The sequence below is a fragment of the Centroberyx gerrardi genome, chromosome 6 (assembly GCF_048128805.1).
Source record: "Centroberyx gerrardi isolate f3 chromosome 6, fCenGer3.hap1.cur.20231027, whole genome shotgun sequence".
NCBI classification, from domain to species: domain Eukaryota; kingdom Metazoa; phylum Chordata; class Actinopteri; order Beryciformes; family Berycidae; genus Centroberyx; species Centroberyx gerrardi.
In genome coordinates this window covers 7677376-7779558 of record NC_136002.1, presented here as the reverse complement: position 1 = coordinate 7779558, position 102183 = coordinate 7677376, and the positions used below count along the sequence as shown (strand labels likewise).

At 43.1% G+C, this 102183-nt stretch overlaps 9 protein-coding genes across 10 annotated transcripts; 5 read left to right on the top strand and 4 right to left on the bottom strand.

Annotated features, from left to right (window-relative positions):
* Positions 1 to 5920: 5920 nt before the first annotated feature.
* On the bottom strand, positions 5921 to 13735 carry prss16 (serine protease 16). Its single transcript, XM_071897299.2, has 13 exons — positions 13544 to 13735; positions 12587 to 12762; positions 11987 to 12086; positions 11370 to 11499; positions 10793 to 10916; positions 9712 to 9789; positions 9522 to 9569; positions 9300 to 9419; positions 8597 to 8761; positions 8174 to 8315; positions 7881 to 8060; positions 7173 to 7327; positions 5921 to 6636 (listed from the first exon to the last, which is right to left on the bottom strand). Exons 1-13 carry the CDS (start codon positions 13599 to 13601, stop codon positions 6565 to 6567), a joined length of 1548 nt encoding a protein of 515 aa, XP_071753400.2. The 5' UTR covers positions 13602 to 13735; the 3' UTR covers positions 5921 to 6564.
* A 13505-nt stretch (positions 13736 to 27240) lies between these two features.
* LOC139910047 (lysophosphatidic acid receptor 6-like) lies at positions 27241 to 28418 on the top strand. Its single transcript, XM_071897244.2, has one exon. It carries the CDS (start codon positions 27262 to 27264, stop codon positions 28135 to 28137), a length of 876 nt encoding a protein of 291 aa, XP_071753345.2. The 5' UTR covers positions 27241 to 27261; the 3' UTR covers positions 28138 to 28418.
* Positions 28419 to 31247: 2829 nt separating this feature from the next.
* LOC144539421 (lysophosphatidic acid receptor 4-like) lies at positions 31248 to 32296 on the top strand. The gene has a single exon (XM_078284349.1). The coding sequence runs from the start codon at positions 31261 to 31263 to the stop codon at positions 32191 to 32193; it is 933 nt and encodes a 310-aa protein (XP_078140475.1). The 5' UTR covers positions 31248 to 31260; the 3' UTR covers positions 32194 to 32296.
* A 1563-nt stretch (positions 32297 to 33859) lies between these two features.
* On the top strand, positions 33860 to 34825 carry lpar5b (lysophosphatidic acid receptor 5b). Its single transcript, XM_071897320.2, has one exon. The coding sequence runs from the start codon at positions 33881 to 33883 to the stop codon at positions 34700 to 34702; it is 822 nt and encodes a 273-aa protein (XP_071753421.2). The 5' UTR covers positions 33860 to 33880; the 3' UTR covers positions 34703 to 34825.
* A 1575-nt stretch (positions 34826 to 36400) lies between these two features.
* On the bottom strand, positions 36401 to 41604 carry itm2ca (integral membrane protein 2Ca). Its single transcript, XM_071897259.2, has 6 exons — positions 41304 to 41604; positions 39447 to 39590; positions 39035 to 39223; positions 38271 to 38381; positions 37875 to 38025; positions 36401 to 37642 (listed from the first exon to the last, which is right to left on the bottom strand). Exons 1-6 carry the CDS (start codon positions 41394 to 41396, stop codon positions 37551 to 37553), a joined length of 780 nt encoding a protein of 259 aa, XP_071753360.1. The 5' UTR covers positions 41397 to 41604; the 3' UTR covers positions 36401 to 37550.
* Positions 41605 to 42744: 1140 nt separating this feature from the next.
* cab39 (calcium binding protein 39) lies at positions 42745 to 55145 on the bottom strand. Of its 2 annotated transcripts, none has more exons than XM_071897239.2 (9): positions 54993 to 55145; positions 51753 to 51908; positions 51295 to 51459; positions 50317 to 50435; positions 47936 to 48104; positions 46641 to 46700; positions 45760 to 45825; positions 45185 to 45328; positions 42745 to 45073 (listed from the first exon to the last, which is right to left on the bottom strand). In XM_071897239.2, the coding sequence occupies exons 2-9, from the start codon at positions 51864 to 51866 to the stop codon at positions 44885 to 44887; spliced, it is 1026 nt and encodes a 341-aa protein (XP_071753340.1). In that variant the 5' UTR covers positions 51867 to 51908; positions 54993 to 55145; the 3' UTR covers positions 42745 to 44884. The 2 variants fall into 2 exon arrangements, with proteins under 2 accessions (XP_071753340.1, XP_071753341.1); XM_071897240.2 differs by lacking the exon at positions 54993 to 55145 and adding an exon at positions 53288 to 53374.
* A 4360-nt stretch (positions 55146 to 59505) lies between these two features.
* her8.2 (hairy-related 8.2) lies at positions 59506 to 61180 on the top strand. The gene is made up of 4 exons (XM_071897316.1): positions 59506 to 59568; positions 59710 to 59805; positions 59903 to 59981; positions 60825 to 61180. The coding sequence occupies exons 1-4, from the start codon at positions 59506 to 59508 to the stop codon at positions 61178 to 61180; spliced, it is 594 nt and encodes a 197-aa protein (XP_071753417.1).
* Positions 61181 to 64635: 3455 nt separating this feature from the next.
* her13 (hairy-related 13) lies at positions 64636 to 68034 on the top strand. Its single transcript, XM_071897305.2, has 4 exons — positions 64636 to 64873; positions 65306 to 65392; positions 65539 to 65620; positions 66330 to 68034. Exons 1-4 carry the CDS (start codon positions 64787 to 64789, stop codon positions 66794 to 66796), a joined length of 723 nt encoding a protein of 240 aa, XP_071753406.2. The 5' UTR covers positions 64636 to 64786; the 3' UTR covers positions 66797 to 68034.
* Positions 68035 to 72351: 4317 nt separating this feature from the next.
* LOC139910080 (period circadian protein homolog 2-like) lies at positions 72352 to 93929 on the bottom strand. The gene is made up of 22 exons (XM_071897285.2): positions 93807 to 93929; positions 89704 to 90251; positions 87122 to 87214; positions 86189 to 86343; positions 85718 to 85839; positions 85378 to 85579; positions 83903 to 83954; positions 83443 to 83585; positions 83038 to 83116; positions 82764 to 82870; positions 82363 to 82516; positions 82089 to 82197; positions 81665 to 81944; positions 81382 to 81538; positions 81141 to 81277; positions 80595 to 80801; positions 79747 to 79992; positions 78259 to 79412; positions 77149 to 77350; positions 76785 to 77022; positions 76416 to 76566; positions 72352 to 75625 (listed from the first exon to the last, which is right to left on the bottom strand). Exons 2-22 carry the CDS (start codon positions 90150 to 90152, stop codon positions 75473 to 75475), a joined length of 4590 nt encoding a protein of 1529 aa, XP_071753386.1. The 5' UTR covers positions 90153 to 90251; positions 93807 to 93929; the 3' UTR covers positions 72352 to 75472.
* Between the last annotated feature and the right edge of the window lie 8254 nt (positions 93930 to 102183).

Sequence of the window (102183 nt, the reverse complement as noted above, 5' to 3'; positions counted from 1 at the left end):
ATCTACAGTATGATGATATAAAGTATAATGAATCCTTGTTAAATAAAGAGCAGAACAATTAAACAGTCTCATTGGTCAGAGTTTCTAGGAATAGTGATGTCCAGTTTGCAGCTACTCAAGGTATCTGTCCTTTGTATGGGGACAGGTATGTTGAGTTAAGATTTTTATACAATGATACAAATCAAATGCAACCTCTACCTCGAGCATATAGGGCTTAAAAATCCTATTTTGTTGTTTTATTTATTTATTTAAGAAGCCACAGTGATCCTTTTAGAAAATTTTCTTGGTGAATTCCTAACTGGGTGTTTGAATGAGTGGAAGTTTTCCAATCTCAATTATCCAAAGACAGTAAAGTTGGAGCGTCATGTACCTACATTCATACAGTTGTCAGTATAGGTATAGGTGCTTTCAGGTGATATAAAATATTTACACTCCATGTCTTATGTCTTGACTGTACAAGTGCAAGTATGCTGGCTGTACTGGAAAAAAAATACAATTCAAATGGGACAGATATGTATAGCTCCTGATCTGAAGGCTGACTTTTTGACTATATGCCAGGTTAAAGAAGGTTTCCATCTCATGCTGTTGCCGAGGGCAGAGCAGGAGGGTTACAGGCTGTTTCCCTGCACTACAGGCGTGAATACAGGCAGGGAGCTTCACTGTAGCACCATGCTGCATGTCAAGGCTGCTGCAGTTATTTGTCACTCCCTGTCAAGGCTCAAGTGCTTGTTCCTCTGCACCCACCGAGGCCTGTTGACTGTGTGTGTGTGTGTGTGTGTGTGTGTGTGTGTGTGTGTTCAGACTAGCATGCAAGCGTGTTTATGATGGTGGAAGCAGTGGTGTGTGTGTGTGTGTGTGTGTGTGTCCGTGACTTTGTGTACTTACTTGTTTGCTTGCATGCAGGCGGGTCAGAGTCAAGGTGCTCCTGTTCAAAGTGGGGCCTCACTGCAGGCGCTGCCCAGGGCTACAGAACAGGAAACAACAACAGGGGAGGGAACCTGTGTTGACACGTGTGTGTGTGTGTGTGTGTGTGTGTGTGTGTGCCTGCAGGATTGCGTGGGTGTCTTGGTGTGAAATAGAGTTGGACATTGTAAACTAAAGTTATGATTTTGGATGCACAAGACTTGCACAAAGAGGACAGCAAACTCCACTCCACTTTTCTACAAACTCCTGTTCTTTGCCCAATATGATCCTGTTGGTGTAAAGGGAAATATGACATTGTCAGCCATTGACACTTGAATTGTAGGGTCGATCCATCATCAGCGCAGTGGAAAAACATTCAGAAACCCCTACTAACTGCTGCTGCCCTCCGTTTGGTGACCTTGCCACAAATTCTAGTTTACTTCACCAAAGACACAGAGAGAGAGAGAGAGAGAGAAGGAGAAAGAGAGAGAGAGAGAGAGGGAGGCTCGCTGGCCACCCATAGCCTAGTTGACTTCGGTGACTCCGCCATTAAGAGAATATGGCTGCTGTGACCTCTGGGAACCACACACAGCCGCCCAAAACATCAGAGAGCGGTGACCCTCCGCCGCCCGGGAGAGGGGGAGCAGAATGGTGGAGGGAGAGAGAGAGGGAGAGAAATGGAGGGGATGAGGGGAGAGAAACGGAGAGGGGTAAAAAGCAGGGGGTGGAGGGGGGGAGGCGGGGGCAGAGTGCATTTTTATGAGCGTGTGCCTCTCCAGTTTCTGGGTCGTCTGGCCGCATAGACATAAATTTTTTCCCTCCTTCCCTCCCTCCCTCTCTCCCTCTCTTCCTTCATCTCTCCTGCTTTCTTTCTGGCACGGCTCGCCAAGCAATCCACCCATATCGACCCGCTCTTGCACCCTGTTTGCAAACTTTCCCCCGCATTTTCTCTCTTTCTCTCCCCTCCCCGGCCATTCCTCTTCCTTTATTTCCCTACTATTTCTACCTGTTTGGACACGGCATCTATACCCTCCTCCTCCTCCTCCTCCTCCTCCTCCCTCCACTTCACCTCCACTCGCTTTCCATCTTTCCATCCTTCCGCCTTTTCCCCTCTCCATCTCTCTGTCTCTCTCTTTGTTTATAGTAAGCCAACACTACCTTTCTCCCTTCTGTTATTTTCTCCTCCTCCTCCTCCTCCTCCTCCTCTTCCTCCCTCCTCACCTCCCTCCCTCCCCCCACCTCCCCGGTTCCCCCCCTTATAGATGGAGATTAACTGGGGAGCGCCAGCGCCATCCGTCCTCGTGACTGTTTGTTGTTAAGGAGATGGATGGAGGCTCCCTCTGCCAGCCCCACGCAGCCGCAATTACACCAGCCGCCATGATGGATGGAGGGGAGGGTGGGGGGAGCGAGGGAGGAGATGGAGAGAGGGAGATAGAGAGAGGGGCATCTATCACGCCCCTTAATCTACCTGTCACTGCGCCGGGGCTTGGAGGGTGGGGGGCTGTGTGGAGGGGAGGGGCGGGGGGAGGCGGAAGAAGGGATGGATGGAGGAGAGGAGGAGAGTCGGCTATATAGCCTGCCTGCTGGTCAAAGGTTTATTTCTTTTCTTGACTCTGATTTCATTCCTTCTTCTTCTTCTTTTTTTTTCCTGCAGAATTAGGGGTCTGGACCGCCTACAGGGATAAGACTCATTAAATGTTCTTATCGCTTCAATTGATTGTCCAGCGCTTATTGAATTCTGTTGAACATACTGTGTGTGTGTGTGTGTGTGTGTGTGTGTGTGTTTATGTTTAAAAGACATCAACAGGTATCTGCAATATGCTGTTGCATTGTTGTAGAACTGCAGAACTGCAGAACTTTTGCAGAACTGCACACTTTCCATGGGGACAAATTCAAATTTTTGTATGAACTTCATCATGGCAAGCACACTTTGACTCATATTTGTGCACACAAACACACACACACACATATATACAGACACACGTACACCCTCCCACACACACACATACGTTGTTTACCATCCCATCTGTATGCATTGCCCCTGCAACACACCCACACACACTCACCTCTGTAGCCGTCTTCTGCTCACACACACCTACCTGTACCTGTTGAAGGCTTCAAAGCGGCAGCCAGCGGTGACCTATGATCCAGTGAATCTGCATAACATTACCTGTAATGCTTCTCCATTTCTCCACAATGCTACAGAAATATTATGAAAACTAATCCGAGCTCTCCTACCCTCCACCCCTCCTCCTCCTCCTCCTCTTCCTCCCCCCCGTCCCCCGTCCCCCGTCTCCCTCCTCCTCCACCTCCTCATCTGTCCAGAGGAGTGAGAGATGGGATGGAGGGATTAATACTCTTCCGCCGGCCCTGGGAATGATAGATGGACAGATGCAGGAAGGGAGCGGAGGAGGAAAGAGAGAGAGAGAGAGAGAGAGAGAGAGGGAGAGGGGAGAGATTAAAGGAGAGAAGTCGGAGGGTTCATAAATCCAAAGGGAGAGACCTGGTCTGCATCACATACTAATAAGATCTGCACAAAATCCATGATGAGAGAGAGAGGGAGAGTGAGAGAGGGAGAAGAGGAGAGAGATGGGAGCACAGTAATGGCATTAGATGTAATCTAATCATGGCAATAAGATGTGAATGGATGAGCGTGAGCATGGTGATTATGCAGAAGAGGGATGGCGGCGCGTTGATGAAGCTTTGGAGGTGTGAGGCCGGGCTTCGGTGCTGGACGGCAGATCAGCGGGCGTTAGTCCTCACCCTGCTGCTTTCTGACTGTGAAACACTGCTCCCGATTCCATAAAACCACACCGGTCGCCCCATTTCACATTTTGTCCCGGCTCTGTTGTGCTAACTAAAGCCAAATCAAGGCGATGCAGTTGGCAACAGAGCGGTCACTTGAGAGGCTGTAGCTGGTCGATAGCGGAGGGTGCGGTCTGAGGCGATGTGGGTGCTGGAGTAATAGCTCACTGTGGGTGCTACATGGGTGCAGAATGCCTCCGCTGAATTTAAATACGCTTCAGTACAGGCTTGTCAGCAAAGCAGGATACACTGCATATCTAATAGCATCTAGTGCATGTATGACTGTTGATTTCCATACATACACTTTATATGTATCCCATGTTTGGTCATGTCCAAGTGTATGGATGTGTGTGTTTATGTGTGTGTGTGTGTGTGTACGGTGTGTGTGACCATGTGTGTACTCGTCAGTGTGTGTGTGTGTGTGTGTGTGTGTGTGTGTGTGTGTGTGTGTGTGTGTGTGTGTGTGTGTGTTTTCACTCGTCATGTTAAAAATCAACTGTAAGTGCATAAGTGCAGTTGTGCAGCCGTGACCTGACTGGGATCAGATAGAGTGCCCTCTCCCCTCCCCTCCTCCCCCTCCTCCTCCTCCTCCTCCTCCCTCTCTCCCCGCCTCCACCCGGCCCCATTTGTCATGGCCCAGCTGTCGGAGGGCCGTGATTGGTTGGCTCGGCAGACAGATAGCCGATAGGCTCTGATTAATAGCTGAGGCCCAAGAACTTCCTCATTGATCAACAGGACAGGCTGGAGGAGGAGGAGGAGGAGGAGGAGAGGAATGGTGGAGGGAGAGAGAGAAAAAGCATGCCCTGTCGCTCTGCAAGTGCCGGCTGATAACCCTGATAGCGGCTCTTGGAGTGTGTGTATGTGTGTGTGCATGCATGTGTGTGTGTGTCTATTTGTGGGTGGGTGCTTGTTTACAATAGCGAAGAGATGAGGGAATGTGAGAAGCAGGATAATATCGAAGCCATGCAGTGAAAAAGTGCCTTGGGTTTGCTCACTTGCTTTCCATCTGTCTCGCTCTGTCTGTGTTTGCTCAGAGAAAGTGTGTGTGCTGCAGAGCAAGTGTGTGTGTAAGCTGCGTGAGTTAGCATCTGTGACTTTTTCCATGAATAAGAAAGCATGTATGTTATCAAACAAAGCACACTGACCCATTTGGCCAGCAAATGTCTTTCACGCATATGTTTGTGTGTGTGTGTATGCGTGTGTGTGTGTGTGTGTGTGTGTGTGTGTGTGTGTGTGTGTGTTTGTTGTCCCAAAACCAGTAGTGTCCCACAGGCCTAAACATAGAATTGCCTAGTACCTGGATGCCGTCAGCTATGCACAAGAGATACTATTCTATTCTATTCTATTCTATTCTATTCTACAAGTCAATATTTGGTTGACTTAAATGCGATGTAACTGCATTCAATTACTGTACTTCAATCTATGCCTAAAATATTGGATTGTAAATTTTGCACAGAATAGGTATTACAGTATTTTGTTATGTGTATGCGGGTGTATGTGTGTGTGTGTGTGTGTGTGTGTGTGTGTCCCCTCCTGCTGCTCTGTCCAGCCTCTAGTTGATTGATGATCTCCACTCCCACGGGGTCAGTGGGGTCGTGACCTCCCACTACTGACCCCCCTACTGAGAGGGTCAATCACACACACACACACACACACACACACACACTGCAGCCCATAAGGAAACAGATGGCCTTGGGACAACTGGTGCTTCCTCACCTTTCTCTCCCAAACACTCTCTCCGTCTCTTAATAATCTCACTGTTACAGTGTTCTCTCACATTCACAGATACACTTTGACATCACACACTCAGTCTCCCTGTAAAGTCATCAACAAATAACCAAAAACACACCCATGTTAAGTTAAATCAAATTCAGTGAAAACCCCATATTTCTAAAAGGCTGGTGTTTCAGGAATTGAGAAAATCTGATTTTATGACTGTAGAATACAATTTTATATTTTTTAATGATGTGGGCTTTGAATTGGTTCATGGGTTCTAAGGTCAGAAATATCAGCAAACTTTCAATTCAAATAAAAACATGTTAGATATTGTATCAGTGTGGTACGTTTCTGCTTTTCTCAGCTCTGATATGATGCATTTTGCAGGGAATGAAGATCAAGTAAGGTATTTGACACGTAGCAATATCGCTCCCTAGTGACGGAACAGGGTTATGACAGATGATGGGTGCATTGTAATCAACAAACCACAGCCAAGCCATGATTATCTTTTATTGATGCACACAAAAGCTAATGAAATGCATTAAGTGGGATACAGCCATCAAACTATTGGCTTAATACAAGCATAGCAAAACTGACACGCGTGGTTAAACTCTCAAGCTGTAAACCTTAAAACTCTCCATAAACATCAAGCCTTGTTATGAGGATCATCGATCAGCAATCCAACAAATATAAAACTAGATTTAAATAGACAGCAAGTACTAAAGAGAATAGCAACATACAGGAAACTGAAATTCATTTTCTGTATTCGTGTAAAATTACTAAACAAAAACAGAAAAAACACAAAAAAAATCATTAAAAATGTATACTAAGTCACTCTTTCCCACATTTAATCCCCCACCAACGGCCACACAACCACGCACATAAACAAGCATAGTGCTATGGAAGGGTTATATAGCAATAGTAGTGTTGGTGGTGTTATATCATCATGAGAAGAAAGAAAAAGGGAAGAGGATGGAGAGTGAACAGGTGGGGAAGAGAGAGGAAATGGAGGAAGAGGAGGAGGGTGAAGGAGCAGGAGAGGGAGGGAGGCATCTTAAAAACAGCTTATAATCAGTTTGAGGGTGAAGTGATAAGAGCTTATATAAAAATATAATATATAGATATAATGCGATGCTCGGATCAGGCCATTAATTTCTTCATGTTCTCCCAGCCAGCGGACTTCAGCCACTTGGTCACATGCTTCTTAATCTCCTGAGAGATGAAAAAACAGGAAAAAACAAAATGTTCAAGCTCACAAAACTTTCAAGTATTATGAGTAGAATTAGGGTGGAAATGCCTCTGAAATGGAATTTAGATCATAATGGGACACTAAAAGTCCCCACTGAAAATAATAATATGCTTATTACTACTAGTAGTAGTAATAATGATAATAATAATAATAATTAAATCCTCACAATCAAAATGTCACACTGGAATCAATTCAGGTTAAGGGCTTCCCTTAGACCACCAGTGTAGTATTGATGAATTAATCAATAAATGTGTAATCAATCAAACTGCATCATGTCTGTCATATCAGCAGTGGGCAACACTGACTATCCAATAAGCTGAATATTGGCCGTACATATCAGCAAACTAATATATCGGTCTAACCATACATGTTATGCTAAATCTAACAAACTACTGATTTACCATTTTCCTACATCTGCTGTAACAATCCATTAATATGGATCTTGTGATGTGCACAGTTTATTATGTATATCAGTCACATCTCAGAGAGGTGCTCATACCCGCCTGGCCTTCTGGAGCGAACAGCGGTCCGCAACCCTTCTGGTCATCATATCGGCACAGTGAGCAGTGTCCTCAATGAAGATGGTCTGGTTCTCGTCCCCCTCCTCTGTCCTGTTGTTGACCACCGACAACTCCTGCCACGGGTCGATTCCACCTGGGGGGGGGGGGGGGGGGACAGAGAGATGGGACAGAGGTCAGAGGACTGTAGCCTAATATCTGCCCCCTTAGTTAATCAGCTGACTGCAAATAAATTTTTTATCGCTTTCAAGGATTATTTTTCATGTTGTATGAGTCACTTCTTGGAAATGTGTGAGCAAGTGTAGCATTAGCAGTCACAGATATGATATGCTGCGATCTTTGATAAAGATTAGTTCTCGCAATGCCCTGCCCTAGTGCTCTCCTATCCAATCAGAGAAGAAGAGATAGTCTTCTCAGTGTCTGTGATAACTACAAACTACATCCTTTGACTTGGTGCCTCTGGGCCAAACCAAGAGGCACACAGCAGCAGTAAAGTGTTTTACAGCCATTCTCTCACCTGCCATACATTAACAACAAGGACACACACTAATACACACCAGCAGTTCCTTTGCTACTCTGGTGCAAAACCTTGACTTAAGTCTACCAGACTACACCAGCAATCAGTGATTTAATAAAAAGTCATGATTTTGTAATTTTGGTGTATACGGCTATAATAAAATCAGTCTCACCATTGACGTAGAGCACCCTGTGTGTGTGCGGGTGGTCTGCTCCGTAGAATTTGTTGGTGTAGGCGATGCGTCCAGGCAGGGAATCCTGGGATATGCCAAACAGCACGGGACAGAGCTGAGTCTGGGCCTGCAGGGTCAGCATCCTGGAGAACGGACAGCTGGCGTCCTCACAAGTCTGGTCTACACACACACACACACACACAAAAGGGATTCAGACCATAGAAAGAAGGATGGTTCACCATGGGCGTTGGTGTGTGTGTGCGTGTGATGGTGTGTGTGTGTGTGTGTCTTACAGTAGCCAAACTCGGTGCAGGTCTGGTAGATCCACTGTCTCCCTGCGTTCCTGGCCGTCTGGAGCGTCGTGTTCATCAGATCCTTCACCGTCTGCGCATGGGAGGCATCCAGACAGGGCTCCTCACCTGTGGAGCGGTAGATCTGCAGAGAGCGCGCACACACACACACACACATACACACATATAGAACGCGCTTGCCCTGGGGCACCCTGGCAGGATAATCCGGCAGGAATGGGGATGCCAAATGCTTACACCTTCTCAATTGAACTCTGATAGGTGGATCACAAGCCTATCACATACAGGGAATTCACACATATAGCTCAATAGTGACCTCTGGTGGCTATAAAGTGCATGACAAGAGAGGAGTGTATGTGTGGACAGGGGGTCATCCTTGGTGTGTGTTGGAGTGTGTGTTCTCCATACCTGCACCAGTTTAGCAAAGCGGTCGTAGGCCTCCATCTCTTCCTCGTACGCTTCGCTCTTATTGGTCATAATGTCACAGAGCTCGTTAATAGACATGACCGCCCCTTCCTCGTTGTACTGCACCACTCCCATGACGATGTCGGCCAAGCTCTGCATCAGCTCAATCTGAGGTGAAAGGTGTGTGTGGCCAGAGTGTTAGGTTCCACTCAAAAGGCTTTACTCTGCATCAGAACTATAACACACTGATGGATTAAAAACAACCAAAGATATGAGATGAGAAAAAGAGAAAACCTAGGGAATTAATTTAATAAGGAGAGAGTGCCTTTGTTTTAAGACTAAACCCAGTATATATAATCCCGAAGGGCAATACATGAAGCTGGAAAATAATTTCATACCAAATTATCGTATCCCATCGTTCCCTTCGAAATACAAGTCCATTTAGTTCCATTTGTGACAAATCTCACAGCACTTTTAAAACTTTTTAGCTGTCACATATTGACCATCCAAGTATGAAGAGCTCTCTAAACCAATATGTGAGTGAAAAAATATCTACAATCCCCAAAAAATAAACAAGGACAAAAGTTCCCAAGAGATGCCACAGATGGTGCTATCCTCCCATTCATGATTGGGGCCTTGGTTAACCCTAATCACCACTGAGTTTCCCCCTAAAACTTCTCATAAAATAAAAAAATAAACCTGGCACCTGATCTTCTAAGTTTTTGGGGATCTGACAGCAGCCGAAGTCCTTGGCCACTTCGCTGGCATTACCGCCCATCAATGCTGCTTCCACGGCAGCAAAGGCCTCCCACACATCAGCCACACACTGCAGGGAGAGGACACAGGGGGAGAATGTTACACACGTGATAGACAACCATTTCACGAGAGATATTTACAGACACACACAGACAAGCGGCTGTCTCTGTACCTTATCTGAGCCTCCAACTGCCTCATTCATCAGACTCAAACCAACGATCTGAAACCGAGGAAGTGACAGATGTATGAGTGGGAGAATGTTTATTTCAACCGGAACGTGTATCACTAGGCAGTCATTGCTAAAAAAAACATTCTGTATATGCTGTATACCAAAATTATGACAATGGATTATGTGGGTTTACCTTGTTGTAGGTAGAGAAGTCCAACTTAGCCTTGACAGGAGCAGAGGAGGCCACAGCTCCGTACAATAAATGTGGGAACTAGAGCAGGACACAAGAATGACAGAGACAGAAGAGAGATAGAAGCTAGAAAACTGAGTCTAGGTAGCTTTATTCATGATGTCTAGTGTATAGTCTCACCATTTTCTGACCTGTGTCCCCATATGCAGTATATACAGAGATCATTTAGTGGATTTCACAAACAACAGGACTCTGGACTCTAAATGGGTTGTAGGCCTGTTTTATTTGAACAAATGAGGTATACTTTAATGATCCTGTGTCTCAGTGTGAGACTGAATGAACTCAGTATAGGGCCTGTACTGAAAATGTTTAAAGCTGTACTCTTGCTGCCCCAAATGGCAGCAAGAGGTAACTGTTTTGAGGTCGTCGTTATCCAGAAATCATGTGACGTCAGTAAGCTGAATGGTAGGTGTGGAGGTGGTGAAGAGCTTCAGCCATCATTGGTGAGTCCAGAGCACTCGCTCTCTGCTGTTTAGGAGACACTGTTGTATTTTGCTCTTAAAGGAGAATACCAGTGTCATTTACAGTTCTAGCCCATTTACCACTGTCTAAATATACTTTACATTTCCCCCAATCATTTTGCAATGCATGCCATTATGTAATTAGATTTTTAACATTTACCCTTTTTTTTTTTTTTTTTTTAAATACAAACTGGAATCAACTGCTGTCCTGGCTAACAAAGATACCCCAAGTAAGAAGACAAGTTGTAAGGCGACATGTTTTTGAGGTGACTTGCTTTCAAGTGATTGTCACAATGGATGTCAGCCATTGGTGAAAAGTTTTCGTCTACATCCTTTGTTTACATTGTGCACACCCTCCGTTCATCCAATCAAAGAGCCTGAAATATTCTCTGGTCCAATAGGAATTCTCTGAATGCACACGGATATGAAAACACTTGGGCACAATGAAACAGCGATAAAACAGAAGCTCTGACAAAACCATCTCTTCTCTGTATTTTCACATAAAAATTCACAGTGCAGCTTGAAATGCTTCTAGAGATTCATATCTGAGTCCAGTCTTTCACCTTTCCTCTGAACCAGGCAGACAGCGCTCCAGCATAGGAGCCTCCGAAGCTGATCCAGGTGTTTCTATGGGTCAGACTGAAGCGTTCGCTGATGTATTGGTGGAACGCCACCAAGTCACCAAGCCTGGAGCAAAGAGGAAGAAACACAAAAGACTCAGCCCAACCCTTCTGTCTGGAAATCTCAGTCTTTCACACACAGGCACACATAAACACACAAATAATATATACAGAAAGATACAGAAAGAGAGACAGACATACACACACAAAAACACACTAGCTCTCTCACACATACACACAAATATATAGACACAAACAGAGAGGGAGGGAGAGAGAAAAAAGTGACAGATGCATTCACACACTCAAACACACACACTCACACACACACACACATAAAGGGAGAGGAGAGAAACTGAAAGAGAGATTGACACATATATACACACAAACACGTATACATTCTCTCTCTCTCTCTCTCTCTCTCTCCCTCTCTCTCTCTCTCTCTCTCTCACACACACAGACACACACACACACACACACACACACACACACACACACAGACCAGTAGAGAACCAGTACTAACGCCTGCTGGCTGCTCAGGTCTGCTAGGTTCTTTGTTTCGAGGCCGTCAGGGTTGATGCTGTCGCCGTAGAAACGGTGCTCCAGAGCCAATAGCAGAGCCCCGTGCTCTTCAGCCATGTCAACATGGTGACCTGGGGAAACATGATCAAAGAAGGTAAAACTCATTCAAAAGTGACGTTTGATATTTCCAACAACAGCCCAACCATCCAAGTGAAGGGATTAAAACTTATACGCAAATACTGGACAACAATATTCAAATTTCGATATTCTTCTGATCTGCTACACCATCTCACTGAGACACACAGAACAGAAGAGGGTGAGGCTTTTAAGTGATATAGAGAAATAAGGAAAAATGAGAATGATGAAAGAGTGTAGCACAGGGGTGAGGGAAAAGATGAAGATGAAAATGAGCTTGTAAGCACAGTATCATCTTACTCACACACAACGTGACGCTTCAGTCATCACATTTTCACTTTCTTTTCCAAACCTTTTGAGAGCGTGACAGCCAGGTGAATGCGATCGTTTGTCCTGACGTGTAGTTCAACGATTTTCTGTACTTGATCTGTTTGACATTTGAACGTGTATGACAGACAGAAGGGGACAGGAGCTGTGTCCTACCTGCCAGAACGTTGAACTGTGAGATGGGGCCTTCTCCTCCGATGAAGAGGAACACTGGACCATGAGGACGCTGCCAGTACGCCTCGTTCACAAAGAACCTCTGGAAGAGAGACAAAGAGAAAGTATGAGAGAGAGAGAGAGAGAGAGAGAGAGAGAGAGACAGACAGACAGACAGAGAGAATTCACTGCACATTCATAGGATCAATGCAAGTAACTGAAGTCAGTACTGCGCACTCCTACAACCTAAATGTCTTCTTCTTAGTGTCTGGTGGGGCGAAGGTGGTGAAGATTTTTCTCTCAATCACTCATTGATGTTTAGGAAACAATTTCGTATTTCGCTCGATTTGATTCGTCACTTCTTGTGCATGGAGAAGATTTCCCACCAGTGACCATACACCGACACCAGAATTTCATTTGGGCAAATAGGGCGAATCTAGCATCTCATTTAGGGGGGAATGGGATGCTTTGTGATTTCAGCTGATAAGACAGGTGTGTTTTTATGTTAAAATCTTGTCTAATGCAGCTTTAATGCATAATAAAATCCAAAGAGATAAGTATAAAAGCATGAAGCACAGTGTAATATCAGAGATCTCTCTCTACCTGAGGGAAGGTCTCCATGGCCTGGCGGTCAAAGTGGTCCAGCGGCTGGTGGATCTTGCCCTCGCTCATGTGCTCGGCAGGCTGCTGACCCCTGACTGTGCGCATCAGGACATGCTGTTTGGCTTTGTGGAGCTGGAGCTTACGCACACGCTCCTTGATCTCCCTCAGAACCCGTCCTGCCGATGAAAGAGAGGAGGAGGACAAGTACAAGAGAAGAACAGAAATAACAGAGAAGTTACAGAAAGGTTCAGATCTGCTAAATGCCACTCGTCATTTGTGCCAATTAATGGCACTGGCTCTTTTGATTAACCCGATGCACTAATTCAAACGCACACCAAGCCTGTGTGATAGGAGCCATTTAGCTCTCCTGACCTGCTGGCCTCCAGGCATGGCCAGAGCTGATAAGGTCCAACTTGCTCTGAGTGGAGTAAAGTCTCTTATCTCACTCTAACGGCCGTTTGATTGATGCAAACAGCTAAACCGTGTTTGTTTACATTTCGCCCAGGAGTTTTTGCTCATGTCACTAATATGATGGCTGACAAAAATACTTCCAAACTAGGCCTACAAGCGCTATTTCAGGAGCAGTCAACATCCAATATTTGTTGCCCTGGGGATTCACTGTCACCACCAGCGTGTCTTTTTCCCCGCTCACAATTTTGACAACTGCAAATAGGAAAAAATACTTTCTGAAAGTATGAGGAAAGAATGCAATATTACCTTGGTCAACTTTTCTTTTTATGATTTGTGGTCTTCAAAAACAATATATATATAAACCTATTATGTATATGCCCACCATATATGGGAATTGTACTTTTAAATACAAAATATCAATATATTTTATAACATATGGTTCTGATGATGCAAAGCTTTGCAGCAAAAATTCAAAATCAAACACAAGTCTGGGAGTAAACATATTTTCCACACCAGTCACATTCTCTGGAGCATTCATCAACTCACCGGAATCAACAAAGTTCAAGAGGAGTAGAAGGATGAGATAGGTTGGTGACAAAAGCATCTTTACCACCTAAATCGACCAAGTCGGGAACCTCAACCCAAATGTAATGCGTTTCCAATCTGCAGGAAGAACTCCTCACGCTCTGCTCCCTAGGAAGTGGCTGCAGTGATGAGCTGACAGGGTCTCTTAAGTTACTGTGGAAACTAATATGAACTGTGCATAATTATGCTCTGCAAGGGGCATCAAGCCTTATCAGGACCAACCAACAGGAGAAAGTGTGTGTGTGTGTGTATGTGTGTGTGTGTGGGTGTGTGTGTGTGTGTGTGTGTGTGTGTGTGTGTGTGTACATGCAATCAGCTCAGCAAAAAAGAGCGTCAGCTTGGTGATGTAATGAGATCTGGATCTCACTCTTCCCTGCAATGGCTTCTGAGGTTTTTGGCCTTTTCCACTTCAGGTGAGGTGTCAAAGCGGCCAAGCGGTTCAGAGAGACTGTCCCATAACCGACATGTCACAGACTCAAGCCCCGCCACAGCTAACGTGTCCCTCATCTGCCATGTGTATGCTGAAGTGTCACTAAGTAAGACACTGAACCCCTACCTGCTCACTCACATCTTGAGCCTGCAGTTTGTTTATGCAGAGGAAGTAATATCTTGGAGGTGGCTGTTAAAAATAGTTACTTAATGATGCAGTCCACAGCACAAGTATGTATTTTAAATTAAGTCCTCCAACTTATGATAACACTGAGAGGCAAAAGGGGGAAAAAAATGGGATTGTCATGGAAGATCCAGTTATGTGCTAGTTTCATCTCTTTTTTTTTGTTCAATAATATATCGAGATAGCAACAGGAGAAAAAAATGGTAGAATGTAGAAAAAGGATTCTGTCAAAATCCTGTTTTTTTCACTTTATCGTAATATTGAGATAAACACAGAAAAGTTAAACAGAGCTTAGATAATTGGATCCCCCAAGAGATAAAATGATATGTTCACTTCAGTAAGGTCATAACAGACAGAGCTTTAGTCAATAAATAAATGATGAGAGCATGTAAGATAGGAAGGCACGACAGGTTCTATAGGCCAAATCTAAAACTTTTTGCATGAAGGCTAATAGGAACCAAACCTTCCATCCACCTGAAACTGGGCTGAACATAGGGCACAGACTAAAATTGGACTAAAACTTATACAGTAACTTATACAGTATCTGCTCAGGGGGGATTCATGAAAGGGCCATTGAGACTGAAAACATATTTTTGGAACTTACAAATACCTCAAAACACTTAAAACATTTTGAAAGTATAACAGTTCTATAAAAATGAATGACTAGAAGTTGCTGGTGTAACTTCTGTAAATCCTGCATTATGTATGTGAAGACAGGCATTAAGAGTCTTCAGCCCAAGAGGAACAGACATTCCCCAGAGTGCTGAAGACAAGCATCTTGACAATCCTCCATTACAGCCTCAAATGTCTCTATCAGTCTCTATCAGATCTTTCATGCGAAGTAATGTTCCTCTACGTGAGCTGTGTCCACAAACCCACCCACATCCTGAGCTCTGATAAGAGCTGCAGCAAATACTGAGCTCCTGTAAAACCAGAGGTGTGAGCAAGTTTCAAGTCTTAAGTCCCAAGTCAGTATCAAGTTTAAATGTAGAACAGCAAGTCAAGTCAGTACAAATCAAGGGTCCACTATCAATTTAATATCTTAAAGAAAACTAATATCTAGGACTTTTCAATGCAATATGGTTTTAATAGGATAAAAACTTGGTAAGAGCATCATGAGTTTGATTTCTATAACCAGTTTCAGCTTCAATAAATTCAGTCATTCCATACAAATTCAGAAAACAAAATTTAAATTCAGTTGTCTAGTGGAACAAATCTCATCACTTTCAATCTAAGTCATTTACACAAACACAAGATCTTTGGTCAAGACTTTAGAAACCTTTTCAAGTCATAGTCATAGTCATTTACACCAAGTCATAGTCATTTACCTATAGTCATAGTCATTTACAGCAATAATTGTACCTTTACTTAAGTAATATTTCAGCAAACTAACAATACCTGCACTTGAGTAGGTATTTTTTCCAACCTTGGTTTTAAAACACTGCATCCAGGCCTATGAAAATACACACACACATACACACAGTATGAGTAGTGAGTAGGTGAGTCTCTTAAGATGTCCCGTGTAACAGTGTGTCCTCTCCTCTCAGCACATGACATCAGTGACGGGGCCTATTCAGAGGGAGAGGCAGGCGACTGGACAGACTGCTGGCTCTCTTATAATGATGAGAGGGTCAGTGAGACGACCGGCACGTCTGTCTGTGACCTGTGGCAGCGCACAGCGTACATCCTCTTCTGTGAAGAGCACAGCACCATCATATCCTGCACTAAAGTCAAATATATGATGTGGGAGAGACAGATAGAGAAACACCACAAACACTGATGTTCTTTGAATTTCCCCAGATTGCAAACCCACACACATCTCACAGTCCACATGATTTCTTAGTCAGATTCAAGTTCAGAAGGACAGTCTTGAAAAGGATTCTGGATGTCACCTGTCTAATGTTGATGAAATCCGCTAAAACTGTACTTGTGTGTTGTGTGTGTTCTCAGCAGCAGAAGAGGCTGAGGTCGGTGGGGTGGTCCTGCAGCGAGCGGGATGGCTGTTTAGACCAGCAGTTCTCAACCATGTGTCATCGAGGCCCGACAGTCTGCAGGTTTTCATCCGAACCAAACACAAACCAGCTGGTGAAATCAGCGAAATCAGCCGCAGTCTCTTGGGCCTTGACGGCGCATGGCCGAGAACTGCCGATGACCCAAACGCTGTGCTTCAGGCTACCTAAGAGGATCCAGAAGAAGGACCGCAGGTAAGTATAGTTTCCCTCTCTCTGTCTTCCCTCTGCAGGTGATGAAGGTGGAGGTGAAGTTTAAGATCGAGGTGGAGGAGGAGGAACGGTCTACCAGCGCGTCCGGTGGCCCAGTGACAAGGCGAAGGAGCGACCGGATGTCAGCCTGCCCACAGGAGGATGGGTTTCCCCCAGAGAGCCTGGCTCCTCCCAAGGTTTTTTCCTTGCCACTGGCGCCTCTGGCTTTACAGACAAATCCAGAACCCGTCTCATCACTTCTAGGTAGATTGCTTCGCTGTCTGATTTCCCATTGGCTTTTCATGCCTCAATTAAACAGAAGGAAAGTATTTGCACACAGCATGACAACTAACACAGGGACCGAAAAATTTCAATCTTCCGTTTTTTTCTCTCTCCATTCACCACCATTATATGGTGAAATAGGGAACACTTTTAGCACACTGCGAGTGTGAACAAAGCAGGTTCTGACAATATATTAAAAAAACTAGAGTCGCTCTCTTTATGTTATTAAACCTTTCAGTTTGAACAAGTGTAACACTGAAATCCTTCAGACCGGTTTAATAACATAAACATAAGCAATTCATTTAAAAACATTTCAGCAGGATTACTAGTTTTTTATAGAGAATCGCCGATTTGCGGGTTATATCATGTCCAGGAAGCTACACAACCCAAGGAACTACCAAAGTTCAAACGTTGTGGCTTTTATTGGGGGAATGTGCAATATCTTGGTGTAGGGCATCTGTGCAATATATCTGGTGTATATGGATCTGTTTGTGTTACTGAATGTTAACTGTAGTTTGATTGTACATGTATACAGATATATTGTGTGTATATGGAGAGGCTGTGTGCTGCTACGTCACCTGTGTTCTCTCGAATGCCCAAGACAAATTTCTCCTAAGGGAGACAATAAAGGCTAATCTAATCTAATCTAACATCATGCTGCTTACAAGCTGAATTCATGTTAGCATAAGAAGAGAGGCCAGCCGGAGACACAAAACTGATTTTATTTCATGTTTCAGTGTTGTTGGTGAGTTGAGGAGCAAGTAGCAACCAGGAAGGATACAATGAAGGAGGTGAGAGCAAAATAGGACCAGTTGTGCTCTTCAGCCTCTGAACATAAGCAAGAAAGGCTATGTTGTTTCTACTGTTTATGAACCCATTGCCATTTGGCTTTGACCAAGGTCCTGATCTCATTTAACATTCTGAGCAAAAACAGCTTCAGCATGTTGCTGTTTTTCATTGGTATTCACTTACACCTTGAGTCTGAACACAGTCAATTTAAACTTGGGAGGAAATTCTGGCAACATAGTCTACTGTGTGGCAAAAAGCAGCTGGACAAAAACAGGTTCTGCTGCAATGCAATACAAGATATGGGTTTATAAAGCCAAGATATATATGAAGAAAAAAATAAAATCAACTTAACTTAGTAAGTCTCAAACATGGACTGCTAGATTCTAAAGTCCAGCGTTGGCCCTTCTGTGTAAGCGTGGTTGTTCACAAACATGGGGCACAAGCTTGCACGAGATGCCTCAGCTTCACGGGCCTTTATTTTTTGTCCCTTTTCATTTTTTGGAAGGTTTCCTTTCCATTTTGTTAAAGGGTAACTTCGGTATTTTTCAACCTGGACCCTATTTTCCCAACTTTTTGTGTCTAAGTGACTAGGGGGGGGGGACAACAATTTTTGAAATTGGTCCAGTATTGAGCGAGATCGCGTCAGCTGACGCAGTGACGGACGGTCAAAAGTGGCTGGCTGGCTATGCATTTGTTATTTTCTTTCACATGAACTATTATGAAAAATATACATTATTGATTTAAATTAATAGTAGGCTACCTAATGTAAAATATCAGACAGAAGCATATTATGCATAGGCCTACTCAGAAGCATATTATGCATATGCGACTAGCGAGGGGGGGCCAGTGGGGGGGCCAGTGGGGGGGCCAGCGATTGTATCAGGGTGGCCGTGGCCCCCTCTGGCCACCCCTTGCTAGTCGCATATGGCGGCGCGATTGGGTGTCACGATTCTCCAAATCCACTATTCGATTTGACTTTCGATTTTAAGGTCACGATTCTATTCGATTTTCGATTTAAACTTTTTTTTTTTCAGCACTGACGGCTATGCCATTGTTAGACTATCAGTCTTGATTTGTAAAGATCAACAGATCATTGGTTTTATTTTCAAATTCTTCTTTAAAAAGATGGTATCAAGTGTGATATAACTGCCATATTTTTTTTTTGGAATGTACCACACTAAGGCCATATGGTCAAATTTTTTCAAAGTTTTTCCATTTAAAAAAACACAACTTTCCCTTTAATTTGGTAGCCTACCAAATACATGGCAAGGCGATTCAGGGCGTCTCCTTACTTCAATGTCAACATTGTGACAGTGACAGTGACAACATATCAGATCCTTCCTATCTTGGCTAACGATAAGCTTTCAAAATACATACAAAACCTCCAGCGCTTCAGCCCACACAGTAATAAGATCAGACAATAATAGTCGCCAAACAAATATGGAAAAAGTCGCCAAACTTATATGGATAAAAGTTGCTGCGACCCGGCCTGTCCTCCCTACCGACTCTTCGGCGCACTGCCTCCCGGAAAACAGCGTCCGTCTCCGGCGGTGAGAGCAGGTAGGTCCCGCTGTTTAGTGAAGGTGATCTTGTGTCTTGTTTTATCGAGCAAGAACAAGCGATTTCGATCAAAAGACTTCAACTCACAATGTCTTCGTAACTTTCCACTACATACGGCGGGTCAGGTTCTGTCTCACAGCACAATCTGACAGCTTGCAGAAGGTTTTAAAAGCGTGACGCTTAGCTGGCGAAGCCATTTTTATCGCTGGAGGACGACTAAACCCGGGGAAAATCAAACGTCTCAGTGTCACCAGATATACAGTATTTTCCAGTTCCGGTTCATCGATGACAACTTGAAGTATATATAAAACAAAGCTGATAACTTGATTTTCAGTTTTTGGTACATGCTCTCTAGCAGCTACGCTGTGTCGTCATTGAAATGTTGTTTTTTCTAGGCAGGGGTGGAGAGAAAAAAATAGTGGGAGAATTGCGAACCTGCTTGTGATTTCGAAGGTCGAAATCGAACACTCATTTCGATCGATTTTCGATTTAGAATCGAAATCATGACACCCCTAATATGAAGTATGTAACCTATATGATGTGTGTAGATATATATGTAGTATGTATATGACATAATGTATGTGGTGCTACGTAAAGCCCTTTGAGACATGCTTGTGATAAGGGGCTATACAAATAAACAAGACTAGACTAGACTCTCATGAAACGACTGACCAGACTGTGAGAACCTACAGGCTGATTGTCTACCCACATATGCTAAGCCGTAATGGCAGCTAAGTAAACTTTCTCAGTGTAGAAAATGAAAGACCCTTGTCCAACCAGGACTGCAAAAACCCAAGAATAATTGGTACAAAGCAACGCTCAGGTATCTCCTCACATGACACCAATTGGTTCCACGTACCTGTTGGTATATATAGCCCTGGTGGAGGGTGCAATGGAGTCGAGGACGGTCTGAACCATTGACTGGTCACAGGCACCTAGAAGCAGTTCTGGCCCCTCAGAGGCCAAACCCACAGTTGCAGGGGATCCAGGTGTGGCTGCCATATTTGACCCTGCAGCTGGGACAGGAGGTCGAGCCTCCTGGGGAGGCAGCAAGGCACCCCCTCGAGGAGCTTGCAATCAGGGGGAACCACATTCTCCCTGACCAGTTCGGGGCCACCAACAGAACCTTGTGACTGCTCTGGAGGATCCTGTGTAATACTAACATCAACAAAGGTTCAGCCAACTTTTGGAAAGGAAAACTGGGGTCAATATGCCTATATTTCTCTGGTCATAGAAAATGAATGGACTTGAATGCAATTCAAGTGCAGTGTGAACCCACAGTAGGAGGTTCAAGATTAGCCTCTAAGTCTAAGTTTCCATTAGTAACATTTGGCATGAAGTAAGACATATCAGTTTCCTGAACAAACAGGACAAAGTGTGATCATATCTACAATATTGCACTTAGAAAAGACTTTTAGTGAAAAGTGCTTTTGGTTTACAAGAACACATTTAGTGAAACTTGTGTTAACTTTATTGTGCTTGCTGCTAAATGTTCTGTCAGCAGCTCAGTTCTGCCTGAGGAAGAGTACTGACTTGAAACGCATTGCCAAGTGTGCATTAAGTGATATAGGCTAGTGGATGAGCCTCAAAAAGTCCTTTAGTTTTTGAGATACCCCTACCGGAGGTAGTACAAAGCACAACAATGTTTTTTAGCATCCCTAGGGCGTCCCATAAATGAAACATGAAATGAAATTCTTGTATAAAAATACTTTACTGCAAAGATGGTTAAATTGGTCCACATTTTGATACACCCCACCAACAAAAAAAGGTGCAAAACAAAGCCAATCTGTATGGGACTGCTTGCACATAAACTCATGTAGATTTGAATCAGAAGGTCAGAGAGCTCTCAAACTTGCCATACTTGTAGTCAGGATGTATCTCAACAGAAAAAACAAAGTAGATGTGAATAGCTTGATGTATGTTGGATAGATAGATTCATAAACATAGACTTAAAAGTAGGCAAAGACAGAAAAAAATTGGGTTTTATGACAAATGCACTCATATACTTTTTAACATCTCTTCCATAATTTGTCATTGTCAAAGACAAATGAGGGCTTGTTGGATAGGTGTGATTGTACTGAGTCTGGCAATACCACTTGTGTAATTGTAGCATGCATTGGCAGTGAGACCATCAAAAAATGCCTGATTGGCATTGATCCTAATTGGCTGTAGTCTGTGCCATTCATTTGTATGAGTTGAGAAGACAAAAATGCAACATATTTAGAGCCATTGTTGCCATATTAACACATAATGTGATATAATGTCATCATGAACAAGATAAAACTGACTCTAATATAAGCCTTTCGTTATCTGATATGGGTCAAGAAGAAAACATAAGGTATTGAAGAAAAAGTATAGGCCTAAAGTAAAATTGCTGATGTATTATGCTTTTAAATGCAGCAGACAGATTTAGAGAAAAATGTATAAATAAAATAAAACTAAGTAGAAATTAAGTCTGCCATCGCCATAAAATAATATATAGAAATTATGCTAAAAAGTGTTGTGACATTAGCATAGATTTAATGAGAGTTTGGTTAGCCATCCCTTGCTTGAGATAACCACACTACTGATGACTTAAGAGGCTGAGGCTTAAGGGCTGTGTTGCATGTACTTGAATGCACTTATGTCTGCACTTGTTTTGTGCTATGCACTTTGTGTCTGTTACTGCACTATAATTGTATGTATTTTTATGTGGCAGCCTTTATGTCCAAGACAAATTTCCCTAGGGACAAATAAAGTAATCTTGAATCTTGAATCTTGAAATGCAAAATTTTTATATGAGTAAATTTTTTGGCAAGCACTTGCAAAGAAATAGTCCACCATAAAGTTGCAGAATTTATGTTAGATTCGTCTTCATGGAACTTTTGTGTAATTGTAGCATGCTTTGTAAGTGAAAACCATCAAAAAATGTCTGAGGTGTCCTAATCGGCTGTAGTCTGTGTCATTCATTTGTATGGGTTGAGAAGACAAAAATGCAACAACAGCATTGTTGTGGAAAAGAAATATTAACACATTTATGGTATGGAATACATAGGCCTAATGCAAACATGAATCTGCAATTGAAGTAGTTTGAAACATCAGTGAGTACCTTTATTGAAATAATGATATTGAAATGCCTAACCTCATCATAGGATACACAGTGGCCCATTGAATTTAAGTCATTGATGAGTGTCTTGCTACCAAACTCAATAATAATAATAATAATAATAATAATAATGTGCAATAAGATCTTGACAAATTGAGATTACACACAGGCCTTTAATGATGGATCCTCATCACATGTTTGATCATTTCTATGGGCACTTGAATCAATACACCAATTCACACCAAAGCACACCTCTTCTCGCTTCACCCCAGCAGCAAGAAGGGCGGTCCGGTGAGACATCTCACTCATGCTACTCAGAGAACTGGAGTTACGCAAGTAACCTAAAGTTCTCTTTCATAGCATTCATTCCGATGTCTCACTATGGGATATGGAGACTCCCGTATTGCCAGACGAGTTTATCTCGAAGACTGACCACCAACACTCAGGTGTCAGATCACCCAACCTGCTCCGCCTCAGAGCCAACGCTCAGAACAGCATGAGCAATAGTTGGGGCAGTAATATCCAACTTATAAAACCTTGCAAAAGTGAGAGGCGAGGACCAGCTAGCTGTGGCGCATATATCCTGAATAGAGACCCCTCTAAACAGGGCCCAGGAGGTAGCCAAACCTCTGGTAGAATGTGCGCGTAAACAGCCAGGGCCTGTAGACCCATGCTCAAATAGGCCAGTGCAATAGCCCTCACAATCCAGTGAGAAAGCCTCTGCTTTGTGACAGGCTTACCCTTGCAGGACGCAGCCCAAGACACAAACAACTGGTCCCCTTTCCTGAAACCACCAGTTCTATCCAAATAAGCGCGTAAAGCGCGCACCGGACACAACAAGCTGAACGGCGGAGGTTGGAAAGCAACGAGCTTCACAGGCGAGAAATTTACAACACTCTGGGGAAGCCCTGCAGTGCTCAGAGTAACCCAGGGTGAGCTGTTCCGGGTGAGGATGAAATATTTACCTGCACGTCTGCAACAACAGGTCCCTGCATAACGGGAGGGGCCAAGGCTGGCTGCAGAGATGTTTCACCTCTGCCAGCCATGGCATTGAGAGCCAGTGAGGAGCGATCAGGATTAACCGCAATCGGTCCTCCCTCACCCTGAACAGAGTGGGGGGAATCAAAGCCAATGCCAGGTGTGCGCTAACGCGTCTATTCCCAGCGGTGCGTCCTGGTCGTGCAGAGAGAAAAACAGCTGACACTGTGCGTTTTCTCTGGATATAAACAGATCCACCGTCTCCCTGCCGAACCGCTCCCAAAGCTGATTCACTACAGCTGGGTGCAGTTGCCACTCCCCGTAGAGGGGATTGCCTCTGGATAGCAGATCCGCTCCTGGTTCTGAATCCCGGGAACATGCGTCGCCCTCAAGGAAAGGAGATGCGTATCGCTCCACAGTATCAGTCTGCCCCAGAAAAGCAATGGTTTGCCTGGGAGTCAATTAAATCTTTTCCCTGTTCACTTTAAAGGATAAGGCCGGTGTTTTTTAATGCATTGCTTACCGTCAACAAATCCTATGCAAATAACAAAATCAACAATGCGTTTGCTCTACTCCCGTTACTTTCTGACTTCCTACATATCGTTTTTAGCCATCAACCCAGAAGTAATTGGCTCCAATTGTAAGCTAAAAACCTTGAAATACAGCTCACAAAGACATAGTTTCAATTTTAAAAATCGCTTTAAAAAAACTGTTACCACGAAAAGTCAGGCTGTTATAGTTATTACCAAATCAAATTCAAATGGGAACAAATTCTTCATTATGCCGGGGACTATTTTCAGTGCTACGGAACTACTTTCTTGAGATCGCAAAGTGTTTACAGCCGGCTTATTAAGTTGTTTGAGGAAAAAGTCAGCCGGCCAGGTGCATCGTGATGATGAAATATGCTTGCCAGAGCAACGGCATGGCTCTCTGACGTGTTTTTAATAGTTTTTTTAATACAATGGAGTTCTATGGCTGCTGGGACATGAGGCTGCATTGGGCACCGGCTACATGGACGAGACTTGTTGGCAAAACAAAATCATTGCTGATTTTGTTATTTTCATAGGATTTGTTGACGGTAAGCAATGCATTAAAAAACACCAGCCTTATCCTTTAAAGCCTAAATCGACTAGGTGAGTCATCAGAACGTGTGTGTGAGCCGTAGCCTCCCGCTCTGACCGTGCCAGCACTAGCCAGTCATCCAGGTAGGTGGCCAGGCGGATCCCCCGCTACCTGAGCGGAGTTAAAACCACCTTGGTACGCTTCACAAACACTCTCGGGCTGAGAGACAGCCCGAACAGCAACACCAGGTATTCGTATGCCATGCCCTGAAATGCAAATCTCAGATATTTCCTGTGTGGAGGATATATCGGGATGTGAAAGTATGCATCCCTCAGGTCGACGGAAGTGAACCAGTCGCCTGGACGTACTAAACGCAGCAGAGATGCATGTGTGAGCATACAAAACTTGTATTTACTGAGATGCCTGTTTAAGGCACGCAGGTCCAGTATAGGCCGAATCCCACCACCCCCCTTTTTCGGCACCAGGAAGTATCTCGAGTAAAAGACGCTGTAGCTCTGCTTGAGTGGTACTTTCATTATCGGCTCTTTTTCCAACAGTGAGGAGATTTCCTCCTGTAGGATGCGGGCCGACGCCCCCTCTGCCCGGGAATAAACCACCCCGTTGAACGGAGGTGTGGCTGTGGCAAACTGAAGTCTGTAACTGCTGGTTATTATCTTCAGTATCCACTCTGACTGTGTGCAAGCCACCCCACTCTTTCCCCTTAAAGACAATGGGGAGACGAGCTGAGGCCCACGCAGTGGCATAGCGCTGCCCTCCAGGGGGCGAAGCCTAATATATATTAAAACAAATATATATAAAAACATATTTTTCTTGCAATTCTATTCTATTCTATGCAATTATCAAAATATATGGTAATGTCATGCAACTCTTAGTGGGATGCAATGACCTACTATTTAAGCTAGGCTATTATATCATTAAGCTAGTGCTATGCTATACCAAGCATTTTCACATCACCTTGTTTTTTAAATTACTTACCTATGAAAGCTCACAAAAGTTCCATGAAGACGAATCTAACATAAATTCTGCAAATTTATGGTGGACTATTTCTTTGCAAGTGCTTGCCAAAAAAATTACTCAGATAAAAATGTTGCATTTCTGATCTTAAGTCATCAGTAGTGTGGTTATCTCAAGCAAGGCATGGCTAATCAATCAATCATTAAATCTATGCTACTGTCACAACACTTTTTAGCATAATTTCTATATATTATTTTATGGAGATGGGAGACTTAATTTCTACTTAGTTTTATTTTATTTATACATTTTTCTCTAAATCTGTCTGCTGCATTTAAAAGCATAATACATCAGCAATTTTACTTTAGGCCTATACTTTTTCTTCAATACCTTAAGTTTTAGGCCTATTTGTCTTGACCCATATCAGATAATGAAAGGCTTATATTAGAGTCAGTTTTATCTTGTTCATGATGACATTATATCACATTATGTGTTAATATGGCAACAATGGCTCTAAATATGTTGCATTTTTGTCTTCTCAACCCATACAAATGAATGGCACAGACTACAGCCAATTAGGATCAATGCCAATCAGGCATTTTTTGATGGTCTCACTGCCAATGCATGCTACAATTACACAAGTGGTATTGCCAGATTCAGTACAATCACACCTATCCAACAAGCCCTCATTTGTCTTTCAATGACAAATTATGGAAGAGATGTTAAAAAGTATATGAGTGCATTTTTTTCTGTCTTCGCCTACTTTAAGTCTATGTTTATGAATCTATCTATCCAACATACATCAAGCTATTCACATCTACTTTGTTTTGTCTGTTGAGATACATCTTGACTACAAGTATGGCAAGTTCTGCTCTCTGACTTTCTGATTCAAATCTACATGAGTTTATGTGCAAGCAGTCCCATACAGATTGGCTTTGTTTTGCACCTTTTTTTGTTGGTGGGGTGTATCAAAATGTGGACCAATTTAACCTGCTTTGCAGTAAAATATTTTTATACAAGAATCTGTTTCATTTATGGGACGCCCTAGGGATGCTAAAAAACATTGTTGTGTTTTGTTCTACCTCCGGTAGGGGTATCTCTAAATTTTAAGGTCCCTCCTGCTAGCCTAATAAGTGTTCACAGCTTTTTACGATGCTAAGCTTGAATACATTTTCTTACTTTCTGCATTACAAGTAGTTTCCCTCCTCCCATTATTTGCTAAATTTTATTCACACACAAAAGTTTTCAAAGGACTTACCACAGCTTATTGTATCTCTAATGTAATCTGAATATCTTAAAAAAAAAACTATAAAAAATATAAATATACTTTCTTGTTCTCTTCCTTGTTATTTCACTGTGGTGAAATTTTATTAAACTTTTCCCTTAATTATATAATTTTTACTTTATTTACTTAATTTACCTAACCTTAATTTACTTACATTTCTTCATTTTTTCTTACATTAAAAAAGAGAAAGAAAGAAAGAAAGAAAGAAAGAAAGAGGGGTTTTGGAGAGCTGTACGTAAATGTGCACTCTACCAAGATTTTGCCATGAACTCCAGTTACTACACCTGCCTCTTTGGTGCTGCTTGTACCCTGACCTAAAGTCATGATAATACATAATGATCCCCCTTATACAGGTGTCATGAATGATTATAAACATTTATAATGTGGTCTATAATGCCTTATGCATTATAGCACGTAACGAATGTGCTTATAGTGCCTTCATAGAACGTGCTACCAATATGAGATTTTAAAATAGCCCTAAAATTGATGGAAATGTCATGGTAACTTGTCCATGATTCTTTCTTTTTTTCTGCCTCTCAAGTAATTACAACCAAACTAGGCTGCCAATCGAAATCCCAGTTGTATCTATTAGAAACAAAAATGAGAGAGGAGGGAAACCAATTCATTAATGTCACAGTGGAGCTACTCTTCCTGAGTCAAGTCACCCTTGTTTCCTGTTTCAAAACTTTCCACTGCGTAAAACGTGCGAACAACCTAACCTCAGTTCACATAGATAAAGACTGATGGGCCGAACTACGCATGCAGTCAAGCATACACAGATATTGCTTTTCTTGTCAGGTAGACACGATGAACACTACCTGGAAAGAAAATGGTCCAGAGCTAGACAGTAAGATGGCCTATGCCATAGTCTTCGGCTGCATCGTGGTGCTGGGTCTGCCTCTCAATGCTGTGTCACTGTGGACTCTGATACGCCGCCACAGCCTCAAATCCCCCAGTGCCGTCTTCATGATCAACCTGGCACTTTCAGACCTGCTGCTGGTGATCTCCCTGCCCATGAGAGTCTACTTTTATGCCACAGGCAGCTGGCCCCTTGGCATTATGGCATGTGTGTGGATCATTATGCTCTTCCACAACAACCTGCGCTCCAGCTCCATCTTCATCACCTTCATCGGTGTGGACCGGCTGCTGGCAGTGGTTTACCCGCTGAGATCACGGCATCTGAGATCCACCTCCAATGCCTGGAAAGCCTCTGCCTTCGTTTGGATCTTTGCGTTGGTAATGAACGTCCCAGAGAACATCAACTTTTCAAGAATTTTAAACAACTGCAGTGCATCTACCTGTTTTGAATTTCCTAACTGTAAGCAGAATAGACCAGTATTGATTTATTTTCAGTCTGCTTTAGTGTTCACCATGCTGGCAGTCAATGTTGTGTCCACTGCTATGGTGTCTTGGACTCTCCGCAGGCATCTCAGTGACTCTGCAAGGGTCAACAACAAGATGAATGTCATGCTGATTTTTGCCATGAACTTGATCATGTTTATCATCTGTTTCTTGCCTCTGTCATTGGCCCATATACTTGAAAATGGAAAAAATGCCATCAAGCCAGCCATATGTCTTGCTAGCATGAACTGCTGTCTGGATCCACTGTTATATTACTTTTCTTTGGATGCCTTCTGGAAGAAAAAAGAGGATGTGGACATTGCAAGAGAGTGGGTGAAGACAAGGGACGTAATCTCAGTGACTCTGCAAGGGTCAACAACAAGATGAATGTCATGCTGATTTTTGCCATGAACTTGATCATGTTTATCATCTGTTTCTTGCCTCTGTCATTGACCCTTATACTTAAAAATAGAGAACATCATGCCATCAGGCCAACCATGTGTCTTGCTAGTATGAACTGCTGTCTGGATCCACTGTTACATTACTTTTCTTTTGATGCCTTCTGGAAGAAGGAGGTGACAGAAAGTTGGCTTCTTAACAGCAGTTGTGAGAACCGATCAATGCAGAAGCACGTCAGCCATGTTTGTGAGAAAGGTCTATTGCTATGGTTGGACTACTTAAAAATAAATAAATAAATAAAAATAAAAACAACAATAGACAGCTTTATTTTGAGCTCCTTCATTTGGCTGTCAGCTAGCTGTCTTTCTTTTGTAGACTGGACATAAGGAAATTCTTGCCTAGTCTGGACATAAGGAAGTTCTTTATGGAGTGAAGAGTAGGTAATGTCAAAGGCAGGACAGAAGTCAGGGATAATGAGAGAGGTAGGCTAGTACCACACTAGCTATGCCAGTTAGCTAACAGCTGGCTAACATTAATCAAAGAGTTCGGCTTACAGTATGTCAGTTAGTTAGCTAACAGACATTACATTTTAAATATTTCCTCAGGGTTGTTATGCTTTGCAGGTCTGGAAAAGTGTGAAAAGTGAAAAGCATGAATCTTAAGAAATGTAGGGGAAAATCCTGTTGTTCACTCGTGGTACACATGGACATTTAATGTGAGGTAGTGTTAGACCCCGGTGTCATTTTTACATATTGGGATGTTATTGCTGTTGTCCAGTCAAAGAAATTCAGGTTTGGAAATGGATTTAGGAATGGAAATGTACAGGGACCCTGTCTCATGTAAAGTGTCATTCAGTTTCCCCAGACAATTACAGTTAGTCTGTAGCTGTCGTATAATGTAGCACAGCTGTCATATAATGTAGCACAGCATAGGGTACAGGTGACATTATGCAATAAGTTATGTGGTAGCCTACCTATAAAAAAGTGTAATTTCTTCATACTGAGTTGCATGAGTCAGCTGACTCTAGTACGACTGAAAAACACAAGAAATTTTAAATAGCTCTTTAGTCGTCACTGAGTAAAGAGGTTGCAATTGACTGAAATCATTGAGTTCTTATTTTTGGTAGTTTTTATTTTTGTGTTTTTTATATGTGGCCTGATTTGCTTGTAGCATCCGTGTTGGTAAGCTTATTTGTTGGCAGTGTTCATTTTGCCTGGAGATATATGCATATTTGTTTTTTGCAAACAAACATTTTCTACAAATAAAGCTAGACCAGTATTTCTCATCATTTTGTCTCTGATATACAGTTTCCTCCACAATTATTGTCACCCTGAAGACCTTTTTAGAGATGTGAGTGCTGGGGGCCTGTGTATACCCCAATCACATTTAATCTTCAATTATTTCCTTGAACAGAAAGACCAAAATGTTTGACTTCTCTTGTCAGATCATGTGTGTTTTTATCACACTGTGGTCACACTGTGAGCAAGGACATCATCATGCTACTATTGAGAGAAGTTCAGCTGCACCAACTTTTTAGCACTGAAAAATAAAGAAACTGTGGTCAATATATGCCTACATTTCTCTGGTCATAGAAAATGAATGGACTCGAATGCAATTCAAGTGCAGTGTGAACCCACTGTATGAGGTTCAAGATTAGAATACAATCTATGTGGATTCAGATGCTAACTTCAAAAACATTTAAAGATACCAGCTTTGGATTAAAAGCAATGCTCAACAATGTATCAATTAAACAAGTGTGTCTACTTTTCATACGTTCATGTTTAACTGTTTTTAAGTGCTGTAAGTCTAAGTTTCCATTAGTAACATTTGGCACCAAGTAAGACATATCAGTTTCCTGAACAAACAGGACAAAGTGTGGTCATATCTACAATCTGTACCGGTATTGCACTTAGAAGAGACTTGCAAAGCAGAAGTTTTAGTGAAAAGTGCTTTTGGTTTACAAGAACACATTTAGTGAAACTTGTGTTAACTTTATTGTGCTTGCTGCTAAATGTTCTGTCAGCAGCTCATTTCTGCCTGAGGAAGAGTACTGACTTGAAACGCATTGCCAAGTGTGCATTAAGCCAGTGATAAGTGTTTTACAGCTTTCTAACGCAGTTTTTTACAATAAGCTTGAATACATTTTCTTACTTTCTGCACAAATGGTTTCCCTCCTCCCAGTTTTGTGCTAAATTTTATTCACACAAAGGTTTTCAAAGGAATTGCCGAAGCTTAATGTATCTCTAATGTAATTTGAATATCTTAGAAAATCTTTACAAACGTCAATTAAAAAAAAGAACTTTTAATATATTTTTGTATTTGTATTTGTGTTTTTTTTAAATTACTTTCCTGTTGTCCTTTTCCTTCTTCTTTTCCCTGTTTTGAAATTTTATTAAAATTTTGCCTTAATTATACAATTCTTACTTTATTTACTTAATTGACCTAATTTACTTAAATTTCTTTTAAAGAAAGAAAGAAAGAAAGAGGGGTTTTGGAGAGCTGTACGTAAATGTGCACTCTACCAAGATTTTGCCATGAACTCCAGTTACTACACCTGCCTCTTTGGTGCTGCTTGTACCCTGACCTAAAGTCATGATAATACATACATAATGATCCCCCTTATAAAGGTGTCATGAATGATTATGAACATTTATAATGTGGTCTATAATGCCTTTACATGGCATTATAGACCACATTATAAATGTTCGTTGCTTGCTGTATTCATTGCATTATAGCATGCAATGAACGTGCTTATAAAGCATTATAGATATGGCCTTCATAGAACGTGCTACCAATATGAGATTTTAAAATAGCCCTAAAATTGATGGAAATGTCATGGTAACTTGTCCATGATTCTTTCTTTTTTTCTGCCTCTCAAGTAATTACAACCAAACTAGGCTGCCAATCGAAATCCCAGTTGTATCTATTAGAAACAAAAATGAGAGAGGAGGGAAACCAATTCATTAATGTCACAGTGGAGCTACTCTTCCTGAGTCAAGTCACCCTTGTTTCCTGTTTCAAAACTTTCCACTGCGTAAAACGTATGAACAACCTAACCTCAGTTCACATAGATAAAGACTGGAGGGCAGAGTTGGTTTGTACCATTGCCATATGCAGTCAAGCATACACAGATATTGCTTTTCTTGTCAGGTAGACACGATGAACACTACCCTGAAAGAAAATGGTCCAGAGCTAGACAGTAAGATGGCCTATGCCATAGTCTTCGGCTGCATCGTGGTGCTGGGTCTGCCTCTCAATGCTGTGTCACTGTGGACTCTGATACGCCGCCACAGCCTCAAATCCCCCAGTGCCGTCTTCATGATCAACCTGGCACTTTCAGACCTGCTGCTGGTGATCTCCCTGCCCATGAGAGTCTACTTTTATGCCACAGGCAGCTGGCCCCTTGGCATTATGGCATGCATCTGGATCACTATGCTCTTCCGCAACAACATCCGCTCCAGCTCCATCTTCATCACCTTCATCGGTGTGGACCGGCTGCTGGCAGTGGTTTACCCGCTGAGATCACGGCATCTGAGATCCACCTCCAATGCCTGGAAAGCCTCTGCCTTCGTTTGGATCTTTGCGTTGGTAGTGAACGTCCCAGAGAGTATTAACTTTTCAAGACGTTTATACAACTGCAGTGCATCTACCTGTTTTGAATTTCCTAACTGTCACCTGTATAAACCAGAGATGGCTTATTTTCAGTCTGTTTTAGTGTTCACCATGCTGGCAGTCAATGTTGTGTCCACTGCTATGGTGTCTTGGACTCTCCGCAGGCATCTCAGTGACTCTGCAAGGGTCAACAACAACATGAATGTCATGCTGATTTTTGCCATGAACTTGATCATGTTTATCATCTGTTTCTTTCCTCTGTCATTGGCCCTCATGCTTAAAAATGGAAAAAATGCCATCAAGCCAGCCATATGTCTTGCTAGTATGAACTGCTGTCTGGATCCACTGTTATATTACTTTTCTTTGGATGCCTTCTGGAAGAAAAAAGAGGATGTGGAACTTGCAAGAGAGTGGGTGAAGACAAGGGGATGAGTTAGGATAAGATGGCATGTCCCAGCTGTCATTGTGATGTTCCACTTTATAAGCAAATATATTCTTTGTGTGTGGAAATCACAGAAAATGACTGGACTTGAATAAAATTTAAGTGCAGTGTGAATCCACTGTATGAGGTTCAAGATTAGAATACAATCTATGTGGATTCAGATGCTAACTTCAAAAACATTTAAAGATACCAGCTTTGGATTAAAAGCAATGCTCAACAATGTATCAATTAAACAAGTGTGTCTACTTTTCATACGTTCATGTTTAACTGTTTTTAAGTGCTGTAAGTCTAAGTTTCCATTAGTAACATTTGGCACCAAGTAAGACATATCAGTTTCCTGAACAAACAGGACAAAGTGTGGTCATATCTACAATCTGTACCGGTATTGCACTTAGAAGAGACTTGCAAAGCAGAAGTTTTAGTGAAAAGTGCTTTTGGTTTACAAGAACACATTTAGTGAAACTTGTGTTAACTTTATTGTGCTTGCTGCTAAATGTTCTGTCAGCAGCTCATTTCTGCCTGAGGAAGAGTACTGACTTGAAACGCATTGCCAAGTGTGCATTAAGCCAGTGATAAGTGTTTTACAGCTTTCTAACGCAGTTTTTTACAATAAGCTTGAATACATTTTCTTACTTTCTGCATTACAAATGGTTTCCCTCCTCCCAGTTTTGTGCTAAATTTTATTCACACAAAGGTTTTCAAAGGAATTGCCGAAGCTTAATGTATCTCTAATGTAATTTGAATATCTTATAAAATCTTTACAAACGGTCAACAATTAAAAAAAGAACTTTTAATATATTTTTGTATTTGTATTTGTGTTTTTTAAAATTACTTTCCTGTTGTCCTTTTCCTTCTTCTTTTCCCTGTTTTGAAATTTTATTAAAATTTTGCCTTAATTATACAATTCTTACTTTATTTACTTAATTGACCTAATTTACTTAAATTTCTTTTAAAGAAAGAAAGAAAGAAAGAGGGGTTTTGGAGAGCTGTACGTAAATGTGCACTCTACCAAGATTTTGCCATGAACTCCAGTTACTACACCTGCCTCTTTGGTGCTGCTTGTACCCTGACCTAAAGTCATGATAATACATACATAATGATCCCCCTTATAAAGGTGTCATGAATGATTATGAACATTTATAATGTGGTCTATAATGCCTTTACATGGCATTATAGACCACATTATAAATGTTCGTTGCTTGCTGTATTCATTGCATTATAGCATGCAATGAACGTGCTTATAAAGCATTATAGATATGGCCTTCATAGAACGTGCTACCAATATGAGATTTTAAAATAGCCCTAAAATTGATGGAAATGTCATGGTAACTTGTCCATGATTCTTTCTTTTTTTCTGCCTCTCAAGTAATTACAACCAAACTAGGCTGCCAATCGAAATCCCAGTTGTATCTATTAGAAACAAAAATGAGAGAGGAGGGAAACCAATTCATTAATGTCACAGTGGAGCTACTCTTCCTGAGTCAAGTCACCCTTGTTTCCTGTTTCAAAACTTTCCACTGCGTAAAACGTGCGAACAACCTAACCTCAGTTCACATAGATAAAGACTGATGGGCCGAACTACGCATGCAGTCAAGCATACACAGATATTGCTTTTCTTGTCAGGTAGACACGATGAACACTACCTGGAAAGAAAATGGTCCAGAGCTAGACAGTAAGATGGCCTATGCCATAGTCTTCGGCTGCATCGTGGTGCTGGGTCTGCCTCTCAATGCTGTGTCACTGTGGACTCTGATACGCCGCCACAGCCTCAAATTCCCCAGTGCCGTCTTCATGATCAACCTGGCACTTTCAGACCTGCTGCTGGTGATCTCCCTGCCCATGAGAGTCTACTTTTATGCCACAGGCAGCTGGCCCCTTGGCATTATGGCATGTGTGTGGATCATTATGCTCTTCCACAACAACCTGCGCTCCAGCTCCATCTTCATCACCTTCATCGGTGTGGACCGGCTGCTGGCAGTGGTTTACCCGCTGAGATCACGGCATCTGAGATCCACCTCCAATGCCTGGAAAGCCTCTGCCTTCGTTTGGATCCTTGTGTTGGTAGTGAACGTCCCAGAGAACATCAACTTTTCAAGACGTTTAAACAACTGCAGTGCATCTACCTGTTTTGAATTTCCTAACTGTCGCCTGTATATACCAGTGTTGGCTTATTTACAGTCTGTTTTAGTGTTCACCATGCTGGCAGTCAATGTTGTGTCCACTGCTATGGTGTCTCGGACTCTCCGCAGGCATCTCAGTGACTCTGCAAGGGTCAACAACAAGATGAATGTCATGCTGATTTTTGCCATGAACTTGATCATGTTTATCATCTGTTTCATGCCTCTGTCATTGGCCCATATACTTGAAAATGGAAAAAATGCCATCAAGCCAGCCATATGTCTTGCTAGTATGAACTGCTGTCTGGATCCACTGTTATATTACTTTTCTTTGGATGCCTTCTGGAAGAAAAAAGAGGATGTGGACATTGCAAGAGAGTGAGTGAAGACAAGGGACGTAAAGAGTTAGGATGAGATGACATCAAATGTCCCTACTGTCATTGTGATTTGCTGCTTTTTCAGCAAAATAGATCTTTGTGTGTGGGATTTAAATGGTTTATTGGATGATTTGACTCAAAGTTTGGAATGTTGCCAATGATGATAGCTCCTTTTCGCACCTCATTCAATTCAGTAAAATGTGAAAAAATGTGAATGAGAATCTCCCTACAGGGCTTAGTAAAGTGCCACATAAAAATATGTGTTCATTCAATTTTTATTATCTTCAGCACGACCAGGGTCTATAACAAAGCCACTGAGTAAAACTTTGCAGATGCTCACACTTTTGTTCTAAAATTGTGTTAGGCAACTTAATAGGGGCTAAATTGTGAGTCCACTGCTATGGTGTCTTGGACTCTCCGCAGGCATCTCAGTGACTCAGTGAGATGGGAGTTAAGTTCTTGTTATAACTGCTCTCATTGGCTTTTTCAGTGTGTTTTTGAAGTTGGCAGGTAACTGCAATGCAATTCTGCAGTTGGATGAATCTTGTCGTGCCTTCACCTTCAGCCATCAAAATTTAACACTGAGGTATGCCCGAAAGATTACCATGTTAAATAGCCAGTATGGTTTTTGGGTAGTTGAAAAGCAAAAAGCATGGCAGTTATGGTTTGGAGTGATAACAAGGACATGGTTTTCACTTAAGTATCTGTATTTGCTAATTTTTTTATTGCTTTAAAAATCATTTGGCTGCCCTGTGTCTCTTAGGCTATAAATCCTGTGATGTGACTGAGACTGTTTGTGTTGTTTGTGAGCATCTCAGTTCTTGAGCCAGCAGCCTGCAAGTCCTAAGCCTTGCCAGATGGAAGGGCATCTGTATAAGCCTATGGCAGACTGTAAGGATCTAGATTACTTCAGCCTCAGATTTGAAACAATCCAAAAGTAATCTTTGCAATTAGGCACTGTGGTTATGCAATTTAGCATTATACCATTATATACTGTACATCAGCACTTACTTTTTATTAACCTAATATTTACACACTACCTCCACCCGTTGTGTCCAATGAGGCCACTGGTGAAACATAACATCTACGTCCATCTAGTGTTCAACTTCTATAACCTCTAAGATGCTGAGACTGGGAATCCCGCAATAAGGATGTGAATTTGCACACCACTGCACTATGGAAAAGGGTTGTGATGCAAGAGCTAGATAAAGATGATGACATAAGAAAACAAGCACAAATTCAACAGTCCCACAGCACATTTGAGGTTTTGGGAGTTAGTCAGCTAGCTAAAAAGCATTTCAAAACACATCATCATCGTGCAAGCCATAAGCCATGTCAGACAGGGTAGATAAATCATGTATTGGATACATATGCATTTCCAATAGCATACAAAAAAAAAAGATATGTTTCCCATCTTGTTGGCATGAGTAGTCAGAAATATTTTCTGTGGTGTGTGAAAATTTGCAGCTGTTATGTCTAAGATTCATAATTATGGATAAAATTATACAATCAGAACTTTGACTTCCTTGTATGAAGCATATACTGGTCAATAAACAGCAGACATTTGTAGAAAAGTAATTTCTCGTGAAGTGATGACTGTTGATTCTCATGGCGCTGCGGTGATAGCCTTGAGGAAATATGAAAGCATGAATCACTGTTCTATAAAAAAAAAAAAACAATGAACCATCTCAACAAATGCCCAGTTATTTTAACTACTTTAATCACAGACAGATTTCATCAGCAGACAAAATATACAGATCAAAGTTTGTTTTGTTTAACTAACATATCATATAATCATATGTTCCCTTTCAGTAGTAATGACTTTAGTCCAGTCTCTGGCTCTGGACTAAGGCTTTAAACGTTGTTTTACAAAACATTCTAACAGTGCTGTTTTTCTTACAGATAAACACATGCAAGGGTAAACAAAGACAATAGTTTAAAATGATTCACAAATGCATTGATAAAGAATGTGCAAAAAATGACAATATGTACCCCTTGAAAAGAGAAAATCAAATGAAAAATGTGAGGAGGGCATCAAAACTAAATAAAGGGTCTTCACCTGTTACAAGATGATGGAATATTACACAAATAAAGTGAATGAAGTCTAATGCCCAATAATGTCTACTACATTGTTGAGACATTGGCACATAAGTAACCAATGCACCGTTCTCTTCCCCCAACTCTCCAACATTGTGACTAGGCTATTTAGGAAGGAAAGGGAAAGGAGAGTAGAGGATAAGGGGACAGGATGGAGGCAAGCAAGGCGGAATTCATAAGAGGCTGCAGTGATAGATTAATAGAGAACATGAAAAGAAAGATAATAGTAGAAATCTGTGGAGAATGTTTGCTTTGAAAAACAGGATTTCATGCCTTGCACAGCTGGATGTGTTACTGGAACTAAGAGACACAAAGTAATCTCCAGGGCAGGAGGAAAAACAAAAGTACAGTCACCTTGACAACACATGGAGACAGTCGTCTCCCCTAACGACAGTAACCATCATATAAATCCCCAGAGGAGAAGTCTCAAAAATATTATTCATTATTGGCTGAAGGACTTCGCTACATGGAAAATCCAATGATAGAACCAATGGAATAGTATTGCAACACACTGAAGGGTAGAAATTACCTATGGAAAATAGAAAAAACAAACAAGCAGGTACTCAAATAAAATTTAAAAAAAATAAAATTAAAAAAAGACATCTTTTACAAAGAACACCAAACCAAAACCACCAGTAAAGTGCAACTCAGACATGACTAGAAGTAAATCCAAGGGAGGGTGCTACAGTGGCTGGAGAAGTGACTGGAGATGTGCCTTTGGGTGGGTGGGTGGGCTGGCATGGATAACCGTCACGTTTACGCTTCATCGCAAATCACCGTCTCCACCACAAATGTATTCTCGAAGTGACGGATGTGGTGGCAGTTCTTCGCCTCGCGCTTGTTGATGCCTGCGAGAGAAACGGGGCGAGACAGAGAGACGAGATAAGCGGCGGAACTTTGTTTTGTATGTACTGAACTTCACATCTGATCAGAGCAGTCGGCAACACGAACGCTCCCTCCATCCTAGAGCGTACAGCCATGTATCAGGTGGCTCTCGCGATCTTTTCCAACCTTTACCTTTCCAGGCTTTAGCCCTAGCCAATCCCCCCCCTCATCTCCAAACCTCTAACCCCAACTCACGTCTGCGGGTGGCGCGGCGCTTCAGGCGGTACGTGTCCTTGCCGTTGCACAGGCGGTAGATGAAGGGTCCCAGCTGACGCATGTTATGCACTTTGCCAGTCACCACCATCTCCTCGTGGATGATGTAGGTCTGAGGCAAGTATGTTCCCTTCTGCAAGAGACAGAACGGCACTAGTACAGTAAGAGTAATCTCACTGGGACAGGGCCAACAGAAACCTTCGGATGTACAATCTTTTCCGATGTACGGTCAAATGTGGATTTCATGTGACGAGCTTGCAGAACTTTGTAATAAACAGCTAAGATTCAAAAAATCTTTGAATTTCAAGAAGAATTCAAGTCCGGCTCCACTTACTCTTATAAGGATGCTCGTAAAGATGCTGAAAGTTTGAGTGTTACCTTGACGTTGATAAGCAGCTCCCAAAGGTTGCGTGGAGGCATGACGATGGTGGTGTTGAGCTCAATGACGTAGCACTTGTCCAGAGCGATGTCATGGTAGGCGGTCAGTCCCTGGACAACAAAAGCAGCTTAGCAATCATTCTACTGGGGACCAGTACTCAGATTACTTTCCTGTGTAACTAGCAACTTAATGTGTTAGATTTTCAATTCTTGTAATCCGTTATTAGTTACCTTTTTAAAGTAGAATGTTCTTACATCTAGATTTCTTTTGTTTCTTTTTTTTTAGCGCAAACTAAAAGAAAAAAAAAAACGCAATCCAAGTCTGCTTGATATTTAAATGAGAATGGCTTAATGTTTTAAAAACAGAGCTACAGTCTTGCATTGCATTTTAAAACCATGATAATACGCTTGGCAGCACAAGCAATACTGCTACAGAAATATTGGTGGGGAACTCAAAAGTACTCTTAGTAGAGTTACTTTTAATAAAGAGTAACTTTGTATCATTACTAGTTACTTTTTAAGAAAAGTAACTGTTAATGTTACTGTTAGTTACTTTTTAAGAAAAGTAACTGAGTAAAGTAATTACTTTTAAAAGTAACTTTCCCTAATACTGCTTGGGACATTTCATCTACGGGCCAAAATCTACTTGTACCTGTTCATTTCTTTGAGGTAACCTGGTTTTCCAGAGAGCGTATCACTATATGGTATGTGAACATGTCTGTGTACACTGTATATGTTCTGTATGTGTGTGTGTTTGTTCTCACCCTGTGGAAGTCGTGGATTATGTCAGCAGGGTCACTGCCTCCGAAGTGAGGCACGGGCACGGTGATCTGCTCGTAGTTGTCGTCCAGGTAGATGCCGACATTTTCCTCCAGCTCCTGGCGCCCGCGCAGAGGGGCGTACACCGAGTCTTCATACAGGACCCTGCAGTGGAACAGGTTCTCCTCTGGGATCTGGGCACACACACACACATTTCACAAATATTGGGGTCAACACAACAGCTAGAACACTTGAAATCAAGTGGTAATGCAGACAAAAAGCTAAGAACACCATTTCATTACCCTACACTACAATCAGTAAATCATTCTGAATTATGTGCAATGTTAAGAAGACGAAGACCAATCTGAGACACATGTGGCAGACGGTACAGCAGAGTGAGGAGGCCTGCTGTCTTACATGAGGTATGAAGTAGTAGCGGTAGACGTAGATGGAGGCCAGGACCAGACCGGACATGAAGACAACCAGGCCAAAAGTCAGGCAGCACAGGCCGTTGAGGGGAGATTTCCTGGGCCGCAGCGGCAGGACCAGCTCCTCCTCATCCTGGAAGACACACAAACAAACACACATGAATACCTAAAATGGTAGAGAGAGTGTATTTACAGGAAGCTTCAACTCAACTGCTCTATTCTTTTAGCTTACTCATCTTCACAATGACGAGCAGATGAAAATGACCCGGCCAAAGTAGGAGTTCATATTAATGGCAATCATACATTTCAAGCAGGAATTACTAGTGCTGAGCCTGGAGTGCTTGGTAATGGTAACTTGAGTGAGACGGTGAGTAATCTTCCCAGCCGCCTCCAGTCTCGCAGCCCATCTGCCAGTGCCACGCGCCCAACCTGTGTGGGCTGGGTGGCACTACACACACAGATAGTAGCCACTCAGCATGCACTTCCATTTACAAAAAGAATTACTCGCAGAAAAGTGGCTCAGTGCTTGTTGTAGTCGTACTGCCGAACGGTTGTGGCAGGTAATATTATCTTATAATGACAGGCTCTGTAAAGAAACAACAAAGGCTGCTATTCTTAGCTGGAACTGCGAAGGAAAACAAATAAAAGGGAGACTGACGCCATGATTGCGTGCATGGGGAAAAGGCTCTTCAATGAAACTTCAAAGAAAAGGGATGACAATCCCTGAGTGTGAACATGCTAAATCTTTTAAGAAAGAAAACAACACAGTGGCTGAAATGAATGGCTTGGCTCCATGCGATCTATAGTCCATCCTTGTATTTTGGTGTCGCATATGAAGTCCTGTATATGCAGCTTTTCATGTTGTAACACATGTATGGGCCAAATGCAATCGTTTGCTGGGAAAAGCAGCATTTGGAAAGAGAGGACACATAAGGACACGCAGACAAGCGTGTATGTGTTAATACTCCCTTCTGTGAGACACAGTTCCTTGTGTTCTCCCACCCTGCTGTGTGAGATAGAGGCTCTTTCACACCGACTGAGAGCGTGACACACAATGAGGTCTGCCTGTCTCTTATTCAATACATTTGGATCTGCCTAGAAAGCAGAGTTCAAAGTCATACTCAATACTCTTGTCAGAATCATATTATATACATGCCTGACGTCCTACCCAGACGCCTATCACGGCTCATTATCTTTGGGTCTCAGCCATGTATCTTTGATAAGGGTCGGGGTGAGTGGGGATGCTGCTACAGGAAAGTTGAGGACTCGACCGGTCTGCCTCCTCAGAGCTTGTGAAAAATGATCTTGCATGCGCTGCAAGCAACAGCAACCCCATCTGCCATTTTGTCAGCCTGTGCTTCTGCATTTTTGTTTTTTGCACTCTACATTTGCTAAAGCTAAGGGGCTGTTTAAATCTGCATTGAAGGACAAAATCCATCAATGGTCATGCCACGAGAAAACAACTCAATCCAAAACATTGCCCATATATGTTTTTAACCCATGTTTTTATTTATTTTTTTATTTTTTTTCTATTCAGTTAACGAAGAGCAGACATTTCCACGATGTAAGAACTTGCATGTAAAGCCAACAATAAGCGCACTGGCGCAGAGAAGAGACCGTCTCAGTCTCGTTTTGTTTCCAGCCAAATGGCGATAGACGCTGTCAAAAAACATCCCTCCTGCGTCCATGGTGCAGGTGCAGGCTGCCCTACAGAGCAGCCAGCCAGGCAGGCACACACTGGGGACACGGTGGGCAACACACAACATTACACACACAAAAAAACGTCGAAACACAGCAAAAACGATGCCAAACAATAGAAATAACAAGACACGCCGTCCATACTCACCGTCGGATGGGGAATGAGAATTTCGGTCTTGTCGCCATCATTCTCCTTCTCCACTTTCTGTCCCGCGACAGACTGGAAAGTGATTTTCACCATGGCTTGTTAGCAGCCTTGACAGCTTGCGATGGGTTTGTTTTTCGCCTGCGTGTGAGGATACCTTTCTAAAAAACCCTTCACCTCGTCGACGGGTCGCTCTGTTGCCACCGCCGGGCTGTTTCTGTAGCTACAATGTATCTGTTTTGTCTTTATCTACCGGAAGTTTGCTGTTTTGTTTTTTTTAATCCGCTCTTAAAGGACCAGCCCGCCGCCGCCTGGCTAGCCCCGACATGTAACTGTTGTCCTTGGTATGGAGAGAAAGTGACGCCAAACTCCATTCAAATATCTGTCAGTGTTGTCTTGCTTATCGTAAACGCAAACTCCTCGTAGCCTAATGGTGTGGCAGTGAGTGTCAACTGTAAAAGTTGAGTTTTTATTTAAATTAAGAGCTTGTGGATCACGTGTACTTGTAAAGTTATCAGAAGAGCCCAAAGATTAGCAAAGGCCGGCTAAAGTTGTGTTCTACGACGTGAGTTAGCCTACATGTTCCTATAATAAATGCATGCGAAGAGATTCCCGCACACAACTTGCAATTTAAGACATTTTATTGTAGAATTAAGTCTGGGTTCTGAGACCTGGGTGTCTTTGCATGTTGTATAGTCCAGTCCCAGTCCTCTCCTACACACCTGTCTCCCGATACAGGTGTGCGAAGAATAGTTTCCCGATAATCAAAGCAACATTAAATTGAGACTTTTGGAGTTCTGCGTGATGCTCTCGATACGATACCTGAACATATCGTGGCAAGGAGCTCACGGTGAACGGTGTGTCCCGCGTGCTGAGGCGGCATGAAATGTGTATCCACCGGTGAGAAGTAGAAGGGGTCTATGAAGTGATAATCACACAGTAACCGACTGTTAGCCGACTGTATCCATTAAATCAATTAAATAATCCCAAAATCCAGCAATGTTGTGAATAGCTGTATTTCTTCCCAATGGGTAGTCAATTCACCAAACCCTGATAGGCCCTGCATCTAATATCATTAACCCACTTAAAGGGAGTGAATTTCTGGGGGCAAGTGGAGGTGACTGATGACTGACAAGATATGATTAATTGACATAAGTCACCATAGTGTCTTGAGGACTCACACAGTTTAGAGGGAATACTGATTCTGAATGCTTGCCTTGTGTGAATTTTGTCTAAATACCACTTCCAAATAAATTTCTTGCGCTTTTCCCTTGATCATTGCTTTCCATTATAATGATAAAAACCACAATATCAAATTCACACTCACTTACAGCAGGTGCCACATTTTGAAATACCAAATTGATGCCCATGCCCCAATGTTGAGAAGTCTGAGCCAAGACAGGAAAGGTGGCATTCTCATACACAAGAATAAAAAGACTACAGGTTTATTTTATTCCAAATGTTTTTTTTTCTTTATTTCAGTTGTTTCGATTGTAGGGCCCAGGCCTTTTGACACTTATGAAAGCACCCACACGCTCTATGCTGAAACTGGAGTCAAAGTCAGCGCACAGCCATGTAGCTAGGAGTTCAATTTAACATTTCAATGTTGTTAAATATTTGAAAAAAACAAAAAAACAAAAAAAAAAACAATTCCAGTACAACATCTTTAGTACAGCATCATGCACAGCCAATGGAGGAACATGCAAGTTCAATGTGCATGGAGGAATCCTGGGTTATTTGAGTGGTGCGGTTTGTTCTTTGCACTGAGATGGTTGATTATTTGCCTGTTGAGATGTATGAATATGCCTCACGTCAGTCACTTTACTTAGCATTACATAGACCATGCCTTTCACTGCAAATTAACAATTCATCATTGGTGGTCGCATCAACTTTGCTCAGTTCCATCTAGGCAATCCAACATGCCCAAAGTACTGTGCTACCCACAATGCTTTACACTCATAATTGTACTGGAATTATAAACCCTCTGGAGAAAAAGGCTCAAACTCGAGGAAAAGGGGAAAAGTGAGAATGATGTGCCGAGTTGCCAACATCCCGATAAGTTCACCCCTGAAGCGCACTTCACTACGGGGCCACACAACACTCCCAGGCCACCAGCCAAGCGGTGAGAATGAGAATTAACGAGTTAATGTAGTAGAGGAGGGGGAAATCCCCACCGTCCTCGACTCCAGTCGGGTGATGTTGGTCGCTCAGCACCTCACAAAGTGCACAAACACACAGGCTTTAATGTTTTTCAGTTAGCGCTCTCCCAATCCCCTTCTGCACTGCTCACACCGCCCTCCATCCACCCCTGCATGTTTTTAGCAGTCTGTGAGAGGTACTCAAAATGTAGATGGAGAATAAAAAGAGGATTAACAGATCCAGAGCTAATACCATGACATTCCTCGGCTGTACAAATTATTAATGTCCTATAGGTTAGCTAAACGTGAGCTGGCCCTTAAAGTTATGTACAGAGAAACCCACCAGCAACCATTTCAGCAGTAAAATGAAATGCAAAAAAAAACAATGTCATTGAACTTTTTTTTTGTTGTTTCGTTTACGGTTTAAAAAGTAATTTGATTACAATTAACCAAAAACGTGATGTTTAAGGTAATATATATATAATATATATTCATATGTCAAGGTTAAACAAAAATCTACAAAGCAAAAAAAAGGCATATGTACATGTTCACCCTGTCCCAGAAAACAATAAAGAGACCCAACTCTCGGGCTGTACCAAATTCATACCTTGCATCCCTCCCTCCTTTCCTCGTGTGCTTCAAGTGCCGCGTCGTTACAAAGCACACGGGAGGTAAATGGTTCTGTGTGATGGCGTCTGACAGCGTGTCCCAAATCACAAAATCAGTAGAATGAATCACTGTCGCTTTATTGGATGAAGGCATACATATGAATTGTAGCCGTTACTGCGATGCGCGTGCGTTTCCGAGTCTGTGGCACTGAACATGGGAGCCAGACTGGGCAGGCCGTCACAGAGCCGGCGCCGGGTACAGCCATGGATCTGTCACATTTCAAGGCATGCAACAAACACCCCAATGTTCAACTTGCTAGTACCTTTTCCATCACAAGGTTGTAGCTGATATTCTTGCAGTATGTGTGTATGCATGTTTCTCTATTTGTGTATAAACGTATGTATACTTGTGGTTATGTTGGTTCCTTGGTGTGTGTGTGTGTGTGTGTGTGTGTGTCTATGAGAAAGTCTGCATTACATTAAATGTATTGAAGTTCTCTGTAACTTGGACTGTTGTGTGTCATTATGGTATACCTTACATGTCTCAATGTGCAAGAAAGCAGCAGCATCTATTATTTTCTCTTATTTCTTTTGAAGGAAAAAAGATTGAAAAAAAAAATTATAATAATCAAATGTCCATTGAGGAGCAGAGGAGCTGGCAACTTTCTGATGAGTTGATATGGGTACGTTTGTTTTTCGTTGGTTTTCATTTGTTTCCTCAATTTTTGTTCAGAAACCAGAACAGCAGCTGCTGATGGGTCCGTTAAGCAGACGTTGTCTGGATGTCGTCCAGACGTGGTCCTGGTGGCTCCTCCCTCCCCACACCCTGTCCCACCCCTCAGGCCTCCTGGGGGGCAGGCCTCTTCAGGTCCCTGATCTGTTTGACCAGGTACGTCTTTTCGTCGTTGAACTGTTCGTCCTCCGTCCTGTCGTTCTGGAACTTGCTGAGGAACTCGATGAGTTTGGTCTGGTTCTTCAGCAGAATGTCCAGGATGGGCTGCGTCTTGTTGGGGTTGGCCACAAACACCTGAGAGTGGATGAAGAAGAAAAGGATGTTAACTTGCAGGTGTGCCGATGTGCGCTGGGTTCAGTGTTGACCACCTCTGTGAGGAAATGCCAACTCTGCTTTAAATTTTACCTTGAAAACGTGGAAAGCCTCAAACTGGATGTTGCGGCTCTTGTCCCGTAGAAGATTCATCATTAGTTTGAGATTCTCTGGCTTGCTGATGTATTTCGTCATGATGGTGAAATTGTGCCGGTCGAGAAGCAACTCCCCCAGTAACTAGATCAATTCAGAGCGAGAAACAGCATTAAACATTCATTTGAACTACAAATTCTTTGTGACGACAGATAGAGCTGTGATTCATTGCCGACCAGACTGACAAGTTGACAGCTAAATCTGACAGGCCTTTGTTACAAAGTACAATATCACTATTCAGACTAAGATGAAAGTAAGCGCTACATTTAGTGTCAAAAACATAGGCAAAAGGAAAAAAAATTCAACATCAAGTGGATATGAAAGGGGGCTCTGGCAGACATGTTAACCATATACATTTTGCTCCCTCCACAAGATGGCGCTCCCATCATTTAGACCGAGGTGATACCTGGAGAAACCCAACACTCTAAAGAGACCCCCATCTTTAAATAGCTCTCTAAAAAGAGTCGCCCCACTACATGAAACCTGTTTACTATGGCACGACCCCGGGCCCTTACCTTGAGGGATTGCCTTTTAGTCACGTAGTTCTCTGAGTGGAGCAACTTCTCATATTCACTAAAGAACTAGAGAGAGAGAGAGAGAGAGATTTGTTCATCCATTCGCTTTGGCAACACACTAATGTACTTGTCACCCAATAAAGCAAGTTGAAATTGAGAGTGAGAGACAGAGGGGGAGACAGAGAGAGGGCAAAAGACAGGGTATTCTATGTGTCATGCAGTGGTTTTCAGAACTGCATCTGCGTCTTGTTTCAAAACACAGTGACAAGAAAATGAGTGATCTTCCCACACAGACTGACAGCCACTTTGTGTTCACAGACTGCAAATGATGTCCCAAATGCCTGGTTTGATGTTGCTAGGAAAGTGACTTCAACTGCCATCACGCCAAACACCCGAGCTTCCACTGTTCTAATTTACATGTAATTGGTGGAACACAAAGGAACAGTTTAGTTCATCTTAAGTTTTCAGACACAGTAAGCGCCGACTTCATATCTCTGACATTTGTGGAATAACCTTCAAACAGTTGGTAGGCCTAAATATTGCAGCAACACATCCACACAAAAATTAATGATTGTGTCTTTTCCATTAATTTGTTACTCCACCACATCAATGTGGAAGAGTGTTTTCACAAGGTAAAGGTTAGCTGAACTATTAAAGCCTTCAGTGTCGATTGCTCTCTATCAAGCTCTTTAAGTTGATACCTATTCTCTTAGCTGCCAATAAAGGTTAGTGGCACAGATACGCAATTTCTTCCTTTGGCGATGTCGGGTCATACTTAACGTACCTCCTTGGCTGTCTATTGCACTTCTGAGAAATCCAATTCTTATTAAACACATGACAGCAATGCAAGCTCATCAGGTTTCAAATCAGCCTGGACTTACCCTGTCATAATGTTGCTCCAGGAACTCTGCGCTCAGTAGCTTGTGTCTTGTGAGTAGGTCCTGGAAACAGAAAACACAGGCTATGAGACTCAGGTAGACCAAACTCGCTGGCTGTGAATAACCTCACCTTATATCAACAACAACTTGTTTCCTCTCCATCTTATCAGGCTTATATAATCTTTTGAAATCTAAAAAGACATGCTGCAACAGGAAGGGTTACACTTCTTTTAAAAAAATGCAACCAACTGCTGTTGTACTAGTGCACAGATGAAAATGGCAAACACTGGCATTTGTGTTAAGGAGCTTGATTTCACAGGATAATCGAAAAAAAATGTAATCACCGTTTTTTTTTTCCCCAACTGTAAAAGGTCATGACCATTGATGACTGCTATACATTTAGGCCTTACTGGGGGGATTTGCTAAATGCTACAGTGAAGTATGTTAGGAGATGTGATCAGAGCAACACCAGAAAAGCATGGCATAATGAGAGGAGTGGCAGGAAAAACCCTTGGAAATGAATTGAAATTGCGTGCCAAAAACACTGAAATCCTGAACCTGAAATTAATTTTCGGCAGAAAGAAAGGATCTGGGTTACAGGGCGATTAGTGCTTTTCATGGACAGCATCCTTTCCAAAGAGATAAGCAGGTTGGTTTATCTGCTGCAATTAAGTTGGTAAATTAATCTTTTTTTATTTTTATTTTTTTAAATTGGGCTGAATAAAAAAAATTGCAATCTCATAAAAGAAATTTTGCCATCATTGCCACATTACAATAATCTAACCACTAACATTCAATAAGCATTAGTGAAGGAAGTTTGGATAGCAATAGGTTTACTCTATGTGGGATAGGAAAGTGGTGCTTTTGTACTGCTTTACTCATTGTTTTCCCCTAAAACTATATTAAACACCCTAAGGGGAATGCATTTATATAAAACAGGGAATGCATTCTGCTTCATCTTGACCCCTGGGAATTTACCAACACCTTCACAGATCCTGCATGGTGCCTGATACTGACAACTGCAAGTAAGTGACAAGGAGTTGTTTAACAGGCAAAGAATTCTGACAGAAATACTGTGATAATTTAACTGTAGGTTCATTTGGAGCTTGAAGTCTCTACATGTCCTTATTTTATTTAAACCAATTGCAATATAGTGTGTGTGTGTGTTTGCGTGTGTGTATAGGATCCTTTTCTGAAGTTTTTGGTGAGTGTCGGTATACCTTCAGAGATACAAAATGTCTATTTAGTACCAACCAAAAAAAAACAAGTCAAACAGCTGCCCGTTTGGGCCGACTCACTTTAAAAGTAGCAAATGCGTCTGAGGCGATGTCGAATGTGGACATCTCCACATATCTGAAGAAGTCGTAGAACTGCTCTGACCACAGTGTGATCTTGGCCAGTGGTTCGTGTCTGATGCACTCCCTCAGCATGATACCACAGTTTAGGGCAATCTCTGGAGACTCATACCTGAACAGAACACAGGAGACAAGCTTATAGACACCATGATAACTAAGGGCTTAGGCTGCACACCTAACCTGCTCCGAGCAGGTTATGTTCGGATCCACACGTATAGAAAAAATACAAAAACAGTGAACTCTCTGGAAAAATGGCATCACCATTACTAGATGATCATATGTATCATATTCATAGAGGTTCATATTTCTGAAAATAACATTTTATTGCAAAAATGTCACTTATAAAACCAGATATGAACAGAAGCACTCAAATCAAATGAATGAGACAAATAATAAAAACTCTACAGGGAGATACTATTGAATTAACAGACAGTAAGAAGATCAGAGATATAATAACTGTTTGTAGTGTTTCAAGGCCATTTGCCCACTCTGACTGTAAAAGAGAGCTTCTAACAAATAGCTGATAAGTGACATTACTTCACTATAATGATTAATAATGAATGACATTTACAGTTGCATATCAAGTGCACTGAAATTCCTTTATAGATTTCCCGAAAGTGATTAATGCAATAGATTGCACCTATATTCTCAAACATGAGGTGGGCATTTTCTCAGCTCCAATGTGGCTATACAATACTGTATTAATGAAAAGTATCTATGCTGTTCATTAATGATGGAGCCTATTTATTTACACATTTACACTATCTGCAACTTTCCTCCTGCAATCCTGTCTAGCCTTGGCCCTAGTGTTAGCCTACTTGTCACTGTTTCAATGTTTTTGTATTGCTCATATGTATTCATCATAACAGTTTGTTGTTCTTCAGAAAAGAACATAAATGTTAGTAATCCATTTCTTCTGCATACTTCCCGTTTTTACAGTCTACTAAATGTGTTGAAATTGTCGGCAGCAGGCAGCCAATCAGGAGCCTGTTTGATACAGAGCCACTGTTTTGCTTTTGTTTGATTGGCTCACACTCAGGGACAGAATTTGAGAACAGGCAAAGACCAAAGACTGTATATAACCATGACATTCAAATGTTATCGCCTCAAAAAGTTACCAGCTAGTGTTGCTGGTGACCCTTAAGGTTTTATCTGCCAAAGACAAATTTGAATTCTATTCCCTATAAACTAAAAATGTGGACAGGAAATTATGTATTGACTAGTACTATGCATGCATGCATGCATGCAATGTACAATTGTCATTTCTCTACATGTAGGTATATGGCTGTGGTAAGAGGAGTAGAAGCCGTAAAAATGTTTCCTATTTTGTTTTTTTTGTTTTTTTGAGGGGGAATTCAATCCAAAACCAAAGTAAATTACTTCTTGTATTTGCATCAATAAGCCAGTTGAAATACAAGCTAATTTGGAATGGCCTGAACTGAAAAGTCATAACTAAAAAGTCGTAACTTCCTGCAACAACTCAACTCTCGCGAGACTTGAGAGAGACTTGGTTACACACAGACCGGATCAAGCGAAAGGTAAAGAAAAACGTTTCATTTCTCTGTAGGGTCCTTTCCATAATGTTGTCAGACACTTATAATAACAATCTGAGCCTGTCAGTGGCAAAAACAAGCACTTTTAGTGGACGTACATTGACGGTTCACATTTGTCCCGTCGGATTACATTGCAGCCCGTTTCGCGGCTGCCGGCTGAAGCGATCTCGCTCAATACTGGACCAATTTCAAAAATTGTTGTCCCCTTTAGTCACTTAGACACAAAAAGTTGGGAAAATAGGGTCCAGGTTGAAAAATACCGAAGTTACCCTTTAACACGCTAATGTTGCGTTTTTAGAGCAAATGTCTGCTCCTGTTTTACCTGAATTTATATGCACTTTAAATTGTCTATGTCCTCCGCATGTGTGCATGTGTATGTACGTATGTTTTTATGTATGATGACGTGTATGTTCGTATTTTATTTTATCATACATGTATTGTTCTTGGCCTTGTGAAGCACATTGTGTTGCTTTCTGTATGAAATGTGCTCTACAAATACATTTGACTTTGACATTTTGAATATAGTCTGTTCAAAATGTATCAAATTTTACCTTTCTTGCTAGGAAGACTTATACCAGGTCCCTTCAATACATCTTTTACATGTATTGTAAGAAAGAAAACATTTATTTAAGTCATGAAGACACTTTGTGATCTAGGTAGAGCTAGGGAGCCATGAATACTGTGTGTGACTGTGTGTGTGTATGTGTGTGTGTGTGTGTGTGTGTGTGTGTGTGTGTGTGTGTGTACGTGTACACAGGCGTGCCTCCTCACCCTTTAAGTAGCATGAAGAGGATATTCTGCTGGGTGCAGAGGTACTCCACTGTGGGCGTCCGTGTGCCGATCTGACGCCTCAGGATGTTGTTGAAGATCTGAGCCACATCCTTCTTACCCTGGTGGTGGCAGATACAGGATACATTTTTTAAAAGGTTGCTAAATCACAAAAGTTTCAACAGTATGTTGAAAGGCTAACGAATAAGTGGCAATCTACATCTGGGTTGAATGCCAAGATGCAATTCTGAACTTAAATCAAGCTGCATTTTCAAAGGCAACAGATTTGAGTCAAACTACCCAATTAGCGCCACTGGGAAATGACTGCATTTCCAATTTTTATGGTGTAGGCGTGAAACCTGCTTTCACATGTGGTGTTTCATCAACAGGGAGAGGAAAGACAGATGTCCTCTCCAGATAATGACATGGATATTGACACATAGCTACAAGACAAGAACAAGACAGTGTCATCATGTAAACCAGAACTGGGCATACAACAAATGTACATACAAATTTAAATATTTGTAAAATAAATAATCTTCGTATTTCTAGGCTGTGCTCCTGTGATGAGCGAGGCCTCACCAGCTTTTTCTCTTCAACGCACGGGAGGATGAGAGAGGGTAAAAGACCAAGAGAAAGATCACACAACATGGTGACTCATCCCGTGATAGGGTGACTCAGGGAAGCCCGCAGCAGCCGTTAGCACGCAGCCTGACATATTGCAGGGAGAGACATGCGCTTGCCCACGTACCAAGATGAGCAGATTGGTCACAAACACCCTAGTATCCCCACTACCTGCGTGTACATCACTGATATGCATCTTGTCTCATAATGATGAGATGCAGTCCTCCTGTACACCTACCAAAAACCTGCCTCAATACACGCCGTCTCAACTTTCACACTTTGCCACTCCTCTTCTTTCTATCTCACTCATTCAATCCGTTTCTCCCTCCCTCTTACCAAACACACGCTTGGTCTCACCTCAAAGTCGATGAGCTGCAGGTCCGCTATGAGAGTGCTGAGCAGGCCGCTGTTGTAGAGCTCCTGGGCCAGCTGGGCCACTGCCTCTGTCTGGGGCTCCTTCTCATTGGTGCCGTACAGGATCTCCTTCATGGCCACAAGGCTCTTTGACACCTCCTCTGTGGCCTGGACAGACGTACATGCAAATACACACAGGAATACATGTAACATTAATTGAACCGGAAACCACAACAGCTGCAAAGAAAGCACACCGCGCTACTGCCAGCCTTCAGAGAACTCCCTCAAACTGATTTTTTTTACAAAATTTTACAAAAAAGAAACTAAAGGTCCAACCGTCTGAACCCAAGATATTCTCACCCTAGAAAAGCTTACTTTTTGGCCCCATAGACATATCAGAGGTGACCTGTTCCACTTCGGACATAGTGGGAAGGAATGAGATTGCGAGAGCCTCTCCCTACCTTCTCCGCCTTCTTGTCGGAGATGTCGTGCTTCTCCAGCACCGTCATGCTGTCCTTAAGGTTCTTGACGATGTCCGCCGGCGACTTGTGGGATTTGCCAAAGGGGAAAGGCATGGTGGAGAGTTACCACGAGCGACCAGGCAGCGCACTGTCCACCTGGGAAATTAGATAAGATATTGGTTATTGAAGGATGGAGAGACTGAGTGATCTTAAGAGAAGGGCAGTAACTAGTACTAAGAAGATATAACAAGAGCAAATGGGGCAGAAATAGAGTAAGACGGAGGCTAATCTTTGTTGCACTGCTGACTAACAGATGGCCTCCTGGCACTAAAGACACAATCTTTCCAGACAAATTCTATAGAATACTTATACAACTCTGGCTATGATTTAAATACAGAAGTAGACAGATGATTACGAAAATAGGCTATGACTCACAAATGATTCAGAAGTCATAGTAATGCTGAGATAAGAATGACACCACACAAGTCTGGACAGAGGCTGACAAAACGGATCGTAAGAATGATAACAGTAAATACGGGCCTAGTCATAAGCAACTACAATGTGGAGTTTCATCTAAAAACCCCTATGCAATACTACCTTATTAGGTTAACAGTTTGCACTAACCGCAACTAAATTTAAATCATAGCAGCTTGTAAAATTGTTGATAAATTACTTTTAAGTACTTTTATAGCAGATCTGAAGTTCATCACTTGACTGAGCAACAGTACAATCCTGTAGAGACAGGTCACTGTCAGTGAATGATTAACCATGCAATGTTTGGTACCACGTAGACCTACCTAAACCATGACATAGCTGATGTCCTTTGTATGACCCTCTCCCAGTACACTGACTAACCTATCTAAGTAAACATGGGCTTAAGTTACACACATATTTCTCAATGAACTTGTGTAGGTCAATAAACACACTCTTTGAGTCCCCTCAGTCCACACACAAACCTCTGACCCAAGATAAAACTGAATCATTCTACAAAGGCCATAGCCAGGTATGGACAATGTAACGACGAGATGTGACCGCCATCTCTCACTGCCACGCTGGCTTTTACTGGGTTACTTTACAGGGGCCCTTATCTGGACCATTCCCTGATCCACCCATCCACCTTACACACACTATAGGGCAAAAGCCAAAGTTTCCCAAACAGTTTAGTGGTAGGCTGAGGGCCTGGCCTGGGTGGGGCCATCCTATCACCGCTATCAGCACTTATCAGAGTGTCATCTGCAACACAGCAGCCTAAATTTGTCTTCTTTGCTCAGAGGGGAGGTCATCTGGGATGACTTCACTAACTATTCTAAGAACCCAAGACATAAGGAAACAAAGATAAAACTCTCAATCTCAATCTGGTGATTAAAAATTTATGTTGCGAGTAACAATGTCTGCTACTAGGGTTTGCCAAACGACATTGACAGTAGTGCACTTAGCACTTACACAGGTAGAGGTACACATTAAACCTATAAAAAGACGTATAAAGATATATAGATCTATAAAGAGAGGCACCAGTCAAACAGTCTGACACCAACCTGTCTCCTGCTGGGATCCTCTGACCTCTGAACCCAAACCCTGGTGCAGTCAAACCCTTCCCTCTTATGTCTTGGCAAGGAGTCCACATTTAGAAAGCGCTGCTAGAGCCAGGAATATAAACCAAGCAGCACTAAAGTGGGAGTGACTGCCAACGATTCATATCTGATGTGTCATGTGTGACCAGTTGAAATGCAAAACTAGGTAGTCCTCGGTTTCAACCGTGATCCAAGCAGCTAAATTGTCCTTGCTAATTCTTTATTAATCTAGACACACCTCTCAACTTCGCCAGGTGGCCAAATCCGCCTTTCACACAGCCTAATGCTCGTTAATGTAGCCAGCAGGCAGCAAAACCACCTCTGCTCCTGACCCGCTTCGGTATCAGTGACGCAAGTAGGAAGGCACCACATATGGCAGGTTAGAAATCAGCTGGCTGCAGCTAAACCACTGACTCCGACATCAACCAGGTACTGTATGCTGGACATTTAGCTCCACTAGGCCAACAAACGTTAGCACTGTCGCGGGCCTGACTTTTCCACAAACTAACTTAACAGTCTAAAAACACAAAGGCTTTGTCAAAAACCGCTGCTGGCCTACTGAAAGGAAACGGTACCAGTCTGAACAGACTTTACTTGCGGCGAGGTGAAATAACCACTGGAGCATAAAATACCGTTACCCCACACAGAGCAAACAAAACAGTGTCAAAAGAAAGCTCTTGCGTCACTCCCACCCTTCCCGTCGAGACAGCAGCAGATGCTCTGCTGTGCATCATGTAACAAAAAAAAAAGCTAGCTATGATAAAGCTAGCGACACCGCTGACAACCCTTGCAAGCAGCTAGGCAACGTTAGGAGCTAACCCTTCGTAGCTAGCTAGTCAAGTTAGCTAGCTTGCTTTACACCTGTCAAACTATTTCAAAGTCCTTCCCACAAGACTAACGAGCTAATTTTACTAGTTGCACAAGTTACAAAACTCGAACAACTTGCTAACCAACGGCGTAGTAAGTTGGCCAACAAGAAGTTGACAGTGAGCACCGCCCCTGTGTGTTATCCATGCCTGGTTTGTGATGGTGTGAAGCCAGCCAACTTTGCGCAATGCTAACAAAATGGTTACTTTCTCAGTAAAACGGTGTTCAGCTAATATGAGTCATCATTAAAGTCAAATCACAGTAAAATACGTGATCCAGCTAACGTTACTCCTGCCTTGCAAGCTATTAATGTGCCTGTTGGCTAACGTGGCCTATTATATTTCAATCAGTGCCACCAAACAACAGTGCTGCTGCTGGCTCGCTTGTGCAAGTGTGTGTGTGTGGTCGACACACAGGAGGCCTGGGTGGGCCTAACGATAGGCTTACAAACCAGCGCTAGCTACTTTAACTTAATCTAAAATAGCGAATAGCATTGGGAATAATGTAAGCTAGCGTTATCTGGATACCGTGATGTAACGTTAGCTAACTCAGCGGAGCGAGTCGCAAATGTTAGCTCCCGACTGATACAAGCAGCTCCCAACGTTAGCCACCAATGTAAAGCCCATGCCAGCTTTAGCAGACCATCAGTAGTAGGCTAGGCTAAAACGTTTCTCCTCACTGAGAGCTGTCCAGCAAGCTAGCCAAATGTAGCTAGCTAGCGTTAGCTAACTTTGTGGCTATCGTTGTGTTAGCTGAAGTACAATGCCTGTAAATATTAGATCAAATAAACACAATATCAAACCTTGTAAACGGTGTTTTCACTAGTCTCCTCCGATTTTTCAAGACAGCAAAAGACAATTTAGGTGCTCCGCGGAACGAAAAACTCCTTTGTTTTCCCTTGTTCGTCGCCTCTCCTTGTTTGTAATGTAATTGTGTGGCCACTGTTTCCTAGTTCTTTCTCTGAGTGCGACTGGTGGTGAGGTTAGCAATGTGGTTGTCATTGCAGCGAGGTCTAACGCCTCCTCTGGTCGTTTAATGGCATGGCAACAATATTGGATGCATGCAGAGAAGGTGACCAGTGTCCACAGGAGGGCGCTCTCACCCCATGGCAGGAGCTAGTTACATGCCTCGTGACGAGCAGCCTGTGCCAATACAGAACCTCCTTGCTGCCGTCAGGCAGAGGTGCTGTTACTTTGCTGAAATTTAACTTGAATACAAGTGAAATTATTGGTATAAAAATGTACTTTAGAAAAAGTAAAAACTAGCTCACAACCATCAAAATAATGTAAGGTACTAGTAGGCCTAGTACTAGTTGTAGAAGAGGCTAGTAATGCACATATCCATATCTGCACATTCTGTATGTTATCTAGGCTACATCTGTGAAGTGAATATATTGGAAAATTTGTACATCAGTCTATACTACACTTTCTGTACATATGTTCGTCCCATCTTTACACATCCTGCGTCCATCCTGTGTATACTACATGCAGTAATTTTCACATAATTTTCTTCATTTTCTCATATTCTTCCCATTTTTATATATTGCATTTTTTTTTTTCCCATGTTTTTGCCTCGGTGTGTTCCACTGCTACTATTGCTGCTTTTTTGCACACACTCTTTTCCTATAGGATTGGTACTATACGCTCCTCTCAGGCTCTGCAGTCACATCTCTTTCTTTCAAGGGAATTTTAGCAGGAAGCAACAATCATTAATGTTCCATGGCTATCAGGAGCGATGCTGGTTTAATAATTCAAACCCTTATTTACTTATTTACTTAATCTCATTAAACCAATCATGTATCCCATAATGCCTCAGTGTAAAGTAGAACCATGCACAGTCGCAGCAGAATCCTCATAGGGATAAATTGGAATTTAAAAAGACTGGCAAGAAAATCTGGCAATAATGTGTTAAGAGTCTGTGGGTTGCAGATTTTGCACTGTGATCATTTGTGACTACGCATGATAAAAACAACTACTGTATAAATATCATGTTCATTGTCTACAGCAAATGTCATGCTTGTCAACATGCAATTTTCTTGGCCGAGTTTCTCTTGAAAAAGATTTTTTTGATCCCAATGGGACAACCTTGCTAAATAAAGGACAAATAAATCTCATTAATCATACCTGAAATGGGAAGACCATAAACAAAAAAGTTACATTTCCTAAACTGTTTTTCTCATCTAGCTGAAAATACTGTCAAATTAAAGCTGAAATAGAGTAGCCTACTTTAACTTCACAGTCAATGTGTTACTTCACATCGTCACATCAAACAATCTGTCACTGTCCCAATACTCACTGCATTGTATAAGTGACAGCATACTGCATGATGTGATATGAGTCCTAAAGGAATCCATTCATTTTCAGTCAGGAAAAATGTACTCACAAATTATTCATCTACATCTTCATCTTCAAAGCCATTTCAATATTATCCTACAGCACCCAACAACCGTCCAATAACTTCTTCCTTTTCTACTCACTTGCATTTGTTTTACCTAATCAAACTGTTTATGACTTTAGTGATAACTCTTTGAACACAAGCTGAACCTAATGTCATGTAAAGCTTCCCTTCACTTTCAAAGGTAACAGAAATAACCTTGCCTTGTGCCATTCTTTATTTTAACACTTCATTTGAGCTGTAGTATGCCTGTTGCATGATATATTCAAACCTGAGACACCATTTTATATACAGTGACAATACATCACTATTACAGTTGGGGTTGCACCTTATATTATTTCCCTGTTAGGTGGCTTGACATATCTGATATCATCTTCACATGTTTTATAGTTACATACTATACTACTTTGTTTTACTTGATGTCCTAATTAGGGGATTTGCGTCTAGCTCCACAATTATCCAAATCCTATAAAAAAACATCCACCCAAAAGTTAGATAGCCATCCAAAAGCAATGCATTTAATCACGACTGGCTACCCAGGCCATGTTTTAAGTATGTCATTCTGTTCTCAGCCAGTGTGAGCCAGGCCTCGTCAGTAGATGACACTGCCTGACTGACATGGACAATAATAACAAACAAAATGTGTTTTTCCGTCCAAAACCTGTATGTGTGTGGTCTTTTCGGGGGGAATATTTTCTCTAGGAAGCAGCGTGTCTGGCCGCATGCTGGACGCGTGTCCAGATGTCCCATATGTGTAACCCCCCCCCACCCCCCCACCCCCCGACAGCCTATAGTACGCACACTAGTTTATACAAAATGAGAGGGCTGGTGCGTGCGTGCGTGTGTGGGCACTCAAGATTTATAATCAGGCTTTTTAATTTATGCAACAGCCTGTGCGAGGTCTGCTGTTGAAATCCGTGAAATATTCATTCTCTCGTCTCTGTCCCGAAAGCAACAAGTGCGCAGCCCGGTGTTCCGGCACGGCACCTGTTGCAGACGCTATTGTTGCTTTCTTTGCTTTTGAATTCATGCATGCATCGCCACTTGTAGTGGTCACACCCAGGGATAAGCCCACCTCACTCAGCTTACACACCTTTTTTTATTTGCAGAGTGCTTACTCGTCTTTTTAGGTTGATAGAAATCTCCACATACATTATAGTAAAGTGAAGATAGGGTATTTTATGGAAGAAAACGGCTTACATTTTTTTAACCACACTGGGCTCTTTATTTTTTATTTGCCAGTGTCTTTTTTTTCTTCTTTTTTTTTAACCAATCAGAGGTTTCTTTGGGTCATTACGGTTCTATGTAGAACCACTACAACCATTGAATAACCCTATTTTTTCGGTGCGGATCGGGTCTTTTAGGGGGGAAAACAAAAATTAGGCCTAATGCTTTTCTGAAATATAGCCTATAATTGATTTTTGTTGTTATTATTTTTGTCTTCTGATGATGACCGAGTGAAGGTCATAGTTGACCCACCTTTTTGTTTACCGCTGCATCACTGGTTACACCTGGCCAGCCTCTGGTCACCTGCCAGGGGCTCTGCGTCCAGCTCCTCCCCGGCCGGACTATCCACTCTTCTGGAGGTTATTACTCTCTTCATGGTGATTAGGTTTGGCTGAATAGCGGCCATTGTTCGGCTCCGGTTCCCACGACCCGGCATTCGCCTGGCAGTCGCGTGGCTCTAAACAGGGGCCCCCGCTTTAGGGGCCCAAAGGTGGGGGGACATCTGGTCAATCTGACATCTGCTCACTAACAGTTGACAGCAGATGTTTGACATTCGCAAATACGGAACGTGATCAAAGCTCGCGAAATTACACTGCGAGATTTCACCGCGGTAGACAGAACCTGCTGTGCTGCTCTTGGGAAGTGGAACAAGACCAAACCAACCTGTTTCAGTCTCTCCTGATTATTCTCAAAGGGAAGAAATGTAGAGTAGGTCTAGTTTTTAGTGTTGTAGGCCTTCTGGTCATAATGAGGTATTGTATTGAGGCACCTGTTCCCACCGTTATCTTCACACCTGTTTGAGTAGGCTGCCATTATTGAAGCACTATTGTCAAATAGGGACTCATAGGGAAGAAGCTGGGTGTCACTGTATATAAAAACTTCGGCACCCTGTTTGAACCAGAGACCATGGGAATGTCATGCGTAAAGCTGTCTTCTCGCTCCATTACGCACGGATCCAGCATTGATTATTTGAGTCGGTATAGGGAGCACCTGTTATTATTGCAAAAGCTAATAGCGTGAGAATTAAGTATGGGCTGTCATCCAGCTGGGTGGCTTTAATGTTATTATAATGTAATTGTCACATGGGTGAAATCAGTTTGAATGCTGAGACCAGCAGTTTTTTCTTGAGTACTGAAGCAGCTTACATGTGAGCAGAACTACAGTATGTATGCCCAGGTGTGTTGTCAAATGGCCGGCCTATTGTGTGTATATTTTCCTGTGAGCCTTGAGAGAATAGGTTTCGCCTTTTTGCAGGTAGTGTAATGTTGCTCCTGTTCATTGAAGAGAATGGGCGAGGGGCTCCCCGGAGTAAAGCACGGTAACTGCACACTCTTGTTCATCCCTGGGAGAAGAGGAAACGAAAGTTTTTTTTGTGGGATGGAGGGTGGAGGAGGGCGGGAGGAGGCGAGGGGGGGGGGGCAGTGCATGGTTTCAGGCTGGACATCTGTCGCTTGTGAGTGTGTGTGTTTTTTTTCCAGGCCGGGTATCTCGGCTATTGAATGGAGCCAGTGACCTGTCAGTCTTGACTGATGGGACCCCGTGTGTGGGAAAATCCCGCAGCCAAAGAGTTGGACCATTCACATGCTAATTGCGCCCTATAAATAAGAGGGCCGCGCCGCGCCGAGGGCCCTTAGAGACGCGCTGAGACTTCAGCCAAGGCAACACACAAGTCCGCAGGCTCCCGAGAAAAAAATATGACCGCTTCATCTATGGCGCACAACGTGGGGAAACATCCGAGTGCCAAGGAGGAGAGAAAGGTATTTCCCTTCTGGATATAGATCAGCTCTCTCTATTAGGATATAATGCAGGACAGCGCACTTTGTCTTCTCCGCTCCGGTATGGTGCCTCGCAATTTTGGTTGCCACTAACCGAGTATTATTTTTTTGTAATCCTTATAGCTGAGAAAGCCGCTTATTGAAAGAAAACGACGGGAGAGGATAAACAATTGTTTGGATCAGCTGAAAGAAACTGTGATCGGAGCTTTCAGACTTGATGTGAGTATTTCTCATCTCTTCTACAAGTAAACAGTGGAGGCTATTTATGATTCTTCGGGCTAAAAAATTAACGTAAGGCCTGTTCATCTCTCAACAGCAATCCAAACTTGAGAAAGCCGACATACTAGAGATGACAGTGAAACATCTGCAAAACATCCAGACTAACAAACTGAATGGTAAGTGGCCTGGCTCAGTGAACTCTTACGGGCAACAAGTGTCTTTGGATATCACAATATAGGGTCTGGGGACCTCTAGGGGTCCTTGATGGGGTTCCAGGGGGTCCCCAGCAGTATGAGGAAAAATTCACTATTGAGTAATTTCACCATTATTCCATTTAGAAGGAGTTTGCACAGTGGGAGAATGCATAATAGATAGAATGCAGTTTTGATCAGTTTTTACTGTTCACTCCACCAAGGCTAAATAATGACAGTTCTGCAATTCAAAGCTAAATCATATCTAACTACTAAAATCTTCTCAGTGGGGTTCCTTAGGACAAAATCTTATCAAATGGGGTTCTTAACATAGAAAAAAAAAATGTTTGGGATCCATTGACCTAGACGACTATTTGGCAGTAGAGGGCAGTAGCAACACACTGAAATGTCAGTTCAGCTACCATACATGTCAGGAGTGCAGAGGCCAACTATTGTTAGAAGTGTGAGAACTCATGTTTGGAGAAGTGTTGTGACCTGAATGTCCCTCCATTGGCCAATAGTGGAAGACTGGTTGTAGGCAACTGGGCAGCTCCCAGGTGTGAATGGGTTTAATTGTAGGGATGTGAGACAAGATCAGGTTGAGAAACAGCATGCATGCTTAGTAGAAATCCTTCCTTAAAGGCTTATTAGGGAGTAAAATGTTGCTTTTACGTTAAAATTCTGTGTTTTGAAAGCAATATTCATTCCCCCTCAAAAGAAAACCAACAGTTGTTAAATTGGTCCATTGGCTGCAGGTGGTGCTGCCTCCACCAGGGGGTGCTGTGACACCTGCTGTGACCTCACGTCTCCTCCCTTCTCCCCCCCCAGCAGACCCCACGCTAGGCCTGGAGGCGCAGCAGAAATACAGCACGGGTTACATCCAGTGCATGCACGAGGTCCACAACATGCTGCTCACCTGCGAGTGGATGGACAAAACGCTGGGCTCCCGCCTGCTCAACCACCTGCTCAAGTCCCTGCCCCGGTCCAGCGACGAGCGGCCCGCCCCGCCCACCCCGAGGCACGACGCCCCGCCCCCGCCCGGCCAAGGCGCCGGCCTCCCCGGCACGCCCGTCAGAGGAGACCCGCAGCCCGGCAGGCAGATCCAGAGGGAGGCCGGGCGTCCGGAGAGGCCCCCGCTCCACAGCCCCCACCTGGGCATGCTGGAGATGTGGAGGCCCTGGTGAACTGGTGGACTTGACTCAACGAAATTTGATTCTCCATTTTGTTAGCCGTTCCTCTGTTATGTATCTTATAGATATGCTACTGAGAAGACAAACGTGTGGGGCGCTTTTGCTCCAGTGATGATTATTCTAGGTGTGCTGTAATGATTCTATACAGTCCTTTTTCAAGTACTTCCCATCAGAAGTCGACTTCCTGTAGCCTGCTTTGTAGAAGGCTCTTATTAATCTTTCTTATATTTATTGTATTAACAGCTTATATTTATTTGATATTATAAGGTATGACGTTTCTTCTTAGACTTTGCTCAGCACTGTTTAGATTTTGTATTTCTTCCTCCTTTGTTGTATAATTAACCCACGCATTAATTAAAAAAAACATTGTGCACTTATAATTTTTATGGCATTTCTGCTTTATTGGATAGCGTGCAGTAGAGAATGAGTGGGAAAGAGTGGGTGACATGCAACCAACAGGGGTGCTGATAGGAATCCTGAGCCCCCCTGACAACATGTGACACCACAACACACACACACACACACACACACACACATATCAAAATGTATCAAACTTAATATCACCTCACCTCTCTAAAGGATTGCCAAGAGTTTGGGGGCTCCTGAAAGTGCTTCTTGTTTCCCCCCATCAGCAGCTCCCCTGATGACAAAGGTCATATGAGGCGGATTTGAACCTGTGACATCACAAATATAGCCTACATGGTCTGCACTTTATCCCCACAGGAAGCCCTGCAATGTTTTCTTTAGTTGTGTCATTTGTTGACATTGTAATCTCACAAATTAACCTACGTGACAAACCAGTCTACAAATCATTCACATTTTTATAGCAGTTATTAGCGGTTAGGCTGAGATTTTCCCATTGAAAGAAGCTGAATTATTAGATGCAAATCAGGCTCAGCAGTTGCCTATACAAACTGGCAGATATTACATGATCACACCAACCTGTTTATAGCCAACATGTTGGAACCCTCCATGCATTTTCAGCATAGGGCCATGCCTATACAAGTATTTGCATTGAGGTATTATGAAGTATTATGAATGTTTAGCTGTTCATATTTGTGTAAGAAAACGCCCGTCACGCTTTGCCTAAATGAAATGTGATTAAGGGAAAACTAAACAGGTGGATTATAGAAACCTCAGAAATTATAGCTTGTTGGTGATGGACTGGATACATCGTTCATATACATAGGTTCTATACAGTCCTCATTAGCAGAGACCTGATAGTCAGGAATAAAAAAAAAACAAATTGCACAATGAATCTGCAAATTTTTGGTCCCAAAGATCACCGTCTTTACCATGACACTGACAGTGATTTGTGATGATGTTGATATGCTGTGCTATTACTATCCTGATCTAATTAATAATCTTAATCTATTAACCCTGTTGTTGGAAATTATTCTTAACACACATTTCATGATCAGTGGTTCGGAGAGTTTGTACGTGCTTATGTGTGTGTAATTATTGAGCTGATCATCGACATTTAATAAGTAAGACTTTGCAATATAAATTTAATTTGGCCTCTGACAAAAAGTAACTAATTTGGTTCAAATAAAAATAAACTGGTAAATCACAATAAAGAACTCAGTGTGGTCTTAAAAAGGGCGTTTTATAGGCTACTGCTGATTTGAAGCACTTCATATGTTCTTAAATTATTCTTTACAGCACCATAAATAGTTCTGTGTAGAACCATTTGAGTATGTAAAACCTTTCTACAAAGGTTCTTTATGGCACCAGAGGGTTCTGCTAAAGTCTAAAGAACCGTTTTCTGGCACGTTTATGTTTCAATAAATGTGTAATGCATTACTGGTTTTTGAAAATTAGAAACGTGCACATGGCCCCATTCTCCCTCTGCTATTATTGCCATTATGATTGGCCACCACAGATCTCATGGAGCTGGGCGGTGGCGGTGCTGAAGAGAGGGACGGAGGGGGACGCCTGGTCCCTGGGCGAGTTCACCAACAAAAGCGAGCCGAGACAGCTGCTCTCTCCACAGTCCAGACCATTAAAGATCTGGAGCGGAGCATTGGGGGGTGGCGAGGTGCCAAAACCTCCTCCACTTCAAAGCTCCGAGACTCGCCCTTCATTTGGGGTACTAGAGTTTACTGGTGCCTTTGCGGAAACGCCGCGCAATTGCGGAAAAGCCGTGCGTAAAAGTGCACCCTAAAGCCATCATCTTATTTACCTGAAAGATGGCACAGACACCTCCGTGGTGCATTTTTGGGCAGACAGAACTGTTCTATTGTAAGGGTGATTTGCATGATAATGCGCTGTACAAAACGCGTATAAAAACGAGGGCAGAGGGTTGAGCACTCTTACTAGACATAAACAAATAGACATTGTGCGTAAAGGCCTAAACCAGCACATCCAAACGCAGAAAATGGCATATGGATGGATATCAGAGGGACTAGAACCACTCAATTCACAAAACCTAATTGTTATTTAAAGCAAGCCAGCGTATATATTCTGCATGTTTGGCCTATATACCACGTTACAATTACAGTACACATAGTGAAATGGTTATCAATTAAAAAAAAAAAAAAGCCATTCCAGAGATGATAAGCTTTCTCAGAACAACAGAGAAGCCTACGTGAGAATGCAGTTGCACACAAATCAGAAGTCACCAAACAACGGGGAGAACAAACGAGGCGCAGGCCAACACCTGTCGCTTTCTTTGGAGAAGGGCCCTTAATTCCCCCGGCTGATTCAGTTTGGGCCGAGGGGCCGCCAGCAGCAGCTGCCAACTGAAGGCATCGCGTTACATCCGCCAAGCAGCCGGTAAATCTGCTGAGCCTCGGACACAAAGAGAGCAGGGAGAGGACTGGGTAGGGCGGAAAACAGACCCGCAGGCTGCATACTGACACTGATACAGTCAGGCTGTGTAGGTTATGAAATTGCACAACCAGGCTTAAAACTACAATTACATGAGAGCTAAAATTATAATATGAGATATGAAATTTGTTTGTAGAATAAAACATTAATCCACAAAATGTATAACCTATAATTCTGTGGCCAGTTGAGATTATATTCAGATATTTGTCCTCATTTCATAAATCTAAGTATTTTATTAAAAATGCAAAATGCTGAAAATAGGCATGACTCTGATTTATAGGCCCACCAAAAATGCTACATTTCTTTGGCTGCCTTTAAACTTCATTTCATGCGTCTAACATGACCTTTGCACAAGTGAATGAGCCACAGTTCATAAGTAACTAACAGGGGGAAAAAGAGAGCCGCCGGTCCCCTAACCCAAAAAGCTGATTTATTAAAGCCCGTCCAGCTCCTCGGGGCGCAGACCGGGGCTGACCGGAGACAAAGGGAGTGGGCGCTCATTGGCTCCGGCGGTGTGCGCTCCGTTGTCCCCCAGCGAGAGCAGCTCAGCCCCTATTCACATGTTAATAAGCCCCTATAAATACTAACAACAGCCACTCAGCGCCAGCAGCACGTCTCACTAGGATTGCACAATAAACACAGGGCGCCTCGCCTGTGAGTTTATAGATTTTTTCCTCTGACCGGTTCCGTTTGCCAGCTGCCCCTCATTGACGGATCGGGAGGAAAACCAGCATTGGGGGAAATAGCAACAGAAACGGCGATCCAACCAACATGGCCCCCTCGGCTCGGCCCAGCAAGAACGGACTTGGCATGGATGAGGATGAGTCCTACTACGGGATTCAGCGAGGGGACAGAAAGGTACGGAGGGATGGTTGAGGGAATAACAGGTTTATGCACTTTCTGGACCCACTAGGTCATGACGCACTTGTCACGCCGGTTTTAAATTAATCCGTAATGCATTTGTTGTTGCTGCAAACTGTGTGCAGCTTTATGCCAAGGCGCTCGAGTTTCGGCTCAAACGCATTGAGATCAAACTGATCAGACGATCATCGATTATAGTAATTACATGCTGCATGTTTGTCGCAACTTTAATTCACTAACGATATGTTTTTATTACGAAAACTTCAGAGAGCCAGTAATAAATGTCAAACAACATTGGTTTTAGTTTACGCACGCATTGTCCACGCACCAGTAATACATCCAGCGCATGCAGCGCAATGATGCAGCGGTGACGAATTCTCTCATTGGAAACTGATGAGTTAACGCAATTTCTTTACTTTGCTCTTACAGACTAGAAAGCCTTTGGTGGAAAAGAAGAGGCGTGCTCGCATCAATGAGAGTTTGCAGGAGCTGCGGACTTTGCTCGCAGACACAGACGTGAGTACGGCGCACGCAAACACACACACACACACACACACACACACACACACACACACACACACTGCACCTTTAATGGTAGCTCACCTGTCGTGGGATAAAAGGGACGTTTGATTCTGATGGAGGTCACCTCGTTGTTTCCACAGTTTCACTCCAAGATGGAGAACGCGGAGGTGCTGGAGATGACCGTGAAGAAGGTGGAGGACATCCTGAGGAACCGAACCCAAGGTCTGCGCAAAGGCGGTTCATGCTTCTATCAGTTACACATAATAGGCCTACTGAGCAGTGTTGCGGTAGTTATTCCAAATCTAATGCCATTACTTTACATATTACTCCCTTGGGAAAAGTAATTCCCAACACTATTTGTTACATTACTTTGTTTCATTTCGTTTCATTTGCATCTCCAAAATTGGACATTGCATCCTCTTTTATACCTTCAATCCCAATTATCTCTGCTGTGAATGATCAAGGGAGACAGATAGAGTTGATGTCTGTTATTATTGCCTTGTGCCCTATAAAATCAAAGTAATGGGAATATTTCCACCCAGTGAAAGTAAACCCATCCAAGCCATCCTCTCATCCAACCTTCTTGGATGAACTACTAATTATGAAGAAAACAAATTGTTGGATGGGGTGGTATATCGTTTTTGAATAATTCAACTTCAGTCTGAGATTTAAAGGGAGGTGATAACAAGAAACACTATTTTAAAAAAAACATTTTTTTCAATTTATAACTGTAACATGACTATGTGTTCTGACCTGGATGACCTGGAAATAGTGACTAATTTGTTACACTACTCCTTACTGGGAAAAGTAATGACCCTACTAATGCCAACCATCCAACACTGACTTGGCTAAGGCCGCCAGCAGTAGTGCAATAGTACAAGTGCAATAAGGTTTATCATTCTCTAATAAGCCTTCTCTCTCCTCCCCACAGAGACTGATGCACTGAACCGAGAAGCCAGTGAACGGTTTGCGGCCGGCTACATCCAGTGCATGCACGAGGTCCACATGTTCGTGTCCAACTGTCCCGGGATCGACGCGACGGTGGCGGCGGAGCTCCTCAACCATCTGCTGGAGTGCATGCCCCTGAACGAGGACCACTTCCAGGACGTGCTGATGGATCTAATCACGGACACTTCTGGTAACAACGGCGGCACTTGGCACGGAGGCGGCGAGGCGCTGTGCGCGGCGCTGGCCTCGCCCGGGGGACGGAGCCTGTCCAGCGGCTCATCCTCTGCCCTCTCCCCGGCCCCCTCCACCACATCCAGCGAGGACCTGTGCTCCGACCTGGACGAGACCGACAGCGAGCACAACCAGAGCTCCACCGAGGGTCTGGAGAACCGGGAGGAGCCAGGCGTGCCCACCATCACCTACCCTCAGTCCATGTGGAGGCCCTGGTAGAGGCTCGGGGTTTGGTTGGGGTGCAGTAGGAAGAGTTTGGAGCAGGGGCGCTGCCAGAAATTGAGGGCACCCAGATCAGAGGTGAGACTGGACCCCCTCCTTGACGCATTTAAAGGAAAAATCCACCTTAAAACACTTTGACACTGCTATTGGTGATGTACCTTGCATTCCTGGGTCCATTTTGTTGTTTGGTATTTTTTTTGTTCCGGTGGATAACTCGCCAAACGTAGAGAACATGACGTCACGTTGAGGTATTTCCAGTGCAGCTACAATGGAGTTTGATATCAGAATTTTTTTCAGCTATCTGAAACATCAGCGGTAGCCTAAACATCAGGTTTTGGTGTCTAGACTCACAATTTTGCACCAACGTTCATGTACACAATCATACAGAGACAAATCCATCATGGAAGAGGCAGAGATAGCAATTTCTGCACCACAGTAGACCTCCACCCCAATAGACCAGAATGCAATGCAGCCACAAGACATGTTGAGTTTTGAGTAAGGGGGTTGATTCTCTCCTTTTCTCAACTCTCACTCTGGTATCACTGTCGCTACTGCTCTCTCCACTTGTATAACCCACAGTTGAATGCAACAACCCCTTTCAACAATCCCCAGAGAAGGGGAGGAAAACCCCTTCTCTCGGGGTTGTTGAAAGGCATTCTGGGAAATGTAGGAAATCACTAACTGAAGTACAAGTCTAGGCAGGTTTTGGGACAGTGGTTAAAAAAAAAAAGTCAATTGCAACACTTCATCACAAAATAACTCCTGGAATGCACTGAACATCACAGATTGATGATATCCAACAGTGTCAGAGTGTCTGAGGAGGATTTCTCCTTTAACTTAGTATAGTAACACCTCTCCTCTCTGAAGGGCCCCTCCAGCTTGGATCCTCCTGAGAGTCCCCCCCTCCCCCTTTTTCCCTCCCAGTAGTGTTGCCCCTGGTTTGGAGTCTACCTGAGTCCAAGGTTGTGACTTTTTCTTGTACCTGGAGAAAGAGAGAACCTTCACTCTCAACATTCACTTATAGCTCAACGGACAGAGGAGGAAGGATTCAGGATGTTCACAGTTTTTTTTTTGTAAATAATGGCGTGTATAAAGGATTTGTACAAGGACAAAGCTCTTTTAGAAACCGACAAGTTCGGCAATTCCTCTGATTAATATAAATATTTCTATTGTATTTCTGTATAAGGCCATAAAGGCCTGTAGTTTATTTGCCCTATAGCCTCCTTCAGGATGACCACTTGATGTTGTGATGATGTTTAGAAATGTTTTGCTATCAAAATGTCTGAATTTGCTAAATAAAATAATCTAATGAAAATGTCACTGTCTTATGCCACTCAATGCCCCTGAGGTTAATATCAAAAATGCTGAATAGGATAAAATCTCCCATGGGGAACGTGGGTAAAAATGTTTTTTTCAAGAAATGTAAACGTTTAACTAAAGAATTTATGTCATCTTAAATGACGTTGGGCTAATTTACATAAAGTATAGCAGGCTATTACAGCAGTGGGATTAAAGTTTGATTCCTATGGCCCATTCAATTAACAGCCAAGTAATTAACACTGACTATTGTAGCCTTTAATAAAAGAAACCAATAGACTAATAGACATTCAATGTCTGTGCTCACATTATGTCCAATTGGAAAGAAATGCCAGTGAAGTTCAAAAATAGTCTTTTTGCAAAAATCAAACACTTTGGGGCGTCTTTTACTCAATTTGTCAACTCAATAATAATGTTAATCCTAAATGTTACACACAATTTGCAGGTTCTGCCCTTTTTGAAATGATAAACTTTAAAAAAAATAAAAAAAAAACCTCTGCTCTCATTTCACCATCAACCCCCCCTCCACACACACCCCCAACCCCCCCTTTGAGTCTGGCCCATAGTCCTTTCACACCGCGAGGACGCGCGGTGCGTGTGCGCACATGAAAGAGTCGCACCTCTGGCTTCGCCTATCCAAGTGTCTTCGCTCACACCTCACGTACAATGAGCGTATTAACAAAGGGCTGTTAGATCCTGTCTGGACTGTCTAGGCCCTGAAAACCACCGACCACCAACCTCAAACGAGCCGACAAACCACAGCGGGCCCGTCTGTGGCGCCGGACGCGTTACTCGTTACTCATTCCCAAAGTAATGCTTTGTAAATTACTTTTCTTATTAGTCCCGGGAGCGGTAATTTGTTTCCCTTACACCCCCATCCAGTCAGCTCTCCTTTCATCTGTCAGGGAAAGACAACAGCGCTGATCAGTGGTGTAGTGCAGGGTATACGCAGGTATACGGCGTATACCTACTTATTTTTCAGTCGGCATTGCGTATACCCACTTCTAAATCTCCTCTTATGCGCATCATTCAGTAGTGTGCTGCAAATTTTTTTTCCTAGGATGGCGAAGGCATGACCCGCCCTACTCTGCCTCTAATTGGCTAGTACTCGTTGCCTTCGTTGGTTGGGTTGGTTAGGTTTAGGGTGTTGGTTTACCTCAAATAATAACGCAACAAAATATGGCTTTTGGTAATGAAATTAATAGGAAAGATGAAGCGAACTACTCAAACAAAAATTTGCTTTCAGAATTACAAACGACGCTACATCGGTGCTGTTACATGTATTGAGAATTGTCAAATTCAGTTTTGAAATATTTTATTTTGAAAATCGGCATTCTGAATGTTTGTTAAAAATAAACTAATCTCTGACTGAAACACCATGTTTGCCTCATCTTTAATATACCTTATATTCATGCATTAGGCCTGTGTAGGACCAGTAATATTTGCAAACTGCCCCTTGACAAATAATGTTAATTTTATAATGGTGGCACACTCTGGCCTACACTATCTGTTGCAAATCAGCTGTTCCAAGAGACAGTTTACAAAAGAAACTACTGGCCCATAGACTACTTGCAAGGTGAGAGAATAGTTGTCCAATTTTCATGTGTGGATGGACTAAGGAATAAGGAATAGTTCACTCAAAATGCATAATTATGTAGTTGTCTCACCCTATAGTCTGTGGGCCAGTATTGATTGCAAAATCTGCACCTCTTCTGTGGCTAATGTTAATTTCATAATGATCCTTACTCCCTGAAGTCAAGCAGCAGAAGTTAAGTGACAATGTGCAAATACTACTGGCCCATTTTAAATATGCTAAAACTAAATATGCAAGAGTAGTCTTACATGTCACTGTTTATAACACAGGGCGTTTATCCTTTGCTGGACGGGCCGCTTTAAAAAAAAAAATTGGGGCATAAATTAAGAGTATACCCACTTCTCCAGGCACCACTACACCACTGGCGCTGATGTCCAATGTTACTGTCATAGCTTCCACTCGGAGAAAGTCAACTTTTCTGCCGTTTCTGATGAGGTAGCTTAGTGTGTGACAGGGCAATGATTAATTATAAGAAAAACGAATGTAGGGATGGAGGTTGGATATTGTTATTGGGTAATTCAACTTCAATCTGACCACAAAAGTAACCAGCGGCGTCAACTCGCCGAACCACTAAGATATAGCGCCATTTATCGCCTAAATTCCCAAAACCGCTTATATGGACTAAATTTCTGTGGATGAAGTGGATCACTGATAGATGACTGTCAAGATATGATTAGGCTATTTGGTCAATATGATCCATTATTAGACATAGCCTACTGGTCACCAGACTATCACAGCTTGGGGACATTGGTCCTGAATGCTCCCTGATGTGTTTTTCTCTTAGATTTCTGGTTGATCTTTGCTCTCCATTACAATGATGAAAACTACAATATTAAATGTGAACTAATTTAGTGCCGCATCTTGCCAATATTCAACTGAACACAAAATGACTGAACACAAAACTCAGGCTGCATGTTGGCGCTGTGACAGTCTGGACTGGGGCCAAAATGTCTAATAAGGCCTGAATAGGGTCTCCTAGCAAATATCACTTCTCACTTGAACATGCTGGATCTTCATTTCTTGGTTAAAAACCGCGTTGTTCACAGACTGTTGTCACCCGTCTTGAAGGAATAGTTAACAAGACGAGAGGGGACGGACGGAGTGGGGGTGGGGGGGGGGGGTGTCGCTGTTCACACATGGGTCTCAACCTGGATTTGGGTGCGAATGTCGGAGGAGACACACATTGAAATGGGAGCGGACGAGACGCGGTGATCAAAGCTGTCGGTCGGCGGGCGACCATTTGACAGAGGAGCGTCAAAGCCCGGAGAGCTGAAAAGACAGTGAGGAAGGATACCACCAACAGCCCCAGTGTCTTCAAAGAGACAGACCGGGACAAGCAGCAACACACACACACACACACACACACACACACACACACACACACACACACACAGGCTGTCTGCTGCAGGCCCTCATAACTTCTGACCAACACTTTATCATCATGACACCCGAAAACAAATTAGAGGATGTTAACATGGGCGTCAAATGGGGGTTTCAAGGTGTGGCATTGGCCATGACTGAGTCCAATTCTGATCTTGTAGTTTTTATCATTATATTGGAGAGCAAAGATCAAGCAAAAATGGTCAGAAATTTACTTGGAAGCCATGTCTAAAAAAAACCCACACACATCAGTGGAGCGTTAGGGACCAATGTTCCCTCTAAGCTGATAGTTTGGTGACTTACTCTAATAATTAATCACACTGACCAACTAATATCTTGTCAGTCATCAGTCATTTCTCTACTTGGCCTGAGAAAATTAGTCAATTTAAGTGGTTTTGGAAGTTTTGGTGGCAAATGATAGGCTATAGGTGCAGGGACTTAGTGGTTTAGTGAATAGTTATTATATTCTGGATGTTTTATTCAATATTTATGCTGGCCAAGGCAACCCAGCCAGATGCAAGCTGGGATGTGTATGTATGTTTGTGTGTGTGTGTGTGTGTGTGTGTGTGTGTGACGGGGGGGGGGGGGGGGTGGGGGGTGGGGGGGTTATAGACCTTGACTTAAGGCCCATCAGCCAAACTTGATAACAGTCACTTCACCTCTCGTTTCTCTATCTAGATGGACTAACACATTATACTGAACAAGACTAAAGACTTTAAGATATGCTTTTTGTTCAGCTAGAGCATTTCTCCCATCACACCCATGCATGTCACCTAACTGAAAACGACAGATGACAGGCTGACCACATTACCACATTTTGTTTTAGCTGCGCCGAAAGAAAAAAAAAAGGGGGGGGGGGGAGAGTTTTTGCATCCCAACGCATCAGCTGTGGGTTTGAGTGTGCATATGAATTCTGAGGTTAGAGGTCAGTGAGATGCAGCAGTTGGCGTGAGAGCGACTCAACGGTGCAGGGGAGCATATGGCGCTGAAACAGATCCCCAGGGGATCCCCGCCATCCTTGGGTGCTCCTCAACTGGCTTTGACTGTGAAAGAACAATCAGTGCCGATGGGACAGCAGCAGAATGCTCATATAGCCAAGACATAATCCACTTTGTCAGCAGTTTAACTTAGCTACTTTCTCATGAGAAAATAAGTCATGTGAGAAGTATTGATCTGCATTCTTGAAGTTGAGCTGGATCCCCTGATGTCACACCACACATAAACAACAAAGTCACATGGACAAGTTTTTTTAGTTTTTTTTTTAAAGTTTTATTACAACATCATCAGTTTAACGTCTCAAACAACACATGTTCTCACCTACAAAAATGCACAAAACTGTGCTAGTTTAATATACCACAGGCTCATATAGTGGCAATGAGACAAATATACATGACCATACACAACATAAGGTGCTGGTACCGTGTGGATGCATTTACAGAACAGGACGCTTCCAGCAGCCCACCTGTGTGTAATTCATTTAAAATGGCTTCCCTCTTTGCGAGGCCTTATAAAGACGGCAAGGCTAAAAAAAATACAAGTGCAACTTCAGTCTTGAGCTTTCGGCATCCATAACAGCTGATGTCCTAATACCAGTTAGAAATGAAGAATCAACATTCATGCATTCGTAATGTGTTGCACACAGGTGAGCCGGAGGAAGCCGCCGCAATATATTTTGCACAAAAATGAGACAAAAGACGAAAAATAGATTGCAGTTGCTATTTAGTGGCGACGAGAGCCTGTCCTCTCTGTCCATTCACTCATAGAGACGGATAGCAGACAGACGGAGTCCCCCGCACCCCTTTGAGTCCAAGGCAGAAACCCCTCAGAGACTCTGAACACTCCTTGGAATTACTTAAGTATCTTCATCCATTGCGCTTTGCCCACATACATACATACACATCCACTGTTGGTTATTCACTGCTTACAGTAACACGACCTGGGTTTTTATCAGAGGTAGGTCCCCAATGACGCTCAAAAAAGCTCTCGCCTTTCTTCAACAAACGAGACAAAAACACACATACAGAAGAGAAGAATAGAAAAATAAAACAATGAAAAATAAAAACAAACTAGTTCTGACAAAGTGAAATGCGAAAAATAGAAAATTGAAATCATGAAAACAAACCACGCCAGTGAGATGCTCTTGGTCCAGACTGTGTTCCTGTACATTCACAACCTTTGCCTCCCCGACACAGTCTCTGCTCCGGCACCAGCACTGTTCCCAGCTGTCACACTGTATAACACATGTATATGGACCCGACTTGGATCCCAGCTTACTCTCATGCTACGCGACATAGTTGCCAGGTTACAATGTTTATCACCATTTCTTATGTAACCCAGGTTTGTATTTGACCAGCGTTCAGTAGGTGACTGAGGCAACACGGTCCCCATATCTTCTGCAGTCGTAATGCAGTATTCCCACAGTACTTCTCAGTGCTGATTTGATGCTCAGTATTGAATTCTCCTGTCGAGAACACAGTGTAAAACCTCTCTTGACCAATAGCTTTCACAGTACTCAGTTACAAAAATGATTCTTGTCAAGGACCCACACTGCTGAACACCCGCCCACAGAGACTTCTGACAATTTTGAGCTTTCTGAGTCCTTTCGGTGGCACCTGAAACACGCCACTACTGCAACAAACTTATCACAGGGTTCACAAATAGTTCAGGCAGTGAGAGCTTCTCTTGTTTTTAAAATCAGAATTGGAACAGCCTTTCAGAAATGTACCTAAACATGAGAAAATTAGCCTACAGCCAAGCAAATTTGTTTGAAAAAAGGGGGCAAGTAGACATTTGATGTATTTTGCACTATGCAGAAATCCATAATATAGCACTGGTATGGACATTTTAAAGTAGAGTTGCAAGATACTGACAAAAACAAAAATCATATAGGGATACTTTTACTGAATATTGTGGTTACGATATTTGCATGTGTGCATACAGCTTTTTGTAAATTATTTCGCTTTTTAGCACTTTAAAAAATATAGATTTGGAATGAAAATGAAATGATAAACCTAAGGACCTAGTCAGTTTGAATATAATGAAAAACGTTCTCCAATATGCCAGTTGATGGCAGAGCGCATCACTGAGGAGGATTTCTGAAAACAGCTTTCCTTCTGAGAACCTGCAGCCTCTTGCCTTGCGATCTTAAAGGATTTCAGCAGCTTCTTAATCCATGACGATGCCCATTTTGTTTTTAGCACCAGTGCTGCTTTCAGGTCTCCGGAGGGACTACACCGTTTTGAGGTCGTACTGCGAATGGGACAGGCAAGCTCCGGTTTTTAAACGTAATAATCAGCGAGTTCAAATTTCCTCGAGTGGAAATCTGAGTAGCCTACCGTCTCAACATGAACCGGGAGCTACTTTATTTCAACTGCTATTTCATCTAGCTGAATGCATTTAGCTTTGGCTTAGAAAATCTATCTAGAGATATATTATCTGGTAGAAAATAAATAAGGGTTTGAGATAAGTGGATGGCCTACAGTGTGTATTCGATTGTCATTGTTGTAAAAAAAGAAAATCGAGCCTATAAATCTGGTAATTTTGTTGGTTGTTGAATCAGATACTACCACTGCTGTGTGCCTATAAATATATATCAGCGATTTCCGAAGAGACTGGGTCTTGGGACGTGATGTAAAAACTCATCTATGATACAAAAGTGGGAGTCTCTGCCCTTTGACCCAGCCTACGTTATCCAATGAGCACCACATCTATTCTACATAGTTTCTGATGGGAAAGCAAAGGGAATGCTGGGATTTGAAGGACTTCAATGACACCACAATATCATTTGACTTGGCACCAAAAGACACACGAGCAGAGCATTTGCGTCAGCTTTGCGACTTGCTTGTTGATAAAATTCATTTTTTGAAACATTTAAAGCATTTTTTTTTTTATCAAATATATTTAGACGATGCCTATTGAGTACTTGGGTTGACTTTTTCCTCTTTGTCAAACAGAAGGATGGGAAATTAAAAAAAAGTTCTCTTGGAGGCCAAAGGTCACCAGCCACACATGCTGGGCTCAGATTGTTTCAGAGATTGTGTGTGTGTGTGTGTGTGGTGAGCAGGGAGCAGCATGCGGGTACAGCTCTACTGCCCCCTGGGTGGGCGGGTTCAGAACTGCAATTCGGCAGTCCTCTCCTCCACCCAACACACACTAAAACACACCACCAGACACGTACTGCAACACACAGCCTCATGACCATCACAATGGCAACAAAGAGTTCTGCTTGAGCAAATCTTTTCAAGTGTGTGTGGGTGTGGGTGCGAGTATGTTCAGTCTCACACCCACAATGTGTGTCTGTGTGTAGGTGTGTGTGAGCGTCTGATCTGCAACACGAGGGTCCATGCTTGGTCAAGTGTGTCCCTCTGCTGGCCGCTGTGTGTTCAAGAGCCAGAGTCGGGCTGAGGCTGGGGCTCTTCTGATTGGCTCCGGGGGTTCTGGTCCTCTTTGCTCGCTTCTTCTCCCAGGTCGGTCATTTCCATGTTGGGCAGGTCCTCCTCGACGGGGGCTGCAGCGTCCTCGCAGTATACACACTCCTGAAGACAAACACACACATGGTAATTATGGTGTATGCAGAAGATTGGAGAGGAAACAATATTCGTACACACACAAAAATGCAAGTGTGCTGTGTAACTGTTGGCGTAGAAAATGCACCTAAGCAGAAAATAGACTTTCACTTGTTTTCAAATGACAATATTTGACATTTTAAACTTTAATTATCAACCCTGACTGCTGTATCGCAAAGTATCCATACGTAATGGAGTGCTATTGATAGTGCAGTCAAGCACTCTTCCTGCTACTTTGGCCTCAAAACCCACGTTTTTAGATGGGTTCAACCAATATGGGATTTTCTGAAGGCCGGCAGCAATATTTTTGTATTGAAACAGCTTTCAAATATCTTTAAATTCAACCATTTTCATGCCAAAAAATTCAAAAAATACAAGAATTCAGTGTTTCCCCAAGAAATCTATTCTTGTCAGGGTGGAAAAGCCTCTGAAACAGCATTCAGACCATCATGGGAAATCTCCACTGAAACTGAGAATAATCATACTATAAAGCAGGGAATCTCTGTCTGTATGTGTGTCCTTCGCATATCTCGAGAACCGTTCGTCCGATCTACTTCACACTTGGCGGGTGTATTGCTGAGGACCCAAGGATGTGCAGTGTCGGATTGGACACGCGACACGTTCAATATTAATAAACTTTGAATAAACAAGCGAACAGCGCTTCAAAACGGAACGGAAACCTAAAAGATCCCCAACCACCACTGCTGCAAACCCTGATCTGTGAGGTGTGTGTGTGTGTGTGTGTGTGTATGATCCTCACCTTAACATTGATAGCAGAAGGCAGGCCTCCCCTCCTCATCCAGGGGTGCTCCTCCACCAGCTCTCGGCGCTGATCTGACGAGAAGCGAGGCTGGCTCTTCTGCATCTGCCTCAGCCTCTCCTTGTCCTCCCGAAGGACCTTCTGTATGTCCCTGCAGGTCAGGAGATGGGCCAATCACAGTTTATCAGCAGCACTCAACAAATCCATATAATGATCTACTACAGCTGCGGAAATTCCAAAAATAAGAAGCTATATATCAGGAAGAGGAATGGAATCCGCACACTATTTTGCATCGTAAGCCTCTTCCTGACAGTGTGCAGATTCTGCTTTTCTTCCTGATATACTACTTCCTTACTGTCGGTCACTCACCTGGACGGCATCTGATAGGTCATCATGACCTTGTCGTCAGCGTTGGCCATCAGCAGCCAGAGCGGTTCCTGGAGGACGTACTTGATGAAATGTTCTCCCTCCCCCTGAGCCGAGCCCTGGCCCTGCGACTGGCCGGCCTCAGAGCCTCCTTTGGCCCGAGTCACGGTTTTGGCGTTGGCCTTGGTGTCGTGTTCCAGGGAGTCAATGCTGCCAAAGTACTTGCTGGTGTTGCTGCTCCCTGTAGGCGATTTTAGAGGGAGGGGGAAATGGTCAAAGGTCAAGTTGCTCTCTCTTATAATGGCATCGTAATAAAACTTAAAAACATTCAAACATTCGGTCTAAGCCTGGATGTTTCTCCACTGACCTGTTCTGCTGCCGGAGGCTCCGCTAGCCGACGTGCCGCAGCCGTTGGATCCCGAGCCGGAGCCGGAACGGGAGCCGGAGCCCATGGAGCCGGAGGTGGCCGAGCCGGTGCCGGAGTGGGAGTCCTCCTGCAGCAGGATGTCCAGCAGGTCGCTGGACGAGGAGTTGCCGTCGCTGTGTGCTCCGTCCCCTGGAGACTCCATCTGCAATGCAAGGCGCCAACCATCAGAGATAGAGCCAAACACTTCGCTGGCCTACTGTGATGGGCTTAGTGGGGAGCACTGGTATGTACAAAGTGTTGCCAGCTGAGCAAACTTAAAGGATAAGGCTGGTGTTTTTTAATGCATTGCTTACCGTCAACAAATCCTATGAAAATAACAAAATCAACAATGCGTTTGCTCTACTCCCGTTACTTTCTGACTTCCCACGTATCGTTTTTAGCCGCCAACCTGGAAGTAATTGGCTCCAATTGTAAGCTAAAAACCTTGAAATACAGCTCACAAAGACATAGTTTCAATTTTAAAAATCGCTAACTGTTACCATGAAAAGTCAAGCTGTTGTAGTTATTACCAAATCAAATTCAAATGGGAACAAATTCTTCATTACGCCGGGGACTATTTTCGGTGCTACGGAACTACTTTCCTGAGATCGCAAAGTGTTTACAGCCGGCTTATTAAGTTGTTTGAGGAAAAAGTCGTCCGGCCCGGTGCATCGTGATGATGAAATCAACGGCATGGCTCTTTGATGTGTTTTTAATCGTTTTTTTAATACAATGGAGTTCTATGGCTGCTGGGACATGAGGCTGCATTGGGCACCGGCTACATGGACGAGACTTGTTGGCAAAACAAAATCATTTCTGATTTTGTTATTTTCATAGGATTTGTTGACGGTAAGCAATGCATTAAAAAACACCAGCCTTATCCTTTAATATATGAAAATGAAACTCTTCGATCAACTTGTAGTTATGTGATAACTGAGATGCAGTGTTCTAGAGATGACGCAAAGTGAACCGTCCATCGATTGAGGCCAGTGTAGTAACTGTTCAGCTTGAATGTGTTGAGTGAAGGAAAATGTTAAATGACATTTCACTGAAGTCAATCGTGTCTCTCACCTGGTGGTGGTTTTCAGTCTTGCCAGTCGCTCCACTCTTCTCCCCTGCTGCTGCTCCTGCTGTGCAGCTGCCCTGGGCTCCAGCTGGGGGCGCTGTGCTGTCTTGTCGCTCCAGGGAGCGCTGCCCCTCCTCCATGCTCAGCAGGTTGAGTTGCAGGGGCGAGCTGCACCGCGACTCAAACAGCGGCGGCGATGTGGCGGGCTCCTGTCCCCCGGAGGCCGGGGTGGAGGAGCGAGACGCGCCCCCCTCTCGGGGTTCCATGGCCGGAGCTTTGGACGACTCGTGGGCCAGGCTGTAGGGGAAGGGCTGGGCCGCATAGGGGGCTTGGGCCACGAACTGAGTCTGGACTGGGAAAGAAGGCTGGGCCGTGAAGGGCTGCTGGGTAGCGTAGGCGGTCTGGGGGGTTTGGAAAGGCTGCTGGGTAGTGTAGGCGGTCTGGGGGGCTTGGAAAGGCTGCTGGGTAGTGTAGGCAGGCTGCGTCTGGAAGGACTGCTGGGTAGTGTAGGCCGTCTGGGGGGCTTGGAATGGCTGCTGGGGAGTAAAGGCAGGCTGGGTGGAGAAGGGCTGTTGGCCGGTGTAGGGTGGTTGTGTTTGGATGGAGTAGGCCGGCTGTGCGGCTTGGAAGGGCTGCTGGGCGGCGTAGGCGGGTTGTGTCTGGGTCTGCTCAGGGAAGAAAGTTGGTCTGGGAGCGGCCCCCATCTGGGGCATTTGGCCTAACTGGCCTATTTGGGGGAAGAGGTAATTGGGCAGCACCAAAGCCACCACGGGTGTAACAATAGGGGCGGCGTACGGAGCGGCAGCAGGCGGGGCTTGGCTGCTCTGACCCTCCCCATAGCCCGCGGAGAGGGAGGGGTCGGGGCGGGGGGCCTGGGCTGGGGCAGTGGGGGCAGTGGGGTAGACGGAGAGCGGGTAGGCCGGCACCATGGCCGGGTAGGAGACATTGAAAGCCGATTGGGAGGCTTCCGACGGGGACCAGGAGGTTTGGTTGAGGCCCTGGAGCGGAGGGCGGGGTTTGCGGTTGGACACGGCGCTGTCTGACGACTCGGGGCGCTTCATGCGGGGCTTCTTGGACTTCCTATTACGGCTGCCCTTCTTGGCGGTGGGCTCAGGACGGGCGGCACCCGGTTTGGATGCACTTCGGAGTCTAGATGCATCTGAGGAGAGACGACACAACAAGTCAGAAGGTTGTTTTGAGTATTAAGGAGTTGACCGAAACGCTTACAGCTGATTGTATGTGTGCGTGATAACCAGCGTTCAAATTTAGTGTTTTGGTTCACTTGCCAAGGGCTGGTAAACTGGAAGTATTTACCTGCCTAGAATCATTTTTACCAACATGAATATACATTTTTTATAGAAGTATGTCACCGTACCTGTTTTCAATGCTATTTTGTGTATAGAATCAGGTATTGTGTGAAACATTCAATAAAGACAAAAGAGCTTGGCGGCTGTTAATCTTGGACCTTGGTGGTAACTCTTAAAGCCTTGTACCTTCAGCATTGGCTGGACCTCTCTGCTTGTGCAGATACGTGGAACAGTCCTTCTGGAAGGTCCGGGCGTTGCGGAGCTCCCGGCAGCGGGTGAGGAAGGCTTGCTCCTCCTTCTGGGTGTGTGCAGCCAGCACCTGCTTGGTAAGGCCCAGCCTCTTATAGGCCTCCTTCTCCTGGCTGGGCGGAGACACCACACTGATTGGCAGCGCCGGGGGTGCCGGGCTCTCTGCCACATCCTCAATAATCTCTGTAGATTAGACATTAGTCAAACAGAAACAACCAATCAAAATACAGCCCATGAGGGAGCAAGCTATATTGTCCACATCAGTTATCATGACTTTGAGTGTGTTTATCAATGAACACACGCACACGTATGTACCAGCAATAATAATGAATAGGCATGGTCGAGTACAGCCAAATAACTGAGAAAAACTAATATGTTTATAGCTAGGTTTCCATATTTTTATGTGAATTGTGATGTATCAAAATTAGAAGGCTGAATAGAAATGGCAAATATCACTAAAAGTTAATCAATATGAAGATTTATCATGATTTTTTACACATGCTTGAGGCTATTTTTTGTCAGTACAGAAATTATGCGATTCATAGAGATGGAAATGCTTTTGTCATATAAAAAATAATGTAGCATAAAGACCAATTTTTTCGTGGACATGTTTTCAGTTTTTAATTTGCTTCAACTCAGCTGATGGAAATGCACCAAACCCGCGTTACATATTTCAAAAGTTCAAAAAAACTTGCTTGACAGTTGAACAGAAACATAGTTTATGTCATGCCACGTACTTTTCTGTGTTCAGTCATTTCTATGTGAGAACAGACACGGAAACTCACCAGACTCTGGCTGAGGCTTCTTGTCTCCTACATGGACTATGGTGCTGCTGTAACTGCACTGTGAGGTGATGGACACCACGCTCTCAGCCTTGCTGGGCAAGGTGAGCGGTGCCAGGGGGCCTCCCACCACGGCGGCGGCCCCAGACGGAGGCTTCTTAGGGGCTTTCATGTTTGACAGGCCTGGCTGGGTGTCTAGCATCAAAGAGTCTAAATGAGGACAGAGGGGTTCTCCGTTAGCTCAACCCATGAAGCAACAGCTCATTCCTGACTCATCCCTATCAGACACATACACTCACTGTACAAAACATTAGCAACACCCATGAAATGAGCAGGTGATTCCAAGTGAAATCAAGGAGTTCGATTCCCCCTGGGGTCACCCAGCATGGAGAGCAACTGAAGCATGAATTATGTAAAAGTGGGTGCAACTCAATATCAGTGGAGCAAATATCTTAGACAGACTGTGTGTGTGTGTGTGTGTGTGTGTGTGTGTGTGTGTGTGTGTGTGAGTGTGTGTGTGTGTGTGTGTGTGTGTGTGTGGATACATACCTGTGTTTGTATCCTGAGGCCCTTGCATGCCGTTCTCTGAGCCTTTCTTGTCCTCATCTGAGTTGGAGGAGGTGGTGTTAGAGGAGAACTGGTACTTCCTCTTCACCGTGATGGGGACGTTACAACTCTCCAAGTACCTGGGAGAGAAAAAGGAGTAGAGTCAGAAACATCATACATGCTCATGTCATCAATTTAACACACACATACACACACACACACACACACACACACACACACTTACCTGATGACACTGTCGAGGCAGCTGATCTGCTGGTAAGAGTAGACAGTCTGGTCTTTACAGGTCAGGTCCTCCATGCTAGCTGCAGTACTGTCTTTGGCCTGCAGAGGGGGCGCCAAGTCCTTCAGACGCACCACTGCACTCTTCAGGGCTGCTACTGCTGCAGGAGAGAGACAGATGAGATAAAGTCAGAATACACACCCACACACTCATGGTCCTGTGAGGCACTTTGAATACAAGCATCCACCAAACGGCAACATGTTAGAATATGCTAATGTGAACTCACTGTCAGTGACGCTCTTCTTTTGCTCCGGTTTGGATGGAGAGGGTGAGGACAAAGGGGAGCGCAGGTAGACCTGGGAGTCCTGGTTCTTCAGCATGTGGACTCCCTTGCAGATCTCCTGGAACGTCCTGGGGGGCTTGGCCTTGCCCGTCTCCTCCGCTGCGTTCCCGGTGACGGCGGCGTTCCCGTTGCTCTCGCTGGACGAGCCGACGCTCACCAGCTGCTCATGGGAACCGTTGCTGCCATGGCTGCCGTAACCGCTGGAGCCCATGTTGTGGACCGGCTAGTGACAGACCAGTTGTTATAGAAACTGATGGGTATGTGCATGAAAGTGTCTATGTGTGTCAAGGTTTTCTGTGGATTCACTCTGTGTGGGGGAGTATGTGTGTGTGTGTGTGTGTGTGTGTGTGTGTTTGCATGTACATACCTGCAGTAGCAGCCTGTGGATCTGCTCACTGATTTCCTGGATGTCTGAATCCATGATCTTCCCGCCATGGAAAGCTGGGGCCGCAAAAACATCTTCATTCACAGGACCCCTGAAACAAACACACACAGACACACACACACACACACATAAACACACACACTTGCCATTGTCATCTGAAGTGACACTCATCTGACATTCCTCAGAATATAGCTGTCATTACTACTCCAGACTTGTGTGTGTGTATGTGTGTGTGTGTGTGTGTAAATATACTCACATGCGGACTTTGTGCCTGCCGATGACGAAGGAGACCTTGCGGCTCCAGGGGTTGACAAAGCTGGACCAGCTGGTGTCGATGGTGATGTACTCGCCATTCTTCGCGCAGAAACGGATTGACGAGTGGTCAAATGGCTGGCCGGCGTACTGCAGAACTGTTGGCAGAAAGAGGTTTAACAATTGTTTAGCAATATATAGCATTTTTTTTTTGTTTGTTCCGTTGAAAAAAAAAATTCGATGCAATTTTCAGTGCAATGAACTGCAATTGAAGAGTTTTATCCCAAAATGAGAGTTGAAAAACAGCTGAATTTTGGACTCCAGTAGTGACTGTGGTCAGGGGATGAAAAAGTTAGTTTCCAGCCAATCCACTGACAAGATCGAGTGAATGAAAGAGGGTCTTACTCTTGCGATGTATGGCCAGCATGAAGGGTCGGTCACTTGGGTGCAGGTTGAGCAACAAGGGGGTCCCGATCAGATCCTGGGGGAGGTAGCCCAACAGAGGAACAGCCCTATGGAGAAACAACAACATGTTACACACACATTAGCATACAGCCGTTCTATGGACTTCACTGCCACCGGAGTGCGGTCACTGTGCTAACATCTTTTGAGATGTTCAAGATGCTCCTGCTCTCATTCTAAAATTCGGTATGATTGTAGAGGAGCTTGGCCCACTCACCTCTCATCCACATCCTGGAAAACACAGTTAGGTGTGTGTGTGGTGGTGAAGATACGCTTGTCAGAGGGGATCCTGGGCGCTGTGGAGAGAGAAGAAAATAATGTTAACATTGTTTGAATGTATGCCAGTGTGCATGTGTGTGAAAGACTGAGTGACCGTTTTTACATGTACACCAATATTCTGATCTAAATGTGACTGTGCAAATACTGCAGTTATGACATGAACACATCATAGTCTAACTTCATTACTTGGCAATTAAAAATGTAAAGCGCTAAACCATTCCTCACATTATTTCTGGGTTGTTTGTGGCTGATTGAACTGATTTATATAACATGAAAATGTCACACTTTATTACTTTAAGAAAGAATATGTATGTGTGTGTGTGTGTGTGGTCACAGATCTCACCTTCATATCCAGAGTGCACCCTCTCAGCCAGCAGAAGGCAGCAGAACTGTTCCTCAGCCAGCTCAGCATCCTGGACCTTCATCAGGTAGGGAGTCATACGGAAAGGATAGTACTGGAGATTCCCGTCACGCTCCTTACCTCCACTACACCACACACACACACACACACAAACAGCACGGTTACTTAGGTTAGTAGGTTGTACATTTAGTTTAGAACACAAATCACAGAACGAAGAGCAAATAAAAAACTGTAACCACTGTACTAAGCACATTTTTCTAAATGGAAGCTGCAGTTGTAATACTCCATCTGACCAGTAGATGCAGATAGAGGTCAAAAGCTCACAGCTGCTGACTTCCTCCCTCCTCTCATTTCTCTCTCCCTGTCTGACCCTTTGCTGACTCAGCGCTTATTTGAGCAGGAAACTATGGATCAGAGAAGCCGTCTGACTGCTGTCACTCACCTGATGCGGCAAAAGAAGGACTTCTCCTGCATGCACTCCGTGGGAGAGGACTCTGAATAAGAGATGGGGAAGAGGGGAGAGGGTGGAGGAAAAAAAAAGAAGAGAGAACAGGATGAATATATCACCTAATGGATTCAACAGACTATTTCCAAAAGCCCCGTCTGCTAGTCATCTATATTCAACACATTGGTGACCGGAACTGGGAAGATTTTTCACCCCCGTGGCACCATGGGAAACGTTACAGCAAGAAGACATATTCTATGTACCTATTTGATATTTTCTCATGCTTTCTCGCCAGCACTGATTAACCTAAGTAACAAATTCTAGTCTGAACATTCTTTTAACTATTCATTTTACTTGCATTTACTAGGCTGCTTCGTATCAAGGAGATACTGGAGAGCTAGGCTGTCTTGTGTCTGTTCAGAGAGCCAACATTATATTATAGAGGAAAATAGAAGTGTCTAACAGTGTTGAGGACAGGCTGGCGAGCAAAACCGAGGACAATGAGTGCTTAAAGGATCACAAAGAATGGGAAATGGAGGGCTAATCTAAAATTGGACAGAAAAGGGAACATTTTATGTTAATTTACAGCCCACAAACATGGCTAGTTAAAGTGAGGCGAGGGATGAGTTTCGGGTCTTGTACATGAACACACTTGCGCGCGGTGCAGTTCTTCTCAGCTCTGACTCAGAAGGGGACTCAAATTAGTTGATACTTTTTTTAGGTTTACATCATGCTTAAGTGGCATCTGAAACCCTTGCTTGAAATGCTACAGATGAGTCATATTCATTTTAAGCTTTTAATTAAATGAAAATAATGGCTTTTTAATTTCACTCAAGATAACTTCAGGTCACATCAATTGTAGACCTAATATTAGAGGCCAGTAATGACTCCTCACTTCAAAATTGCTATTGGTGCCACTGATTCAATAGGAAATAACTAGCTTGGTGCAGTTAATGTGCATTTATGTGTGTGTGTTCTGTTGTCGAGTGCGTGTTCAGTGCCGCAAATTGAGGGCAAATTAGGGGGAAAAATATGTAGTGCAATAACAGCAATATGTGGCAGGTGTGTGTGAGTAGGTGTGCATTCATTTCTGTGTGATTGAGCATGTTAATGAAGTCTGCGCTAAGTGTGTTTGTGCATGTGTGTGGGGGTTCGTGTGAAGGAAATAGATGCTTGTGTAATTGCAGGTGGTGTGGTTCATGATATGTGTGGGCTTTCCACGTGCCCTGACTGGGCAACATGGGGAATGGGTGACTGACATGTGACATCTGCACCCATAAAACCAATCACATGTTGGCCTAGATAGACGAGGTCTTCGTTTAACAGTCTCGATTTATTTCAATAGGAATTTCATTTTTGAAATCTATACTGAAAACTGTGACGACTCTGCCTGATCACACATTTCAGTTTATATGGCATTGCAAAAAAAAAAGCTTTCAGATATGGCTGGAGTGCTGGTGAGCGGCTGGTACCTGCTCCTGTGCACATGCTCCATGATGGCAGGCGGTAGGGCGTGGTGAAGCTGTAGAACACGCTGACGTCTTGAGGCGTCAGGAACTCCACAAACTTGGCATTGTTAAACACTTCCCGCTTGCAGTTCAAGATGGACGCCGCCTGGTCCGAGATGTAGACAATCTTCCCCGTGTTGAGCGAGACGGCCACAGCAAATATATCCTGTTGGACAAGGAAAACAACATCAATCATGTCCGCTTTTTAATGAGCAGTATCCCATACAAGCAAAAATACAACCACAAATGTGCCATGGGACTACACAGAAGCAGTAGTACCTCCCTAGTGATGTGACGTACTTACAGTGTTTTTGAGGGTGTATTCGGAGGTGATGCTGTTGATTTCCTCGATGGTGTAGGATGACACGTCAAGACCTGGTGGCTGGCTGTCATTTATCATCAGCATCTGGTAGTACTCCTCATTGGCTGCCGAGCCAAGAGATACATATATAAATACTCATGTGATCTCACACACGAGGTCAGTGAGAAACATGCTATTCTAAGCAACATACTTTATCTAATAACCATGACAGATTTAATTTGTCATTGACATCTCAACGAATGATGAATCACAGTTCAGCACCAATGCTTTTTGCACTAGATCAAAATGAGAATTTGAACTGAACTTAAATTTTCAAAGAAAGATGTCATTTTAATACTCTTCAATGAAATGATGCATGTTGATAATGATGATGATGATGATGATGATGATGATGATGATGATGATGATGTATGAGTATGTGCATGAAAAAGTGCCAAGGGAAGCGGGTCTTACCTTTCACCTGTTTGACACACCGCAGGGCATATTTGAGGGTGTTCAGAGTGCTGGACTTGCCCTTGCTCCTCTTTTCCGACGGCAAGTGCATCTTCAGCTCCTTGAGGGTCTTGAAGAGCTCCTTCTGTGTCTTAGCTTTGGCCGACTGTTCGCTACTGCAGGGGGTGCATGAGACAGATACACGTGTGTCAATGACAAGCTCTCGCCAACGCTATCACACTCCGAGGAGCATCTACATTTTCCCTCTGGTTTCTCTAAAAATGATTTGTTAGCTGACAGGGCCACAACTCGCTGTAAGCTTGCAGTTAGCGGTGCCCCGTGATTTCAGAGAGGAACACATTCCATTACTTTTTCCATTGATTTTCCATAATTAAATCAGAGCACTTCCATGACCTAACAAGTCTGGTTTCCACTCCAGTTGGGTTTGGTATGGAGATGAGTGGCCATACAATGTAGAAAAACAGCTGCAAAACACCATCTAGTGTGTGAAAGTTGTAACATTAATTCTGGTGTGTTCTTGTAAAGTGACCCAATTGGAAAATTCCCTGATATTACCTAACTTCCCCAGAGAATTTATCAACTTCCCCTGTCTGGGATGCACCTCTGAAAACTACATGATATTCCAGAAATTCCATGGCCAGTGGAAACCCTGCAAGCCAGTTTAGTAGAGCAGAAAGACAAATGTAGATATTTTTTCCAAACAATCTGACAAGTGTCTGGTGAAGAAAAATAACCAACTTAAGTAAAAAAAAAAACCCTCTCTCTTCGACTATTAGGCTTTCATTTTAAGACCAGTCAAAGTTAATTTAGTTTAAACTCAAAGCCTGTAAATCCTTTGGTTCTCTTGCATCACTGATGATTGGTACCCACTGGCTGAGAAGTTCATGCATACAGTTGTGGTTCAGGTGTAGGCAATAGAAGAGGGGTGCAAACCTGCAGCCACTGGTTGAAGGGTTGTCCTGCTCGGAGCTCATCAGACTGAAGGCGTTGGAGCTGCTTGGCGGCGAGGGGCTGTGAGAGTTCGAGCTGCAACCACAAACAACAACGATGTTACTGAACGCGGTGTACACAAGGCCAAAAAAACAGAGCACCATGAAAGAACAGCTAGAATATCAAAACAGAAGGTGAGACACAACAGCACACTAAGTGAGTCAAGGACTTTTTATGTTGGGTGCACCCAGAGTACCATAAACACACCGATGGCTTCCCCTTTACAGATAACCCAAATCAAACATGGAGAGTAGTAAGCAAGATAATGAATTAACTTCCCTGGATTTGAAATGAGAAAAGAAGTAGAAAAGTAGTGCAACTCAGGACACCACTAAATGGGGCACCACTAAATGTAAACAGTCTATTTTCTCTCAACACTCACTTATGAGTAGACCTTACCTACTGCATAACACACAAACTCGGCACTTGGGCTGAACAGTGCACAACAGCTCTAGGGTTTCTATACAGATTGCATTAGGCTGATCAGAGGAAGCCTAACACTACAGGAGCAGTGGACTAGACATGGGTATCAGCCCAATACCAGGCTGAAATACTCCATATCAGTGAAGGTCACAGGAACAAGTACTATCACAATGCCATTTGATGATGAGGAAATGTGTTACATTACAAAATTGGGTGAAAGGATGCCCTTTGGTCAGATTGGCAGAGAAGTTGGTCGGCTGAACTGAAGTTGATGCACCAAATTAATCTCTGTGTCTCCGGTAGATGGTTCTTTCCAATGCTAATGCTTTAGCAGTATGTTCAGTAATTGTGGGTGATTAGCATTATCCTAAAAGTGAGAAAATAAGAAGTTGTAGCAGCTCTAAGGCTGGATGGTTAGTTAATTTTAATGACTCGCATATCAACCTACCAGGCTTTTTGCACTGTTGATTTGTAATTGACTTTTCTAATGATGAGGATTGAGATTTTCTTTTCAGAATTTATTGACAGGACACAGAATGAAAAACCAATACCAACTCTAGATTACTAAGAAGTTTATCTTCATGCTTTGGATAATGCTAATCACCTACATTTACTTAACATACTGTATGCTAAAGCGTTAGCATGCACACCAGACAGAACTATCTACCAGATGACACAGAAATGGTTTTGGTGTCAATCCTCTAGTCAGTTATTGAGTAAATAAGGTGACCAATGGACCAAACTGTGCTCTGCCTTCAGATTACTAAGCCAGCAGGTATCTTAGCCACTACACCACAGTCCGGTAGTACAGAGGCTTTGCAGCCATCAAACTAAGACCAGTGGCTGTTGACTTCATTTTGACCCTCAAGATGGGTGGCAGCTTCCCATTGAATCACAAGTTCCTCAGGCATGTGCGAACATCCTGAACTCATTCTGTCAAGCCATCCCCATGCACACTATCATCACTCATTGACAAAGCAATCTAGGCTATCAGCATTTTACGGCAATGTCTGAAGTGGTGCGGCAAAATGAAATCTTCAAAAAAACTGGTTCCCTGGTGGAACGTCTGTTAAGTTCTTCATGCATAATGTGAAAGTTCAAATAAACCAGGCCATCTGTAACATGTAAAAGTCCATTGAAAAGGCACTTTATTACTAACATATGCATTGCAGCAGCAGATGGGATGAGAGTTAAGTTCATGCTTTATCATTAATCTGTCATTTAGCTTTCAAACCCTGCCAATGAAATTGCGCAATGTTAATTATTCCAACTCATGAATATGAATGCCCATATAATCAATTGCCCTCTCCAGAGAATTTATCTTATGTTGGCTGATGAAGTTACGCCTACAGCGGCATCACCATTGTCACAGATACAGGTCCTGGAAGCACTGACAGATGAGTCAGAGTGCGGGTTACGCAACAGCCGACTTCCCCAGGTGTGGCGTTTTCATCAGGCCCAGTAGAAAATGACTTTCTGGGATAGTCTGACAGATGTGGGGGGGGGGTGTCAGTGGAAACCTTGCATCATGCAAAGTAGATTCATCAATAAACTATAAAATCTGGGAAAGGTGCACCAGTTGGCCAGAGATAAGGATTTGGAGTACAGTTAATCAACAGTGACTAGGCCTCGCCTAGTTAGGAACAAATTACTAAGAGAAGCCTGATATGCCTGAATCCTTATTCAAATTCATGCTATTGACATCTTCCAGCACCTATTACAGTGTTAGCTAAGTATTTTCATTTATAAAATTGATCTTACAATAACTACAGCATTGTTTAGAGGGATCATTTGCAGACAATTAACCCACTTCATTGATGGCCATGCATCATATTTTCTCTTTCCCTGCATACAGAGAGTCTTCCTTTAGTGATCCCTCAGTGAGGCCACGCCTACAGCACCAAGCAGCATAGTATACTGCCCACAGCTTTTCTCAGTCTGAGACAGTCCCTACTGGACTACAACAATGACTCACACAACAGAAAATGACCATGCTATTACATCTAATGAACGTTACTTCCGTGACCTAGATGGTCCTCTCCCCCGTGGAGGTGGGAAGACACTTAATTAAACACGATTCACTGGGATGGATGTGCTCTCACCTCTTGTTGCTCCCTGATGATTCCATGATGGCAGAATCCTTGCCATTACCGCTGGAGCTGCCCACAGATTCGTTGCCGTGGGACTCATTGCCATGGGACTCGTTACCATGAGATTCTGTCCCGCTCCCACTGGAGCCGCCCATCTCTACATCCTCGTGTAGCTGTGGGCGTGGGCGCTTCCTATCATCGTGGGGGGAGCCCAGCGAGGCCGGGTGCTCGTGGCTACTGTCGCTCCCCTCGGAGGCCAATCCTAGCTCAGGCTCTAGCTCGGCACCGTCCTGCCTGCCGCATCCCTCGTTGTAACCGCTGGCCATGCGGTGCAGTTGACTAATGGAGCCACAGGGAGAGCCCTCCTCTTCCTCCACCTGGAAACCGACCCTCTCCCGGTCCCGGTTGCACCCGTCCATAGTAGAGTACAGGTAGCACTTTGGATTGCTGTCTTCAGACATGGGGTGGACCGCAGGGCAAAAGGTAGGAAATTAGGCTATCTTCCACATGGCAATGCCATGCCGTGCTGGGCAATGCAACACAAGGGTTGATGAGGAAGTCTGAATGAGGAAAATAAAACACAGTTGAAAGTATTCATATGCAGTACAGAGCAGTAGGGTAGAAAACAAATCAATAGGTCCAGGAATGCAATCCTAATATTAGAAGTAAGCTATGGGGGTCAAACAGACTCCATCCATCAAAAATGCATAAGTGGTCATTTGCTTTAGATGTAGCTTTAGATGTAAGCAGAATGTTTTCAAAAGTCAATATAAAGAAAAGGGCACAGCAACACAGGTAAAGCCAACTTGTTTTTTGTACACACACACACGGCTGTTGCCATCGATCCTTCAAAAGGTTTGCCACAGTACACTGGGCCTGCGCTGCCCTTTCCAGCTAGACTAAGCCCCAGCCCAGACCAGAGTGATCCAGTTCTGAGCTTTTCAAAAGAGCTTTTCAGACGAAGGTGAGCCTATAGAGATGAAAACAGCCCCACTTTTACTATCCTCTCTGATACTGACACTCTCTGAAGGCACACAGTTAGATACATACCTGCACACACACCACTAGGACTAATTTGTATGTAAAAAGTGACATGGCAGTGTACAGTATGGAAGACTAAATACACAGCAGTAGTTAGTACTATTCAGGTTGTTAGCTTCTCCACAGCCAATGACGTGGCATTTCACAGATCACCTGCACACACACCACTAGGACTAATTTGTATGTAAAAAGTGACATGGCAGTGTACAGTATGGAAGACTAAATACACAGCAGTAGTTAGTACTATTCAGGTTGTTAGCTTCTCCACAGCCAATGACGTGGCATTTCACAGATCAGCTATTAAACAGGTAGGAGGAAGGTCTTCAGTTATTAACAACCAATCCCTGGGGAGAACAGGGCTCTCCCTCACAAACATAACAATATTCTGATTATTAATGCAAAGGATACAGACCCCACACAAACAGATGATCAGCAGACGTGCTGATGCACCGTCTGGGTTCACTTAGGCCTAAATTAAAGAAACGGTAGCCTTATGTAACGCTGACCACATTGAAAAGCAATGCAGAAAAGAAGATGTGCCTACTTCCCCAAACAAAATCTACCTTATATCATAATACCATATTCAGTGATGGGGCGGACGTAACACAGTAAACCTTAGTCAACCTTTGGCAACTTAAACATCCACATTGTCAAGGCAGGTGGAATTTCACTCGCCTGTGGCATACTGCAATTACATTCGGCCCTCTTCCCAGACATTCAGGAATGTTAAAAAAAGCTTATTTATCCTTCAAAAAAAACCTGGTAAAAACACAAGAGCAACAGTTTCCAGCATCACTGCTGCCTCCTCCTGCTCAAGCACAGCCTCCAAAGCAGACCAACGGTCAACATTTGAGCTATTTATGTCGGCTAAAGCCCTATTAGAGAATATTGGCAATGGCTATTTAAAACCAAATCCAAATCATTTCCTTTCTTTGTGTAGGCTCGTATCCGGGATCATGTTGCGGTTATTTGGAAAGTGGAAATTCAGCAACTTGTCTATTCTTCATCCTTTACATAAGTAATTACATAATTTCTCAAGGTTTAGGGATTTATCATGTTTAAACAGCTCCAAAAACTGTGCAGACTTTCTATCCACCCACACAACTACTACCACCTGAGGAAATGACCCACTGAAGAGTTTAGCAGAGGCAATAGCCAAAGGCTTAGAGGGGCCTTTCTATTGGCTGCTGCAAGTAACCAATCAGGAGAGAGCAAGGAGTGACCACAGGTTAGAATGATGTCAACAGTGGCGAAAACTCCAAGGAAAAAAACACTGGCAGTCTCCGTTTTCAGTAAACCCTCCGGTCAATTTTTAATAATTTAGGACTAGGCTTTTGCTTACAAACTACATTTTAGATATTCTATCATATGTTGCCGTGTCCGGAGCTTAACAATAGCATTCCTGGAGTTATGATCTTTTTACTAAATGTCTAAGAAAATAATAAGCCTCTCATTTACTGGGTTATTAAGACCAGTACAGTCAACAATAAAATGCTTTAAAACAACAAATACCATACTAGGTTAACACCATGAGACTTCTTATGAAACACAAAAAATATCATGTTCAAAAAATATCATGGCCGGTCCTCATTGTCCTATTGCACCATGATGACATTCAACACTTACAAAAACATTTACACACTACACATCTATTTTCAGCTATCTAAAATACTGAAGAGCAGCTTGAGATATGAACTTCCTTTCCAGCAGAAACATCACGAAACAGATAAGCGCACAAGATATTTTAAGTGTTAAGCTTGTTTTTAATTTTTGCACAAACCCTCTAAACTCATGACATGTAAACCTCAGAACACAACAGCACAGTGAAATGTGAAATTGAGCCTTCCGTCAGCTTCCAGCTTAGCCCTGTTTCAGCTGAGCGCTGATACACCCAACACACTAGCACAGATCTCAGGCATTATACAACGCTGCTCCAGTCACATGGATTGGGTGCCGCACAAAGTAGTGACAGCCTTGTTTCATAAAACCACATGGATTCACTTGTATCCAACTGAAACTGGAGAGCCTACTTCCAATGACAATTAAGACAGAAATTACATGAGCAAACGTGAGAATAGAATATAATAAGCTACAATTAGTTTCCTGAAAACGTCATGAGATCCCATTGTACTGTGCAACAAAAGAATCTACCACAAAAGACCTGCCTGTGCTCTTAGGCCTAACATCAACATCCAAATCATCTTGAACTTAAAAGGAATGTCATGTGACATTTATCAACTTGACCTAATATTCACAGGTGAAAGTTAGTGTGACAGAGATGTATGTGTGTGTGTGTGTGTGTGTGTGTCTGTCTCTCTTTGTGTGTGTGTGTGTGTGTGTGTGTGTGTGTGTGTGTGTGTGTGTGTGTGTTTGTGGTCAGCAGGCCCCTGAAAAGACCTTGAAACAGAAGTGGACCCTTTGCCTACTGCAGGCTAAACCTAATAAAGCTCAGGTTAAACAACTTCACATCAACAGTTTGACATAAATGTGCCTAATACACTGAAAAAAAAACACGTTGCAGCCAGGTCATACTTGTAAGAACCAGTTAATGCAATGTAGCCTGTCCTTTCTTTCTCTGGGTTTTACTGAAACTGACAGACTATAAGCTTATTTTAAATGTCAAGGAGTGTATTTCAATGAATATGACATGTCATACAGAAACAAGCTAAGTCAAAAGTCAAATTCGCCGATATACAACAGTAATACTCTGTAATGGGAGCAAACATCCCTTCCCCCATCTAACTCCCATTGACCTGCTATTCAAAATCCACACACACACGTTGACCTGCAATCCACTGCACGGTACACTGACACAGTTATGTAAAAGTGGCGATATCGTTGAAAACGCACGCTAAAACAACAGTTGCTTGGTTGAGGGGGGGTTATTCCACAAGAGCAGACATTTTTACAATTTCGAAGTGACCAGATAACGTCGAACCGGTGTTATTTGTTAGAAAAATACAGTAAGTAGAGCAAACAGACGGCTTCGCGCATGCGCATCAGAGTTCGTTATGCAATTTATTTTTGCGCTCGTTTATTCATTCTTGTTAAAAGTAAAAGGTGAAGAAACAAACCTGTGCTGTCAACGGGCTTTTCGGATCTCCTCGGAGTCAAGTACAAGTAAAGTCGCCCAGTGGCATAATAATAAATATCTTTCAGTTGTGAGAGTCCAGCGTTGCTCAATGGGAGACGGCAGTCAGACGTATTGACACAGTAGTCAACGGTTCCTCCTCGGCTCTCTGTAGCAGTGGCCCACTAGCGAATCCTCCAGCTCGATGCGTGACCTCAATTCAGACTCCTCCCCCAGCTGTTCCCCATTGGCTGGAAGCTACGGGTTTCCATGGGAAACATGACGGTATTGCAAGGACGGGAGCGCATTGGTCCAAATCGCTGTCCGTCGTTTTATATAAAAGTGTCAGCCCCTGCACGTGGATTCCCATGTTGTATGTATCGTGCAGGGTGACTGGGTAGTAACCAGAGTCCAAAACAACGTCTCGGATATGTAATTACATAAATGCAGAAGTTTGAGGAGGGTCTGCATGGAAACCATTAATCGGGCTGAATCCTAGACTAAAAAGGATCAGTTTAATTTACAATGGTTTCTCAAATAAGCAGCGTAAAATAGTATGTTGCAGATACAACCTTGAAACTCTATAAGTGACATAAGTAGCCCATTGTTCATGAAAGGCAATTTTACACAAAATGTCTTATTTAATAGTTGAGAATGAGAGAAAGTCATTCGACAACCTTTTGCCAAACGTCGCCCTGACTTTCTTCAAAACGCATGCAGCCCTCTTGGTTTCATAACGATGCTGCAACCCGAGCCCACGCCTACGTCAGCTGCTGAGGAAGAGGCGTTATTGGAAATTATTCATTGTGTTGAAAAGAATGCATGGACTCACTGTTAGTGTGTCGGCGTCTCCGAATGAATGGACAAAGTCTGCTTTAGCCAAACTGAATAAAAATACCCGTAATACCCGAAATACGCCAAATCTGTCCGATGCACTGCAGTGATGCTGGCTCCATGGGAGAGGACTCGGTAAGATCTATCGTGATTAGTGAGGAATGTTTGTAATGTGGAGAGAGGGGTACAGTCCACAGATCTTTACATTTATGATGTTAACGCTTTTTTAGTTCCCATGTCTCTGCAGTGTCACTGCTAGGGTCGCAGTGCCACCAAAGCGCTTGAGAAAAAAAACATCAAACCACATTCCTTTTATTGTTCCCCTTTTATTGTTGTTGGCAAAATTGTGATTTTCAGAATTATTTCAAGTTAGGCATAGGCCCCCCCTCATCCTCCTCCCATTCCAGCTTGAGACCTTTTTTAAGCCAATCTCTCATGTTGAATGGAGGTTTGTTATTTGTCAAGCTTTGCTCTCACTGACTCTCAGCCCTGCAGCCTCCACTGTGTTTCACTCAAATGTGTTAGACTGAGAGCAGAGTGGCAAATTGTAATATTGTCACATGCTGGCATGGCAGCAGACACCAGACTGATCCGTTCTGAGCCAAGAGCCACAATCGAAAAGCTGTGTGCAAAAAAAACTTGACTTTGGCTGGCTGACTAAGGGGGCCGGTTGCAGCTACCCACCCCACTGAGTTGGCACACCAGTCAACAACACACCCCGCTGTCTGCCTCATGATTCTCTTTGCACTCAACAGAAAATGTGAGAGCCAAACCTCTCTCCCTTTCTGCCTCTCTCCCTCCCTCTCCATTCATTCAGCACCTTGTAAGTTGGCCTGCATGATATCACACTAAGTGGTGAACACTGACCAGGGCAAAATATGGGACTGTACTGTTGGTGGGCATTTTGTCTAGGGGAGAGCGGGGCATGTTGTCACACTTTTTACTCACTGGTGTATTTCTCAGCAGTGCCTTACTACTGAGATACAATATATATTTTTCTAGATTAAGGTCTAAAAAATGGCACTTTTACATTTTGAATAATGTACCGTAAAACTTCATATTACACACAGTCAGAGTGTTCTGACTGTGTGTTTATTTGCTTCAAACACTGAACTCAACCGGCCTATATTTGGGACAGGCGTCTATATGGGACAGGCCTTTAATTCCTTTCGCACAAAACTCTTGCTCAGCAAAGATGGGAAATACTATCAAATTGTTTATTTAAACCAGTATGAATATTACTTATAAAATATTATATATATTATATATAATATTATAAAAATTAGGCTATCGAATAACATATCAATTACGAATCATTCATTTGATCTCGCTCCGAGAGAGCGCATCTAGGCCAACCTCATGCACTGAGAGAGAGAGAGAGCGAGAGCGAGCGAGCGAGCCCCGTATCAAAATACCAGTAGCCTACCATAGAAAGGATGTAGGCCGAAAAAAGTTTAAAACTTCTTCCTCCCCCCACCACGCACTCTGGCCCTTTTACCGTCTTCCTCGGACAGACGTTGAAGTTCAACTTTATTTTTTCGCCATTCTCTCACTCTCTTGGGATCAACGGAGAAATGTCTTGCTGCTGCTTCTCCTGAGTTTTGTTCAGCAAATTTGACAACTGACAGCTTGAATTTCAGGTCATACTTTTTTCTCTGTGCTGCCATGGCGATCAGCAAATGTGACTGACGTTTGAATGCAAGTAAAAAAAAAAAAAAAACTGCTTTGCAGCGTCAATGGCAACCGGCTTCTAATTGAGACCGGCCTTTATTTGTCAAAACGTGTAGCCACACCCGGCCAGTAAAAGGGAATTGGCGTTTAATTGAAGTTTTACGGTACTGGAAGAAAAAGTGATGAAATACCACTTGACAACTTGTGACAACTTACCCCATGTCAGGTGAAAAACAGTAATAATAGTAATCTGCCTCTGTGACTGTATGTGAGTCTGGTCCAGCAGAGAGGCCACTTGCTACACAAGCCAAAGGTTTGTGGGTGCAAGTACCAAAATCATATTTATTCAGAAAAGAATGAATGTAAAGTTAATGAATGTAAGCTTCTAATCAAAAAAAGGATTTGGATAGTTATGACAACATGCCCCGAAATCAATGTGACAACATGCCCCACCCAGGCTTTCCAGACAAAGGTCCCTTCCCTGAGCTTCACTAAACCATTCAAATTTACTATCAGGTTACAGCTGACCCTTGCTTTTATGTGTCACAATGTATAATTATTTTGATTCCTTTATAAGAAAAAAATGAGAAGAAAAACATTAAGATTTTCATTATTTACTTTCAGGTATACAAATTGCTTTTATGTTAGTGTTCTGACTTAGACTGTTGTATTCAACATAGGTAACCTCTTATTGCGAAATAAATTTTTTTTGTAATTGGACTTTTGGCTCTAAAATTTCATTTCAGAAATAAAGCCAGAGAGACAATTTACCCACGTGACAACTTACCCCGCTCTCCCCTACTTCAGTTAGTGACTTCCTACATTTCCCAGAATGCCAACCAATGACAACCCCAAGAGAATGGGCATGAACTTGTTGCATTTAGCTGTGAGTTATGTGTGAGTGGACAGAGCAATAGCGATAGTGGACTGAGAGTTTTTCCAGTCCAGAAAAAATGAGAGTTGCACCCCTCACCCAAAACTCAACATGTCTTGTGGCTGCATTGCATTCTGGTCTATTGAGGCAACTCTTAGTGGAGAAATTGGTCTGTTCTACGATGGATTTCTCCCTGTATGATTGGTGAATGTTGGTGCAAAATGGTGAGACTAGAAAGAAGCCCTTGCTGTTTGATTCTGAGGGACTGACACCAAAACCTGATGTGTACTGTTGATGTTTTAGATTGATGAACTTTAAAAAAAAAAAAAATCAAACTCCATTGTAGCTGTGCTGGATGTGACATCATGTCATCTATGTTGTATGTCATCTATCCACAGGAATAAGAAAAATACACCACTAAACAACAAAACGGACCCAGAAATGCAAAGTACACCACCAATCGATGTTTTAGGGTGGATTTTGGTAGTGAACGCACCTTTAATATGGGTCTTGTGCGTATAGTGATGTAGCCGCAGTGTTCACAAGCCCACAGGTTTTGAAAAATACTACGTCCACTGGCACAGAAATTAATTTGCTTATGCATCTCTGAGGCAGACACACAAACCCCACAGCACCCTTCAGCCCCCATATCCTCTCTTTGAAGTGATACACACACATCCATACACAAACAGACCTCATTAGCGCTGTAGTGGCAGCAGACTGGGAGACCCTGTGGGTGGGTGGAATTCCATAGGAAGGAGTAAGTCAGTCATGTGGGTGGCTTGCTCTGTTAAAGCCCAAGAGCTTTGACTGGTGGACATGATTATCTAACCAGAAATCCTCTACGTTTAAATCATATCGCGACATGTATTACCCTAGTTGTATTAATCTGTTGGTTTTTTTTCCTCTGGTGTTTCGCTGTTTGCCCTATGGAGCTCAGTGTTGGGATGACGTCACATGGACGGTGAAGGGAAGCCATTAGATAATATGACATGATGTAATACTTTATTGTTCCCTGTCAGGGTATTCCCTCCCTCCACAGAGTGGTCAGAGGTCAGAGGTCAGGGTCAGCTTCAGGACAGCGCTTCTGGAGCTGGTAGGGATTCAGTGTCTTGCTAAAGGACACTTCTTGGTACAAGCAAAAGCCATGTCACAAATGACATTTGATTCACAAATGCAGATTCAACAATTTATATGACATTTCTGGCTCTGAAAATATGATCAATATGCTAATGAACATATGCTCCAAAAATATGAAGGTATCTGTTTTTTTTAGTTTGGTAACTTTCATGAAAACCTGTTGGACTCTTTTAATGAAATACCAAAGTGTTTGTTTGCAGATGGTCAAAATTATTTGTGTTTCTTATTTTTCTTCATACTATCTCATATATTTCTGAATATTGAATGTGAATTCACTCCATAGTATAGTGACACAGTGGCATGAACCTGAATTCTCCAGTCAAAGGACTGTCTCCCTCACTGTGCCACCCTGCTGACAGACAGATGGCTGAAACTAAAAATGTCATATCTGCTGTCATGCTATTTGATATTTGTGAGGATTTTTTGCGGTCGGAAATTATGGTAAGCTCAAGGTCCAAAGTCAGTATAAAAGGTCAAAAAGTTTATCTTCACTGATCAGCAGTTCCAAGTCCTGATTGAACCAGCGAGAAGTTCATGGGCTGAGTGATGTGATGTGGCTCCACCTGCTGGATGCTGGAGTCATTGATCGTAAGCAGTAATGATGTAAACTCTGAATGACTTTTGGGGATTTAACAGCTTAAAACATTCATAGGATTTTTCCATTTCACTAGCAATGGCCCTACACTTCCAGTGGCATGTGGCTTTTGATTGAATAACTTGTGTGGTCCTCTTCATGTAGGACATCAACATGTAAACCAGCATGCAACCCAAGAAATAGAAATGATCATGACTCATTGTTACCGTCAGTCCTTTGAATAGACACTGTGGGTGGTTTGAGGGTTAGGGTTGAGACTCACTGAGCGATCATAGAGGAGATGTGTGCTTTTGGTTTGAGTGGTTAGTATCAGTTTAGGTGTTAAAGATCCAGTGCAGTGATTTCAACTCTGTCGGGAAAGGTTTGATGTTGATTTGTTTGATTGGTTAGATGGTACAAAGCTTGAAGGACTGAGAACTGACAGACTATAGGACACCTGATTAACTATGCATACTGTCGACCAATCAGAGCATTCATTAAAACCTGGATGTAGGTGATTTACACCAGAAAGTAGATTGGAATTCTAAATCTGTCTCAAACGGCGTTAGTCAAATTTCCACAATGCTGACAACTATAATAATTTGGGTAACTTTATATCAACAGGTCCTTTGTTGGACTGGACCTTGAAGTTATTTCTAGGCAATATCCCAACTTAGCAGCATGATGACTCACATGTGTTGTGCTAAAATGTACAAGCAGATCTGTCAAAAGGAACACAATCCATGCATATAGCTGGAGGATGAAAATGCATGTAGGGCTATAAGAACCTGTCAGTACACATGCATAATCACATGTACACGGCTGACTGTGACAGAGGGCCCCATTAACCCCATTACCGCCCAATGCTTGGGACATGGGAGAGTGGTGTCACGGATGCGTCAGCGGAGGACTGGAACAGCACACACGTCCTGGTTTTTCATTGGAGCCCTGTGTGTCATTCATCAGTCATCTTTTTTATTCACGAATGCCGACGTTTAGCACCGCCAGCCACCTGCTTCGCTCAGTGATGTCAAGGGACAAAAGGATACACGAGTGTGGAGGGAGCAGTAGGGAAGGAAGTCATCAATATCTGGTGATGTCATTTATACATGCCCATGGTGAACTAAACCAAAGGTGAAGGGAACAACGGGCTCACAGAGATCACACTGAAATCCATTGATAGATTTGAATGATAGGCACAGACATCCATACAGTATCACTATGCTGTGTACTGCTTCTGTTCTTTGTTTTTCAATACACAAAGATATTTTCAAAAACCCCAGGCTGTTTTGCAGAATACTTGCCAGATTGTAGTAGAGACATATTTTATAGCTTTGCTGCATTTTTTTCTTCATTGAATGTAGTGATTTGTTTAGCCAAGAGTGTCACATTTTGTATGTACTGTAGGTTAAAGCTGACTCAAAGTAAACCCTGATATACACCTACAGCATATCCGCTGCCGTTTGAACTCCCAAATCTGAATGAGCAAACCTTCGACCAGTGTGTTATTGCATTATGTAACTGCAGTCAACAACACACACACAGCAGATGATTCACACCGAGCTATTGTTGTAGCTTACAGTAATAATGAAGCAATAAACAAGGATTACTCAAGGTAGAGACTGTGTCAAAATGCCCCATGGAGTGAAAGGAAACACATTTCCTGACTCAGTCATGAAAACTGGAATGAAAGATCAGTCCACTTCAGATGGCAGCCCACCTACAAAGCAGTTTCATTGTGTGTGGGATGGCAGTTACAAAGACCCCCTGCCAAGCTTAATACCTTTTCAATTCTACCCCGGGAAAAGGGGTTATGGAACAAGTCGTCAAACATAACCAGAGGCAACGCCGACACACATGCGTGTGTGTGAACACTCAGACACACACACAGGCTGCAGTTCCCAGGTTTAAACTAAGCTAAACAGCACTGCCAAGCCACTAAAACGATTGTATGTGTATAGGGTGCAAATAAATACCCAAGTCAGAGAAACAACAGGTGTACATTACAGGGTACTGCCCCAGTGACAAGCCATTGTACTCTTAAAGGTACAATCCAGCACTATTGTTTGAGAGTGTATGAAAGGGGGAGTAGATGACTTGACGTGACTTCTCTCTCCTACACAACCCTTTCTTTTCTCGCGCTCTCCCTCGCACATAAAGAATGCGAGGTCTGGCTTTATTTCTGGTCTGGAATCAATAAGCATTCATCGCAGTACTCAAAACACAAGAGACTGGATCTATGGCGCTGCCCTGAGTGGGTACAAACCACAACAAGGACGAGGAACGGACCACAGGGGAAAATGCAGCTCGGTGGAAAATAACTTTAATAAAACTCCTATGAAAACAAAAAACCAGCGAAACAATAAAAGCCTGTACATTTGACAATATCCAGTGTCTGAGAGACATTTGAAGGCTAGCGGTGCGAAATACAGCAGCATCACACATAAACCCACAGTGACGACCATTATAGGCTTAGGCTTGGGCCCAAGGGTTCATATACTAATATATACGGTTCGTATACTCATTTACGGATATTGCACAAAAATCAAACACAGATGCAGATGCCGGAGGAGCACCTTATGTCGAAACCAGGAAGTAGCTTCGCATCGCAGTGTAACCCCCCCCTACTGATAAATCCCTCCCAGACCGGCCCCCAGACTCCACCCACACCTGCTCATATAAAAACAAATACACTTAAAAAGAGAGCGGCACATATTTTGCACGGACATTCAATTTTGGAACACATAATTAAAAACACAGTATAAACAACGAAAGAACTAAACGTTTTGCTTTTTTGTTTTGGTCCTAAAAAGGCATGTTATATGCTTCAGTTACTTCTCAGTGAGTTTATTCGTCAGGGTGGTTAGCATGAGTCGGATGGCGCTTTGAAAGGCCGACATCCTCAGGCGAGGCCTTATTTAAGACAAGAAGTTCATGGGGTAGTGAAAATAACTCGCAGGAGATATTCAAAATGACCCTTTGTCCAACAATGCTCTTGATTTGATAATGACAGAAAAAAAAAAAAAAAAAAGGAAAATACACATTGTCATTTCAAAATTAAAAAAATAAAGAAACGAAAAAATAAAGTTTTTAGTTCATTAAAAAAAGATTTTAAAACATTTAAAATCTCTCATATATATCTCTTTCTCGAAAAGCTTCCAGTGTTCAACGGTCCGGCTTGGCCTCTTTGCTTCCGACATCAGACCACCAGGCTCAGGGCGTCTTTCCTCCGATATGTCTCTCTCTTTCACCACTCTTTTTTTCTTTGTGGAGTAGTAAAGTAGTCTG

Coding starts and splice junctions, on each gene's coding strand:
- her8.2 (XM_071897316.1), top strand. CDS start 59,506: ATGACCGCTTCATCTATGGCGCACAACGTGGGGAAACATCCGAGTGCC. Junction 59,569..59,709: donor GTGCCAAGGAGGAGAGAAAG/GTATTTCCCTTC, acceptor TAATCCTTATAG/CTGAGAAAGCCGCTTATTGA. Junction 59,806..59,902: donor TCGGAGCTTTCAGACTTGAT/GTGAGTATTTCT, acceptor ATCTCTCAACAG/CAATCCAAACTTGAGAAAGC.
- LOC139910047 (XM_071897244.2), top strand. CDS start 27,262: ATGGCCTATGCCATAGTCTTCGGCTGCATCGTGGTGCTGGGTCTGCCT.
- prss16 (XM_071897299.2), bottom strand. CDS start 13,601: ATGCTTTTGTCACCAACCTATCTCATCCTTCTACTCCTCTTGAACTTT. Junction 9,420..9,521: donor CAGTTGGAGGCTCAGATAAG/GTACAGAGACAG, acceptor CTCTCCCTGCAG/TGTGTGGCTGATGTGTGGGA. Junction 8,316..8,596: donor GCTTTGCTAAACTGGTGCAG/GTATGGAGAACA, acceptor CGCTCTCTGCAG/ATCTACCGCTCCACAGGTGA.
- cab39 (XM_071897239.2), bottom strand. CDS start 51,866: ATGCCTTTCCCCTTTGGCAAATCCCACAAGTCGCCGGCGGACATCGTC. Junction 51,460..51,752: donor CCGACAAGAAGGCGGAGAAG/GTAGGGAGAGGC, acceptor ACGTCTGTCCAG/GCCACAGAGGAGGTGTCAAA. Junction 48,105..50,316: donor CTCTTCATGCTACTTAAAGG/GTGAGGAGGCAC, acceptor TGTTCTGTTCAG/GTATGAGTCTCCAGAGATTG.
- lpar5b (XM_071897320.2), top strand. CDS start 33,881: ATGGCCTATGCCATAGTCTTCGGCTGCATCGTGGTGCTGGGTCTGCCT.
- itm2ca (XM_071897259.2), bottom strand. CDS start 41,396: ATGGTGAAAATCACTTTCCAGTCTGTCGCGGGACAGAAAGTGGAGAAG. Junction 39,591..41,303: donor TTCTCATTCCCCATCCGACG/GTGAGTATGGAC, acceptor TGTGTCTTCCAG/GATGAGGAGGAGCTGGTCCT. Junction 38,382..39,034: donor TAATCCACGACTTCCACAGG/GTGAGAACAAAC, acceptor TTTGTTGTCCAG/GGACTGACCGCCTACCATGA.
- LOC139910080 (XM_071897285.2), bottom strand. CDS start 90,152: ATGTCTGAAGACAGCAATCCAAAGTGCTACCTGTACTCTACTATGGAC. Junction 87,215..89,703: donor TCATCAGGGAGCAACAAGAG/GTGAGAGCACAT, acceptor TTGTGGTTGCAG/CTCGAACTCTCACAGCCCCT. Junction 82,198..82,362: donor GGCAGGCACAAAGTCCGCAT/GTGAGTATATTT, acceptor TGTTTGTTTCAG/GGGTCCTGTGAATGAAGATG.
- LOC144539421 (XM_078284349.1), top strand. CDS start 31,261: ATGCAGTCAAGCATACACAGATATTGCTTTTCTTGTCAGGTAGACACG.
- her13 (XM_071897305.2), top strand. CDS start 64,787: ATGGCCCCCTCGGCTCGGCCCAGCAAGAACGGACTTGGCATGGATGAG. Junction 64,874..65,305: donor TTCAGCGAGGGGACAGAAAG/GTACGGAGGGAT, acceptor TTGCTCTTACAG/ACTAGAAAGCCTTTGGTGGA. Junction 65,393..65,538: donor CTTTGCTCGCAGACACAGAC/GTGAGTACGGCG, acceptor TTGTTTCCACAG/TTTCACTCCAAGATGGAGAA.